This window comes from Hyaena hyaena, unplaced genomic scaffold (genome assembly GCF_003009895.1).
Source record: "Hyaena hyaena isolate Hyena2069 unplaced genomic scaffold, ASM300989v1 scaffold_690, whole genome shotgun sequence".
Taxonomy (NCBI): Eukaryota; Metazoa; Chordata; class Mammalia; order Carnivora; family Hyaenidae; genus Hyaena; species Hyaena hyaena.
The window spans coordinates 450,662-552,562 of NW_024081323.1; the positions used below are offsets into that span (position 1 = coordinate 450,662).

At 34.4% G+C, this 101,901-nt stretch overlaps 1 protein-coding gene across 1 annotated transcript; it reads right to left on the reverse strand.

Moving 5' to 3' along the window:
* Nucleotides 1–5,068: 5,068 nt before the first annotated feature.
* MEOX2 (mesenchyme homeobox 2) lies at nucleotides 5,069–70,568 on the reverse strand. The gene is made up of 3 exons (XM_039217445.1): nucleotides 69,807–70,568; nucleotides 21,318–21,490; nucleotides 5,069–6,413 (listed from the first exon to the last, which is right to left on the reverse strand). The coding sequence occupies exons 1-3, from the start codon at nucleotides 70,321–70,323 to the stop codon at nucleotides 6,189–6,191; spliced, it is 915 nt and encodes a 304-aa protein (XP_039073376.1). The 5' UTR covers nucleotides 70,324–70,568; the 3' UTR covers nucleotides 5,069–6,188.
* Between the last annotated feature and the right edge of the window lie 31,333 nt (nucleotides 70,569–101,901).

Here is a 101,901-nt window from a genome sequence, read left to right on the forward strand (position 1 = left end):
AACAGACCAATAACCAGTAAAGAAATCTAATTAGTGATCAAAAATCTTCCAAAAAACGAGTCCAGGGCCACATAGCTTTTTACGGAAATTTTACAAAGCATTTAAAGAAGAGTTAACACCTATTCTTTTGAAGCTGTTAAAAAACAACAACAAAAAAAAAAAAAAAACAGAGATGGAAGGAAAACTTCCAAATTCATTCTAGGAAGCCAGCATAATCTTGATTCCAACACCGAAGACCCACTAAAATGGAGAACTACAGATCAATTTCCCTAATGAACATGGATGCAAAAATCCTCAACAAGATACTAGCCAATGGATCCAACATTACATTAAGAAAGTTATTCACCACAACCAAGTGGGATTTATATCTGGGATGCAGGTGAAATATCTGCAAAACAATCAATGTGATATATCACATCAATTAAAGAAAGAACAAGAACCACATAATTCTCTCAATAGATTTAGAGAAAGCATTTGACAAAATACAGCCTCCTTTCTTAATAAAAACCTTCAAGACAATAGAGATAGTAGGATCATACCTCAATATCATAAAAGCCATATATGAAAGACCTGCCTCTAATATCCTCAATAGAGAAAAATTGAGAGTGTTCCCCCCTAAGGTAAAGAACATGACAGGGATTTCCACTCTCATCACTGTTATTCAACATAGTGTTGGAAGTCTTAGCCTCATCAGCTGGACAATACAAAGAAATAAAAGGCATCCAAATCAGCCAGAAGGAAGTCAAACTTTCACTCTTCACAGATGACATGATACTCTATATGGAAAACCCAAAAGATTCTACAAAAAAACTGTTAGAGTTGATCCATGAATTCAGCAAAGTGGCAGGATATAAAATCAATGCACAGAAATCGGTTGCATTTCTATATGCCAACAATGAAGCAACAAAAAGAGAAATCAAAGAATCAATACCATATACAATTGCACCAAAAAACATTCTAGTAACAAACCTAACCAAAAAGGTGAAAAATCTGTACACTGAAAACTATAGAAAGGTTATGAAAGAAATGGAAGAAGACATTTTAAAAAAAAAAGGAAAAATATTCCATTCTCCTGAATTGGAAGAATAATCATTGTTAAAATGTCAATATAACCCAAACCAATCTACATACTCAATGAAATCCCTATCAAAATAACACCAGCATTCTTCACAGAGCAATAACAAACAATCCTAAAATTAGTATGGAACCAGAAAAGACCCCAGATAGCCAAAGTAATCATGAAAAAGAAAACCCAAACTGGAGGTGTCACAATTCTGTACTTCAAGCTATAATACAAAGCTGTAATCATCAAGACAGTACAGTACTGGCACAAAAACAGACACTCAGATCAATGGATCAGAATAGAGAACCCAGAAATGGACTCACAAACGTATGGTTAGCTCACTAATCTTTGACAAAGCAAGAAAGAATATACAATTTAAAAAAGACAGTTTCTTTAGCAAATGGTTTTGGGAAAAATGGACAAGGACATGCAGAATAAACCTGAACCACTTTCTTACACCATACGCAAAAATAAACTTAAAATAGATGAAAGACCTAAGCGTGAGACAGGAAGCCATCAAAATCCTAGAGGAGAAAACAGGCAACACCTCTTTGATCTTGCCTGCAGTAACTTCTTACTCAACATGTCTCCAGAGCAAGGGAAACAAAAGAAAAAATGAACTATTGGGACCTCATCAAAATAAAAACTTCTGTACAGTTAAGCAAACAATCAGCTAAACTAAAAGTTAACAGACTGAATGGGAGAAGATATTTGCAAATGACATATCAGATAAAGGGTTAGTATCCAAAATCTATAAAATATCTAACAAACTCGACATCCAAAAAACCAATAATCCAGGGAAGAAATGGGCAAAAGACATGAATAGACACTTTCCCAAAGAGGACATCCAGATGACTAACAGAAATATGCAAAAATGCTCAACATCAATCATTATCAGGGAAATACATATCAAAACCACAATGAGATACCACCTCACACCTATCAGAATAACTAAAATTACTCAGGCAACAAGAGATACTGGCAAGAATGCGGAGAAAGAGGGTCTCTTTTGGACTGCTGGTGGGAATACAAACTGGTGCAGCTACTCTGGAAACAGTATGGAGGTTCTTCAAAAAATTAAAAATAGAACTACCTCATGACTCGGCAATTGTACTACTAGGTATTTATCCAAAGGATACAGTCGTTCTGATTCAAAGGGGCACATGCACCCCAATGCTTATAGCAGCACTACTGACAATAGCCAAAGTATGGAAAGAGCCCAAATGTCCATAAACAGATGAGTGGATAAAGAAGATGTATATGTTTTGTGTGTGTGTGTGTGTGTGTGTGTGTGTATACACAATGGAATATATATATGTGTGTGTGTATATATATGTATATATACATATATATACAATGGAATATTACTTGTCAATAAAAAGGAATGAAATCTTGCCATCTGCAACTACATGGATAGAATTTTAGGGTGTTATGCTAAGTGAAATTAGCCAGTCAGAGAAAGACATGTATCATATGACTTCACTTACGTGAGGAATTTAAGATACAAAACAGATGAGCATAAGGGAAGGGAAGCAAAAATAATAGAAAAAGAGGGAAGGGAACAAAACATAAGAGACTTTAAATTATAGAAAACAAACAGAAGTTTGCTGGAGGGGTTGTGAGAGGAGGGATGGGCTAAACGGGTAAGGGGCATTAAAGAATACGCTTGTTGGGATGACTACTGGGTGTTATACATAGGGGACGAATCACTGGAATGTATTCCTGAAATCACTGCTGCAATATATGCTAAGTAATTTGGATGTAAAATTAAAAAATAAAAAGTATAAAATATTATTTTTATAATTTACTTTTTCTATCTGACCTTTAATCTCACCATATTATCTTACAAAAAGCTCACATTGAATTTTATGAGTCATTTCTACATTTATTTTATGTAATCACTCAAGAGTGTATTAAAGCTGTGGTTGGGGGTAAGTGCATTTAGTTCTTAAGAAAAAAAAAAAAAGGAAATTGGTCTTAGGTCTCTGAAAAGGAAAATACAGACTGACAGCCCTAGATAAATATGGGAAGTAAGCGGTGATTGGGGTTGTGTTAATAATGAGTTAAAAATTTGTGGATCAGCTTTTGGAAAAACTCTGTAGTTTTCATCCCTCTGAATCCTGCTGGAAAAATCTCTCTAACCATGATTCTATATTATATTCAGAGAAAGGTACTTTCATGCTATTATAAATTTCCACGGAGCTACAAGTTCTGAGACAGAATTACATGTAAGGGGTTTTATGTGAAAACATACCCTGGCAAGCCAAGATCCTGGTGTAGAATAAAAACAAGTAGAGTTCTTTCAGATTTTGCTATTTCTGGGGTATTTAAATCTGATAATACATGAGAATATCTTCAGAGAATTTCCTCAGAGGATTTTGATCCTAGAATGATGTTGAGGTATTATCTAGTAAACCTATTCACTGCTTTTAAGATAGAAGCATATAAAACACTCCAAAAAGATAGTAAGTTCTAGTGAAAATTAATCTCGACTGCTTGTTTACCTGTCCATGTGTGTCATTGTGCTAACGTGTTCCAGCATCTTATATGGTGATCATTTAAATCTATTATGAATAAAATGATGCCCCCTTTTGGTCATCCAGTGGTCTGTCCTACCTGGTGATTCATGGTCTCTGGAGTCAAATTTCATCATTTTAGAATAGCTCTCAGCTCTCTAATAAAGTCCACAGTACAAATGTCTCACATTTCCTAACTGTCATAGCTATTCAGAATCACTTTTTCCTACTTCACTTATCATACAAAATTATATTTCTTATATCTTTCTGTTTGGTCACAACCCTTAGTTCTCTCTTTAGCTACTCCTAAGCAGTCTTTTCCTCTTATTTCTGGAAATTATTTTCCTCCCGCAGTGAATTATCCTCCGCTTTATCTCTATTGAACTCAGTTCAATTTATATCTTCCCATTTCCCCAATTTGTCAAGATGTTTTGAATTTAAATCTTAAAATCAGAAAGTCAGTCCACCTGCGTAGACATCATCAGTACAAATACACTTTGTATTCATTCAGGTGATTGATAGAAGAGTGTTTGTTTTATGCCTGGAAGATGTCAATCTGATTGGTCTTCGCCCCCAAAGTTAATTCAGAAATACTGCTAACTGCTGTGATAACATTTATTACACAAAGGGAAAAATGTAATACAAACAATCTAATATTTTAAATTTATTGAATACTTTTTATATATACCATATTAGACTAAGTAAATTGAGATTAATCAAATCTATTTTGGCAGTATCACTATTCTAAAGAAAATGAAATTAATTAAATAATAAAGTTTTGGAAATTTTTACTAACTAGTTTTCTCTATTTGTATTTTGAATTAATTAGTGGGGAGAGGTAGCTGCTGGAGATTTCTAAGCATTTTAGGTCACAACATGGAGCAAATGAAAAACAGTATTATAAAGTTATCAGTAAAACTTAGGTATCCCATGTATGTGTAATCATGTGTGAAACAAAATACATTAAAATAATTCTTAACTTCTTACACTGGTAATGTCCATAAGAATTTGGATTAGCTTATTTAGCTTATTTTCACATCAGAAAACGGATATAATGGATATTTTGATGTAGAAAGAATCATTGGATTCATATCTATTATTTGTAAGTTTCAGAATGTGTGACTGTTCCCTTTACCTCGTAACAGTAAATACTACTACTTTTTCTCATTTTTTATCTTCAATTTCATAAAATACACACAAAAATCCATTTCACATATTCTTCAAATCAGAAAAATGGCTTAATATATATGTATTCTTAGATGCTCTTTGATTACTCAAAGATTAATTTTTCATAATAAATGATTTCAGAAAACAAAAAGAAAAAGTAGATGATTCATTTATTATGATCATTTGTATATATGCAAGCGCAGGTGAATTTGGGACCTTCTTAAGTCTTTACTTGAAAACCTGTAAAAATTTAGAAAATCACAGTAGGGAGACCAAAATTATTTACAAAGGATGATTTATTAAACACTTTTTTTTACAAAATACAAAGATTGTTGTTCTGCATGAATACATCATATATGAAAAAATAATGTCTTTACTGAATCTAATTTGAAAACATTCAGAATTTTATCTTCTACCAACTTGAGAAGTCAATTTTACTTTGCAACTTGTCCAATACTATCACCAATCAAGGGGAAACTTTTTTCTTGTTAATTAAATCATACAACAGCTAGCATTTTCAAGAAATAAAATCAGACAAGATCTGTCATACAAAGCTCTTTCTGCAAGTTAACTGGTTTGCCTATGATCATAATTTTTTTGTCAAGCTATAAGATAGGAAGAATTGAGGAGCTAGGTAAGTTTAATAATGTATTAGCAGCAGTTGATAGAAAATGCAACATAAGATTTGTTTTGTCTGTGGTACAAGAATATGTCCTATCAGACTCTAATGTATTTTTCTCTACTTGAACACAAGTAAGCACGTGCTGATTGTTTCTGGGATGACAAAATGCATAAACAGACAGGAAGCTGGTTCTGGTTGTCATCTTAAGTGCCTATTTTCATCAGCTAATATGAATGCATTGCTAAACTTAGTGAAGACAGGAAAATGACTTAAGGGTAATATATACAGAGTTAAAATACATTTTTTATCCACTTAAAAGTGATTTCAGGCACTGTGGCTATTCAGGATAAAATGTTTCATGGTTTATTCTCGATAGCAATTTGTCAGTGCAAGCAAAAGCAAATACCTGCCCACTGTCATACATATAACCTTGTACATCTGGAATTTTCAAAACAAGTTCATCTTCTGCATCTTCACTCTGGAGGCATCCTGAATTAAAAGGTCTCATAGTTTGCTCTTGATAGCAATTAAATTTTCAGTGCAAGCAAAAGCAAACATACCTGCTTACTGTCACTCACACGACCAACACATCTGGAACAGTCAAAGCAAGTTCACTTCCATCTTCACTATGGAAGCATCTTTAATAAGTGGCACTTAGTGTAAACCCTCTATAGATCATGAAAAACAGACTGGAAATGCCTGAATTTAATAATAATTAAAAATCACTGTCATAGTCCTCTCTCTGTGTAAACGATGGTTTGAGTAAGGCTTGCCATCTTGACATTTCTTTCCTGAGAATGGAGCTGATCCTCTCTGTGTATCATAAGTGTGCATGCTCTGAGCTGTGGTCACTGTCGTGGCTGTCCTCATTTGCTAGAGAGTCCCCTGTTTGCTGGAGGGTGGCTGCACCAATCCCCGAGAGCTCGGAAGGAAGAAGTGTTCCCTTTTTGACATTCACCAGTTCCTTTTCTCGAGCTGCAGCTCCTTGCTGCCCTCCTTTTACTCTCTTCCATTTCATGCGCCTGTTCTGGAACCAGACTTTCACCTTAACAAAGAAAAGGAGTGAACAAAAGAAAGAAAAACAAGAAAGAAAATGAAATGGCATTTTTTTCTTCCTTTTTTTGTCACTGATGAAAAAATAGCTCCTCAAAGACTTAGACAAGGACTCTGTGAAGGAGTGAATACGAAAATAAACCAGCATTGAATTTAATCAGATCCCATACTTATTATAGTGATTTAAACTTTCAGAAGACTCCCACAAAGTACTCTATTCCATATTTTACGACATGCAGTATCAAAAAATAGATGGGAAAGAATGCTGTCATTTTGGGTTGCTCAAGGGTATTTGGCTTATAAAGAGTTTCTATGAATATCGGCCAGTATTTTAATAATTATATTGGTGAAATATTTTTTCCTCCCAAGTCTTTTGGTTTGACATCTAGCTGTCAACTCCTGAGCCAATCTGAAACATACTCAGAGAGCTACCGGGAAGCTACATCTTGAAGGACCATTCTGTACCATCGCAGCCCACTGCTGCATTCACAAAGCTTTATGTGACTGTACCACTTCATTGTGAGTTCATTTTATAAACTATATATGATACTTTGAACTAATATCTATATAGAACTATATATAGATATATATTTCACATCAGCATTGTAGATACAAGTTTTCCTTCTAAAATTTAATTGAATTTGCCTAATACATTTTATATATCTATATCTATCTATCTATATATATATCATAAAACAAAAACTAAAAACTAAATAAATATACATTAAATGACAATTTATTTTCAGAACCAGAATAATATTGGCATCATTTAACTTCTTGTTTTAGAGGAAATTTATGTTCCTTTCACATTGTGTTTCTCATCATTGTGTATTCTTGTTAAATGTCCCTTTACATTGTATTAATCTGTGTATTTCATTCAAAGAATGAATTTTGTGCTTATCAGCTCTAATCCTTTATATAAACAAGCAAACAAACATAAACAACAGTATTTTTCACAATGTGTGACCTGAAAAAGTACTGTGTAATTTTGCTTGTCTTTTAGGTTTATCCAAATGGAATGTTTCTAACGACAGGCTTCTTGACCTATCCACTTTGATTCAAGAGACTGCAATCATTCACTCTTTATGGTTGTATACTATTCCACTGTATGAATATACTACAGTTTATCCACTATTCTATCCATGGGCACTTCAATTCTTTTCTTTTCCTCCCCTTTTATAAATGATGATGCTATAAACATTTTTGCATTTGTGTTCTGATAACCATATGATAGAACTTCTCTGAGTATATACCCAGGGTTTACATCAATGGATCACAGGATATATGAACATTCAACTTAATGTGATAATACAAAAAAACTGGTTTCCAAAATTTCTTCAATTTACCCACTGCTACCACATATACACATAGAGTCCAGAGTGTAAAAGTTGTTACTGATCCACATCTGTATCAACATTTGGAGTTACCAATTTTTATCTAATATAATGACTATAAATGTTATCTTACCATATTTTTATTTTGCATTTGCTAATTACCAATGAGTAAAATATATTGAAAATGATGCTTAAGTCTTCTTTGTGAAATCTGTGTTGTTTGCATTGAAGTCACCTAATTGAGTTTTATTCTTTATAGCCTTTTAAAATATATTCTGAATGCTAATTTAATGGTTTGTGCTTACATGGCTACTACTATATTCTCCCAATTTACAGTTTCTTTCCTTTCCTTAGAGTGTCTTTTAATGTTCAGAAACCCTAAAGTTTAAAATACTCAAATTTATCAATTTCTATCATTTTTATGTCTTCATTAAGAACCCTCTTTCTGCTGAGGCCATTAAGATGTTTTTCTAAGTCTTCTTCTGTGATTTTAAGGTTTGCATTTCACATTGAAGTGTTCAATCCATGAAGTAATGATTCTAGTATACAGTGCAAAGATCAAAATTTACTTTATTCCATATGGATAACAAGTTGCCACAAAACCTTTTATTAAATAGTCCACTCTAGGGGCGCCTGGGTGGCTCAGTCAGTTAAGCGTCCAACTTCGGCTCCGGTCATGATCTCACAGTTCACTTCGGCTCCGGTCATGATCTCACAGTTTGTGGGTTTGAGCCCCGCGTCAGGCTCTGTGCTGACAACTAGCTCAGAGCCCGGAGTCTGCTTCTAATTCTGTGTCTCCCTCTCTCTCTGACCCTCCCCTGCTCACTCTGCCTCTCTCTCTCTCCCAGAAATAAATAAAATTTAAAAAAAATTTTTAAAATACAGCAAAAACAAAATGACAACAAAAACTAGCTGATGGGTGTTCATGTGCTATTGTTACTTAATAACAAAACGACCAGTAGTTACCTTTCATTATATACCTATTTAAGGCTAGGCAACTCTACTATAGGTGTTGTTTATGTAATATTTCTAATAATCACAGTTTTTCCCAGATATCTTTAACTTATTCCTATTTTATAGATGAGGAAGTTGAGACTCTGAGGTTAAGTAACTTGTTTAAGATTACACAAAGGGGAAAATGTGGTGCCAGAATTTAAATATGGGGGTGGTTTGGCTTCAGACTGGTCTTTTGTTGTTGTTCCTGTTATATTTCAAACCCCTGCTTTTTTAGTAGTTAGAATACAAAAGTAAAGCTTATAAAGTATGTGAACTCCATCCATATGATTACTATCATTCATGTAATTCTCCTACTCGATATAATTAGGTTTGTAAATATGACACTATTTCCTGTACTATAATTTAGGTAATTATACTACTCAATTTAATTACCTTTGCAAGCTTGACATTGCATGTTGCATTAGATCTTTTCCACATGAGTTGGGTTCTACTCCTGGCTTCACTTCTGAGTTTCTGTGTGAATTTGAGAAAATTATACTTCTCTCTGCCCCAATTTTCATATTTGTGATATTGGAATAATGAGCCTTTCAAGATTCTCCATAGGGACATTTTCTCCATGGACAATTCCAGATGGAAGAAACACATCATCATCATTGTCACCAAGAGCTGAAACATTCAGTCAAAATAATCTTGGCAGAAAATGGGAGGAATAGATTTCTTTTAACATCTACACTTATTTCCTTTTCTGGGAGAAGGAGTACAGTAATTCTATAATAACAGTATAAAACCTGTTAGTGAAATTCTAAATGAGAAAAATGTAAGAATATGGTATTGATTTTAGAGCTCATATAGGCTATTTTGTGTTGTTTTCCATGTTTCCATGTGAAATTTTGCCATTTTTTAAAAAACAGGCTGATAAAAGACTTTCATAGTATTCAGTGGTAGCTATATATCCATACATAAAGACACATACATGTGTATATGTGTGAAAGCATTTGATAATTATACAGTAATTATTTACTATTTTCTTTAGAGGTCAGATAACATATTTGATATCAAAACTACATGAAATTAATAAAACAAAAATCAGCAACAAATACATGATAGGTACATTGTATAAAAATGGAAAGGAAGAATGCAAAAGTCAGTGCATCTAGATATATTTTCAAACATACTATAAAATACTGAGGTGAAATGACATTAGAGAAAGATTTTGAGGAAAAGCCTATGTTTTTCTCTTAGCATCACAGTATTAAAAGCAAATCTACAAAAGCAATTCCAGATTATAAAAAAATATTTCCATTAGAATATTAATACTACAGTTTTATAAATAAATAAACCATAGTTTAATTTAGTATCACTTTATAATCCAGTTTCATGGGTCGAATTGAAAAAAATAGCTTTTGTTTTGTTTCATTTATAAGTTAGCTAAAGCATTATCATTCAAATGCCTGACCCTTTATTACATTTTTTTTTCATGTTTATTTATTTTGAGAGCAAAGAACAAGAGCGGGGAAGAGGAGCAGGGAGAAAGAGAGAGAGCATCCCAAGCATTCTCCACGCTGTCAGTCCAGAGCCCCACATGGGGCTCTAACTCATGAACTGTGAGATCATGCCCTGAGCTGAAATCACGAGTAATACGCTTAACCTACTGGGAAACCCAGGCACACCCTGACACTACATTTTTTAAAAACAAATATACTATTTATTTTCATTAAAGCTTATACATGTGTTTAATATAATGATCTGCATTTATAAACTAGACAGAGTAAAGCTAATCTCCCATTTCCTTGGTGACTTTCAAGCTCCATTTATTCATTCATTCATACACTTGATAATACTAAATGTTAGCAACAGCTACTGTGTTAGATAAAAAATGGGAGGGTTAGAGTGAGGAATGTACAAATAAATAAGACAAAGTCCCTACACATTCAGAGTCAAGAAAAAAGACATGTAAATAACAGTTTACTGGCTGTATATGAGAAAGCCTTTGGTATAAGAATTAGCTTCATATTTTACAGAATATCCTTAAATTGGGGTGCTGGGTGGCTCAGTTAGTTGAGCATCAGATTTCTGATTTTGACTCAGGTCATGATCCCAAGGTTGTGGGATCAAGCTCCATGTCAGGCTCTATGCTGTGTGTGGAGCCTGCTTTGGATTCTCTCTCTCTCACTCTCTCTCTCTCCCTCTCTCTCTCTCTCAAAATGAAATGAAATGAAATGAAGAATATCCTTAAACTGTTGTTGTTCTGGATGGTATCATTGCTAATTCACTATTAAGAGTTTCCCCCAATGTTCCATCATATAGTATAGAACTCTATCCCTAGGCTCAATGTGCCCCTCTTCTAATACTGCCACACAATTATTATAGTAAATTATTTATTTCCTCTGGGAATCTCATACTTTTGATGTTATTGGTATTGGAATATTTTGTCCCAATAACATAGAATAATGCCATAGGTTCTAGGATATTGGGTCATCAAATATTTTGCATACAATTAAAACAAATATGTCCATCTTGGAGCATGCATATAAATTCTGTGAGCTTTTATTATTTAGGGGGTCCTAAAGCCCATTTTATATACGAGATTGCCATTTTTCTGAAAAGTACTAGATAAATGAATTTTTTTCTTTACAAATATTTCCATTTTAAGCCTTGATCTAAGGCAAGATTGCATGTATAGTGTGTATTGTTATGTCACATAGTATGATTAACAATTTGGATAAAAATAAACTCTTGGGGCACCAGGATGGCTCAGTTGATTAAGCATCTGACTCTTGATTGTGCCTCACATCATGCTGTCACAGTGGTGAGACAGAGCCCTGCAGTGGACTCTGCTGACAGCACAGAGCCTGCTTGAGATTCTCTCTCTCCCTCTCTCTCTGTCCCTTCTTGCTTATGCATGCTTTCTCTCTCACTCTCTCTAAAAATAAATAAACTTAAAAAGATAAATTCTTTATCCCAAGAATCTGAGTTATGAAAAAATACTATTATTCTTGAATTCAACTATATGGACCAAACCTTATAGACTCTTAATATCTAGTAATGCAGGTATTTTTTGAAAATATTCATATTAAATAGTAACAAATATATAATAATCTGCTGTATTATAGTAATGAATACTTAAAGTGCTCAGTTATGTGCCTTACTTTTCAGAACATTTACTTATTATGAAGAATTCTTACTTTTTATGCCTTAGTCAACAAAGTATTTAGTATTCATATTGTCTGGATTATCAAACTACTATTTAAATTAACAGAAAGCATTTATTTACATCTTGACTCCTTTTACTGAATAAAGCAGCCAAGACATTTCTGCTGTGATTAATTTCTTTGAATGATGTATTTCAGAATCTAGTAATCATATTTTTGTCTTTAATAATACTGTGAGAATCACTGTTGTCACTTACTAAACATTCATTTTACTTTATTATTTAATTTATTTAGTCACTCACATTATAGCCTTCTATATAAAAGTTTACAATACCTGTCCTTTTAGGGTTCACAATATACCATAGGAGAACACAAATGAAATACATGTCTGTAACTGCTACACAACTTCCTATGATGGCCACAGGCAAACAGATTGAGATAATGTTAAACTATATTATGCTATAACCCATATTTATATAACACCATAAATGTCTGTCTTTTGAAGAAACAATTGTAACACCAAACATCTGGATGAAAACTATTTCAGTGATATATCTAGAGGTCTCTAAACATCTGGAATTTGTAGCTTTAACATTTCAAATGTTTTCATTTGTATCTGGCCACTTGAAATACTGTAGACATCGTCTAACAAATATTTGTTCACATCTTTACCATGTGAAAACTGGCAAAGAATAATTTTATTAAGTACAATGTTCAGATTTAATCACATTCCCTGTGATTAAATTTGGTCATGGCACCTGATCTAGTTAGCCAAGGTAAAGAGGCCCTAGAAAGACTCACCCATGTAATTCAGTGGCAAAGTCCTCAGTTGAACTGAAGAACTACAACCAATAATGCTCCATAAGGTAAGCATGAAAAATGAGGAAAAGAAATCTTCTTTACTCTTGCTGCCTGAATAGATTTATATCTTATAAAGAAAAGGAATCCCTCAGCTCTTTCCAAGAAATGCATGGGAGCAGCCAGTTGACTGTGCTTTTTCTACAGCCATACAACATGGGGTTGGGAAGCGGTTGTTTGTATGTATAGGAGGCTGAAGGGCATTAGGATATATTCCATGACTAAAGACTGAATTCTTGTTTGGAGGGCTGCATTTCATGTTTAGCCTCTATTTCAGCACAATGTTTATAAATGTTTCCTCACCTTTATAATCTTCAGTTTTGAATCCTCTTTTTCTTTCCTCTTTAGAATGCTTGAGAATTAGGCTCACTAAATGTCACCATAAAACATTTACTATTTTGCATATTTTTAAACAAACTAAATACACATCAGCTATTGGGAGACAAGGCAAATTATATATTCAACCAAAAAAAGTAACTTTTTTGAGGCAACAAATGAAATTCTCCATAATAAATTATAATGTGATGGGTATTATTATAAGTCAACAGAACATTCTCCTTTCCAAAAATGCAAACCAAAGTAGCCTTTCAACATGGTGAGCAAATTCTTAGAGGAGTGATTCTTTTTAATTGATTTTTTTAAGAAATGTTGCAGTAGTAATAAATGCTAACAGCAATACCTTTTCTGTCATACCTAATGAAATTCAACTTAAATGGCCTATTTCAATAATATTAATTTAAAATGAAAATTCATTATTCCTAACACTATTTTTCATACAGTTGAAAAATAGGTGTACCTTTCAATTATTTTAAGTGAAATACTGTTTACTTAACTATAGTATTAACACATGACTTCTGCAAATTTGTGTGGATATTTAATATTTAACATTTCCAATCAAAATTAAATCAGACACCTTTATCTTTTATTGTATTAAAAAATTCCTGACTAGCAAATCTTTACTATATAGAATTTGTGTATTCTAGGCCACAATTGGTACTTACTTTGTTTACACCACTGAAATCAACTAAAATAACAGCGTTTGTTCTCAACATTTTCCCATCATCTGGGATGATGTTTAACAATGGCTAGCAACATACCATGGTCAGTATATACCATTTTGACTAACAGCCTCTTCTAGCCTTGATCTAATTAAGTGAAATCTATCAAATATACACTTGATCTTAGCCAAAAGGCCGAGAAGCGATAAAATCTATCAAATATAAATATGTGGTTGAAACACAGAAGCACACTATTTTTAACAGGACACTAGAATAATGGGCAACTTTCTATGGTTAAATTTAAGAAATTAATATTCTATTTCTCGACATCTTTAAGGTCATTATTATAATATATATGAGCCTTCAGTACACTTGTCATTTAATTTATTAGATTTAGGAACCACCTCCTTAGAACCAATATTATTTTAAGAATAATAGTAATTATTACTATCATATTCATATGCATTAATCACAAAAACATCAATAACCTTAACAACTGGAAAAAGTTCAAAACTTAAAAAAAAAAAGTCCAGCATAAAAAATAAGAAACAACAAAGAGATGGGAAGTTAAAAATCTATTCTTTTTTTAAATGTTTATTTATTTTTGGGAGACAGAGAGAAAGAGCGCAAGTAGGGGAGGGGCAGAGAGAGAGTGAGACACAGAATCAGAAGCAGGCTCTAGGCCCTGAGCTGTCAGCACAGAGGCCAACACAGACCTTGAACTCATGAACTGCAAGATCATGACCTGAGCCGAAGTCAAGACACTTAACCAACTGAGCCATCTAGATGCACTAGTATTATACTTTAAATGGTGACCCTGTGAAGCAATGCATGTTATATTTCAGAATGTTATTGTTGATTTACTGATTAAGTATAAATTAATAGATTTGTTTCTGTATTGAAGACATTGGGAAGTAAAATATGGCAATTCTGAGATTAAACAGAGAATTATCCTTATGCTTTCATTATATCAGTTTGATGAATGCTCACACCAAAAATTGGTAAAGCAAATTTCAATAAAGTTGATAAAATAAAGGCTCATTTTATAGGTGTATATATAGATACATATACACAGATATATATATATATGAATGTATGTGTATATATATCCATATGTATATGGATATTTCTATCTCTATTCTTAACAGCATTTAAAAATTGATTTCTTATATATTTTCAAGGATATTTCAATAAGGGTAGGGCTTTATTTTTCAGAGTTCTTTTTCTATATTATTTCACATTTAGATATTTATATTTGTAAACTGTTAGAAATCAATTGTTTACTTCTCAGTGTTCTACTTTATATAGGTAGTATTTCTAAAAATTGATTTAGGAAAGGGTTAAGTAATTCCTTTTTTAATTTATAGACCTTGCTTTATAATCGACTATCATATGTTACTCTTCTTCTATCATAGCCTTTGTTTTGTAGTATGTAAGATAGTTCTGATTCTTGTTTTAGATTGTACATTGTCAATATGCATTTCTTAAAAAAACCAAAAAACAAGAAAACAAAACAAAACAGCAGTACTCAGGCAATACCCCTTTTCACTAAAAACTAAGATTCCGTTATGTTCCACCATCAACTCTTCTATCCTACGCTTCCCGCCATGTTTCCAGTGGAGTTAACTCATATTTAATCTTTTAAAATGGCAGGCACACCATGATTTAAGCAAAGAAACATCTTGCTGCTACCGCAGGTGACTATTAAATACTACTCTAAGAAATGAGAGAATATTCTAACATCATTGGCTATCCAGGTAGTCTTGAATTACCTTGAACAGACAATGTGTCTGGTCATGGAGAATAATTTATTAGGTAAAAAGTATCCATGTGGATGTAAAGGAATAAACTTTTAAAGGATACAGAGTGTGTAAATTGCTGAGCAAAAGGCAAAACCACTGTTTATTTGATACATGAAAAATTCTCCTTCATAGTGATCCAAAAAGTGGATGCCTGTTTTGAAAATATTTGACATTGAGCCATTTAATGATTTATGGGTAACAAACAAAGCATAATCCTTCTCATTTCTACTAATGGAATATGATCCAACTAGGTGGGATTTTCCATTTATCTTGGCAGAAGTATCATGAATTCGGTCTGTTTATTCCAGTAATCTTTGATAGTTTACAATTCTGCAACACTGCACCTTTGATTAGCTTTGTGAAATAAAAGGATCTCCCATTCTTTTTATATTTGGCAGCCTTATCTATATAAAAATGTCCACTTGTCACTCCTGTTATAGTTTCATAGAGCTGCCTTCCCTCCTCTTCCCACTGTGAGATATTAAAAAATTGCGGGAGCTTTCTCCAAGTGTGTCTTGATGGACGAAAAAGCCAGAATAAGCATGCCCAATGTAAAAATGCCTTGGGACAGGAGGGTCTTTAGACTGACTGGCTCTTCAAAATATTCCAAGTGGCTCTGCCAATTGAGGATTATTAGCTGTTGATTGAGAATACAGTGTAAAATAGAAACTGTAAGTTAGAAGCTGGGAGATACTAGACTGATCTTTGCACAAAGCAGTTACATAATTAAAAAATATTTGAAGTGCAATTTTGTTCTAGTATCTCCATTTTTATTTGACATAAAATAATTTTCTTTAATACCTATGTGCTAATGTGAAATTACATTGCAGAATGAGCCTCTTCTTTTGCTTCTTTGGCCAGATGGAGTTCAAAGGGGATTATAGGTTCCCTTGACCTACAAAGGCACTGTAAAGACACTAACATAAGAATCTGACTTCTTTGTGAGATTTCAGAACTATTCTTCAGGTGGGCGGTTGAAAATTCAAGTCCTGAGTGATATTAAAGATTTAACATATATTACTTTTTTCCTTAAGGGAAATCTAATCGTCATAGCAAATCTTTATAATTACGTGTATGTGGCCTATAATAAAATGTAGCAAATATATTGATTAGTGATTTATATCACTAAGCAAGGTAGGAGTATATACAAATAACTTATCAGTTATACATATGTTTATTTCATAGGCGATTATATAAAATTCTTACATGAAAATACATCTAAAGACTACTTCTGATTATAAAGTAAGTTTCCATTTAGGAGAAAGTTATTTCTTTACAACAATTCTGCCATAAATTGTTATAGCTTATTTAATATTTATTTTTCCCTTTACATCATATACCTATGAGTTCTACCTTTGCATTTATGTCTTTAAATGCTTTTATAAAGTCAAGAAAAATATTTTAGGAGATTGAAAATTCTATTAAAGTTAAGGAAAACACTGAACAATATGGAGTTAGATATAAGTCTCAGGTTATTTTAAAGTATGGAAAGATAAATCTTGCAGAATGGAAATGAAAAAAGTACATGTCTGTAATTAGAATATTTTACATCTGGAAATCTTATAAATGGGGTATTATTCAAGAATATATAGTGTTAGGATATAGATTACACAGATAGGCATGTATAGCATTAATTCAAAATCAAAGTAATAGAATTACTGTAAAACAATTAAAAGAAGATGAATGAAATGGGCTCAGTTTATAATTCTATGTTTTTAAGTTTAAAAGGCCAACTTTGAGGAAAATAAGCTGAAAATATCTCACTGGGACAAGAGTGCTGGCATCTTGGAAGAAGTTTTCAGACCTTTAAGAATAGCAAAATTGATGACTGACAGTATACAATATTTTTCTGATAAACTTAGCATAGTAAAATTCATCCCAGAGAACATAAGTAAAGCCTTTAGATTCCCAATTTAAGATACTACAGGGGCACCTGGGTGGTACAGTCAGTTAAGCATCCAACTTCGGCTCAGGTCATAATCTCACGGTTTGTGGGTTTGAGCCCCGCATCAGGCTCTGTGCTGACAGCCAGCTCAGAGCCTGGAGCCTATTTCAGATTCTGTGTCTCCCTCTCTCTCTGATCCTCCCCTGCTCACGCGTTCTCTCTCTCTCTCTCTCAGAAATATATAAAACATTAAAAAAAATAAGATACTACATGTGCACAGAAGTCTAGGAATAAAATGAACATCTGGCATAACCAGGAACTTTTTCCCATACAACCCTGGCATTCGTCTTTTGTGACATTCAACACTCATCACAGTTGTTAATACTTGTTCGATTTTTGCCCTTCCATGAGTTCTAGCAGAGATTTGTCTAGCTTATTTTAGCAAGATTTAATTTCTAGCATCTAGCTCAACAAATATTTGTATTACAAAATAATCAATTCACTATGTCTTGCATGGCAAAGATTTTTCGCCCCTCTGGTTGGCAGTTGTGTTTTATAGTTTATGCTAGAAATACTGTCATATTTATTATGACATACAGACCTGAGTAGAAACAATAGAAGATAGTTTGCTTGTTTTTTGTTTTGTTTTTTTAAGCAGGCTTCACACTCAGTGTGGAGCCCAATGCAGGGCTTGAACTCAGAACCCTGAGATCAAGACGTGAACTGAGATCAAGATTTGGACACTTAATCAACTGAGCCACACAGGTGCCCCAAGAAGGTAGTTTTAATTTCCATTTTGTGCCTTAGGGACATTGTTACCTGCCTAAGAATACACAATTCCAACTGGACAATCTAATATTTCTCTTCAAATTTTTATCGTAATAATTCAATTTTTTCTCTCTAATAAATAATGGCCCAGTAAAAACTTAATTTTTTGTTGTTATTGAGAGAAAAAAAAGCATGCAAGCCAGGGAGAGGGGTAAAGGAAAAGAGAGAAAGAATCTTAAACATGCCCCAAGCTCAGTGTAGAGTCCAGCACAAGGCTTTATCTCATGACCCTGGGATCATGACTTGAGTCAAAATAACAAATCAGATTCTCAACCAACCAAGCCATACAGACATACCTAACAACTTAATTTTGATTGGGAATTTGGATTCCACATGATACATCTCCTTTTCATATTAACTTGCAAAATTGTAAATACAGTTTATAGGATTAAAAAATGCACAAAACCAAATTGCAGTTTTTTGCAAGCCCCGTTATATCTCAATTTATTTATTTTTTAAATTATTTTCCCCCTACAAAGCTATAGTTAGATTGTTTCAGTAATGGCCTCCAACAAACATTGCCTTCCTTCCATGTATACATTCTTCTATATTGTCTCCTTCTACACAGACACTGAGTTTGGTCATATGACTTGCTTTAGACAATGAAGCATTAGTAAATATGAGGTTAGGAGACACTATGAAAGCCCTTGTACATTGAAGTTTTTCTTCTATTCCTGGGAATGCTTCTACCACCATCTGAAAAGACCCAGGACCCTATTAAAAAAAGATGGAACCACACACAACAGAGACAAGCTGTCCCAGCTGAGGCTGTGTACACCAACTGCTCTTCAAACTCATAAGGTGACTATAGCTCTATGAGATCTAGGTAAGCCTAGCAGTATAACAATCCAATTGAGCTCAGTCAAAATCCCTGACTCACAAAATTGTGAGCAAATTAAATATTGGTTATTGGTTGAAGCCACTAAAATTTTTGAGTGCTTTATTACCTAGAAAAAGCTAACTGATAGGGGACCTTAAAAAAAAGAAAATCCAAAGATTAAAATGGGGGGGGATAGGTGGCTCAGTCAGTTAAGGATCCGACTTCAGCTCAGGTCGTGATCTCACAGTTCATGAGTTCAAGCCCCAACATCAGGCTCTGTGCTGACAGCTCGGAACCTGGAGCCTGCTTATGATTCTGTGTCTCCCTCTCTCTCTCTCTGTCCCACCCCAGCTTGCACTCTCTCTCTCAAAAATAAACATTAAAAATATTTTTTACTGTGTGTGTATAATTACGCATATAATTACATATCACTCTTTATCAAGAATGACAACTCACGAATAATATGAAATATCCAAAAGAACTTCAAAATTGCCAGGTCAAATTTACAGAATTGCTTCTAAAATGAATTATTCTAAACCAAAGGTGAACCTTCTCCTTTATAATAAAATAACCACAGATAACCATAGCTATGTTTGGAGTACCAAGAACAGAACCTTGACTTTTTTCTTGACTAAGGGAATTATAGTACTAAGGTACCATTATTGTGGTACCTTGGAAGCAAATCCTTGTTTGTTTCTTTTATGTATCATATAAAACATGGTTGCATTTTTTAGAATTCACTATCTATATATGAAGACATCAACCTGTAATTCCTCCTCTCCTCTATATGGTCCCAGTGTTTTTCTTTAATAAATGGAAAAAAAAAAACCAGATATCTGATAATGAAGATTTTGGATTCTCCTTTCTTGCATGCCAAATGTTGGACACTTACAGAGGGAATTTTGTATGTGAAGTTCAAGGGAAGGAGAATGTTGTGTTTCACAAAGTAGGCATTAGTCAAAATATTTAATAAAATATAAACTGCTAATAAATAAAACCACATAAAAGTATTTCTTTATATATTCCCACTATCCAGAAATATCCCACGAAAAGTTGAAGCATAGGAATTTAGCAGAAGGAAAACAGATGATTTAAGAAATTGGATAAAATAACTTGTTCTCCTAAGATTGTATTCATTTGTCCACACCCTGTTGGTATTTCTTTGGTTCCGATGGGATCCCTGGAGGAGGTGTACACAGTGAAAGAGGAAATGAGACTCTACTCCTAGGAGTGCCAATCATAACTGCACTATCCATAAAGTTGTTTGGATTTGCCTTTCAGGAATGTTTTTCTAAAGATTAGCAACTGTTGACCATCAGTAGGCTAGATTCTCCCAGGGCAAATCAAGATCCATAAAAAGAATGCACTGGCAGCACTACTGGAGCAAATAAAATCTAAGAAAGAACCCAAAATGTAATTAATTAAAAAGTATTTTTTAGGTTTTATCCCCTGGGGTAGAAAGATCATTAATAATTTCAGCATTTTCTGAGTTGGTGTCAGAATTTTTAGATTTTTTAGACCAATATAATTTTTTAAATACTTGGGAAATATTTACCAATAATCTACATGCCCTTGCTCTCATCATTTCCCAACCCCCATGAACTTAACTGGCACTACTGATGATTTCCGGACCTTAGAGTATAAATGGAAGTGACATGGGTCATTTCCAGGTGAAAACATTTAAAGGTCAATGCATGAACCTCCAACTCTTTCTTACCTCCTGTGGTTACTAAGGACACCACATGTCGAGATGCCAGAGAGTCAGACTGGGTCTGTGAGTGATTGTTTGTAATGCTGGACTTGTAAGTATGGCGAGTGAGCAAATAGTGAGCATTTTTGTTTTGTCATTGAGGTTTGGGGGTTAATGTGTTATGGTAACATAGCAAACCCTGTACTGAGCAGTAGAGGAAACTAACACGAGGTTTCCAGCTTTCTACTATAGCAAATAAGGAGATTTTAAAATTTAAGCAAACAAAATTGCTCACTATATGTTATTATTATATACAAGAGACAGTACTTTAAAAACAATTACAGAATAAAGAATGATTCCTTAAACTGGATAGATGTAGTTTTTCTTAAAACACTGCTATTTTATCCTTAATTTTGTCATTCTGCTGGGCCCAAACATCATCATGGAATACAGCACCTGTCTTCCATATGGTATTTAAGAACCACAAATCTAGTTATTTCAAAAACGGCAAGAGAAGATTGTTGATTCAACGCAATTAAAAATACCACAATCACATCAATGTCCAACTTTACCTGTCTTTCAGTGAGATCCAGATTCACTGCTATCTCATATCGCCTCAGTCTGGTCAGATAATTATGATGGGCAAATTCTGCTTCAAGTTCTCTGATTTGCTCTTTGGTAAAAGCTGTCCTTTCCTTCCTGGGTTTGCTATTGACTTCTGACTTATAGTTTCCTTCCTGGGAATCTGAAAAAAAAAAAAAAAGCATTCAATCACATCCTTCATACCAGAAGCATTTATTGAGTAACTAATTTTATCAGGTACTATGTTAGACATGGGAAAAATAGAGCAAAGATAGTTAAGACTAATCTCACAACAGGATAAGATACATTTCTTTTTTTCAATCTGCTCTCATGTGACTCACAACCTAATGTCCAAAATATGAACAAAAAATTTAACTGCTCTTAATATGCTATTATAATAAAAAGACCAATATATAAGATAAACCATTTCTAGAAAATAATTTTAGATATAAAATTGTGTCTAATAAGTTTAACATATATATAGTTGGGATCTAAGTATGATTAAATTTTTTAATTCCTAAAAGAAGTGTTGATTTAGTATATGAACACTTAAGCAATTGAAATTTTTAGCAACTGGGCCATAAGAGTCATTTCAAGTTCAGACAAAGCATACATATGAGTATGGTTTACTGACCTTCTAATTTCTATTTAAGTTCAGCTTCTTCAAGGACAATAGCATTGCTATTCTTTTATTTTGTATAATACATATTCCAATGTGGGGTCTATAAATAAAATTGTGTTCATATAATTCAAAATATAAAAAGTTTTTTGTTTTTTCATTATATATGAAATACACATAAGATGTACAACACCTAACCAAAGCTATCCAAACACCAAATCTTATAATGCCATGTAGAAATAATAATAATTTAGGGCATATTATTCCATCCTTTTTTCTAGGAGTTTAGACATAATTAAAATACGGTATTTCACTTATCCTTATCATATCCCTGAGATGTATGTTAGAATATATTCTTAATATACTGAATAACAGAATGTGTGCCTATAATGGAAAAAAATTAACATAAACCAATAACAGATCATTGTACCAGTTCTAGTAATTCATGTCGAATCTATCTTCAGGGAAATACCAACATAATCAAGGTAAAGTGGTGTGTTTGTGCTCTCTTAAAAATCACTTCAGTTCTCTATTTTTGAGCATACACACACAAATTGTGATGTCTTCATCAGGTGGAAGTACAACAAATTCTTCTTGAGCCCAAATGAGAGAATATAGGAAAATGATGGTTAATCAAAGATTACAAAGAGTGACATTTTATTTTTTAAATTGACAAAGGTAATATGGTATACTTTGGGAAAGATCCTTTTCGGCAACATTTGTTTCTTCATTCAATGATGCTTAAATATGCTAAGTAGTATATGCATATATATGTCTGTATTTAAATATGCTAAGTACTATATATATATAATTAGTATTTAGTGTGTGTGTATATATACATATATATATATATAGAGAGAGAGAGAGAGAGAGAGAGACACTAGTATATGCTCTTTTATGTGTTCTTTAATGTCTGGCTGCTAAGTCTAATGAAGTCAAGAGAGCCCTGCATAATGGCAATCCACTAGACAAGGTGTTCTAATGTAAAACAGTTTAGTTCTGACTCTTTCTAGAATCTTGTTTGGCTAGCTGCAAAGCTGTGTAGGTCCAGCAGTAGCAGCAGTTACACAAAGCCTGCATCAAAATTTTGGCACACTGGTCATTACTTGTCTTCTGAAGAATCAGAGTATGATTCACTGATGCGGTGGCACAGTCAGAAATTCCTCAGATTTCTAGGCTTATCACTTACCCCTGTGTTGACTGGCTCCCTACCTTGCTAGAGCAGGCAGGGCTTTATCCAAGGCAAAAGTGGTTTGTGATACGTCACATACAGGCTGTACTTTAGAGTAAGCCACTAGGATCATATATAAGTTGTATAATAAGTGGAACGAGTAGTCCATCATCCACTTTTTTTTTTTAAAGCCACAGATCTACCAACCTCTTCATCTTTGGAGCATTTAGCTCTTCTGTGTGAGCAAATCTTCTTGATGACTGAATTTTTTAAATTTAATTTCTCCATGTTTCATCCTGGCAGACTGGAAACTCAGTCACAGCCCAGAATATTCAGATAAGTCCCTCTCACAGGATCTATGTCCTCACATGAATTAAAACTTTTATTGCCAATTTGGATCTATACTCAGTCTGAAATCTGCAGTTAATTATTCTTTATATGGGGACAATACTCTTTTCCTTTCAGTAAAGCAACTCTGGAAACTGACAGCAAAGCCAGAACATTTTTTCTCATGAGCAGTTCAATTTGAATGATTCATGGTTAACACAGTCCCTTATATAAGCATGAATGAACAAATTCACAATGAGGAGAGCCTATCAATTTATATATATTTTTGAAATACTTTAACTTTTGTAGTATTCAAAAGTACTTAAAAACCAATACACACACACACACACACACACACACACACACACACACACAAATAAGCACACAAAACTTGGTCCAATGCTTATAAGAATGATCATTTGGAGTCAATCTATATACATGCCCATTCTAACTAGAAATATACAACAGGAGGTTTATACATTCAGTGACTGAATTTAAACAAAAGTCTGGCTATAATTCAAAATTTAAATCCAAAAGCAATTTATTGAATGCTTGAGTTCCAAACCAAAGTAGCTCCTAGCAAAATCCAGTGACTAAAACAATATGAACTGTGCATACTTAAATTTACCATAATCATACATGGATTAATTAAACTGTAACTAACATGATAAAGAGTGAGTGTGTGTTTCCTTAATTCATCACCTAAGAGAGAGGATGTCATTGTAATTGAGGCAGCACCAATGTCAATTAATTCTGTGGACAGTTTCATCTGTGTATCTGTGATTCTCTTGTGGTTTTCACCAGGTTTGCTCCCACGTTTTCTGTCTTATTGAAAACATGTTCCTTGGGACTACAATTCTGGACTTGTATTTACTATAATCTTTGATTAATTTTTTTGTTGCACTTCCTGAAGCCCATCATTGCTGACCCTGAGGCTTCTACTACCGTCACCTGACTAGCTTTTCTTTGGTGGAAAATGGGTGGAAGACTTGGACAAGGCTTTTGGCAAATTGCACAGCAGCTTCCATCTGTTTCCCAGCTGTTTCAACGGAGGCAAAACTCCCTCCGTTTTCTTCAACCTCCCATATCCAATGCCAAATGGTAGGTGTTGGCGGGGGGGGGGGGGATCTGGAAACTGCCTTACTTTCTTCTCTACAGCCACAAACAAAATGTCACCATCTGTACAGTATATTCCAATGTCAAATATTACAATTGTTGTTTCTCGTCTCAGATACTTTAATGCACATGTGGGTGCACTCTCACACTCCCTCGCTGCTTGGCGGAAATGTTGACTTATGTGTTCAGGTAGAGTTGGCAGTCCCGGTTCCCTAACCTTTTGCTCCCCGGGACTCTGCTAATGGAAGAAGTCTGCAATACTTCCGTGGAGGATAAAAATTGCCCTCCAAGGATCATTTCTGTCTAGAATTTAGAACTTCTCCACATGTGACTTTTTATTTCCCATAGTACAAGGGGATGCCAAAAGATAATAATGTTTTATTGAAGACAAGTAATGTAAGGGCTTGGTCTGTTCACTAGTGGCATAGAGTGCTTTTTAGCAAAAGAAATATTAAAGTATGATTGAGTATATTTTTTGGCTACCCTAGGTAAGCTTATTAACTTGTTTAAATGAAGAACATAATTTACCTGTGTCTGTAAAATATCAAAATGTAGAGGAATGTCTCCATAGCTTAGACTACAATGAATGTTTGTTTCATATTCTGAAGGAAGAATGAATACTAAGCCACAGCGCTTGCAACTTCTTGTATCAATGTTTTGTATTCTATTCAAAATGACAGATATTCTGTTATTATTAACAAAGCTGCACAAATAATTGGCATAGGAAGCTAATAATTATCTTTACATGGGCATAAGGACTGTGGATGGAGATGGGGAAATTTATAGAATAATCCTACTGATGCTAGTAATTTTCACATTTAAATGGGAAATAGACTTCCTTATGGGAAATTATCCACCTTGCTACTCCAGCTTCTTAATGAGTAAGAATTTCAGCCTTTCCAAATTTCTTTTTCCAGAGTAAACAACCTTCCTCAGGGGTTCTTAAATCTTCTTGCCGATCCACAATCTACTCTCCACATTTGAGAACCATAGTCTTAGTGAGCTTCTATTACTAATGAATGTGACTGTTATACACTGGGATGTTAAAAGAAAAACAGGATTGAAAACCATTATACTAAATCCACAATAGAAATTTGTACTGAAAACATCCACTATTTCTTGAGGCATTGATGTGAAAAACACACAGCTATAATAATTGCTTCTTTTTACTTATAAAGCAAACCCATTTTTCAAAGATAAAAAAAGGAATTTCCATTTTTTAGTTTAGTAAGAGCAATAGTAATAGTATAAGTTGTATTCAACATGCAAAAATCATCCTATGGGCTGGACCAGTGCTTGTCAACTGGTAGATGTACTTTTTCATCATCCCGCCTTCCTGCTCATTGTCTCTTTGAATATTGATGGGATTGTCTAATATGTTCTCAAGGATGAAGTCAGTTAGATAAATCTCAGTTTGTGTAGCCAACTATATGTTTTGAATAAATAATTTAGAGCATATCCTATTTATTTCTGTTAAAGGCATTTAGATTCTTACTTGGTGGGCTATATGGAAAGATTCACTGTATATAGCTAAAACTTTTATGCAATAGAATAGTTACTAGTATGTAATAGTGAATTTTATTTTACAGATTTGACTGTTTCCCAGTACACTTAAGCTTATGTTTTTTTTTTATTTTATTTTATTTTATTTTTTTTTTTACAAATAGTTTATTGTCAAATTAGTTTCTACATAACACTCAGTGCTCATCCCCAAAGTGCCCTCCTTCATGCCCATCCCCCCCTCCCCTCCACATCCATCAGTCCTCAGTTTTTGTCAGCATTCAAGAGTCTCTCATGGTTTGCCTCTCTCCCTTTCCCCCACCATTTCCGCCCTTCTTCTCCCCCTTGGTCCTCCGTCAAGTTCCTCCTAATCCTCCTATACGTGCAAACATATGGTATTTGTCCTTCTCTGCCTGACTTATTTCGCTCAGCATAACACCCTCAAGGTCCATCCATGTTGCTACACATGGCCAGATTTCATTGTTTCTCATTGCCATGTAGTATTCCATGGTATAGATAAACCACATCTTCTTGATCCATTCGTCTGTTGATGGACACTTAGGCTCTTTCCATGTTTTAGCTATTGTGGAGAGTGCTGCTATGAACATTGGGGTACATGTGCTCCTATGCCTCAGCATTTCTGTATCCCTTGGGTATGTTTATACAATTAATTCTTAAAAGGAGATTAATAAATATTAGCATACATTATTGTGTTAGTGTTTAGCAGTAGCTGCTAATGTCAGCAAATATTACAATGTTAACTTACTACACAATCATGCTATATGATGTAATGACAGAAAGGAGAAAAGAATGAAGATGTAAGATACTTTATAAAATCTATATATTCTTAGGTTACATTTTCAAAAGAGAGAGAGGGAGATTGAGAGAGAGAGAGACCTAATAATAGCACAAGATTCTTCCTAAATTGGTACCAATTTAATAATTTAGTGCAGATATGGACATGAATAATTTGAAATGCATATCTCATAATTTGCGTAAACAAAATATTCAGGTCACTAAAATCATCCACAAAATGTATGTAGGTGGTTCCACAAAGTTGGTAATGATCTTGCCTTGGCATTGCATTTCATTCCTAGAATAAACTGACAAATATAACAAAGTCCATCTCTTTGCTTCCTCTCTCCTCTATAATTTTGAGATAATGGCAGTTACAGGAATTTTAGCCAATTTAAAATAGTTTCCTAGTTTTCATTCTTTTTTATGGATGAGTAATGTTTCATTGTATATATAGCCCATATTTTTATGGGATATATCTTTATCCTATGCCTTTATTCTTCTATGGATGGCATTTGGGTTGCTTCCATATATTGGCTATTGTAAATAGTACTGCAATAAACACAGGGGTGCATAGGTCTTTTTAAACTGATGTTTTTATTTTCTTTGGGTAAGTACCCAATAGTGAGATTACTGGATCATATGGTCATTCTATTTTTAATTTTTTGAGGAAACTCCATACTATTTTGCAGCAATATGGATGGACCTAGATGGTATAATACTAAGTGAAATGAGTGAGAGAAAGAAAAATACTATATGATTTCACTCATATATGGAATATAAACACAAAACAAATTACAAAGATAAAAAGTCAAACAAACAAACAAAAAACAGACTGAACAAATTGGGCATTACCAGAGGGGCACTGGGTGGGGGGAAGGGGAAAGTGTAAAAGGGAGTAAGGGTACACTTATCCTGATGAACACAGAGGAATGTATGTAATTGTTAAATCATTATATTGTACACCTGAAACATATATATATATGTTTATGTGTTGTATGTTGACACTACTTGAATAAAAAATCATTAAAAAATAAAAGTTACCTATTTAAAAATTTTTTAATGTTTAATTATTATTAAGATAGAGAGACAGAGGAGAGAGAGAGAGAGAGAGAGAGAACGAACATGAGTGGGGGAGGGACACAGAGAGAGACACACATACAGAGAATCTGATGCAGCTCCAGGCTCTGAGCTGTCAACACGGAGCTTGATCAGGGCTCAAACCCACAAACTGTGAAATCATGAACTGAGCCAAAGTTGGACGCTTAACTGACTGAGCCACCCAGGCACCCCCAAAGTTACCTATTTAATAACAATTTCTTACTTTCTGTGCCCATCAATATAGGAATCCATTTTTACCTTACAGCCTCTTCTTAGTGGAGTTCCTTTGTTTTTAAATACTGACATGTTAACAATTGATTTTAATTTCATTAGCTTGCCCTACTTATTATTTATTTACTGTGTAGTTCTTTCTGATAGTAAGAAGATGTCAGTCTAATTGTTCTTCTGTGACATAACTATAAAATAAAATATACAAAGAACTAACAAGTTTTGATGAAATTAACATAATTAATATTATACAATTCTAAATACACTTAATAAAATAGTAATATTGTTTAAAGTTTAAAAGGAAGCCAAAGACACAAAAATGGGAATATAATGCAATTTACTGGAGTCGAATTTAGCAAAGCTGTAGTTCCCACTACCAAGTTCAAAGTATTTAACACAAAGACAAAACCAGCATATGTTTTCTTGGTAAATGTAAACTTCTTCAATCTTGCTACATGCTTCTAGGATTAGAAACTGGTTACAGATGCCCAGAATTGACTTTATGCCTCTTTTTATATGCCAGAGAAAAAACATAAACTACAGAAATATCATGGCCATCTGTCCAACAAAACAAGGCACACGTACATGTTTGAATTGTGCCTGCTAGCAAAGGACTTCACAACAATCGCCATTTGCACCTCCAGGGGAATCCCTAGTGAAGAGCTGCTGACATATAGCATTCCATTACATTTTCCTGATTATATTAATTTAAAAAATGCACACTTCCTCTGAGGTCTCATCAAATGATCTTTATTCCTGTCTTCCAGTGCTTAACTCATTCTGTCATTACATGGATCCTTTATTTCCTCAACTAATATAATATATATAAATGTTTGATGCATACTACTGCTCTCATTTATTCAGTAATTGAAGGCAAATATAAAGATAATCTGGGTGCTTGGATGGCTCAGTCAGTTAAGCATCAGATACTTGATTTTGGCTTGGGTCATGATCTCACGGTTCATTTGTTTGAGCCCCGCAATGGGCTCTGTGCTCGCAGTGCAGAGACTGCTTGGAATTCTCTCTCTCCCTCTCTCTCTATCCCCCTGCTCTGCTCATGCTCTGTCTCTCTCAAAACAAATAAATAAACTTTAAAAATTTTAAACAAATACACAAAGATAATCTTGGCATTCACATTTACATCCTAATACATGCAGACACAATAGACAAGGGCATTAAGAGGATGTACACCTCCATATGCACCTCCATCCCCCCCGTTTACCTTCCATTCAACAAAAATGTCAGGCAATGGCTTAGAGTTATATGGTGTTGAAGAATATAAAGGGGGAAAGTCTTTTCAGAAACTAGGGGCAATAAGTAACTTGGCAGTGCCAGAAGAATTGTGACACCTCTAATTTACAGCTGTCAACAGGGTAAAAAGTACTGAGATCTCTTGAGACTTCAGAAAACATCATACAGCGTTTGCAGTGAGGTACCAATTCTGCTAGTAGCTTGGTAAGTTCCTTGGGACATGTAGCTGGAGAGCTTCCAAAAAAGGTTTATTTGTACGTGTGCTTTGTTTTGTTTTGTTTTTATTCTGGAAGACAAGTCTACACCTTCTAATAGTGTGAAGGCTTGCATTTATGCCATGGTTCTAAGCACTTTTTTTTTTTTTTTTGTCAAGTCACCATAGTGACCCTAATATATTTTTAGAGCAGTAAGTCTTATAAATTGTTGAGCTTGTTTTTATCTTTATATTGCTTCTCTGAACTCTAGACTCCAGGTAATTTAAGATTAAGAAACGTGCTTTATTAATCTTCATATTCCCAGTACTAAGCATCTAATTCTGAAACTCTGCTGGATCTTTGATTTTCACAATTTGGCTGTGGATTATGATTCCAGTCATAGCACTAAGGGGTTTTGTTCTGTTGTAAGAATTTAAATCACCTTCAGCTTAAAAAGAGAGAAAGCATCAAAATAATATTGCTTCATATTAACTTCACAAAGCACTTACATATATCAATTAATAGCAGATGGAGATGAGAAATATCATTTTCATTTTATATCTATAATGATATCTCTAAATATGTTCAGGTAGAAAAGTACCAAATCAATGTCACTATTGTGAAATTTAAAGCTGAGGCTGAATGTTATACAAGTGAAGGAACAGACTTCACACAGACTATAGTTACCACCCTCAGCACTACTGATTGACATGTTGGACTGGATAATTCTTATTACATTTATATTCAGTGAAATACAAACATATTTAAGGTAAATGGATGGTGATGGCTGAAATGGGTACTGTAGGATACTTAGCAGCATTCAAGTCGTACTCAGGAAACTTCTATAGTAACCCTCAAGCCCATTTTAGCATTGTTCAATACTATATAGGACTCCCAGTTCAATTTAAAATCCAGATAAACAGGGGTACGTAGGTGGCTTGGTTGCTTACGTGTCCAACTCTTGATCTAGGTTCAGATCATGATCTTAAGGTTATAAGATCAAGCCTGCAACCAATGAGGCTGAGCTCTATGTTGGGTTCCTTGGGATCAGCTTGGGATTCTCTCTCTCCCTCTCTCTGCCCCTACCCTGCTCATGTTTTCTCTCTCTATTTCAAAATAAATAAACATTAAAAAACTTTAAAAAAAGATAAAAATTTTTTTGCCAGTCCCTAAGCTATACCTTTAGAAATGTTGAGTGTCAACAGATTTCAGAGGAGTATTAGGTTTTTATAATACATCAAAGCACACAAGAGCTACTACTAATTAAATTATTCTATTAAATATGTTTATTTAATTAATACACTTGGATTTAATTAATATTTATTGATTTAATATGCATGAATTTTAGAATTTGAATAAATTTTTTACAAATCATCTATTTGTAAACCTGCTTTATTTATACATGAGAAAAAATGAGACTCAGAGTGAGTGAAGGGTCATGGAAGGTCCCATTTCTAGGCCTCATGTGTCAGCTATAGAAATAGACATAAATACAGTTTCAGAATTCCCTAAATACCCTTTACATATTGCATGGCCTTTTCATAAGAACAAAGATTTGAGAAACACCACCATTTAACTGTGATACTAAATATGGCTATGAAAGCTAAAATCTACACAGAATCTTTATTACCCAAGATGTCAAGGCACAGATTTTAAGAGCATAGTCTCTGCCACTAATCTGCTTGTTCTATCAATAAACTTCCTTTTCTCTCATCTTTAACACAGAATTAAAGTGAAGGATATTAAATTAAGTAAATCAGTTGGCACAGTGTCTGCAGATTACAGACACTCAATAATCAGTTGCAAGGTCTAGCCATTCTGGGGTACTCTGCACCCCAGGACCTCAGTAATTAACAATGATAGACTGATAGAGTTAGGATTTAGAAAGTTGGGGGTTTTTTTAACTGTAGGAAAATTTTTTTGGAAAACAGAACTCAACCTAAAATCTAATAAGTTTAGAATTTACATAGTAACTAGCAAACTTCTATTTGACATTGAAAATTAATGAATCCACAAACCTATCTGTGTTACTTTTTATTAGTCTACAAATGAAATGAAGCTTAAAGTTTCATTATGATTTCCCAATGCAACTGTTGAGGTAACAGTTTATAAGGCTCCAAGGGATCAATGTATGAATTTCTGCTTTCTCTGAAAGTTTATTCAAAAATTTGTTAAAACTTAATCAAAACTGGCATATGCAATACATTAAAGTAGTGTGTGTGTGTGTGTGTGTGTGTGTGTGTGTGTGTATTTCGTCTTCTTTAAAGAATACTGACAACCATTTACATGGATTTAGGGAGATAGGAGTCATATTCTGCTTTGACGTTAAACCATACAAAAGATTTAGCAAACACTATTAAATGGGTTAGAAAATCAGGTAAGGGGGATTTACTAAACAAATAAACCCATTCTCTTAAAAACTGTTAACTTATTTATTTGCTTGGAAATATTGCCTACTAATAATTTTCCTCACATAGAAGGCCTGAGAAATAAATCACTAACTTAGTTTAATCTCAGAAATAATCATATTAGAAGATTAATAGAAAAAATATTACAAATTGATTTTGCTTTAATTTCACAGTAAAAAGGAAGATTAAAAATAATAAATAAAGGCTCCAGGGTGCTTGAGTTGGTCAAGCATCTGACCCTAGATTGTGACTCAAGTCATGATCCCAGAGTAGTGAGATCAAACCTTACATGGGGCTCCATGCTGGGTGCGGAGACTGCTTAAGATTCTCTCTCTCTCTCAAATAAATAAATAATATATAAAAGCAGTAAAATAAAAACAATAAAAAATCCCACCCAAATTGGTATTCTGGCCCATATAATAAGCAGCAGTTAGTTTACTTTTGATTGCTGTTGCTAGAGTTAAATACTTTGTGATCTATTTCTTTAGTGCAGCTGTACCAGAAGAAGGAAAACAGTCTTGGAGTGACTCATGTGCATTGAAGTCAATTTGTGATTATTTTTGTAAAGGGATTTTCCCAACAGGAAGAAGTGTAAGACTTTAGAACTTACATTTATGGAACACTCTTTAAATACCCTCTACAAATAGAATTCTGTTCACACTGACTAAGGAATATTTGCTTTATATTAAATAAACAAAACAAACAAACAATCAGGGCTCTGTGATTAAATCAACTACTTGTGATTTGATAGTCTACCCAAATAATACAATCTGATGTAAATATGTTTAAGCATATTATGAAAATGACAAACACATGCTGTACAGGTCATATCATTCTTTTTCTCATCATCATTGTTACTACTACTTATATATATTTTGAGTTGGGGAAAAACTGAAATGATATTTACTTAAAAAAAATATGAAGCATGAGATCTGAGTATGGAGATAAAATATAATAGAAAAGGATTTTTTAATTAAAATTTTAAAAATTTACATCCAAGTTAGTTAGCATTTAGTGCAACAGTGATTTCAAGATTGAAAAGGATTTTTGACCAGAAGATGTTAAGAAATTCCTGAGCTATGCTATTAAGAATATGTAAGCGAAGGTGGTTGGTGGCAGATACCAGTGAAGCCCGAATGGTTCCAAGAGGGTAAAAGATTATGAATAAAAGAGGAAAAAATGAGAGGTATGTGTCCAACTCTTGATTTCGGCTCAGGTCATATCTCATGGTTCGTGGGTTCGAGGCCCATGCTCGGCTCTGCACTGATGGCGTGGAATCTGCTTGGGATTTTTGTCACCCTCTCTGCCCTCCCACTCTTGCCATCCCTCTCTCTCTCTCCAAAAATAAATGAACATTTTAAAAAAGACAGAGAGAGGGTTGCCTGGGTGGCTCAGTCAGTTAAGCGTCCGACTTCAGCTCAGGTCATGATCTCATGGTTCATGGGTTCAAGCCCCGCCTCGGGCTCTGTGCTGACAGCTAGCTCAGAGCCTGGAGCCTGTTTCAGATTCTGTGTCTCCCTCTCTCTGACCCTCCCCTGCTCACGCTTTCTCACTCTCTCTCTCTCTCAGAAATAAATAAAACATTAAAATTTTTGTTTAAAAATAAATACAAAAGAGAGTAAAAGATGAGGTCTCCATTTAGTTTATAAATATTATTCTGAGAGATGGAGGAAGAGGTTAATGTCAGAGAGATTGATTCTTGAGTTTATTTCTTGAACAAAGAAAAGTGTGAATGATAACTGAGTCTGAAATCTGCCCGTCTATGGAAAAAGGGGTATTAGAAATTGACAATATTGACGGGGCGCCTGGGTGGCTTAGTCGGTTAAGCGTCCGACTTTCGCTTAGGTCATGATCTCGCGGTTCGTGGGTTCAAGCCCCGCGTCGGGCTCTGTGCTGACTGCCAGCTCAGAGCCTGGAGCCTGTTTCAGAGTCTGTGACTCCCTCTCTCTCTGACCCTCCCCTGCTCACGCTGTCTCTCTCTGTCTCCTAGAAATAAACAAAACATTAAAAAAAAATTACAAAAAAAAAAAGAAATTGACAATGTTGTTGAACTGTGAGGCTCAATAATAAAGTGTAATTTACATACCAATTTATGCTATAATCCATCTTTGAACCAGGTATCTACAGCCTATACTCTATGTGGAGAGTGGTGTGCTATATATATGTATGTGAATAACGTAACGTGTCATGTCCTATCAAATGAATCAGTCCAACATAGTACCAATCCTAAATTGGCTTACAATCAAGGTGAGACTAAAAGCTGAAGATAATTTCTAAAGGTAAATCCACAAATAATTATAAGTAACTATTTGGGGTATAACATCACAGAAGTTGTTTATTAACATTTAATGTTTGGTGGTATGTAACCAGTGTTTTGTCAGATCATTTTGTGGGAAATGCCTGAATAGTATCATTATTACTAAATTTCATGGGGTGGGGGGGACAATTTTTAAAAGATACACATATATATTTTTATATATTATGGATTCTAATCATCTACCCATGAAGCCTTCCTTCAATCCTACATATGATATGAAACATATGATATGAAAGAGCCTTGAGAATTGCTACAGAGGAAACCTCTAAGAGACATTTTTGAAAGACTTACATGCAATCATACATTTGACATAGAAACCTAAGAATTTAAATGCAATTATCTATGCATCCATAATATTTTACATCAAATTGAAGCATTCCATCAAAACTCATGATTAAATAAGTTTTTCACATGTCTTGGATCACAGACTATAGCTTTTGAAATGTTTCAAAAGCTTTTGAGCCTGCAATATTAAGCAGCATTTAGTATTCCACCACACTGTGGGAGGAAAAGGGTTAGAAGTATCAACAGTTTTGTTGTACTTAACACTTGAGAGTCAACTCCTGTGTTCTACAAAAGCATGTACAAGTTATCCTAAAATGTAATTTTCTAACACACAGACACACACACACACACACACACACACTCATGCACACACACACACAGCGTATCCTCTGCTTCTCTTGTAATAATTTTCAATCAGTGGAAAAAATCTTAACATATATTTTTTAAAATTTTGCATTGATTAAACAGAATTATTATTATAATTAAAACTGTATCAGTTTACAGCTTTATATATTGCTTAAAACTTCTACATATTTAGAAGGGAAGCATGACCAGGGGAAAAGCAGCAAGAGCTTTAATCCAGCCAACTAGAGTTGGAAATCCACTGTTGCTACTTACTAACTGTGTGGTCTTCTGAGCCTGTCTTCTGAAATTCAGATTCTCCATTTACAGAACCCACATGGGATTGTTGTAAAGAGGAAAACTAGGAAATTTAAAGTGTGTATATCTAAGATGTGGTACCAATTCAATAATATACACCTATTTTTAATAATATTATTAAACTAAAGGTGTATCATGAATCAGACTTAATTAACTGAAATTTTTACTAAATCACATTTATTACTCTTTTAATTTTATTTGAATCACTTAAGTGTCATTTCACACCTAGCCTTTACTGAAATACACCTTGATGTGTTTTTAAAAATGAAGTTGATTTTAAAAAGGAGGTGCCGATATTTTTTTTAGCTCTTTCTACCAATACGTATTTTAAAACACCCAGCTGTGCTCATAATTTCTTTGGCCAATCAGCAAGGTTTAATTATGTTTCCTATAAAAAAATAAATGGGTTATGCAAGTCTGTATGATTTTATATCTTTCATATTTTCTTTTTACAGGTTTGTTACTAAAAACTGGAGTCAAAATTAAAGTACATTTTTTTGTTCTGAGCATAATTGAATGTCACTATCTTTTATTTCCAAAGTAAACCAAATAAAAAAAATGTATGTTTGTATGTGTGTAAGGGTATATGGATATATATTTATACTCTAAACATCTAAAATCTTTATTTTAGGGGCGCGTGGGTGCTTCAGTTGGTTAAGCGTCGACTTCGGCTCAGGTCATGATCTCTCGGTTAGTGGTTCGAGCCACCTGTGGTGACTGTGCTGACTGCCAGCTCAGAGCCTGGAGCCTGTTTCAGATTCTGTATCTCCCTCTCTCTCTGGCCCTCCCTGCTCATGCTGTCTCTCTCCCATTCTCAGAAAAAAATAAACATTAAAAAAATATTTCATTTTATGTAGTCAACATTGGTCACAAATGCAAGAAGTCAAATTCATACAAATTTCTGGTATATATATGTAAAACATTTGTAGATTTTTAAATATTTTATCACTTGTGGAATATTTCAGTCCTCTTTTTGAATTATTTAGAATGAATCATACCCAATTTTGTACTGGTAGAAAGTGAAAAAAGTCAGGTTTGTACAAATTGCCACTTTCCATGATATAAATACTCTTACTCTGTCAACTTCACCTCAAGTTTCCTGAAACTTTAACAATTGATCCCTGAAAGTCCCTACTAAAGTAATTCCCACTATCAAGGCCCCAGCACAACAGAAACACTTTACTATTGCACAAACTAAATTCTGGTATTCAGGAACAATCATAAAATCATGAAGAGCAATGTCTACAGTAATAAAGTGTTAGAAAAGATTGATAAGGCTAAAAGCATATATTTAGTTAATTTGGAATTGACCTCAATGATGAGACAATAGTATTTAAAGCAGTATTCTAAAGTTCATCTTTAAAATTGACATCAATTTTCTATGATTCATTAATAACCATTATTGCTGTGTTGATCTGATAATCAATTCACTGTAAATCACAGATGTTATGCTGATGTTATTGTGGGAAAAAAAAAGCTAGGAGTATCTTAAATAAGTGCAAAAAGATTTCTTTTTAACCTTATGTAAAACATAGTAAACCATCACAAATCATAGATTATTGGGGTATCCAGCAATAATCAACACATCTAAGTGATTTGTTGTTTAAATGAAATAATAATTGTGCCAAACCTAAAGCATAATATAAAATACATCATGGAAAAGAATCACCCTTCACTTATCCAAATACTGGAAACTAAAAGTATAGACATAGTCTCTTACCAGTGAAAACTCCTAACTTCCCACAACTGCAATAATATTTTTCTTTTAAGATGGAAATTAGAATTATTTTCTCTCAAAAATATTTCTACATTGAAAGTACTTCAGGAACTTATAACTTAAAACAAAGGAAAATGTAAAAAATTGTCTGGAAAAAGACAATAGAGTACCTGAACTTTCGGGACCTTCAGCAAAGAAAGAAAGCATTTCTCTAATGGTCTCTGGACTATCATGCTATTTTAAGTACTATATAACATAATTAAAATATACAAAGCACTTGGTGGCTAGAAAGAAGTTGGCCTACAAATGGTAAACAGAAGGAAAATTACATGGAAACATATATAACATTCTGGGAAGTGTGTATAAGTGTTTTTGAGTCACATGCATTTACATGTGTGCATATGTGTATGTACACATGGCAGTACTGGGGGGGGGTTCTAGTTTTAAGCTTACATTTAATTACAACATCAGGGAATCTTATATAATGGCCACTTACTATGAAATATTGGAAATTAAAAAGAATGTGGTTATAATTAAGCCCCATGTTTTTAGCCCCACAATAAATGTTAATTAATCTACACTAAAACACTTAAGTTTTGTGGCACTAGCTATGGAAATGCAAATGCAAACAGCAGTCTTGGCATAAAACCTCAGTGCTCATTCTTATTCATTTACTCAACAGTTATAATTCCTTATTCTCAGTTTTTGTGCCAGCCTCGTAGATTTCTTAAATGGATAAGTGAGATAATACACTTAAAAGTACTTTAAAAACTTCCCCATAAAAAAAGGATTTTACTGTAGACAGTTTCTAAAGCATTTTGAGATCCATTTTCACAACATAATTGCATCTTTTTTCTCCCCAGACTTCTGATAAAGTGATACTGGCTTTCTATGAACTATCTCAGAAACCTATACATTTACTTCTTTCTACTCTGGAATACACAACTTCTCAACTGAAGAAGAAGCTATCTTTGTAACACAGAAAATGTCTTAAACTTGAGTTTGATAAAGTATATCAAACTCAGTAAAATCCATGCTATTAAAGATCTGTGCTACTAGGAATACTGTATTTAAGTGATTATGTTTTAAATGCTTATTATAGGTCTCTATCACATACTTAGTTGTCTATAAAGCAATGTCTTATTAAAAGTATTCTGTGGAACATGAGGTTTACATAATGGAAGGAGAAAGCTCTATAATTCATAATTGTATATAATCACCAATTTGAGAGGAGCTCTAGTAGTGTCCACTTAAATAAGTCACACTGACCTAAAATTAAAATCCAAAGTATGAAAGAATAATGAGTTAGTGAATCTATGTTAAACTTTCCACTCTAAGATAATAATTGATTTAAATACATGTTTTCTCTTTATTGCTAGCTCATTATCATCAAGGCACTATACAGAATGCTGTTCATATGTCGAAAAGTATTTGCCACACTAAATGAAATTTAGCCACATATTTTATGTTTATATACATGTGGATATGTATGAAGGAACAAATACAACAAATACATTTGTTATATGTTAAATCATTATTAAACCTTATACTTCATCTAATGTTCATAAATAAGACTCAAATATTAGAAAAATTTCTTAATTTATGTATTTCAATAGTGTATGAGAATAAAGTTTTTAATAACATAGCTGAAGACTTTTCTGATTGTGATTATGCTCTAGAAGCATCAAATGAGGATTCTGTTTAGAAAAAGAAATCATCGTGCAATTCCCACAAACCTATAATACTTAAGCATGCATAAAATGAGTGTTGGAAGTACACTGTCAATGCTCATTTTTACTGATAATCCAGGTTTGCCTCATGAAGTCACCATAACATTATTTCAGTGAGGTCTCTGTGCTTTCCACATTAAAATGGTAAGGCATTTCCAGACATATGGCTCAAAGATATGTTTTAGTAAATGCTGTAGCTAAGTTCAACAAGCACCAAGATTCTGCTTGTTATGCAAAAGTCTACTTTGATGGTTTGATTTCTTTGTCTTCTCATATTACACCATTTCCTTCCCTTAGTAATTGTATGCATTAACATAGTAAAATCTCAAGGATCATGATCTAGGTTCTAAAATGTAAAGACAGGAAGCTCAATTTTATGGAACATGAAACTAAAGCTGCTGTGAACAGTTATGATATACTAGTCTCAATTCTACAAAATGGAAACTTTATAATTGTTTATAATAGCCAACAACAACAAATCACAAAAAGTGTATTATGGTACTTTGTATAAAATTGCTGAAACAAAATTTCTCATTTTAAAAGATAATAATTTAATAAAACAATAAAATTTTTAGAAGTTAATGAACTTCATTTTTTCTAGGATTACCATGTATGCATTAGCTCATCTTCTTATAAAGATGTAACTTCTAATTCTAGTTTACTTTTAAACTCCTCCATCTACAAACCCTGTTTTGGAGAGCTCATACAACAAACTCAAATAATGGAAACATAATAATCTGAAAAGAATTTGTATTATTCACTCATTGAAGTGGGAAAATCTGGCCTTCAAAACCCTAAATATTAACATGTTGACCCATCATGCCAGTGATATTCCCACAGCATTCAAATTCATCCTTACGGCATGTGTTTTTGAAATTAAATTAATACATATTGGAAAACAAATATCAAGACTAAGCAAGCTTTGTCTTTTTTTGTATTTAAAAAGACTCTAAGATGTAGTATAGTATTGGCTTCTTTGAATTATTATTATCAGTCATATGGATAATATATGTTTACAGATAAAGTATGGCTACTTTAAAAGATAAGCCATGATAATGGCTTCATTAGCATTATTTCATTGAATAACAAGGCAATTTTGAACCATATACTCATTTTATATAGGAGAACACTTTCTTTTTCTTGAAAAATGTAGCAACACATAAAAGAATAATTTTATGCTGTTGTGGATGAGGAATAAAAACAGGAAAGCAGGGATCACATCATGCAGTAAATAAATGACAGATTTCACTTGGAAGTTTCAAGATGGCTCTCTTTTTGGAAGCTGTATAATCATTGCTGGGATATAGAGGAAAGGATAGCAGGCCAGAGATGGGGATCTGGGTCCTTTATTGTTACCATTAAAGTCTTACATAAAACTGTCTCCACATTCCATAAAAATGCCATGGTGCTTCAGGAAAAATATAGACCTGAGACAATAGTTTATTTTGGCTGGAACTAAAGTTCCAGAACTGAAGAGTTACTGCCAAGAAATAGGAACCAGCTTTGAGAAGATTTAACTGACCTAGGATGCAGCGAAAGTGCTGCAGCATTAATACCCTAGTGCTTCAAGATCTGAATCAAGGGTCCTTTGTTAAGAACCCTGCAACATAATTAATCATCCAGAGGAAGTAAAGAGCTTTGAGGTTGGAGTCTAGTTACCCAGGGAATTCCCTTTTCCTCTGGCACCCACTTGCCAGTACAACTATAAAATAGGAGCAGAAATGTCTCACTCTGTAAATGATTAATACAGCTGATTTACATGAAATTAAGTTGTTCACTAGCTAAGCCACAGTTGACCTGCTTTTCAGAGAGGCCCTCCCACAACTCCCTGAAAAACCAAACCAACTCACCACCTCTGGGCTGCCCCATCTCTGCTCCCCTTACTCTTCCCTCTCAAAATGGGGAATTTTCCAAGAGCTGTGCTTCCATAAAGAATTTCCATAACTAAAAGTTCACAACTTTCAAGGTGTCAATTGCCTTATGAATTCCACTCAACAAATATATAGAGAATATGTATAAACAAATTGGTAAGTAATTTATCACGTAACTTCATTAAGGAGCTTATAAAAAGTGTGTGTGTGTGTGTGTGTTTGGTGAAAATGTCAGAAAAAGATTTTTTTTATTCAAAAATAGCTCAAAACATTAAAACTTCATGCCAGAAGGGAGACACAAACACCTATGGATAATCAAAGAGGGGGAGAAAAATCACATGAAATTGAGGAATCTTGAAAAGTTTCATGAACAGATTACACTTATGGTGGTTTTGAAAGAAAAGGTAGAACTTCTATAATAGGAGATAGCAGCTTTCCATGTGACTGGGAAAATAGGAACAAAACCTAAGGTGAGAGACTGAGTGATGGGTGCTCAGTGAGTGCCTGGGGTACAAAGTACAGATGGGAGATATGGGAAAGATAGGCTGAAGCCATGTGGTACCTTAAATGACAGGCTGAGGGAATTATTATGTTTTTAAGCAGAAAAAAATATGTTCTGGCACAGTGATAAGGAAGAGATAGATCAGGGCAGATCAGAATACTGTTGCAGACAGATGATCTGGAGCTCAGGGCAGAGCCGAGTTCAGGAAAAACCTTGATGTCCCATGGAAAAGTCAAACAGAAGACTTCAAATGTAGACAACACTATAGAGAGATTAAAGGGTGGAATGGATCTGTATGTTTTGCAAAACAATTCATCCTAACCTCTCAAAGTCTGTAACCAGATAAGCCTACAGCTATGGATCAAAGGTTTTGAAAATCTACAAGGAAGAAGGGGTGGAGGGCCCTCACCAGCCTTACTCCTCTAACTGCCCATTGGACATTCTCACATAGTTGTCCCGCCAGTCCCTAGAAGGTAACCAATTTTGAGTTAAATTCTCCCCCAAAACTAAACTAGCTTCTTTTTCCAACCTGTAATCCTTGACAAATTTTGATTCTTTCCACTTTTCTCCACCCCCCACAACCTGTTAGTCACAATGCTCTGTGTAATTTTCCTTTAAGATGGGAAACAACATCTGAATCAGTTTCAGCCTCTTGTGCTAAGATGACAATAATCGCTTAGCCCAATCCACACTTGTTTGCCTGCTTTCTAGGTAAGTCAGAATTTGCTTTTATTTTGCCTTTTACAAGTAAGTTCCTACTGTATCAAGGAATGTATATCATATGTCAAAATGATGCTGGTCTCATCACTGTTATCTCAAGAATACCTCAAACTAATTCCATCTCCTGCAAATGCAATTATTTATAAAATGTACACGGGAGTGCTTGCTGTGTGCCGTAACTGTGCAGGGTACTGAGGGGACACAAAGAGGAGTAAGAAAATATTCTTGCTCATAAGACATTCACAGTGTTGAAGTGGGAGAGGGAGCAGGAGACAAGGAAAGGGAGAGAAAGGAAATGGCGAAAAAAGAGAGAAGGAGGAGGAGGAAGAGAAAAGGGGAAAGAGGAGGAGAAGGAAGAGATAGAGACACAAAAAACATGGATTCCAATTATTCTTTTCTTTGTACTTTTCTGTACTTTGAAATTTTGAAACATAAAATCAAATTGACTAAAAAAAATAAAATAAGACCATATAATGAAGAAGATGCTAATAGAACAGAGGGATTTCCACTGTGGTTTGAGTAGAGAACAGAAGCACTCACTCTGCCTGATTTTAGCTAAGAAGAAATCCCAGAGAAGGCGAATGTAAGCCAGAATTTAGACATGGCAAAGAGTTCTCCTATAAGAACTCTCCTATAAGAAACTGCATTAAGATCAGAGTGAAGAGAGGACTTGATAGAGCACCTGGGATATACTCAGAAAATAATGTACTCAAAGTGCTAGAACATGGGGAAAGAGGGAAGAAGAGGCTAGGGAAAGCCTATGAGAACATTTGATTTCCAATGTTGACTGTTTTCTCTTGATAATAGGAAGCCACTGATGGTTTTAAAACAGGGGGTAAAAGATTGATAATTTAATGTTTAATTTTATTATCTATAAATAAACTATGACATATTCCCTCTCTACTCCTATGAAAATCTTCATGTTATTATCCAGGGTAACGGCAAGGATCATTTAATATATCATCATCAGTAACACTGTACAGTAGGCACTGAACCAAAACCAACCAACTAATTCTAGCATAATCTTGATAGTCAAAGATAATAGGCTACTGTCTCTGGTAAAGTTCCAATGCAGTATCATTTCTAATCACTAAAAAAAAAGGAATTCTTGAAGAACATAATAATTCTACAATGTTCTTAATGTTGGCATAATAATAATAATAATAATAATAATAGCAGCTAATCCCTAAGTAATGCTTATTATGTGCCAGGCTCTATTCTAAGCACCTGCATTTAATGACTCAAGTAATCTTTCATTTCAAGAATGAGGAAACTAAGATAGAGAGATATTCGGTAACACACGCAAGGTCATATGGTCAACAGGGAACAGGGCTAGGCTTTAATCCTTAGGAGTCTTCAAAATCTGTGCTCTTAATCATTGCACAAGACAATCTTGCCCAAGTACTCCATTTTTAATCCATATCAAAAGACACCCAATGGAAAGAAATGCAAAATAAGGAGGAAAGACCATTATGAGTAGCATTTAATGGCTTGTACCTTCCCAATCTAAAAACTTTAAAGCCATTCATGATATCAAAATTCTCAAGGTCTTTAATTACACAGGTAACTATATCATTAATAGACTTACATGATTACTTGGTAATTTTGCTTTCCCAACATTAAACAGCTGGACATTAGCAAGTATATCTTGGGAAGAAGGAATAATATAAAACCCACCCAATGATTAACACATCTTCTCAGCCCTAGATTCTACCAACAAGGGATCTAAACAGCTTGCAAAATACCATCCTAAATACTATGACATTACTATTATATATAATGATAGGAGATTAGGTGTCAAATGCTTTGAACCTATGGGCATCTCAGCAAAAAATTAATTTTCTTTTGACTTTTCTGAAAATTTGATTTCAAGTGCAGTTATTTTTTTCATTATTATTCTGCTTAGAAAAAACTATGTTAGGTGAACTAGCTGTGAATAAAATATTCTATGGATGTCTTTTTAGAATCCTCTTACAAAGTATAAAACTATGTAATTACCCATGTTTCCTGAATACTCACACTTAATTAATTTATAGTATTTTCAACAAAACATATACGACTTAACAAATGGAACATATGTTGTGACATTTATAAACACCAGTCATGTAAACAGATCTTTTATTCTCAGCAAAAAGGAAATGTTCCTATTCTAAAGCAGCAGTAACATTTCCACACGGGAAGAGAAAATATTTACTATGAGCATGAATAGTATCATGGCCTATACAAAAAGTTAAACTTTATTATAGTATAGTATATATAAAGATAATCTAGAGAACTACTAAGACATATTTTGAGTTAAATTAACCTTTTTTGAGATAATTGTTGACTCATTTGCAATCCACAAATAACGCAAGGAGATTCCATGTACCTTTTACTGTTTTGCCAGTAGTAATCTTGCTAAACTAGAGCACAATATCACAATCAGGATATTGGCATTGAAACAGTCATGATACAGAACACTTTCATCACCATAAAGATGCTTCATGCTATTCTTTTATAGCCACACCCAATTCCCTCTGGGTTCCACCACTTCTTTAACTGCTAGCAACTACTACTCTGTTATCGATTTTTATCAGGTTTGTCCTTTCAAGAATGTTATATAAATGGAATGATATAGTGTATAACTTTTGGGATCAGCTCTTGTCACTCACTATAATTCTCTGCAAATTCATGTAAGTTGTTGAGATTCACCAACTCTCCCCTACTCTTTAACTTCACAGGGTCTTTCACAGAGCAGAAGTTGTTGTGCTTGAGTAGAACAGTTATTGTCTTAAAGTATTTTGTTTTGTGAAGCCTACCCCTTTCCTGAACCTTTGCCTAAAGACAGCAAACTTCTGTTGGAGCTTTTTATGTTCATGTTTGTGGGTGTTTTGAGGTTGCTGGCTTCTTCAGCTCCAAGTCTGAGACATATAAGGCAAAGGTAAACCCAGGGAACTCACCACCATAGCATTTTTTGGGTCTCAAAATCATTACCCATTCTGCTTTCCTATCACTACCTTTAAAAATCTTTTTAGGTGTGTTTTATGTATAATGTCCAGTGTTTTCATTTGTATTCAGTGAAAAGAATAAAGAAAAGAACATCTACTCTATCTTTCTAGAAACAGAAACCCCAAATCTACTTTTAATATATAAACCTACTTATATACTATGCAGTGTTATTTTAAAATATGAGTGCAAAAGCCATAACATTGCATTTTTTTTTCACAAGCAATCTCCATGCGTATAGGGATTACTAGTAGGAGAAATGGAAATAATCTTATAGTCTCATGTGTGTATATAGGATGCTAATTTCATATCAATTTCTATTTTTGTCAAAAGATGTCTAATGCCTATACTTAGAATTTTAAACACCTGAGAGTAAAGTACACTAAAAACTTGTTGTTTAAAGTTGCATGCAATTTAGATTCATTATTCTCCTTCTACAATTATTCAGGTACTTATTTATTCCTTTATCAAATATTTGAACAGAAACTTCTTGTCTGACATTATCACACGTTCTTGGAGCTAAATACTCCATATCTGCAGTCAAGTTCAACAGATATAGGTTAATAAATAATTTTAATGCAAAATGGCTCATTCAAAAATAAAAGGATACACAATAATCTACAAGACTAATGTGAGGAAGGCAGGGAATATCTTTCCTTTTTGTTTTATTTCAGTGAATTCCTTTTCTAGGGTGGGTTAAGGATGGCTTCAAGGAGGAAGTGACATCTGGAGTGAGATTTAAAGAATGAATGGAATTTCTGTAGATGCAGAAAGAAAGGTATTCCAGACAAAGAAAAACAAGTACAAAATATTAAAACACAAGAGCATAGAGTGCCCTTCCCTTTGGAAAGCAATACTTTTATGGGGTTGAAGGCCAGCATATGGAGAGTGCTGGAGAATTGGGAGAAAAAAAATTGGCAAGATAGTGTAGGCTAAGACAACATGAAATGTATTAGTTTGAGGATTAATGTATTAATCAGGGCAGGATTACATGGATGCGCCTGAATAGCAGAAACCTGGCCTTATTTTTTAGATCCTCTCCATCTGCACCTGAATTCATGCACTATTGACATTTTGGACCCAGTAATCATTTCTTATAGAGACTGTCCTGTGCACTGGAAGATATTTAGCAGCATCCTCAGCCCCTATCCACTAGTGGCTAACAGCATTCCACCATGAAGATAATCTGTCTTTCAATACTGTCAAATGTCTCCTAGGGAACAAAATCACCCTGGTTTGAGAAAAGTAATGTCACCTTAAAGTTTTAGCAGTGAGCTTGACACATAGTCAGTGGTCAGTGAAAGATATTATACCAGTGGTTACACATGCATTAAAAAAAAAAATGAGAAAGAAGCATTAGCATAAACTGAAGAGGAACTCTTGTCATTATACAGGTGAAAAAGTGTATTTTAAGCTAAGAAATTACAGTAAGGGAAATATTAAAAAGTGATTCCAAATGTAAAATCAATAGTCTTTGGTAACTAAATAGATGAACAGCTCTGCTACTGGTAAATGGCTTTCTTCTTTCCTTATCAAAAGTGTCATGATCTGTAGCTGAGATCTTAGAGCTAAGCTAAATAAGCATGGTTTGAGATAGTAATATTTGAATCATTTCAGTTTTCTCTTAATTGATGAATATATTAACATTCATGAAATTGATTTGGTTAAATGGGCACCTTCATAATATAAGGGGCCTGAGCTTTTAGACACTTTTTGCTTTTTTAAATCCACCACAGATTTCTAATTTAAGTAGAGCACTATGCCAATGAAAGGCGCTCAATATGCACATTATAAATGACTGAATGACTGAAGGAGGAGGGGAGATGAATCAATCATCCTAAAAATATGATCAACCATTTCAAACTGGCATTCTTAAATGGGTTTTCCATTTATGGCTGGGCAAACACACACTGTTCCTGTGTAACACAGAATGCATTTATTATACGGCTGGCAATGATTAGGGCAGTGCTCTGTATAGCCACGAAAGAAAGTCATTCTCTGAAAGACGCTAATGTCACAGAACCTAAGCCTGCGATTTTGGCATTATTAGCACCACTCTATCTGCTTAAGCGAGTTGACAAATTTTCCAGTAACAGGTAATGACTGTCTGAGCTACCAAATACAGTTTCTACTACCATCATGGTTATATTTAATCACATTAGATAGCATTATGAAATGGAAAGAGTCTAGTTAAATAGGGTAAAATAAAAATAAGTTTATAGTTAGACCTTTGCAAAGGTAATTATTTTTATTTTAGGCAAGACCATCATTATGCCATGGAATTAAAAAGGACAAGATCCCTACTCCTTCACATTACTGTTTATTCTCTCTTCTGGGGCTGATTAAGGAATTCTAGAACAGAAAATCAACACCACTACTGTTAATTGTTTTCTGGATTACTTTTGTAGGAAAAATAAAATCAACCAAAGACTATTAGAGACTTCTATATTCAGCAAGTTTGAGGTCTTCAAATAAGGGTACTATCTTTATGTAACACATAATACTTTTTATTTAGGAAAGTGTCCGAGTTTTAGTGCTTTTTAGCTCTCTATTTTCCTAAACTAAAAGCAATTAAGTGTATGTGGAGAAAATCTTGAATCAACTCTATTTATAATCAACAATACAGCGTATATATCAGATAGTGCTTATAGCATTAGGAGAATATTAGCTGTACAATTCTAATGAGATTTTTTTTTTTTTGAGAGTGAGAGAGGGCTCAAGTGAGCAAGAAATAGAGAAAGAGGGAAAGAGAGAGAATCCCACAAGAGGCATAGAAAAAGAGGGGGGAGAGGGAAAGAGAAGAAGAGAGAGGGAGCCAAGTGGGGCTCACCCAAAGTAGGCTTGAGCTCACCCGATGCAAGACTCAGATTCACGAACTGTGAGATCATGACCCAAGCCAAAGTCAAATGCTAAACTTACAGAGGAACCCTGGCACCCTCTAATGAGATTTTAATGGTTGGTAGATTAGAACTTTTGAATGATACTGGATTCAAAATAAAGAAATAAAGATAAAACTGAGAAAATTAAGCATACATTGTAGTTGCCAGGCAATAATATTTTCAAGGTTGAGTAATGCATTAATCCCCTATAGGAGTATGCAGACTTTTAGTTTCCATAGTCTTATGAGCCAAAATTTTATATTTTTGGCTTAAAACAATGAAGCAACCCTCCATTCCTTCAAAAATTTCCACATCCTCTTTCATATCCACATAGAGAAGTGACCCACATATTTTGGGTAATTTATTTGTATTTCATCTTGATGTTTATAAAGAATGAAGCCACTCCAAAGGATTTATGATTGCATGCAGTGCATATAAGCATTTAAAAACAGTTATATTAAATCAATAAATGTCTCCCATAACTAGAAATCAATAACCAAAAAGATTATCAATGCTGTGGGAACAGAAGCCCTAGAATTAAAAGGTCTCTATACCCTTTAATCAAATAACTCATGGATATACATTACTCAGTCCACAAACATACTAACATAGCGGTCATTCCCACATCTGTAAATAATCAAAGCTATAACTGTGGATAGAAAATCAACTTTCCCATTGTAGCTCCCAATGACTAGGGAGTGGTATGACACTCTTTCATAGCCACAAACTGCAGTTTGTTTAAAACTATTGGGAATCATTAAAAAACAATATAATTATAGACCTATTGATGAATAGGTGATGAGTGGAATGATTCAATTTTCAAAAAGACATAATGAAATAAGAACTTTCATACTGTGGCCAAATCTCTTACTATCAAGCGAGAGAAATTTCTACAAAAAATCGTATTATTGAAATATTTTTATTGAAACAATATTGATATACATTATATTACCTTCAGTTGTCCCCCATAATGACTCAACATTTGTATACACTGTGAAATGATCACCACAGTAAGTATCTGTCACTATACACAGCTATAAAACTTTTTTTCTTGTGATGAGAACTTTTGACATTTACCTTCTTAGCAAATTTCACATTAGCAATACAACATTACTGAGTATAGTCACCACACTGTATATTACATCCCCGTATAATGATGATCACTAATCATAAGGGAAATGCAAATCAAAATCACAATGAGATACTATTTCATATCTATTAGGATGGCTCTTATAACAAAGAAAATATAACAAAAGCTGGCAGATTTGCAGAGAAAAGAAAACCCTTGTGCGTGGTTGGTGGAACTGATGCAGTCACTAAGGAAAACCATAGGAAAGTTTCTCAAAAACTTAAAAATAGAACTACCATATGACCTAGCAATTCCACTACAGGGTATTTATTGGAAAAAAAAAAACACCAAATACACTAATTTGGAAAGATATCTGCACCCCCATATTCACTCCATTATTATTTATAATAACTAAGACATGGAAACAACTTAAGTGCTCACAAATGGATAAATGGATAAAGAAGATGTTGTACAAACATATACAATGAAATATTACTCAGCCATAAAAAGGAATAAGATATTTCCATTTGTGACAACATGGGTCAACCTTGAGGGTATTATGCTAAGTGAAATAAATACAATATGATTTCACTTGTATGTGGAATCTAAAAAAACAAAACAAATAAGCAAATGAAAATATAACTCATAGATACAAAGGAGAGGGAAGTGTATGGTGGGCAAAATGGGTGAGAGGGATAGCTTCCAATTATAAAATAAGTAAGTCATGCGGAGGTGATATACAGCATGGGGACTATAGTAAATAATGTATCGCAAATTTTAAAGTTGTTAAGAAAATAATATTTAAAGTTTCTGAATGGCAAAGTCCTAAATTTGTTTTTTTTAAAGATTTTATGTTTTTTTAAGTAATCTCTACACCCAATATGGGGCTCAAACTTACCACCCCAAGACCAAGAGTCTCATGGTCCACTGACTAAGCCAGCAAGGTGCCCCACACTGAATTCATTTTTAAACAATGAAAGAGTGTGAAAACTTTTTGAAGGCAGAGCTATTGTAAATAATTGCATGGTGCAGGCATCCTTAAAGTAAGGACAAATTAGTGTAAGTCATGCAGTGAGAGGTATAGGTATAACAGTAGCATCATTCCAGTCACTGAGCAACCGGCAGACTCAAAACAATTTGCAGTATTGATCTCCCTAGTTACACTCCTGGGTCTTTCAATGTCATGTATTTGGGAAAAAATTAAATAAATAAGTAAACACACACACACACACACACACACACACACACAGGCTGAGAGACTGGTTCTGTTATTGAGGTAAATAAATTCCTTAATCAAAAATAAAAGATGCAGACAAAATTTTTAAAAAATAGCAATGTACCCTCATTTTAAATTTAATTTTGGAATACACTGTCAAATTTCATTTCAATGGCTGTTTATTTCCTTAGTATCTTATTTGATTTTTGGTCTTTCTAGGAGTTTCAGCATTTGCCTTCTCTTTTTGTCCTGCCTGTTATGTGAACTTGTATTTCGCTAGTGAACTGATGGTTAGAATGAATGTGCATTTACTTTAAAGGAATTAATTTATTTTGGTTGACATAAATAAAAATGAAACATAAGTTTGGAATTCTGAGATTAAATAAGTGAGCAAACAATAAAAGCCTTTAACAATGGAGGCTTGATATTTCTTAATCAAATCTCTGCCTTGCTAATAAAGCTAATAAAAGTTCTTATACAAGGATCAATTACCATTTGATTTAAAGTAGAATATGAAATAACCTAAAGATGAAAGAAAGCGAGAGGACTAATTCAGTTGAGAGCCACAGGCCCCCAGATTTCTAGCCTTTCCTCTTCAATTTTCCTATGTTCCCACAGTTCAGGCTTTCTACTTAAGACATTTCCAAGGGCCCTACAAAAGTTCATTTTTGGCTTCATCTCTGCATTTGTGCTGAATGTCAAGGTTTGAGGTTTGTTTGAATTCCTGCTCTGTGGATATCTGCTGGACTTTCTAGCAGGTGTGAAGACCCCATGGCTCCTTCTGTTGCATCTCATTTCCACTTATTAAATACTTTATCTTGGAGGATGAAGCAAAAGTGACTTTCACATTTCCTGGCAGTCTTTTGCTTCAAAGGACTTAATAGTGATTTGATTATTTCAGAGGAAATGGAGACCAGTTAGTGATGACAGATTTATTAGTTAAGTGGACATCACACACACAAAAACCTTTTCTTACAGTTCAGGCCTCCTTCTAACCACACTGTAAATGTTCAAGACAATGTCAGGTATTTGCCAAATCAAAATCATGTGATTCTATATAGTCAAATTTGTGAATTGATATGACCTCCTTCTTCGCATATACTTCCATGATAACTTAGAGAAGAGAAAATACACCAAGAAAACAAATATTATCCTAAATTAAAAGAAAAAAGACACCCTGATGAGTTGGTGACACTGAATATCTTTTGTAAAATCACTGAAGGAATATTGAAACAAAAACTCATGAATTGCAAGCATTCAAGTAAGATGCCTGGGATTCAGAAAGAGCACTTACAACAAAGTAAAACCCTCAAACTCTTATCATGAAGTTATTTCAAGTATAACAATGTTAGAAATTTAATTTTTGTATTAATCACTGATAAAACATTTCTTAATGTTTAAATTTTCAGAGTAAGTTTAAAGAAGAGATATCAACTCCAGAATGGCCCAAATTATTGCTGCTTAATGAATGACCAATTTTACCAGGAAATAAATGTTACACAAGACAGACACTGGGATCTCATCAAAGGAAATTAGATTCCTTTCAGATTTATATTTTTAAAATAAAAATAAATTTTTTAAAATAAGCTAGCTGTGGGGCACTTGAGTGGCTCACTTGGTTAAGAGTTCGACTTTGGTCTATGAATTCAAGCCCCATGTCAGGCTCTGTGCTGACAGCTCAGAGCCTAAAGTCTGCTTAGGATTCTGTGTCTCCCTCTCTCGCTGCACCTCCCCTGCTCATGATCTGTCTCCCTGTCTCTCAAAAATAAATAAACATTAAAAACTAGATACATAAATAATCAGCTAACTAATGTTCAGTATTCATTCAAGTCAAATGGACAGTGGTAACTCCATGATAATATTGCTAGTCTAAAGAAGTAGATTTTCTTGCTATCATTACTCCTATTGTAAAAAGTGACCAGTTGAGCAATCTTCAAAAGGAAAATTTCAGCTATTTGACATCTTAATAAATGGGATGAAATGTTCATATTTTAGAACTAAGAGAAAGATACCAAATTGGAAATTATCAGCACCAGCACTTTATATATTATTTTAGGGATGCCACTCTCTAAGTCTCCATTTTTCTCATTTCAAGATTAAAGGAATGGTTTTGATGAATTCTAGAATCCCTTCCAGTCCTAACATTCTATGAAGGTGCTTAAATATGTCCTGTGGGAAAGTCCTAACAACTCTCAGGATAAAGATGGAGAGAAATGCCAACAGGACTGAAGAAGGGAAAGCTAAGGATTAAAAGTCATTTCACTTGTTTCACAATATTCATCTCAAGTCAGCCCTTGAAATATGGGAGAGCTAATGACATCACAGTTACATCAGTAAATGGACTCCACAATGTCTTCCATGGGCCTAATTTTCCCTTGCCTTATCAAGAGGACACCAATTTCATGCCAAAAATAATGCAGCATATACATTTAACCACCTAGCAAGGTCTCTTACCTTTCACTCTGATTTTATCAAATGACATCTTGGAAATAATAGTTTTGAATTGCAAATTTAGCTATTATGAACAATCACTACTCCACAAACCTTGGTGCATAAGACAAGGAAAGCTTAAATCTTAAAACTGAGGATATGAATGAGAAAGCCCTAGAAATGCATCTTACGCATGAGTCCAAGAACCCAAAAACCTACTCACCAGTTATCTTCTTTATCTTTTTCTACTTCAAAATTAGAAAGTATATATTGAGAGAAATTGAGGCATTTTCTAAAACCTTCCTGGATTTCTCTGGGTATTTTCATCACTTTTGCTACCTTATTATATGTTCTATCATAGTGTTACATTCAGTTGTCTCTATTTTTGTCTTCACTACTATGCTCTGAACCCTTCCAGAAACCTCAGGGTGTTCTATTCATCTTAGTGTGCCCACAACACAGAATCAAGACACTGGCACATAGCAAGCATTTAATGAAGTAAGTATGAGTTTGTGAATTATGATGCTGCTGAAACACCTATAGCATTGGTGTCTGGGGCCAAAGGGAGGATGGGGTACAATTTGACACTAATTACCACTTATCTAAATAGTTCTTCTCTGAGCTACTTGTTTTTGAAGAAGTCAATTTGATCTTCAATATTAATGCTGCTTCCTAATATTAATCTTTAGGTGATTCTAAATGAAGTGTAACTCTATTAGAAAGTCTAGAGGCTTCTGGGTGGCTCAGTCAGTTGAGCGTCTGACTCTTGATTTTAGCTCAGGTCATGATCCTAGGCTCTTAGGATCAAGCCCTGTGTCAGGCTCCATGCTGAGCGTCGAGCCTGCTTGAGATTCTCTCTCTCTCCCTCTACCCCTCTCCATTTGTGCTCTCGCCTCTCTCTCAAATAAAATGAAATGAAATAAGGTATTAATAAAGAAAGTCCCAAATGAGGAGTTTCTTTTAATATTAGGAGAAGCATAGAAAAATGTGAGGAAGTATCGATATGACCTGCAAACAATACAACCACCTCATGAAGAAAATCCTTTAATGATATTTCTGCTGTACCTTGTGATATGCAGCTCTCCTTGCCTAGGTTTAACACCTCTTTAAAATTATGGATCCACTTTATTCCATTCACTTTGAATAAAACATTTAAATGGTCTTAATTGTTTAGTTTGGCTTTTTGTATTATGAGTTTTCAAGGTAAAATCATCCAATTTGGGGCTCAACTATTTCTATTGTGTACTAACATGCATTTAACTGCTTTATTGCATGTAATGAACATACTTTAATTAGTGATACTCTCAAAAATACAGATGCTTTGCAGATGCAGACTATTTCTTTTTACTGGTTTCTATAAAAAAAAAACACTTCTTATCTCTACTTACTATGTTCATGAAAAAGACATTTTAATTGGGAAAACTAAGATTTATTCACCTAAAGTAAAGAAAAATAAATGACCATTCGTAATATAGACTACCATAACCACACATTTATGCACCAATGGCTACCTGTGTCATATGAGCAGATTTTCAATATAGAAGTAAACTTATACATTTCACTCATTGAAAACTACTAACATGTTTTCCCTACTCTTCTTCTACACTGATATTAAAAGAGTAACATAAATTATATTTCATCTGTCCTGATTCTGTTCCAAAACCTCTTAAAAACAATGAGAGTTGCCTGGACACTCGCATATGCTTGGCCTAGAGCTACAAGGTATATATTTGTGTTTTGTGTTCTTAAGATAGCCTGCATATAATCATTAGCATTTTTCTATATTCCCATACTTGAGTGTACACTCTCTAGTCATAAATTCTACATGAATGTATCCAGTGATATCTTTGCTTAACGTGTAGTGCTACTATTTCTTTTTCTCCCACAAATTGCTAGCACTTCAACCACCAATGAAATACCAATTAATCTTTATTAACAATGATTCCACTGATGAATAGTCCTTCTACTTCCCACATATTCAAAACCCTCAGTTGTGGCAACCTAATTGTGTAATGTATGGGCACGGCCAAATACACACAGATGTTTCACAGTACAGATGTGATACTCCCTATACTCCACTCTTCATCGCATTCGCTCTTTTCTCATGCCAAAGTGAATGCTTTATCCTCATTTTTCCTGCAAATGTTAAAAATCTCCTCTAATAGGCAACTCTGTCAGCTACCTGACTTGCGATTCCGGAAATCACACCAGGGACTGTGAAAGACCAAATCTTTTCAGAGGCTATAAAAGTTAATAATTCTTTGTCATTAATTGCCACTGTCTGATTCTATTAAGTTTTCATACTTTCCCCCTGGAAAATCTAGCCTAATTCCTGGCATGTTCCCCACCCTTTCCCAGAAAAATGTTCTCCTCCCTATTCCTCAAGAGGCCTGGAAGAATCTCCCTAGTTGACCTTACATTTTTTAATATGCTTTGTTTGCCCTCTCCACTTCCAATATTCTGGGTTTTTTTTTTTTTACATTTATATCCATTATTATTTTGTGTTTTACTTTATTTTAATTCTGTATTTATAATTCAACCATTTAATATCTCTGACTTTGCTTTTATGTTTCTAACTGCCCCAATCCCAGGCTTATATATTTTGTTTAATTAATAATCATTTTAGGATACATTTTGGCCTCTTTAAAATCAAGAATGTATTTTATTTCAGTAAACATTTGGTTGACCAAGCAAGCACCCATGTATCCAAGTCTTTTAACAAAATAATGCTCTTTACATTTTACTTTCAGATAAGCTTCAACTTTTACAGTTACACACTTAACTGTATTCAGCTTAGTGTTGTATCTAAATTTGCATAATCTCTTTCTCCACTTGAGGAGATTCTCATCCTTGGGGACTCTTTCAGTAGCTGAAGAGCAAGAAAGTTTGTCTTTTTGTCTAGAGGCCCTGTTCAGTGGCACTTTCTAACAAATGGAAATGTTGTGTATTTCACTGGTTAATACATTATCCAACACGCACACATGGCTGGTAAGTATGTGGAATGTGGTTACTGATGTTGAGAACTGATTTTTAAATTGTATTTAATTTTAATTAAAATTTAAATGGCTATATGTGGCTAGTGATTACCATACTACACAGCATAGAAGAGTATTATGATTATTGGCGATACACACAGTTACAGTTACACAAATGTCCATTTTTAGGAATCCTATCATTTTTATTAAGCAAACAGATCTGACATTGCTCTCCATGTGCAGAAAAGGATAAAATTTAGAATACAAAATCTCTGCTTCTCAGAATGTTTCAACACAGAAACAATATTCTAAACCAGTAATTCTCAATCTCAATCTGGAATCACTTGAAGTTTTGAAAAATTCAATATCCAGATGAAATATGATATCTGAGATCATTTCAAAATAATTAAGACAAGGTGAAGGAGGAGTAGGATGGTATAAATTACATAAGATACGCCATGCTTGATAAATATTGAACACAATGGACACATGAGTGTTTGTTATATGATGCTCTCCCTTCTTTAAATGATGTAATTTCATATTATAAAATTCAAAACAATTACAGATTAACTTAATTATAATCAATGAATCATTAGTATTTTTTAAAGCATGCCCCACTCATTCCAATGTAATATCAGTAATGAGTTACTGGTCTGAATAAAGTAATTTTATAATACCATATTAACGGAAAAGACCAGAAGCATGAATAATCTGCAAGTTATTTTTCTTTATGAAGTGAAGGAATTGTTGAAATAGAATCAATATCAGAGTCAGGGATAACATAATTTTTAAAAACTGTCAAAACATATTACAACGCAGATTAATGTTAACTCATTTACAGAAATAAAACCCAACTCACATGCACAGGTAGGTCTTCCGCAAACTTTCCTTTCATTAGTTTATATGATTTGTGAAAGCTCAGACCCACAAGTGAGATGATTTCTTCAGCTTGCTCACCCCTCACTATAAGTGCTCTCTCCTTATGAGCCAGGATATGTATGTGTGCCACTTGTCAGTGTCTTAGATCCACATTTTCTCATCATGTAGCATTGTTTAAATATGGTTAGCCAGTCATACTCAAGGCAGAACCCAAGACATTGTGGACTGAACTAGCATCACTGCATTACTTTCCTCATAAAAGGGACTTTTCCTTTCTTTTTAGTAATTCGGCCTATTTGAAAATAACCCCTTTTTTTTACTTTTTCACATCACCAAGTATTTGTGCCACTATTCAACACAACACTGCAGGTCAATTAATATTCCATATTTTCCCCAACTGTCCCATGATTTCTAGTTTAATTTATTTTTTGGCTTTGTTGGACAGACATTTTAAATACTACAATTACTTGGCTACATGCAATGTGCTCAACAATGCATGGCATAACTTCACAGAATGTTTATAGAATCTCATGTTTCACCCAAAAATAAGGGAATGAGGCATTCCTATACATTAATTAACAGGAAGTTAGGCTTAACAATCACTGAACTGTTGAAAATATAGACACATTAACTTTTGAAATGTAGGAAATTTTTTTGTTGATTTATGATAAAGATTTTAATAAATGCATATTTATTTTTGTTCTGATTTTTTTTCATAAGTGGTAACTATAAACCACATAATCCCAGGTATTTGACCTTAGAAAGCATCCATAAAAATAACTCAGAAACAAACACAGATCATTACTTAGGTTGGATATTAATTAAACTCTCTTGAAAAGGTGTCATAAGCAAGGTTTTAATGACAATAATGAATATATATTGAATAAAGATATTACAGGCTATGGGATCAAAATACAAAATAAATCTGGCAGGCAGCATAGAGATAAATATACACAGACATAAGTACATGTAAAACGAGTAAAATGTAAATTAGATTAATGGATATATTAATACCAGTTTTCTGGTTATGCTATTGTATTATAATTATGCAAAATATAACTATTGGAGGATACTGGGTAAAGGGCATACAGGATCTCTGTATTATTTCTTACGACTGCATGTTAAGTTATAGTTTTCTCAAAATAAAATGTTTTTTTAAACAAGGGTAGGCATAAAGTTTATTGAGGAAATAGTGGTTAAAATAAAGAGAACCCACGGTCAGCAACACTGACCCAGCTGATTAATAAAGGCTTTAATGATTGAGTTAGGGGACTTTAGCTGGAAGCCCATTAATATATAGCCTAAAATTCCTACCAAAGGAAGCTAGATAGTAAGTAAGTAATATCACAAGGAGTTCCTGACTAAATGGGAGATGTAGAAAATCCTGTGGAAAACTTCTTGACTGTGGCTATGTTGACATGTATTTAGGCACCCACATAAGGAATACCAGAACACTGTTTTAAAGTAAAAAAAAAAAAAAAAAGCTAAACATCGTGTTCCAAATACTACATGAAAAGGTTACTTTTGGGGTGCCTGGATGGTTCATTGGGTTAAGCATCAGACTCTTGGTTTCCACTCAGGTCACGATTTCATGGTTCATATGTCCAAGACCTAAGTCAGGTCCTGTGCTGACAGCAAGAGATTCTCTGTCTTCCTCTCTCACTGCCCCTCCCCCACTCTTACCCCCTTTCTCTTAAAAATAAAATAAACATTTAAAAAATAAATAAATAAAATGCTTATTTTTTAAAAAAAGAAAATATCACCTTGCCAGGAAAACTCTACTTTAAATTTCTATCTAGTTATATATATAACATATATAAGATTATAAGACACATTATTATATGTTATATTATATCTAATTACATGTTGTGTACATATGATAGTAAACAAAACTTGGTTGCACACAAGAAATTAGAAATCTAGTAGTACATCATTGATGGACATTAGCCATTCCATGTATCATTTGCATCAAAACCTATAATTAAACATTCATAGCATGTGAAATAATTTCAATTTAATGTAGAATTCCAACAAGAGGAATGAGAGTTAAAATATTACTATATTGAATACAGGATTCCATTAGGGAAGAATGAAGAAAGATAAAGATAGTAAGAAGAGAACTGCATCAGGAGTCTTAGAAAGGAAACTAAATTAAGTGGAAGAGACATCAGTACAAAGAAGAAAAAATTAAAGGAAAATGTGGAATAGAATGGATTTGGGCCAAGCTATGTAGGATGAGGCTACATGGCTGAGCCTTGAATATAAGTCTAGCAGAAAAGGAGAAATTATCATTTGAGATCATTAATGTGAAAGCAGTCTGAATGTAAATTAAAATTACACAAAAGAGGAATTATGTTTTATTATTTTCAAAATGGTGTTGTGTTTAGAGAAAAAAAAAGGAAAAGAACATTTCTTGAGTGAATGAACTGCATTTTTTAAAGTGTTTATTTTTGAGAGAGAGAAGGCACCAGCATGTTCCTGGGTGAGCAGGGGAGCGGCAGAGAGAGAGAGACTGAGATTCAAATGGGCTCTTCTGCTTTTGGTGGGGCTTGATCTCAGGAACCAGGAGATCATGATCTGAGCCTAAGTAGGATGCTTAAATACTGAGCCACCCGGGTGCCCCCAACCATATTTTGATGTTTAAATTTGTGTTCTGAGGGTCTAATAAAAACCAAGGATCTGGAATCATCATTAAAGGTCATTGTTATAGTGTTTCAGAAGCTGTATGGTTCAATGTATTAGAGAGGAGCAGATGGGTCTGGTGTTTACAGATTGTGAAGAAGGTGGGTGTGGGCCAGCAAGGAGAAATAAGGAAGGTAGGGCTGGTTAGCAAAGGCAAAATGGCCAACCACTAACATTTCTAAATATTTTCTATGCAAGAAGACTGCATTCAAATAAAAACTAAGATGAATACTTAGCTAAGAATAGAGATAAAGTTGATGACTTGTGACAAGTGAGAGCTTCTAAGGGTCTACTTAGAGCTATTCATTATTTTGAACACAAAAAGCTAATACTTTATAGGTAAAGCCCAATTTAGCAAAATTCACCTGAGTTAAAAATTTTAAAACAGAAAACATATTCTTCAATTCACAAGTGGTTACCCAAAATATTATTCTGTTTACATAAATATCTATTATTTATAGATATAGTACAACAAAGTCTAGCTGCACATTACTAAATATTGAAACTTAGAAATGCTATGATTTATTATATGAGGTGTTAAAATATATAGGCAAATTGATAACAAGAATTATGTCATTACAAAAATGAAGCTCAGAAAGTATAACAGTGTTTATATTCATAAAACAAGAATGAAAAGTGACTGAGGTAACCATAAAATCAGATTTAGAGAGAGGTAGTTTACACCCAAGTAAAGCACTTTGTCAAATTCCATTTTATTCACTCAAAAGCAGTAGCCAACATTTTAAATGATGCTGAAATTTATTTTTATTGGGAAGACTAAAAACTTAAGGTTTCAAAATATTTTATGAGATTTTCCTTTTAAGGGCACTAGGCTGAAGTCAGGATATGGAAGTTCAGCTTCCACTACTTGGCTGAATGGACAGACATGACTTAATTTCTCTGGGCACATTCTCTCATCTAGGAAATACATTCATTGAACGGGGTAATGCCTTGGGAGTGTTATGGTGTCTTGATAATTCAGATCCTAATGACCTATTTAAACATTAAAGATTACGACTCATTAAGAAAGTTAACCAATCAAGCCTACCTTGAAATCTAAGAATAATGAACTAGATAATGTCATTGGCCCTTTCTTATCACTGGTAAGTATTATGTAACGTTTAATGTTCTCTTCTTCTTCCTGGACCTCTCTCCCAATGCCCGCTCAGCTCTTCCATTATCCAGCAGAGAAGCAATCACTACTAATTTGAATTCTCTAACTTTAAGGGTTATATTGCTATGAATCTAGGATCTTTGAAGTGTTAGCTCTGGCATTTAGAATTTTAATACAGTATTTGATTTTTTTATTTATTTAAAAGTAACTGGCTCAGACCATCAGATATAATAAAATTTCCCGAAAGTACTTTTCTGAATTCCCCACATTGCACTGTGGGTGGAAGAGAGGTGACTAAGCTTACCAGAGTGAAATCAGTCAGTCATCTAGGACTTGCAACTCAGTATATAATCTCAAAAATTTATTAAATATAAGTAAATACACAAATAAGTAAAATATTTTTGCCTTTTTTCTATGAAAATTGAAATTATCAAATAAAACTGTTTGTATGTATTTTATGAGGGATATAATACATTTTTAGCTTTTCGTGGTATCTACATATTTACCTTTCATGAGGGTCTCCAAATGAAACCACCAAAAATAACCAGGAGCTACAATACGTAAATTCTCTCCACCAGAAACTTCATAACATGGCAGAAAGAATATCATGCCTATGCTCCTAGTTAACACTGAAAACAGACACCTGAAATGTCATTGTAATATTGAAATCCCTTTGGTTTAAGTCCTGCTCCCTTTTGACTAAATAAATACCCTTTTGTAATGTTGCTCTTGGGGAAAAAAAAAAAAAAAGCATTTGATGGAAAAGTGGCAGGAAGCACCAGAGAATGGTGAGGCAATGCTCAACCAAAAGAGGCTGTGGAATGGGAATCTTAAGGGTGATTAAGTGAAGGAAATTTGAGCCCTTACACAACTTGGTCTACAACTCGTTCTACAATTCAGGAAAATGGCATGGGACTTACAGTTCTAGTGACAATGGCAGATTATTTTAAATCTTTAGTTATCTTTAGGCAAGTAATATTGCCTATAGAAAATTAGTGGTAAAATACAAATAAACAGACAATATAAGATAGAGCTTATTTTCAGGTGGGGCATACCCATGACATAATTGCACCTACACTGATATAAAAATAACAACACTTACTGACCCAGACATTGCTCTAAGTGCTTCATATTACTTAACTCACTTTAATATTTAGGAAACTACAAAGCAGAGAAGTTAAATCACAGCTAGCAAGAGAATTAGCAAGACATTAGGCTTCTCCCAGATACATGGACATTTCTCCTCGGCAGCCTGCATTCCTTTACAGCTTCTATGGATTTCATTACCAAGACTAGTATGGTCCGTTTCACTGTCTTCTGGTTATAGTTGGCCAATGGAAGGCAACAAAAGGAGAATGGAAGTCATGAAGATAGTTTACTGGATGATATTTGATACTGGCTGCAATCTTCCACCTGAGCTCCCCCCTTTGCCCGAAGCCTCTGTCCTGCTGTTTTCCCTAGATTCTGGATTCTTTTAATAGCTCCCTCTATTTACCACCTCAGGTTTAGAGGAGCTAATGTTTTCCAAATGTGGGCAGACCCTGGATGATTGACCATTTCCTGTTGCTTTCTAACATATTGGTCACCATCACATAGTCATCATCAAACTCTTTTCATCTTCAGTTATCCCTTTGAGTGTGCCATCTATTTCCTTGTCTGATAAGATAACTAAGAAATAAGATAAATCCTTAACGATTTATCAACTACTGGCTAATTAAGCAAAACAATTACACACACATACACAGTGTTTCTGTTACTTTTTATTTTCCCAAATATCTGAGAATCCAAGAATAAGTTTGGTAAAGGTCATCTTCCAGGAACAAAGAATAGTTTAGAAGAAAAGATATCTGTAATTCCCCGAATTTCTAAGGTGGACATGCAAAAGGTGATAATCCTGGAAATGTGCACAGCAGCAGGCCCCCACATTTGGATGCCTAACCTCTGGCTTTCCTGCCATTTTGGTCTATCGCAACAACTTACACCTAGATGCTGTCTACTTTAATGCATCCAGATCCATTGGTATTTCATATTAAAAAATTCCCAAAGTAAAGTATCCTCTAGTTGGAGAGATATTAATTGCTGAAGACAGTAAACATGCTGAGAGCTCATTTTACATTTGAAAAGTATTAAGGAGAGACGTCACTTAATTTCAATCTATCCAGTTATGAGTAAAGCTCTCTTTACATGGTTCTTAAAATGTGGAAGCCATTTGCTAAATTATCAGTGTACGAAAAAGTCAAAGCTACATTTTATCTACTTAGTTCCCACTACGTTTCTGATCACACAATTCTATTTTTGTAAACTTCATGTTTTAGCTATCAAAATAAAATCAATCATTTGTGAAATTTACTTGGTTATTCACTGTTCATTTGGTAAGAGTCACTGCCCATTTTACTTTTTATTTCAACTAATAAGAATATACTTCAGTTTAGTTTGCTAGTTTTTCATGAGGCTAGGAATGACCATCTAAAAGTTTACTGAACAGTCCAGACAATATAAGAAGCCGCCTCTACAGACACTTGATGACACTTCACCACTACATTTGCAAATAACTATCACTTTGCAAAAAACTAAGTTTTTATTTGGGTGTCGTTTCTGGCAAAGCTTTAAGGCTACATTTTCAAAGAGCAAAATTCCAGGCCTTTAAAATCCTACTGGCATCCACCCGCCTAAGCTGGACCCTCCTCTACGTTTCCGCAGAGCCTGAGAGGGAGATGACTTCATCTTAATCATTTTCTTGCCCATAGTCATGTAAGATAACTGAGGGGTTTTCTTTTCTTAGAGCATTATGGGATCCCTTGAAGTGTGTGGAGAATAATGAGCTAAAGGAAGAGAAAAACAAAAGAAAACAAAAACTGCAGGGGAGTTGGCAGATTTGACTTTAATGACTATCATTGATTACCAGCTTCGGCCTGTTGGACTCTCCACACAGCTGTATATGTTTCAAACCTAATATTTTATTTTCTAACTGGAACATTTATATCATATTGAGGTCTCTAATGTGCATGCTCTACTTCAGATGATATTTTATCAAGAAATTAAGTTTAGAATTTTATCAATTTATTAGTATGTGTGTTTATACATATATATCTTCATATAAGGAGATTTTTTAAAGCATGCTTTAAGAATAGCTGCCATGTCCTAGATAATTTAGCACCCTCCCTGTTTTCTTTTCACCACTAACCTTTCTAATAAAACACAGTAGAAACTCGTACCTATAAAAAAATACCTCCTTATATTCATAATTCCAGCCAATGTAATTTACCCAAGTGTCAAGAAACATACCTAAAACATGTTAGAAAGAAAGTTTATGAAATCAAAGAGGACATTTAAATACATTTGAAGCATTTGAATTGAGTTGATTCTGTGAAATTTCAAAGAGCAATGATTTTTTAATTTAAATCTGTAATCAAAACCCTAACGGTTTTACCACTATGACTTATTCCCTTGTAAACTTATGTTATATTCATAGTAAAAGTAGAACTTCAAGGATAAAAGAATTAAGTCACCAAAATATACAAATAGTTTAGAATCATTAAATTTTAGGAAACGCTAACTTTTGAAAGAAGCACAGCAATAATATCATGTAGGATAAGATCAGATTTATTAATTTTTAGATCTCTATAGTATATAGACAGCTGATTATTTCCAAAAGCATTTTTCTCTGTTTCATATAAATTATTTCTGAGAATGTATGTGTATAATACAGATTTTACCTGATGATTCTTGTTCATAAACACATGTAAGAGATAAAAAAGTGCATCATAAATTATTTTCAAACCCTATGAAAACCAATATTCTAACACATGATAACAAATGCAGAGAGTAATGTGTAAACTCAGAAATATTATATTGCTGTGGAAAATATAACATCATAAGTGAAAGTTTTGTGAATAATCAGAAACTTTATTACATATTTAAAATTCCAAATACAGAGAAATGAATAATTAACCCATTCAACCACATATGCATTTATACTCTTACCAAGTAACTTTCTGTTAATTTAGTAGTAAATATGTCAAAAGGTTTCAAATAGAAATACTTACTCTAAAATTTAAAAGCTATGTCTGAAACTTATACAGATGGATCAATGGCTATATTTCTGGTTATTCAGTATCTTAAAATACTATCTAACACAGCTTACTGAAAGGGAAAATAAATTCCCTACATATTTATAATGTAAGTGGAAAACCATTAGAGAAAAAGGCATTTGATTTAAATTAATTCTGCTTCCACATAGGTAATGCAAATTGAAGGCTGAGACCTAAATGACCTTTACCATTGTAAGTTTTGCTCCCTGAAAGCAATAAAATATTCTGCAAAGTTTTCTCCAGTTGGATTTTGAACCTCACCGATGACTAAGATTTAGGAGCAGTGCAGAGTGTTACAGCTAACTTTTCTTTACTGTGTTCCTCCATCCCTACTTGCGGGTTTCAGTTCAATACCTCTATTCCAACAGATGGTCCTAAGACCATCATAAGGAAAAGGGAGAAATTGTTAGTGCTTCACTTTCTTTCCAATCTTTACAGAAAGCTTATTATTGATAACTAAGCTGTATTAATGACTAGAGCACAGAATACAGAGAAATAAACTGTGACCATAAAATGTATTTTATTGGTTAAATACATTAAATAGGAAATATATCATATGTACCTCAATTTCTAATTTGTGGACTTTGGCCTTGGTTAGTATTTCATCCTTTAATTTTTTTTTTATTTTAACCGCTAGAATCAGTCACCAGTACCATAATGCAGGAAATATAATTTAACTGGCTACTCAAGAATTAATCCTTCTTATTTTATGATTTCAATCAAGAGGGGGGAATGCTACTTCTGATAGGCTCACTTCATGTACCAATATATTTTCCCAGACAATGTTTTATTATTAAAAAAAACATTATGGTAAAAATATATATAATTTAAGAGAGATAAATCATCTACAACTATTAACTCAACAAATATTAATTAAGAAATCCCTAAATGTAATTTATTCTCTAATATTTTCCCATTCTTAACATATATCAGTCATAGGTGTTTATAATCGTTATAGAAACACTTAGAAGAGAGACATGCTCTGAAATTTTAGAAATAAACTACTTAAGTGAACACAGTGTAAAAACTAAAGTACATTATTCTATTATATTTAGGTCTTTCTCATTTGAAATCAAAACCTAAAAAGCCCTCACATCTTTGTTTCTGGCTGCCATTTTTAATACAGTTAACAAAGTTGCACAGCATATATATATATATATTTTAATATAGTAAATGAATAAAAATGGCACCATTACCAAGTCAGGTACATGTAATAGATTTATGTGTGGGGAGTTTTTATATTATTCAGCTATTAATTCATACTCAAGTTATTTCTCAAATTTAAAAAAGTTCATTTTTATATCAAATATGGAATTAATCTCCCAAATTTCTCTGGGTCTAAAGGGAAAAATTTGTCCACTTTTGCGATTTCATTTTTTGTGTAAAATTAATTTCTTAGGGTGTTTGGGACTTATAATAAACATTATGTTATTATAAATGCCAATGCTCCGATGTAGGGTCAATGTTTTCAAATCACACAGAGGGAAAACGGTAATATACTTAAAACATTTTTTCAGTTTATTAGTAGAGATCAGCTTACAGGGTGCCAACTTAATGGTTTCCATTGAAAGTTACTATAAATAAAGATTAAAATTTTAAATATTCGGTGCTGGGTTTTTAACACAAATTAAAGTTTTAGCAGTATCATGCCTTGCATTTAATGCTTTTCCTTTTCAAATGAACTATAAAATAAAAATATTTACAAAGATTTCAAATCCATATCTATTTTTATTTGCTTTATTCTTTCCATTCATTGCTAACTTTCGACAATAAAGCACCTTAGTCCTAAAGGGACTGCTGTTCTTGACTTTTGAGTGTAATCATTTGAGACACTCATGGAGGTCAATGGTACTTAGAATTTTTTATGTCAGGTCACCATTTTAAAATGTTCACACCTAAAATTAACCTACCACTCCAAGAAAAATACTTAAATGACATTTTTTTATTCCGTAGATTTGAGACACTTAATTCGTTTAATATTCTTCTATAATTATCAAGATCCAATAAACTATTTTTAATTCTAGAACAAATGCTAAAAAGCCATAGCCCAGTAACATAAAGATAATAATAAAGTAATTATTCTTCCTTTCAGAAAACATGATTGAAATATCTAGAAAAAATTACAATATAATGCCAGAGTCAGAGTGGGTAAGACACTGCTCTATATTTAAGTTCCAGCTAATTCAGGTAATACTGACTTGTCATTCTGCATAGTCAAGCAAATAGATATAATTTGACAACAAATATTTTATTATAATTATTATAACTATAACTATTTATAATTTTATAAGAATCTAATATTATTCAAAACCTTATAAAATCCACACCCCAAACCACTCCCTTCTTTTTAAATATAATTTTTATTTTTTAATAAAATATGTACTTATTCAACTAATTTGAATATGAAATATTTACATATGTATACTGTATATTGCCTGCATAAAATCTAAAGTTAGACTGACTGATCTGTTTTCATTATTTTAACTAAAAGTGGACAGTTTATACCTATTACCACATTGCTTGGAGAACAATCAAATGTAATTGAAGCCAAGTAATTCACACTATTTATAGACATTTTTTCAGAATCACCTGCTTTGTATAGATTGTTTTAAGTGAGGTTGTAAAGTTTTGATTTTTAAGAGTTCCTTTGAAGACATCGCAGATGCTGGCTTTGCTAATAATGCTGGAAAGCATAGCAGGTTCAAAGTTGCAAAAATGTTTAACACATATAAAAAATAACAGTGTGCTTCTCCATTAAACTTGGCTATTTTCAATTGTCAGTAAACTATAATGAAAGCCCAAAGTCCACAAATATTTGTTTCTAGACCCTTAAGCTTCTTGATTTTGCATATGTGTGTGTTTGGGAGGGGGAATGCACAGAAATGTACACTGGACAATGTTACCTGTTATAGTTTTAGCATCATTACCACGGATAAAAATTTGGGTCACTTTTCAATATTTTATGTTGCTTAAAATTCTATTCGAATCCCACAGGGTCATGCAAACATATACATACACGTACAATCTGAGTATTACATGCAACGATACAGAATTTTGGTTCTGACTTTGCCCTAGATTTATATGCCACGATTACTTTCAATTATTAACATACAGTAATTATAAACTTTCTAACAAGGTCTCTACTATGCATGATATGACTTTCATCTCATACAATTTTAAAATTTCAAGAGTTCAGAAATTAATCTCATTTTTTAAAAAATACTGAAATACTGAAACTGTGCTATAAGCAATATGAGATATATGTGTTAATAATATGCCAAAATTATAGTGGTTTTCTGAATTGCTTTAGTTTCCATTGGATCAGGATGCCCTTATAATACTGTGACATGAAGTAACTATAAACATTAATGTGGAAGACCAACTGAAATATCACAGGAGAAACATATCTTGAATCTAAATCTATCTAAAGATCTAACAAATATTAACACAAATAGTGAAATTCCCAAACTAAATTTCATTTTTAATGAGTATACATATATTTAACTGAGAACCATCACAATATCTCCTTTTAGTTAGTCGAAAAGTTCTTTCAAAATATCCCACCATGAATAGAAAACGTTCGTTCTAACTCCGGAGTGATTCTACCCTTGGTGATGACTAATTGTATTTCCCACTCAAGATCTAATCTATTAATACTTTTATGTAGCTGATGCAAAGTTTTGTGCTTGTTTTTCTGGGACCCTAGTTTCAACATATAAATATAAACTTATTTTGTTATATTGTTATTTCCCACCAGATGAAGGTAGCACTATTAGTATAACTGGTTTTCTTAAGAGATTTGTTATTAAAATAATTTAAGGGAGCCAGTTCTTGAATACCACTTTCTCTATTTCCCTCTGACCGATAGAATATTTGCCTATATGAAAATTCAGTTTACAGTAAGAAGCTTAGGTGCATTGATTCAGTTCCGGAGACATAAGGAACAGCCCATCATAGGTTTTTCACTGCAAAAGTTAAATGAACAGTAAGAGATTCTGTGAAATGCAAAAATCGACTGACCAACCTGAATTGGGATCTGCTCCAAAAAAGTTACATTGATATCAAATGCTGAGCCCAAGAAATGAACACTGTATTTTAAAGTTGACTTTTTTAAAAATGAAGATGGAAACCTTCTTGCTATGGTTAACCTCTAAACTGTCTTAAGAGAGTCACTTATACTTAGTAAAAACCATTACAAATGAATGATACTGCTGGTAAGTTTCTTAGATATAAGCTAATTTGTGATGGAGCATTAAAAGTTCACCCCTGACCTTGAAAAGTAAAAGTTGGATTTTAAGTTTGTGATAGAAGAATGTATCTCATTCTAACGCTGAAGAGCAACAGATACCACTGCTGCAAAAGAACACGAAGTATGCGGCTCAAACATCGCCATTTACGATGGCCATTTACGATGGCCTTACCTAAAGCATCATAACAAAACAAACATTCTCCAATCTTTCACATTAAGATCTGAAATTACCTTCTAGGACTTGTTAACCAATCCCTCAAAGGAAGAAAACGACGTAAATATTATATGGAACAAGTGACACTTTCCAGAAGATGGAACGCAGGTTGTGCGATGGCTACAGAAGAAAATTCGTTAACTCTCTTAATTGTAAAGTATCTTTTAACAATTTCATAATGATGCAGATTGTGAAGGGCTTTAAGGAGTTGCCTGAAAAGCTTCAGTTTCCCGGGAATGCTACAGCTTACTTGGCAGTCTATGCCTTCAAACGTCTGCGTTTAGTAAAGTTCCCTTGTGCGGGCTACTCAAGTGATCCCCACGTAGTTCAGCGCCTACTGCGCGCACCCTCGCATACCAGGCTCAAACACTTAGAGAATCAACACTGCCCCGGTTGCTGTTTGTTTCCAAGCACTTGCCTCCCATAATACTCAGCTGGAGAGTATTTTACTTTCCACATTTGCAACTCAGATTTTCTATTTAGATTAGCACCACACGAACACAACTACTATTAAAAAATCGTTTTTCCGCAAGAGTCTGATCATGTATTTATTTACCAATCTCTGACACATTCCTTAAAATCCTCTGAATTCCTAGATTGTCTTCTTCCCCAAGAAAGGGAAATTTTTACCATTTGGAATAGGGTGCTATTTAAAGAACTCTGAAATCAGAATTTAAAAAAAAAACCTAAAACTTTTTTTTTCTCATACGTTCTGCCAAGTTCCACTGCAAGTTCCAAATATTGTGCAATAATTTGGAAATCCAGTTAACGATGGGAAAAATCGAGCCACTCGGAGTCGGGAACTTGCAAGCGAAAAGTCAAGGAGCAGCAGCCGCACGCACGCCCGGCGGACGCTGCATCCCAGGGCGCGCTCCCCTCCCCACCGCTCAGATGGAAGGTCACGCTACGCAATCGATTTCACATACTGTCACTTGTCCTTTTTTCTTAACCCTCTGGTAAACTAGTTGGAACCTTGGAGAGATTAACACTGTTGGCTGCAGTGTTGCCCTTGGAGAAACACGTGCCCCCAAATAACAGGACCAAAGCAGCCCCACCGAATCCGGCGGCGGGGAGCCAGAGAGGGCACGACGTATACCGTATTCCCTGCAGCCTCACAGTAGTGCGAGAATCTTCCCAGCCATCTCCCCGCCCCTTTTCGCCGACAGTGCCCGGTGCGCTCTTACCTGAGCTATCGCTTTTCCTTTTGCCGCCACTTCTCTTCTCCGCCTCCGCGGGTGACAGCGCCTGGCGGCCGTAGTCCCCTGGCGCGCACGCGGCCCCGGTTGGGGTGCTGGAGCCCAGACTGGAAGAATTGGAACACAGGACCGGCGGGCTGCTCCCCAGCTCCGGGGGCCCTCCCGAATCCGGCTGGAGGCAGAGGCTGTGACGAGCCGCACTCGGGGGGGAGGACATCTGCGGGAGGTGCCAGTTGGTTTGCAGAGCTTGGTGCTGCTGCTGCTGCTGGTGGTGGTGGTGGTGATGGTGGTGGTGATGGTGGTGCCCCCTGTGATGCTGGCTGGCAAACATGCCCTCCTCGTTGGGGTATCCCGCGATTATGCAAGACGAGGAAGAAGTGGAGAGCTCGGGGTAGGACATATGGTCAGATCTTCCATGGAGGGCGAGAGAGGACTGTGAAAACGGGTGCAAGCCTTGCGCCGTGGCGTGAGGGCTGCGCAGGCAGCCAAAGAGCGGGTGTTCCATAGCATGCAAGTCTCAGGTTCCAGGCAGACGACTTCACGATGCTTCCAAACGCTACCACCCTCTGTCACTTTTCACTGGAAATCGTGTTTCCCCCCTCCCAAATAAATAACCGCCGTTTCTGCAAAGCTCAGATAATCCCGGTCCCGAGCCCTAGCGGCCAGTCTCCTTCACATATAAACACTCGGACCTGGAGAAGCTTCCCTTCGAGCTACTCAGATGTCAAGAGTAGGAGAGGTTGAAGCCAAAAGAAGGTGGTCCCAGAGAACTGCTTTCAGGGGGAAACGGCTCGGAGAGGTTATAAATAGAGTGTAATGTGAGCTGGGGGCTGGCTTAGGAGCCCGGCGCTGACCACATGCAAACTCCCTCCAAAACTCCCGCTCAGTCTGCGCCATGCGCTCCCAGTTCCACTTCCTATCTCCGGCTGGACGCACTGCGTGCGTCCACGCCCGCCCGTCCTTGCCAGCCGCCGAGGCTGCAAGCGGCGCGCCTGGCGCCTAAACCCGAGCCGGGCCGTACAGCTCTTCTCCCTTCCCGGCGGCCGAGGTGCTCCGCGGCGCACGCCACCCCAAACTCCGCACTCAGTGTCCGGCCCACTCCCTTCCCTTAAGAAAGGTGTCTTGTCAGTGCCACTTGAGCACTGGCACCTGCAGGATAGCTAGCGGTAACGGCTAGCTCTTGAAGAGCACGAAAGGGAAGTAGGAAGGAGCAAAAACATCAGAGCTATTTTGGCGCGCGCTCAGAAGGTTTTCAAACTCTACATCAACGCGTGTCCTGGGCGCAGCGGCGCGCCTTGCTTTTCGCAGTTGACTCTGGGTGGGTTGTTAATGGGCTCGCTTCTGGCGCCCGAGGTTTCTGGGAAGTGCCTCACGGCAGAAAAGGGCTATTCCCAGCGCTGAAAAGAGAGAAACCTGGTGGCGTAGGTGAAAACCGAGGGGCGGCGAGAGTTGCAGATATCCAGAAACGCGGGCATCCTCACCTGCGGTGCCAGAGGGGGTCTTTCTTCCTTGGCTTTCTGAGTATGCCCTCCTTGCTTTGCACAAGGTCCTTTCCCCAGCTTTCCTGGTCCCTGTCAATTTCCTAGCCATTTGGCTCCCCCAAAACTTTTCGGTCAGGAAAACCCGAAGTGATATCGTCCTGGTCACATGTGATGTGTATATTGCACGCACATTTCCAGTCTTTCCTCTTAGAAGCCAGCCCGTGTCTCCTCACGTCCCTCCAGAAATTCGCCCTCTCTTCCGCTCAAAAATAAATCAGCTAATGGCACAGCTTCGAGCCCCTGCAAGCTGCCATGGTTCCATTTGTTAGTAAATTTTACACTTTGATGTTCCCAAAAGCTCACTAAACCTGGGTGCGGCTTCAGGTCTCCCTGGTTACAATCTTGCATCACACAAATCGAGATAGAAAACTTGCCGCTAGTTAATTAGTATGAGCTACGGCTGGGCTTTGGTACTGCCACTTGCTTCAGGGGTGACACTGTCTGCTGAGGGCAGAGTCGTTTACACAAGGCAAGCAAGCCGCACGTAATGAGCTACAGAAACAGTCTAGTCTTGCCTGGGACGTATGGCATCAGAAGATCCGCGCTCACCTATACTGCCCGGGACCCCCAGCATGCCACCAGCAGTGTAACCCCGTTATTTGCATTGTCTCAGGTGTCCAGAGGATGGCTACTAGGTCTTTGAAGTTGTTAATGGGATTAATGAGGACAGCAAACCGGGCCAGCCATCTGGTTTGAATCAGGAAAAAGTATTGATGAATCTTTGAGAAGTGTCCCCAAAGCAGAACCCTTCCCTCCACCAGGCCCTCAGGTTTCAGCCTACCTCTCTTGTCTTTCAAGCCCTGCTGCAGAATAGTGTGGCCTCTCAATAAACCTTTACATCCGTGTGAAAGTTCGAATTGTTTTCCATTGCTTAGAGGTGGGATGGGGTGGGGGTGATCAGGAATTCTGAGATTTGTAAGCGCTGCTTTCTTTAACGGAAATTGAGCCCTATTTTGAGGGAAATTAGTTTTGCAGACTTCGTTAGAAAAAAAAAAAAAAAGCTAAAACTTTTGTTCACCAGCTGCTCAGCTTTTCAGTCTGGGTCTGAGCTGGAACCTGCTGCGAGCGTTTGACGGTAAGACTTTCTTTGCCGATATGTTTTGGGAATCTAATATTGTTTTAGACTTCGAAATGGGGTGTTCTTCAGGTTGCACGTTTCTAAGGGTTTTAAGCACTCCCAGGATGGCGTCCAGGGCTTAGATCTTAAGAATGTTTCTTCCTGCCACTCCCCACGCCCTTGGCTCTTTAAGGATAAAAAAAAAAGGAGGGGGTATATTCTTCTAATATGGTCGGAATATTTTTTGAATTTTCATTGTGTTTATGGTTTCAATATGTGCTCTGATATTAAAAGTTGAAGTACAAAGAACAACACTAAACTTCCCAAACTTGAGTAGCTCCTCTGTAGGGATTATGGGTGAATGCATTAAAGGCTTTATCCTAGGAGAAATTTAGGCAACCATCTCCATAAACAGTAACCAGAAATATTTACATAATATAATAGTGTCTACTAAAAGCATTATGGAAAATGTCAGACAACGCTAACTAAAGATACACTGGATCTACACAGATCAACAAAAATACATCCATAAAGGTCCCCTTTTGGTTTGCATTACAGGGGTTTGGAGGGAGCAAAGCAACTGAGAAATGAATGGGCTTGAATTTAACCAGTGTGGTTCAGGTAACTAGTAAGTAGCAAACACAAACTCTTCATCTCCAGGAGCTGCCAGTTCTCCTTAAAACTGCCCAGTGATTGTGCTGGCTTTGTCTCACTGTGTCAGATGTTAACAACATGTCCAGAAATTTCTCTACAACCTGCCTCAGTCAGTCAGCCTCTGGAACTATGGGGCTAGAAGGTTGGGAAAGAACAGTTAGAAAAGATTAGAAAAAGAAATCTCCTTGAAAGTGCACAATTAGAACAAAGCTAACAGGAAAGGTCTTTTTAATTGAAGACCCAAAACACACAATATTAGTAAAAATGATGAAGTCTAGATTTCTAATAGAAAACATAATATAAACGTGGTTCAAAGAAGAAGGTCTTGATGCAGTCCAACATTAAATACCACTTTTTGAATGTTCTCTGAATTTCCAAATATATATTAATTATTCCATAAAGCTTTTTTCCCCCAAAATTTTCACTTACTGGAATGTTTGGAATAAGAAAAAAATATTGATTTTTATTTTCTAAGCCATAGAAAAAACTTGTAATGTCTTAACAACAGGAAAAATTCCTACCATTTCCTATAACAGCTACTTCAGTGTCCACATCTATATCCCAAAATTGAAAGATGCCTTTTTATATATTATGAAGAACGGTAAAAAACTTAAAAATATAGAATTTTTATAGCCTTCACTTTAAACTATAAATAGTCAAGTGTTTATCCTATATTTATAGTATATTTGAATTTCCCTGAAAAATATTCTATTAATACCAATATTTCATGCAAAGCTTTAATATCAAGCAGTGCACTGTAGCAAGAACTTGAATACAGGAATAATGTAAGCTGCCAGTCTTTTCCAGAAAATGTAATCAAAACTATTTAAGCATGTGCTAGGCTCTTTAAATTTGACAAATATGTACATCTATTATTCATTTTGCTTAATAAAACAATATTCTATAGTAAAGGCAAAGATTTTTTTTAATTAAGATTATTTTATTTCAAAGAGACTAGAACTTAAGCAATCTGAAAAGGTTGTTTAAATTTAAGAATCATGATGCTTCTTTTAAGAGTTGCCATTCTTCTATATATTTGTGTCATAAGATATGATGGGAAAAATATTTAAAATTAAGCATAATCTTTAGCTAAAGATATTATAAACTCTGTCTTACATTTTATCTGCCAGACAATTTACTTCAGTAGCATAGAGCCATGATGTATGAATTTAAGTATGGAAAATTAAATCAGATTGGAATTTGTCTCTGAACTTGTACATAAAAATATTTTTTCTGCTATATTTCTCCAAGAAAGAACAGTCCTGTCCTTCAGTTGGTTCTTCTGAAATAAAAAATTTTGAGAATATATTATAATATGCTAAATGCTCAATGGTAATTTATGCGATTTATAATGCACTCCATGTTTAAAAACTAAGGAACTGCCCTTCTCCAGGAAATATGCATTGTAGCATATCAGGAACAATTTTGCTATGGCTAATGCATGTTATTAGATGATTCTATATACCTTTACTGATTTTTAAAGTAAGTTGCTATTTTTTACATAACACTAGTTGGGGCTTTCACAATAAAATTTGTTGTTTCTATATTACTAAATGAATACTTAAATATAACCTCAAAAAAGTGTAAAATAATACCCAATATACTTTGTTTTCCTAATTTCTGTGTTCTTCCCACATTTAGTTTTATTTCTTTCACAAATTGGTGGTTTTCTTCATTTCAAATATCATGTAGTAAATATGTTCAGAAAACTAGCATGAAATATAGATCATGACTGATAATTTTAAATTTATAAGATTTCATTACAAATTAAAAATACTTGCAATTTTTCATTATTCCAATTTCTTTCCACATATATTTTATGAAATTCTAATTATCCTTTGGTGTGTATGTGAGAAGTGTTAAAATGAAGAGACACTACCTCTCAAATTTCAAAAACTTCTAAATGAACTTACTTTTGTCCACCTGTTTTAAATCCAGAATTATTCAGCAGTTTTCTTATAATGCACATGGGAAATAATTACATTCAGTTCCTACAGTGTCATTTGCATTTGCCTTGTATGTTATTTTTGTTGATAAATGTATGCATCTCAAATTGCCTCCCTCATATACCTAAGTATAGGCACACTAATGCAAGACAGTTCCATAATGAAATGCTATATATTACATTATATATTCTATACCACCAAACTCATAAGCATTAAATTTCTATCCACAATTTAAGGGAAATAAACCATTTATTTTTCCCATGTCATAAAAAGCAATGCTATACTTTTAAGTGGAATGAATTTAGAACAAGTTCATAAATCTCGGAGAAAAAAAATCATTCGAAACTAAACGGAGGAATTATAGGTAAAGCTTTAGTCTTCTGTTTTAAATTTTCCAACCTGAAGAGTTTAACATGACTAATGTAATTTTGGCACAATGGTAGGTTATTCTTATGTGTTTTTGTTTTTCATGCTTCATCAATTTGTAGCATGTTTTATTCTTAACGTGGTTCTTTCATTTTGAGCTTGGGTTTATGATTTGAATCACTAAAACTCTCTGTGTTTTAGCTATGTTGGTATGGCTCTCCCAAAATATGTAATTGCACACTAGTTTTATATGAATCCAACTCAGCAAAGAAACACCAGCTGCCTTTGATATCAACACTTTTGTTTGTAGGAATAAAAAAATGTGTATTTGTGTATACTAAACAAAATAGAAAGGTAAAACAAAACACATGAGGTCTTATACAATATTTTTAAGAGTTTAGTATTAGTACCTTGATAAGCTCAGATGTGTAAAAGATTTTGAGAATACAGAGTATTTTTACAGAAGATAATGGCCATATGAAAATGGATCAAAACAAGAATGAAAATGATTAAATGACAACTACCTGCTTCTGTCTCATTTGATGTAAGGAATTAGAAAGACTACAGGAGCACAAAATAGGCCCAGGGAAAACCAGAAGAAGGTGTTTAGCAGGTGAAAAGACAGAGAAATAAGAAAAGCCTAAATATATGAAAAATAATTCTATATTTGATAATACAAATGTTTAATTCATAAGCCACATGCATTTACAATGGTGGTAAAAAAAAATCCTAGTTTTGTGTATTAGTTTAATTGGAATAAAACAAAATAAGTAATCAAAAACGCTTATGTTTAAACATATGCATGGCATATATTTTTGATAAAAGAGATACTAACAAAATACTGTTCTGAGAAACAGTTTCAAGTAATCATGTCCATATAATGTGAAAGTTAGGTACAGATGGGGTCAATGCCTGGACATGTGCGAGCTACTGAGTACCTGAAATTCTGAGTAATTGGTGTCTTCTTGACTTACAAATCTGTAACCTGAAACTCATTGTAGTCAATTGTTTTTCTAAATTTTATTTATTTTTAGAGAATGATTTCTGCTATGTTGGGGCAAGAGTGTATGGGAAGAGAATTAGCTGATTTTCAAATGCTTTCAGTAGCTGAGAACAAAGAAAAGAAAAGAAACCTATTGGGCCTACTGCATCTTACAGCACTTCAAAGTACAAGGGATTCCAACAGAATCAAACACTAACCAGAACCCTGAAGGAATATCAGCTCCGAGCCCAAGGGCCCAGCATAAGGCAATTACTCATACCATCAGCTAACAGTCCTTTCCACCAACTACAGAGACCTGTGATCAAAGTGAAGCTTCCTCTATATTAGGTATAAATACTAGATACTATTAGGATAAATACTAGAACATATAAATACTAGATGAAACTTCTTCAACACAGGGTGACCACAGAAGGTTCTCTCCCCCTCCTTGGCTTATTCATTTTGCATGACCCTTGTCTAATAACCTGAGTGACAGGAACCACCTTGTTCCAACTCCATGATTCTAATGACTAATTCTTGAGGCATAAATAATGAACAGGGAAAGAGAGGTGTGACGAAAAAGGTCAAAACAATGTTGGAATACTTTATGATAAAATACAGTAAAACTTATTACTGATCTTGAAAGTAGACTACACAGTAGTGGGAAACCTGATAGTTCCTTCCTCTAATCTAGAGCATCTGTAGTGATCTGCAACAACACTTCTGTAAATAATAACTTATGAACGATGATTATGTGTGCTAGTGACAGTGAGGTTAATGGTCCTATGAAGACATAATCAAAGTCAATTTAAATAAATTTCACCCATAATCAAATACAGTAAAACCTTTACTTACCACAAACAACTTTAATATTTCACTGATATGTTAGATATAGAGAAATAAAAATGGCACAATTATGACTTTCCAGGATAATTCTTACATTTTGTTTCATAATAGCTCTCATTTGTGGACCAGTATTACCTGTCGATAGCTTATGAAATGCCTAGATTACTCCAAGTTTTGTTCTTAGTCAAATCATACATTCAATCTTGTTCAGTTAAAAATATGATTTGATCAGGGTAATAACCTGAATCCCTTTGGATTTTTAAGATCAGATTTTCCAAAGTATGTGGCATATCCTCAGCTGACAGACTTTGCCAAGGCAGATGCCCAGGTGGCAACACTTAGAATTGTTTTTTTAGGTCCAAAAATAAACATATAATTAGAAAACTCTGTAAAACTCTCCACTGTTGTATGTGTGGTGACAAAGTTGATAGCATCTTTAAAAAAGACATAGAGAAGCACACAGAAGCTAGTAAATGTTCCACTCTGTAAATCTGAGGTTGTTGAATTAGCTGTTGCTGTTCCTCTTTCTGTAATAATATTAAAGACTTGACAATTCATGTCTAGTTCTTCATGTAGACTCATTTAAAAAAAAAAATAGCAGCTGCCTTATCATCTGGTATTTGTGACCAAATGTAACAAAAACAAAAAGGTGGGTATGGTTCCTTGCATTGTACTGGCAATTCCAGATGTTCAAAACTTGCTAAATCCTGCCTCAGATTAACAAGGCCCATGTCAATCTCTCTCTAAACAGTATCATTGCAAACTCAGTGGCTCAAGTCTGAAGTAAGATGCCACCCTCAACAAGTCCCTCCCTTCTTACTCCTTCCAATTATGCAATCAATCCTCAAGTAGAATAGTCCCAATTCTACTTTAATATTCATTAACTCCAATGAGTTGATTACCAATGCCATTACTTTATTTTTTTAATGTTTATTTATTTTTGAGAGGGAGAGAGAGACAGAGTGAGCACATGCAAGCAAGTAGAGGAGGGGTGAAGAGAGAATCCCAAGCCAACTTCACATTGCTGGTGCAGAGCCCGATGCAGAGCTCAAACTCATGAACCTTGAGATCATGACCTGAGCCAAAACCAAGAGTCGGACGCTTAACTGACTGAGCCACCCAGGCGCCCCTTAGTTAATCACCGATGTCATTACTTTAATTGGGGCCCCATCCTTCTTGCTTCACTTAGAGGACTCCCAATGGTACTCTACTTGCCTAGAGCATTGCTCCATTTCCAGAGGCAAGAGGGAGAACTGATTTGACCCTTAGCTCTATCACTTTGTAACTCTGTGAGTGGATTCATTTGCTAATGTAAAAGAATACTATAATGAATTAAATATGACAACGTTGTGACTGAACCTAAAAAGATGCTGAATCTAAGGTGTAATAATTCTAAGGTACATCTAGAGGTGCACTGTTGGAAACAGCATCATGTGCCTGTTGAGCATTTGAAATGCAACTTATCCAAATTAAAATGTGCTTTAAGATTAAAAGCCTTCATGAGAAATTCCCATGATTTCAAAGACTTCATGTGAAATGAATAGACTGTTATATGGATTGCAAGTTAAAATGGTAATTGTTGGATACACTGGACTGAATAAAGTATGTTACTGAAGTTAATTTTCTTTCTACTTTTTAAAGTAGCTACTTGAACATTTAAAATCATAGGTGGCTTGCACTGTATTTCTCTTGGATAGCATTGACCCAAGAGTCTAGAGGATGCCATTTAATTTTCTCTCTCTCATGCCCCACCACCTTTGCAAAGGTACCAAATTTTATATATATATATATGTGTGTGTGTGTCTAAATTATGTAGGACCTGAAATATCTCTGTAAGTTGATCCTCTTGACCCCATGATTAGGAGCTTCACAATGTGGTACCACACAAGGAAACATCCAGAACAAAATCTCAAGGAAACAGAGGAAATTCCTGGAGCACCAAAACATCCTATTTGAAGACATTCACTTACTCCTTTGTACATCAGGAGCATAGTTATTAACTAACTATTGATATGCTTGGAAGAGTTCTTTTAGCAATAGTCTTTGCAAAGAAAGAAGAACAATGTATATGATCTATGATGAACCAGACGATACTGTCACAGTGGGTTAACCTCTATATTCTAAGTGTTAGCAAAAGTTTAATTGTTATTCCTACAAATTCTGATACAAGATGGTTGGCTCTCCACTCATCAAGTGAGCTTATGAATTTGTCATCTCAACATGTTTCTCCAAAATATCACAGCAGGGGTAAAGAGAGGTAGAGGGTTACATGCCTGGTCTTACATACTTTAATCCAGAAGTGATACATATCAATAACTTATAGGCCAGAATAAAGCTTAATAGACCTGTAAGGTGTCTGGAAAATATTATAAAGCACATGACAATTTGGTGAGCAGTAAATGGTTCTGCAACATCAGGCTTTAGCAAACTTCAAATTTGTTCCTAATAGACTTACTTCACAGAACTAAACGATATAATATGGAGACTTCGTAGCATTTTATGTGGGTGTTTTCCAGGAAAGCGCCTGGCATAAACACTCAATAATTATATTCAACAGAGCACTCGGATCTGCAAGTTTCACTTTATCATTAGACTTTGGTGCCCAGGGAACTGCTATCATTAAAGTGTATCTACAATATAAGTGCAAAGAAAATTTGACTGATAAGATATTCAGCCCAGCTTCAGGGTTTTGTTTTGTTTTGTTTGTATTTTTTGCTTTGATTTTTCTTCTAGAGCATAGATACATTCCTAATTTTCATTGGAATTAGAACATTTGTGTCCAAATGTAATTGAAATACATAATTCCCTCAACTCCAAACAAGACATAATAAAAATGAAACAAAATGTCCCTGAAACTTAAGATTTAATTAACATCCTAGAGCCTAAGATTTAATATCTATGTACATAACTTACATTTGATTCAAATACTTGGTGTATATAAATTATGCTAAACGCTAATTGTTATATAGGTAATGTCCAGACACTGCTATCTCATCTATCCCTTAATAATCTGAGATAGCTATATTAGATATATATGAGCCCTATCTCTTATTATGCTGATTAAAATGTATATTATTTGGTACTGAATCTCTTCCTAGTTCCAGAAAGGTTTTCTCTGATGTATAGTCAAATCTGATATAACCAGATAATTTCCCATAAAGTATAGAAACTTTCTGGAGCAGTAAATCTTATAATTATCAGATGAATTATCTTTTTAAAAAAAGGAAATTCATTACAGAAGTGCAACTATTTAAAGCAAACAGTGAGAAGTACCACAGTTATGACAAATACAGGTAAAGGCAACCTGGTACACTGTCTGCTGAGTGTTCCCCCTTCTCCTTACCTATCACAGGTTTGTGTGTGGCACCTACAAAGAAACAAAAGGTTCTTGAAACACAACCTGAAATCCACTAATCATTAAAAGATGCAGTCGGTCCAATAAAATGGCCCCTGAAATGTCAAACTTGTGTTTTCTTGGCCCATTAATTTACTTTGATAGGCATACTCCTGGGCATACATTTAAGCCACATTATTTTCATTTATTTTGGCCTTCACGTATCTAGTTGTCAAATCCTTCAGGTTTTCTAATTTTAAAAAATATATAAAGTTATACCGCCAAAAACTATGAAAGTAGACATATTTTTAGTAGATAATATTTTAATATAATAATCCTGTATTTATCAAGAATCCAAATCAGAAAAAAATAGCTATCTGAGAAACATCTCCATAAAGTCCGAAAGGCACAATGTTAGTTAATAGAATCAAAAAAAGATCTTGTCATGAGCACCGGGTGTTAGATGTGAGTGATAAATCACTAAATTTTACCCCTGAAACTAATATTACACTATGTGTTAAATAACTGTAATTTAAATAAAAACTTGAAACCAAGAAATGAATAAATAAAATAAAAAGGATCTAATCCCTGTAGAATTCAGTGCTGGAAAAACAGATTACCAGATAGGAAAAGGAGAAATAGGACACACACTGTTAGTTTTTATTATGTATGTTTATTTGTAATGAAAATACGAGCTACAGAAGACAGCATTGTCCAACTACCAAAATGATAAAGTTTAAAAAACAAATTGGTTATGGTGACAAGAATTTAGGAAAATAATACATTTCATACACTACTGGTAAAAGAATAATTAAAACAGGCAGCTAAGACAAAACACACAATAAATAAAAGGCTAAGTTTTGATTCCCCAATTCCAGATGAATTAGTATGAAGTTAATTCAAAATTAATATATATAACCAGATATATCAAAAATTTTGTGTATAACCAAGTCTCTGAGGTAATATTTATTGTATTGAAAACACATATGCTTTATGACAAATCATTATGATAAATACAAGTAACTATTAGAAATTATGTTCTAAAATAATAACAATATAGAATATGAGTTATGATATAATGTCAAGAAAAAAGCAGGTTACAAACATATGTAAAACACGATCCAAATACAACTGCAGCATACATCATTTGTTACACGTATTTCATATATTTATATATTGTAGATATTCACTTATTTGACATCAAAAAATATACTCAGAATGATAACAATTTAATATTATCTCTGGCTAGTTTTAAAGCTACCTTAGAATTTTGTGTAATGAATGAATATCAATTTTATAATCAAGAAAAGGACATTTTTATTTCTATATAATTATCCTATAAAGGAGAAAAAGCTTTTGTGGTTTGAATAAACTTTATATACGTTAAATATTTCCATTACGAATAGACATAATCATCACATAATTATTGATTAGTTTGTGTCAAATGCATTAATTATCTTTACTTTATCTTGGCTTTAGAAACTACTGCTCTTCTCTAAGTAATATCTGTTCCTCCAAAACTATGACTGTGCTATCTGCAATTTGCAACTAATCTGAAACAATTCAAATGTGAAAGATCCAATTGTCTGCCTGTGCTGGGTGGTAACGCATATGGAGTGCATTACACCTAAGACGGAGACTCAGCAGTATCTGCAGTATAAACCAAGGTGTTGTCTTGGACAAATAAAGCCCTTAATGGCTTGAGTTAGAGTAAATTTGAAACCAATTTTTCTCCCATGTGTGAAAACAGAGATTGGGTGAGGGATTTTATTTTTTCGGTTTTTGCAATGGCAAGGTTTAATCTAAAGGGAGGTTCAGAACAGTAGAAGGTGTTCTCATATTAAGGTATGACGAGAAAAAGTTCAGAGTATCACATGACGCTTTCTATTGTCTAAGAAGCAGGAGTTGCCACAGTGTTAAAGCAGAGTTTACAGAGTTTCAGTGTCTTGAGATTTTCACACAAACTAGAGTTCAAACTGTTACCTTTTCTCCCAGTTGATATCATTTTGGGAAATAGGCTAACAATGCAAAAATAGCACATTCAAATTTCTAACACATAACCAAAATTGTCTTTCCTTACTTCATTACTGAGCATGTTGAACAAGAAAACACAATTTAACATTCACTGGCAATAAAAAAACATCCTCTCTCTCCCTCACCCTCTTCTTTATTTTCCTCTCTATCTAGCACATGACTTAGATACTATTATTGGGATCTTTAATAGCAAAATACTCTTGGCATCATCAGAGTTTAAACCATGGTGGAAGATCACTAAAATGTAAAACTAAAAACAAATCATAGAGCTGGAAAAGGCTTTAGAACTCATCAAGTTCAATCCTCTTTATTTAAAAAAGGTACAGAGGCTATTGACAATTCATGAATGACCCATAAAGTTTTAAATTATATTGGTAATTTGTTAATGGGCTGTTACAAAATTTAAATCTCAGATAGCCACCAAATCTGATATTATATTTCAAAGCAACATTGATGTTTGCTATTATTTCATTAGTATCTATCTCAAACTCTCATTAAGGATCTAAACAGTCTCTCTTAATTTTAGTTACATATATTGCTTGCTTCAGGGAGGAGAAACTATGAATATAAATGATATTCACAAATATAGGAATTCACAAAATCTAGATGAATGTCTCTTGAAAATGTTGGCAGAGTTCTTTATTTTCCAAAATTCCTTACTGAAGTATAACATATATTTTAATTTTTTTAATGTTTTATTTATTTCTGAGAGAGAGAGAGAGAGAGACAACGAGAGCAGAGGAGGATTAGAGAGAGAAGGAGATACAGAATCTGAAACAGGCTCCAGGCTCTGAGTTAGCTGTCAGCACAGAGCCTGACGGGGCTCTAACCCACGAACCGTGAGATCATGACCTAAGCCAAAGTCGGATGCTTAACTGACTGAGCCACCCAGGGTACCCTAAGAATTTCTTTAAAATAGCGGAACCAATATAGTCCTCCAGTCTCTGAATGCACAGATGGAAAACAAAAAACTTACCAACTGAATTGTTCATTATGCATCATGTCTCATTCCTCCAAATCCCACCAGATCTATATCCAGCCAGGCCACAAGTGGCGGTCAAAGCAACGTTAACTCGTCTGGTGCTTGCTTTTGCTGAGGACTTTAACAAAGCTGTGATCCCCCTAAAACTGTGATGTCACTTAGTTTTGACACCACAGTCAACCTCATATACCAAGGGCATATGTATACAACATGGGCCATCAGATGAGTTTATATAACGAATTGTATCTGGGAACAAGAAAAGCCAAATTATTGAAGCATTTGCAACACATCAATTATCATTGATACAAATGCCCCATATTGACTGTCTTCTACCCCACTGCCTTTACTACATACCCATTTTATTTTTAAAATGTTCATTTTTAATATGCATGTTTTCCAGTTGAAGAAACATTGTGAAGCAAAATTCATTTTATATTTAATTCAGTTACAAAGTTAATTCTGCTGTTAATAATTTGACACAGAATTTCTAAGTGGTCTCAGTTAATACATGTTAAATCTTGAAAGAACTAGTCTGAAAATTGAGAAAAATGGACTGTCCTAATTCACATCAGATGTTAATATTTTATTTTCCCCTTAAATTTTTAAAAGATTGTTCTTTAACTTTGTATAACCGAGGCTAACTAAAATTAACTGTCCATAAAAATCTCCATGAAAATATATATTAGTGAGGCACTATTATGATTACACTTGAGGAAGGTTAATATCAAATATTTTCCATTGGCTCTAAGTTATAATATTATCTCAAAGTCCTATCATCTACTAGAACATCAACATTCTTTTTTTTAATGCTTATTATTTTTGAGAGAGAGTGACAAACAGAGCACAAGCAGGGGAGGGGCAGAGAGAGAGGCAGACACACAATTCAAAGCAGGCTCCAGGTTCCAAGCTATCAGTACAGAGACTGATGCAGGGCTCGAACTCATGAACTGAGAGATCATGACCTGAGCTGAAGTCAGACACTTAACCTACTGCGCCACCCAGGTGCCCCTAGAACATCAACACTCTTATACTTTAAAAGAACATTTTTATTCATGCCAAAATAAGTCATATATAAGCAAGCATTTTCCTATACACATAATTAACCTGTATACTAGGAAGAGTTTGTTACATAATATCTAGTGAATATTTATTGTAAAAAAAATGACAAAATTGAAAGGTTAATGGGAAAAACTGTGCTTAAAAGAAGAATTTCAAGACTTCAGAGATACAAAATGTGTGTTAGATAGAGAAAAACATCATTTTATTTATGTGATAAATGTCAGAATGTATCTTTTTATCTTGACTTATTTTGTTCCCATTCAAAAAACATTACTATATTTGACAAACTGCAGCTGTGGCAACAGTTTTGTCTTTAATGTACCTGACACAATGATGGGAATATTTGGTTCTAAAATTGGCCATATATTTCAATTTTAAGAAGTTAAATAAGGAGTACCTAAGTCATTTAAGTGTCCCACTTCAGCTCAAGTCATCATCTTGCTCTCGTGGTTTGTGGGTTTGAGCCCCAAGTCGGGCTCTGTGCTGACAGCTCAGACCTTGGAGCCTGTTTCAGATTGTATGTCTACCTCTCTCTCTGCCCCTCCCCAACTCACACTCTGTCTCTCTGTCTCTCTCTCTCAAAAATAAATAAATGTTAAAAAAATTAAAATAGGTCAGATATGGCTTAGGTCCAAAAGGTGACTGCAAAACATTTACACAATATATTTGCCATCAGATCAGCATTTCTAAAGATGTCAATAATATGAATATATACCACTCATTTATTTTTAAAAATTAACATTATTTTGATAATAAGTCTTCATGGAAAACTTGAACAAGTGTGCCTTATAACTACTTGGGTTGTAGAATAAGACAACCCAGGACTGAATTTCTGCTCCACTATTTAATATCAAATGACCTTAGAAAGATAACTTCATTAAGCCTGTTTATTTTCTATAAATAGAAGAATTGTAGTTAGGATTAAATTAGATTAAGCATGTAAAAGACTTAATTAGTATTTCTTATAATATATCAAAAGCATTTCTTATTAAGAATAATTTTTGTTTCAGGCATGTTAAACATGAAAAATTTATAAAATTCAAATTAGACTGAATTTGCATTTTTAAGAGCATATGTTTATTACAAATGTCTACAATTGTTGTTTTCTTAACATCAAGGACTTTTAAAAATTACATAATCTCCAAAATAATAAATACTATGTGCCATAAAACCAAATTATATTTTTAATCAAAATATGGCAATACTGAGCAGAAATCATTAACTAAAATAAATTGAAAACCATTTTCTACATTTTTTTCAATGTTTATTTATTTTTGAGAGAGACACACACACACAGAAACTGAAGCAGGCTCCAGGCTCTAGCCGTCAGCACAGAACCTGACGTGGGGCTTGAACCCATAAACTGTGAGATCATGACCTGAGCGAAGTCAGGTGCTTAACTGACTGAGCCACCCAGGTGCTCCTTCCATTTTCTACATTTATAAGACAAGTATTACTGATTCATCTGAGAGATAATGTACATATAAGGCACATATATTCTATTATTATGTTCCACGCAAATGAAAATTATCAATTATAATTTGCTCCTATAGTAAAAAAAAAACCTACAAATTAAAAATGTCAAAGTGTTGCATCTCTATACTGTATACCTGGAACTAATATTATACTGTATGTTAGCTAATAGAACTTTAAAAAAGAAAAAGGGGCTCCTGGGTGACTCAGTTAGTTGAGTGTCCAACTTCGGCTCAGGTCATGATCTCGTGGTTCATGAGTTCAAGCTTCACATCAGGCTCTCTGCTGACAGAGAGACACCCTCTTCCGATCCTCTGTCCTCATTTCTTTCTGTCCCTCTCCCACTGATGCTCTTTTTGTATTAAAAATAAACATTTAAAAAAATATCTTGAAGTAAAAATATACTCTATACATTTTTAAATTGCGATCAATACTTGCTTCCATAGGCACTAAAGGACACACATATTCTTATATTTGCCAGCATTTGGTTGTTATTGACTCTTGTTTGAAATGACAACTAGCTAGTTTTTTTTTTACTAATTGTTATAGATATATTCTGTGCTTCACCTTTTTTCAATGGACCTCATTCTTCTATTTTTCAATAAATATATATAAATAATTTTTCACTCTATACTAAAACATTTCAGTTTTAATTACTGAATACCTATCTAGCTTTGCCAGAAAATTGTTAACAATAAATTCAAATGAGAAGTAATAAAATTCCAAATAGCTCCAAAGATGCCATCAGTCATAAAGGTAATATTTAAAAAGTATAGGGAGATTTCTGTCATTTGAAATTGTGTTATATTTTTAATAGGACAAGATTTACATTCATGAAGCAGTTAGGTAATAATATGAAGATACATATAAAAACATATATTTTTGTGTAATTTATGAATGTAGAAAAAAGGCTTTGTGTATTAGATTATGCAAAGTATTCCTTTTAGGAAGATAAAGCAGCATAAATTTGAAGGGAGTTTGGAATTTCATTTACAGGGAATGTTTGTACATTGTTTGGGGCAGCAAGTGAGATAGTCAGGAATTTTCAACTGATTTTATTTTATTATCAAAGGGAATGTTATTGATGGCCATGGTGTCCATCCTTTGGGGACCAAGAGAATATCTTAGTTGACAGAATCAGAAACAAAAAAAAGATCCTATATAGAGAGGAAGGTAGGGAGTTTTGCGTTAAATACATGGAACTTGAGCTTAGGGCTGATTATTGAAAAGATTCCTTTATTAGACATATTAGAGCTTGCATCAGAAATAAGGACAAAAGTAATGCCTGGCTGCCAAGTGATCAATGAAACTATGATTATGGATGTGCTAAGATACTATAAAAGGTAACAATATAAAAATAATAGCTCAGCCTTATGGTAGCCTCATGTTTAGAAAAGGATTAAAAACCATAAAGAAGGCTTGGAAAGCTTATCAGAAGAATTATTAGAGAGCAAGTGGCAAATAAGCACATTATCCTGAAAGCCAAGAGAAGAAAACAATTCTACAAATGAGTGATGAATAGTTTCAGGATACAACAGAGCTACTGTGCAAGATAATATTTGAAAAAAAAGACTCAGAGAAAGATATGGCTAACAGCATAAATAATGCTTCATCAGAGTAGCAGGGATCCAGAACACAAAAGGGAAGAAGGAAATGAATGCACTACTTTCCAAATATCTGTATATAAGCCAGGAAAAAAAAGTGCAGTTATCTAAAGGAGAAGCAAAGATAGCAGAAGTGTTTTTGTTTGCTTGCTTTTTCCTAAGAAAGAAGCAACTTTTTAAATTAATTTATTTACTTTTTTAATTTATATCCAAGTTAGTTAGCATATAGTGCAACAATGACTTCAGGAGTAGATTCCTTAATGCCCCTTACTCATTTAGCTCATCACCCCCCCACACAACTCTTCCCCCCCCCAACCCTTCCCACAACTCTGTTTGTTCTTTATATTTAAGAATCTCTTATGTTGTTTTCGATATTATTTTTCCCTTCCTTTATGTTCATCTGTTTTGTATCTTAAATTCCTCATGTAAATGAAGTCATATGATATTTATCTTTCTCTGACTGATTCTGCTTACCATAATACCCTAAAGTATCCATTCATCCGTTGATGGACATTTGGGCTCTTTTCATACTTTGGCTATTGTCAATTGTCAATAACATTGCTATAAACATTGGGGTGCATGTGTCCCTTTGAAACACCACACCTGTATCCCTTGGATAAATACCTAGTAGTGCAATTCCTGGATCGTGTATAATTCTATTTTTAATTTTTTGAGGAACCTCCAACTGTTTTCCAGAGTGGCTGCACCAGTTTGCATTCCCACCAGCAGTGCAAAAGAGATCCTCTTTCTCCACATCCTCACCAACATCTATTGTTCCTGAGGTGTTAATGTTAGTCATTCTGAGAGGTGAGAGGTGGTATCTCATTGTGGTTTTCATTTGTATTTCACTGATGATGAGTGATGTTGAGCATTTTTTCATGTGTCGGTTGTCCATCTGGATATCTTCTTTGGAAAAGTCTCCATTCATGACTTTTGCCCATTTATTCACTGGATTATTTGTTTTTTGGGCACTAAGATTGTTAAGTACTTTTAGATTTTGGATACTAACCCTTTATCTGATATGTCATTTGCAATATTTTCTCCCATTCCATTGGTTGCCTTTTAGTTTAGCTGATAGATTCCTTTGCTATGCAGCTTTTTATTTTGATGAGGTCCCAATAGTTCAATTTGGAAAGAAACAAGTTTTAGGAAGTTAAAGAGAAAAATGATTATGTTGCCATCACCTTGCACATGCCAATATTTACTGAGTGAATAATTGAGAACTAATTGGAAAAGGCAAAACTTACAGAAACAAGAGCATTTTTAGAAGTTAGAGAAGGTGACAATAGCTGGTGAGTTTACTTTAAATGAAGAAAGAGAGAAGCGTGCCACTTATAAACACATTTTACAAGTCACCATATCTTTTCTATACAATGGGATGGGATTGTGCAGTTTTAATAAAATTTATTAATAATAATAAGGAATATTACTTGAAGGTCTCAGTTTCTCTTTTTCAGGTATATTTCTCTCTACCTTACTATTTTAGGATGCTTGTGTTTGATATACAATACTCCCCTAAGTATCTATAATAAATTCTATAATAAATACTATAATAAGTAATAAATAATACAATTACTAAATTTTATAATATGTAATAGTGTAATAAAAATATGGACATCAAGATTCTGACCCATAAGAACTTGGTAAAGGAAATCAACTGAATAACTCTCATTAATACCTCAGGAAGGTATTAAGCATGCAACTTTTAGAAACCTACCAGAATAAAGTGTTTTGCACTTTAGGTGATACATTTTTAAAAGATTCTGTATTTCATACAAATACAAAACATGCTTTATCAACCTTAAATCATACTTCATATTTCTATGAATAAATTGATTGGGAATTGACCAGTTCCATCAAGCAACTTTCCTGTTTGCTTAAATATAAGATAGCACACTTTCCCAATATTATCTCACAGGAAATAGGAAGTCACATTTTAAATCCTTGAATCCCTGCATAGTCTCGTGTGGGTCACTCTCTCAATTATTTCGAACTACAAATCACTATGTGGAAAAACATATTAATCTGAAAGAACTTCAATATACAACGGATGTTAACGCTTATGCAATTAACTCCATAAATGAGTGTTTAAAAAAAAAAGGAAAAAAGACGAAAATAAGTAAACAGATTTTAATTTTTTTTCCTAGGAAATGATCTCAGAATTATAAATGTTAGATGTCTAGTTAATTTAGAGTACCATAAAGAAATCTTTTAAAGACTATTTTAAAATACTGAATAATTAAATAGTGAGATCAAGCATGTACACCTTTAGGAAAAATAAAATAATTTGTCTTTCTGTCTTGTACTATGCAAACACTTATATAAGAAGTAAGAAAAGTGTGTGTATTAACACACAGTTTTAAAATACTCAGCATCTCAAGTAGTGTTGAAGGCAGGGAGGATTATGTACTCTTGAAACTGTCTTGGAAAACTCAAAACGTGACGCCATATTTACTAATGCATGGGTGGTAAAGTGTATATTAGGAGTGTAAATGTATCACTGTAAATTCATTCTTAGGCTGCCACAACAAATTACCAAAAACGGAGTAGTTTAAAACAACACGAATTTCTTTTCTTCCAGTTCTGGAGACTACAAGTCCAAAATCAAGGTGTGGCAGGGCTGTGCTCCTCCCTCAAGTATTAGGGAAGGATCCTGTTTTCCTTCTTCCTACCCTCCGGTGCTTGCCAAAAATGCTTGGCATTCTTTGGCTGCACGTGCATTATTCTGGCCTATATCATTACCTGACCTTGTGCACTGTGTCTTTTTTTTTTTTCTTATAAGGACACCAGTTATACTGGATTTAGAACAACTCTAATATGACCTCCTTTTAACCAATAACATCTGTAAAAACCCAATTTCCAAATAATGTCACATTCTGAGATTCTGGGTAGACATGAATTCTGTAGGGACAATATCCAATCTAATATATAGTGAACAAAAAGTATCCCATGAAAGGAGAAAATAGCAAGATTTCTAAACCATACATTATTGTATATAGTATATTATTTAATGTTTTTGAAAAGTAGTACATTAAATAATACAGACATATGACTAAGTGTTTGCTTTCATCCCACAAAGCTTATATATATCCAAAATGGACAAAATCTTTATTGTGCATATTTCCATAGGGGAAGTGATCTTATATTCAGGCATAGACTTTAGACTGGTGAATCAAATGGTTTCTTACTGATTATTTGCCCCCTCAAAATTGATGTACTAAACACTTCCCCCTCCTTGTTTTACATCACTGAAACAAGGTTGTTCTTAATTTTTAAGGAAGGAATTATATCTGGCATGCTTTTCAATGGAGAAATAAAAGAAATATTCCTTTTTTCAAAAGGAGAGTTCAAGTCTAATTTCATATACTTTAATCTCCATAAACGGAATTTCAGCAAGGTTTTTCTGTCTACCTCATTTAAAGACAAGAGTGCATCTTTCATCCCAGATGGATACAGCTTGGAGATACAGTCATGTATCCATTTCTTTTCACTCTCTCCTCTGTCTCTTCTTTCTTTTCCTTTTTCTTTTTTTTCTCTCTCAATATTTAAAGGCCAAGTCCAATACACACTTTTGCCAGGAAACCAAAATCGTATGTTATTTACTGAGTCTTCTACATATATCATCTATTGTTTTTCAAGAAAAACAAAACTTATAACACAGAGTATAGTTATTTCTCAATCATCATCCCAATGAGATATTAATAGTTTGTCCATGGTTGCATAGCTCTTGGAGGTGAGGGCCACATATTAATGACCAATAGTTTCAAATTGCAATCCATGCCTTACAGAAAGCCTTCATTGATTTTCACTTTTTCTATGCATTTACAGCCTTTATGATTGATATTATGGAATTGGAAAGGATTTCACTCTAGTTGTTTCAGTTAAACATGTCTCATCTCCCTAGATTCCTATGGGAAGCCGCAGAGTAATACGTTAGGAGGTAAAGGAATTAAGAGTCTAGATTTGTAGCATGGTCTTAGTACATTCTAGCTCAATAACCTTGGGCCAACTATCCCATCTCTTTGTCCTTTACATCCTTGTCTCCACACTGAAAATAATAATACCTTAAGTATTATTGGAGTGAGGATATTTTTAATTTTTTTAATGTTTATTTATTTTTTTAAAATATTATTTATTTATTTATTTCTAGGAGAGAGAGAGAGAGAGACAGCATGAGCAGGGGAGGGTCAGAGAGAGAAGGAGACACAGACTCCAAAACAGGCTCCAGGCTCCGAGCTGGCAGCCAGCACAGAGTCCAACGCGGGGCTCGAACCCACGAACCGCGAGACCATGACCTAAGCGAAAGTTGGATGCTCAACCAACTAAGCCACCCAGGCGCCCCTGTTTATTTATTTTTTAGAGAGAGACAGAGTACAAGTGGGAGAGGGGCAGAGAGAGGGAGACACAGAATTTGAAGCAGGCTCAAGGCTCTGGACGCTTAACCCACTGAGCCACCCAGGTACCCCTGGAGTGAGGATTTAATAAATCATTACAAATCAAGAAAATGGCACAGTATTTTGTCTGTACCTCCTGTAGTCCCTTAAGCATTAAGCAAACAATAGCATCATTTGCATACTTTCTCCAATTCTTTTAAATACCTGGTTTGATTTAAAATCTGACTTAGTGTTGAGTCACGGTATAATTTAATTTGAAAATTAATTGAAAAATGTATGTTCCAAATGTTACTTTAGTGAATGTGAGGACTCCCTGATTTCTAGCTTTTGAAGATATGAAAATACATACAATTTAATATATTAAAAAAATAATAATTTAGCTTTTAGGCACAGTCTTTCAGCTTTAGCTCTGCTACTTAAATTGTGTTAGCTTCAAAGTTGTAGTTATGTGATAGACAGAAGATCCTGGACTGGATTTCAAAAAATGCCATTCTATAGTACCACAGATTTCTGAATAGAAAATCTTGATAAAAATACTAATGTTTCTGTATTATTAATGCTAAATAATATAATATTTAATCATGTATAATATGTGTAATATAAAAATATAGAATTATAGCTATGGAAACTACCATATGAGAAGAAGTATATACCATTGAAGTATATTATTCATATTCATTAACTGAAGGTAATAAAAGTTCCTATGAAAGGAGAATTCCTATTTAAACAAACAAATGCATGAAAATGAAAGCTGGAGGACAGAGATTACTGAAAAATATAAACAATAAAATTCTAACTATACTACATGATATAACAACACTATCAGAGTTCATATACTTTAAGTAAAATAGATACAAGGCATTTCTTTTTAATTTACTTACTATACCTACTCAATAGGAAAATTTCAGGGTCTACTTTCCCTGGAATTCCAATGAAATCTGTGTAAAATGCAGTTTCTTTGTTAAATGAAATCTTCTGAATTACAATAAATAATTGTTAACCCTCATTTTCTATAACAGAATAAGGAGAAAATTTTGAGTAAATTTATTCTTACAGCATTTGCTTTGTCTAACTTAATTTCACAAAAACCAGGGTGGATCAGTGTTTCATATGCAGTTCAATCCATTCTTACTTAGACAGAATCAAATATTTCTAGGAAGTAGTTTATTCTATAATTGTCCATTTTTCTTAGGCATAACACTCTCTAGCAGTTGTCAAATCTTACCAATTCTATCTCCTAAATATGTTTGAACTCTTTCCCTTTCCCTTCAAAATGATCTATATTGCAGTTTGTAAAATAACTTCTAAGTTCTTTTGTTTCTAGTGAGACCCTCATCAGATCCAGCCTATGAGGGTACCAGGGTGGCTCAGTCTGTTAAGTGTCTGACTTCGGCTTGGGTTATGATCTCATGGTTTTTGAGTTCAAGCCCTGCATAAGACTCTCCGCTGTCAGCACAGAGCCCTCTTGAGATCCTCTGTCCCCTTTTATCTCTGGCCCTCCCTGCTCATGCTTGCATGCTCTCTCTCCCTATCAAAAAAACAACAAAACAAAACAAAACACAACAAAAACAGTTAAACAAAAAGAAATCCAACCTACATGCTGTTGTCAGCAGAATAAAACCCAAATCTGGCACACATACAATGCCTGACATATACAGGATATTAACATGTTAAGGCAGAACAATGTTGTCTTCCTCCCCTTTAAAATTCCATTCCTGGAGCCCCTGGGTGGCTCAGTCAATTAAGTGGCCAATTCTCGATTTCGGTTAGGTCATGATCTCACAGTTCATGAGATATAAGATCAAGTCCTGCACTGGGGTTTGCAATGATACTACGGAGCCTGCTTGGGATTCTCTCTCTCCTCTCTCTGCCCATCGCTCACTTGTGGGTGTGTGGTCATGCTCTCTCTCTCTCAAAATAAATAAATAAACTTTTAAAAAATAAATTTAAAAATATTTCTTTCCTAAATTAGCATCTCTTTTTTATTTTGAAAATGAAAATCTTTTGCCTTTATAAATTAACTGGATGAAGTTAGCACAAGAAACCCAGACTCAAAGTGGCTTAACAAGATGAACGTTTTTATTTATTTATTTATTTATTTATTTAATTTTTCCCCATTTAAAGCTAGTAATATCATTATTTATTTTAATTTTTTACTTTTTTAATTTAAATTCAAGTTAGTTAACATAAAATATAATCTTGGCTTCAGGAGTAGAACCCTTATCTCTTACATACGGCATCCAGTGAAGAAGAACATTTTATTTTTTTAAATGTTTATTTATTTATTTTGAGAGAGAGAGAGCATGAGCATTAGCTGGGGAGGGACAGAGAGAGAGGAAGGGAGAGAATCTCAAGCAGGCTCTGGCTGTCAAGTGCAGAGCCCAACATGGGGCTCAATCTCATGAACGACGAGATCATGACCTGAGCTAAAACCAAGAGTTGAATGCTTAGCTGACTAAGTCACCCATGTGCCCTGAAAAGAATATTTTAAATTTCACATACCAGTTTAGAGATCTGGTGGGCTCTGGCGAGAGTTTCAGCTCTGCTTTTCAGGTTTTAACTGCCTTGTATCAGCTAATTATTCTCAATCTGGCTCCTTTCATGGTTGTTAGAAGCTTCCAACAGGAACTGTGGAACATAATTCCCACCACGCATCTAGTTGAAGAAAAACTGTTTTTGTTTTCCATGGAGGTGGTGTTTAGTTTCTCACTGATTTCAACCTGTTTATATCCACATACTCCTGGGACAATTATTAGAGAAGGAACGAAATACTATTACAGGCTTATTGATATCTGGGGAAAAATCATCTGGAATATAAAGAATATTGAAGAGTCAATCACATATTCCCTTCATGTAACATCTAACTTTTGCATTTGATAGCCCCAAATTTGCCTACACATACTCTAAATGCTAACCATGACAATCTCTTATTTCTTAAATATGTCATGCTCTTTTTCCCCATTAGCCATTTTCTCCCTTTGCAAGAATGCCCTTCACCATTTGACTCATCTTAAGCATTCTTTAAAGGTTAATCTAAGTATCAACTTTTCTGAATAAATGTTTCTGATTCCATCAGATTGAATTAGGAACCCTTTTCTTATGATCTTGCTTAATTCAAGCACAAGTATTTCTCAACTTCCTGAACATTAGATTTCTTGCTACAGCACTTCAAAATACTAAGGGCCTGAAACCACTCCCAAATATTCTGATTCAGTTGGTCTGGATTGGAGTCTGGACAAGGGAATTGTTCTTTCTTTAACTTCTCAGGTGATTCCAATGTAAAGACAGGGCTGAGAATCCATTAGGATATTACCTGCCACAACTATTACTATATATTTATCATTCTTTCCTACTACTAAGTTGTGAGTTTTTGAAGATGGGACTACATTTTCCACTTCTGAATGCTAAGCACCTGAAAAGCATGTCTGATACAAAGTCAGTACTCAAAATTAGTTAATGAAAAAGGCTGCACTTCAAAGGATGGTTATTTCAATTCAAAAGCTATTAATTGCCTACTGTATGCCTCTATAGGATGTGTTGTTATACAAAGGTAAATAATACAGTGTCAGCCTTTAGAGAAAGTTTTTTCAATGCAGTGCTCAAAAATGAACATACTGATAGTAGCATCAGAGTATTATATCTTAAATTACTCTTCCAGAACTTCCAACATCTTCAATTCAATAAAGTCATTTTTTTCCTTAAATAATACTCCTTTACCGTAAGTAAAATAGGACCTTGTGAGTATATATTTATAAATACATACAAAGTCTAGCTATAAATAGTTCCCCCCTTTTTGTCTTTACACAAAGATTTTAAATATAAAAGAGTTTCTATTTTATCTGAGCTTCAAAATAAAAATGCTAAAAGAATCCAGCAAGTTTTACTTTGGTCCAATATCCAAGGAAAGGCAGGTGTTCACCAAATAGAATGAGAAAATTAAAAGCAGTCTAACTGTAGAAAGTCCCTTTGAGCCACAAGTTTAAATTTTTAATGGTTTTACAATCTTCTCAAGCTGTCAGTGGAAAAGAGTGGCTTGACACTGAACACATACCAAGTCAGTAGCATAACTATTTTATAATGTCTGATTGGTCACTGAAAAAAATACTTTAAAATTCAATCCATGTGATGGAAATGCCACTTAGAAAAAGACCATTCATACTGCAGTGCTGCAGGAAAACTGTGGTTAGAACAGTTCCCATTTCATTCAGCAACAGAATTCTTCAAGAATTACAAGTGGAATCGCTCCTAGAATACTGTTATGTTGAGTATTATATATATAAATTTTATCATCATAAAATTCACCATTAATAAGAAAATATGTTATTATGTTTTCATTCTATAGGTTAAAAAAACTTTGTATGTTAAATGAAGATTCTCAGATTAATTTATGGGAACCTGTTGGGAATATCCATTCATAATTCCTCCAGAACATTCACACATTAATTTAACCAAAACATACTGAACACTTGCTGTTCTTGTTTCCCAGAGTGGAAGGGGTCTGCCTAGTCATCTGTTTAACTTTCACTTATATTATTAGTCATAGATTTTGAAGTCTTTTTAGGAAGTCTATGAGTGGATATTAATGATTATGGGATGCAGAATTGCAGATTACCTGAAATAGAAGGGTTTATATGCTGAAGAGCTCTCTCTACCATGCAAAAAGAAAAAAAGGAAAAGAATAAAAATAATAGATTTCAACCACATTTAGAAATCAGAAATAGCTCCCATATTTCAGTATTCGATAGTTTTGAGGCCTGTAAACCTTTAACTTTTAAATCTGTGCTAATTTCAGCTAAATGTCAATACCTAATTTTGAAAATTCCAAACCCATTGATTTTTTTTTTAAGTTTATTTATTTTGAGAGAGACAGAGACAGCACAAGTGAGGGACAGGCAAACAGAGAGAGAGAGAGAATCCCAAGCTGGCTTTGCACTGCCAGTGCTCAGCCCACCACAGGGTTTAAACTTATGAATCATGAGATCATGACCAGAGCCAAATCAACAGTGAGATACCTAACCTACTAAGCCATCCAGGTGCACTCACCCTCCATCGATATTCTTTTATGCCTATTTTCCTGTCTACCTTGGGCCTTTTTCCTTGTTGATTAGCAGTTTCCAAAATGAAAAGGGCAGGGACAGGGAAAGAAAGCACTGCAAATCAAACAGAATTGGCCCCATCTTGGTTATTGGCATTAAAAAATGATTTAATGGTTTTGTTTGGTTTCTTAAATAAAACACAGTACTAAGGTTTTGTTTTGTTCTTTTTTAAATTATTATTAAGGTTATTTATTTATTTTGAGAGAGCAGAGACAGTGTGAGCAGGGGAGGGGAAGAGAGAGAGGGGGAGAGAGAGAAGAAATCCCAAGTCAACTCCCCACTGTGAACACAAAGCCAGACTCAAGGCTTGAACTCTTGAACTCATGAAACCAAAACTGTGATACTATGACCTGAACTAAAACCGAGTGAGCCACCCAAGCTCCCTTGTTTTGTAAATAGGCTTTATTCTTTAGATTCATATAAAAGCTGAGCAGCAAGTATGGAGTTCCCATTTAATCCTTCCTCCATACACACAGCCTCCCCCACTATCAACACCCCTGACCAGAGTGATACAATGAAGAAGCTACATTGACACACCATCACCCAAATTCCACAGCTTATCTTAGTGCTCTGTCTGGGTTTGTATATTCTGTAGGTTTTGACAAATGTACAATGACATGTATCTGCCATTATGATATCATACAGAACAGTTTCCTGCCTTAAAAATCATCTGTGCTTTGCCGTTCATTCCTCCTTCTCCACAAGCCCTGGCAACCACTGATGGTTTTACAGTCTCCATAGTTAGGCCTTTTCTAGAATGTCATACAGGTGGAATTATATAGTACATAACCCTTCCAGATTGAGTTTCTTTGACCTAATAATATGTATTTACAGTTCCTCCAGATCTTTTCATGGCTTGATAGCTCATTTATTTTTTGCACTGAATGAAATAATATTCTATTGTCTGGATGTACCACGGTTTAACCATTCATTTACTGAGGGACATCTTGGTTGCTTCCAAGTTTTAACAATTATGAATAAAAATGCTATAATCATCTGTATGCAGGTTTCTGTGTGGACATAAATTTTCAACTTATTCCACTAAATATCAAGGAGGGTGATTGCTGGATCATAAAGTAAGGCTATGTTTAGTTTTGCAAGAAGCTGCCAAACTCCCTTCCAAAGTGGCTGTACCATTTTGTGATCAATGAGAGTGACTGTGGCTTCACATTCTTGCCAGCATTTGATGTTGGCAGTGTTTTATACTGTGGCCACTCAAATAAGCTTGTAGTATCTTGCTGTTGTTTTTCCAATTCCTTAATGATTTATGATGTGGAGTGTCTTTTTATATGTCTATTTGCCATCTTTTTATCTTCTTTGGTGACATGTCTGTTTAGGTCTTTGGCTCATCTTTTAACTAATTTATTTTCTTATTGTTGAGTTTTAAAAATTCTTTGTATACTTTGGACAACAGTCCTTTACCAGATATGCCTTTTACACATATCTTCTCCCAGTCCGTGGCTTGTCTTCTCATTCTCTTAACATTGTTGTTCCCAGAGCAGGAGGTTCTGTTTTATTTCAGCGAGGTCCAGCTTATCAAAACTCCCTTTCCTGGGCTATGTCTTTAGTGTTATATCTAAAAAGCCATCACTATATCCAAGGTCATCTTCCCTTACATTATCTTTCAGGAGTTCTATAATTTTCAATTTTATATTTAGGTATGTGATTAATTTTGAGTTAATTTTTATGAAGGATGTAAGGTCTGTGTCTAGATTAATATCGTGTATGTGGATGTTCACTTATATTGAGGTTTTAGAGTGTGTATGTGTGTGTGTGTTTCTTGTGACCTGTGTCTTTTGTCATAAAAACTGTGAACATCGTGGGATGGCTGGGTGGCTCAGTCAGTTAAGAAACTGACTCTTAAATTGGCTCAGGTCATGATCTCACAGTTTGTGAGTTCAAGCCTACATGAGGCTTTGCATTGACAGTGTGGAGCTTGCTTGAGATTCTCCCTCTTTGCTCCTCCCCTCCAAAAAATAAATAAACTTAAGAAAAACTGTGATAGTTTCTTTGCATTTTTATTTTTTTAAGTTTATTTATTTTGAGACAGATATAGACAGCAAGTGGGGAGGGGCAAAGAGAGGGGGAAAGAGAATACCAAGCAGGCTCCCCATGCTGTTAGCATGGAGCTGGTCACAAACCATGAGATAGCCACCAAAGCCAAAATCAAAAGTTGGACACTTAAATGACTAAACCACCCCGCCGCCCAACATTTATTTTTGAAATGCACTGCAAAGTTAACAAAAGTAACAGCTATTAAGACCAAACAATAAAAAATCATAACTGCAATGTTTATGAATAGAATACCCTTTTAGGATGCCAGAGGCAATTGGTTAAGTGTCTGATTGACTCTTGATTTTGGCTCAGGTCATGATCTCATGGTTTTGTGAGATCAAGCCCCACATGGGACTCTGCGGTGGCAGTGTGGAGTCTACTTGGGATTCTATCTCCCCTTCTCTCTCTCTGCCCTCCCCTGTTCACTAGCACACATACATGCACACATGCATGCACACATGTGCCCTTCCTCTCAAAATAAACTCTAAAAAATGCTTTATAAAGGTATCAGAAAAATATACAACAGAACATGTTTATAGGAACCAAAAGAAACATCTCCCTATTACATTTTAATTTATATATTACTAGAAAAATAGTGAACAGTGATTTCACTATTAACTTGGATAGTATTAGTAATTATTAATCAGACAAATTCACACCTATACCTAAACCAACAAAATGATGTCTATAAATAGGATAGCATAGTTCCTGCAATAAAACCCAAGCCACTGCTTTACAGAAATGCTGAGAGAAGAAAAATGAGGAAATGAAATATCTATCACATTTATTCAGCCTCTAATGTAACAATTTATATATCTTAGAAGGCAACTATCATTTAAATGTGAAAAATGCACATTTAGCATAAAAAGATATGTGGTGTGAAGGGTTATGAGTCATCGTCTGATACTGTGATACATTAAGTGTCTTTCCTCAATAAGCAAGTAATATCCTTTTCATCATGCTTTCTTAGGACAAAAAGTCAAAAGCTGTGATGAGAGTGTATATGTGCACTCGCATGCTTCCATGTGCAAACACATGCTCTTTTTCCATGTATGTGATGAGGTAAACAGAATTTTTCTTCCTGGACTTTGAGAACCGTATATTTATACACTTTCCAAAATCAATCACAAGATAGTGTTTAAAATGATGAAATACATGGGGTGCCTGGGTGGTTCGAGTCAGTTAAGCATCCAAATTCTGATCAGGTCATGATCTCGCAGTTTGTGAGTTTGAGCCCCGTGTCGGGTTCTGTGCTGACAGCTAGCTCAGAGCCTGAAGCCTGATTCAGATTCTTTGTCTCCCTCTCTTTCTGCCCCTCTCTCACTCATGCTCGCTCGCTCATTCTCTCTCTCTCGAAAATAAGCAACATTAAAAATAAAATTTTTTAAACAAAAAATATATACACAGAAATGAGAGGAACAAAAATCACTGACCAAAAAAGACATGATATAGAAGAGAGTTAAGTATATGTGTGGAAAAGTTACATTGATTAAAGTTTTTGTGAATATAGCTCTACACACACGGTATTTCAATAACTTGTCCATATCTTCTCTTTTCTATACTAGGTATATTATTAAAATAAGCAGATTTCCCTTTTCTCTTTCCTTTCATCCCCTGATCCATTTTCCAGTCCCCCAATGATTCCACATCAGCATGCTATGTTTTTGACTAGACACATAGTACACAGATTTATTCCTACAGAAACAATCTCTGGTAAAATCATAGAGTGTCTGCTTGAATAATACCCAAAAGTAAACTGCGTGCTTTCCATTGGCCAGAAATAACTCAAAGAAAATGAATCCACAAAGCAGTCAATGGAATATTATAATCCTCTTGGGGAGCCATTGTACTATGAGAGAAATCTGGTAGAAAATCAGCCTTCATTTTACACACACACACACACACACACTATACTGTGTTTCATATAAACTCTGGTAAGACTAAGTCACACTACTGATCCATGCAAAATTTTCACTTGAAGTCACATAATGCGATCTTAATACTCTTTTCATCTACACTGTAACATTTGACATCCATTTATTACAGTTGTAACAATAACAATGAACTGGATTGCAGTAATCTAAAAGGAGAATGGACTCTTACATACAAATGGACATGCACTGGAAAGTTGTAATATGGATAATATAGAATAATATGGAAAGCTGGTAATAAGGGATGTGCGTCCTTCAAAATCCACCCCAGAATTTATTTCCCAGGGAAGAAAAATCTCACACTTTCAGTGAATACAGGGATTCTGTATTTCTAGGGTTAACTATAAACATTAATTACACAAATATCTTTTACTAAAGTCACTTTGGAATTTGATGGCAGGGCTAGCGCTAAAGGTATGAAAAAATAAAGATGAAAATAAAATTTTAGAAATAAAAATTTTTCACATGAGAAAAATCGTTAACTTTTTAAGTAAAAATGTTTGACTATTAACATAACATGGTTCTGCCAATGTACAGATTCATGGTTTTATGCTGACATGTTGTGTTCTAATTTTTGTGTCACTTTTAGGAGTTCACACACTTTTGAAACTTTCTATGAACAGACTTGGATCTAATGTCGCTGAAAACAAAGAAAGATGACTTTTATGAAGGAAATTAGTGCACAGTTAAAAGTGGAGACACATTCTCTATTTGTATCAATCCAACTTA

Coding starts and splice junctions, on each gene's coding strand:
- MEOX2 (XM_039217445.1), bottom strand. CDS start 70,323: ATGGAACACCCGCTCTTTGGCTGCCTGCGCAGCCCTCACGCCACGGCG. Junction 21,491..69,806: donor AAGGAAAAGCGATAGCTCAG/GTAAGAGCGCAC, acceptor TTTTTTTTTCAG/ATTCCCAGGAAGGAAACTAT. Junction 6,414..21,317: donor TGGATCTCACTGAAAGACAG/GTAAAGTTGGAC, acceptor TTCTTTGTTAAG/GTGAAAGTCTGGTTCCAGAA.